The sequence below is a fragment of the Prinia subflava genome, chromosome 3, assembly GCF_021018805.1.
Source record: "Prinia subflava isolate CZ2003 ecotype Zambia chromosome 3, Cam_Psub_1.2, whole genome shotgun sequence".
In the NCBI taxonomy this organism is placed as follows: domain Eukaryota; kingdom Metazoa; phylum Chordata; class Aves; order Passeriformes; family Cisticolidae; genus Prinia; species Prinia subflava.
The window spans coordinates 45,995,309-46,114,747 of record NC_086249.1 but is presented as its reverse complement, the minus strand read 5'-3'; the positions used below and the strand labels follow the sequence as shown (position 1 = coordinate 46,114,747).

Genomic DNA, 119,439 nt, shown 5'->3' with positions numbered 1-119,439 from the left:
CATCTGATGCCCCACAGCATGAGATGGTAAATCAAAGTGGTTGGCTCCCATCGAGGGACAAAAGACAATGGAAAAACAGCAACTTTGAGAAAAAGAGACCAGCTGGCTGCGGGTGTGTGCAAAGCCTGTAACCAGGGGGAAGCTGTCTAGAAGCCATGAAGGTGTTTCTGTTGTTTCCAAGGTAACTTCCATCTTCTGACACCGAGGTAAGACTCAGCCTGTATCATCATGTGAGCAGAATACAAATAATGTGTCTGATGTGGAAAACAAAGCACACACAAAACGCCAAGTGTCATCCCATATGCTCTGCTAGTGGTTTCTCACCTTCTACCCTTCCACATCAGCCTACTCAGGCAAAGCAGCAGGAACAAGGAATTAATCCACTGCAGCTGAACCTTCCTGACTGACTGCCAGATGGAAGTCAGCTAACTCAAAATTATCACAAGTGGCTTTCCAACTGGAGTTATGACTCGAGAGCCCAGGAACCTCATCAATGCACAGCTCTTTGGTGCCCATACCACATGGATCTGACCTACCCTGCATGCTCATCTGAGAGGATCCATGAGCTCTAAATGAGCTAGGCTTGGCTGTTGCCTCAAAGCCATCCTGGGATCTTCTAGGGAAGTAAAGGAGTGAAGGCCTCTCAGACTTCATCTCTGTGGCAACCATGAGAGAGCTGGGTTGTTGTCACCAAACCAAGTGGCACTTCTTGCATGGAGTCATGCAGGTCAGGTGCTATTGACCTTTGCACCACCTGTGACTGAAGTCACTGGGTTTTAATTGCCTCTTCAAAACCAGCACGAGACAGGAAAAAAGGAGTGAGAGACATGCCCACAGTCACGTACTGAGTGCAATACTTTCATCCTTTGATGTACACATTATTGTCCGCAAAGAGAGTTCCAAGAGCAAAGAAACTTAAGGCCATCACTGAAGACTTTGTGCAGCTCTTCCTGTCATTATCGTGCTGTGCACTGGCAGGGAGCCCACACCAAGAGTGCCAGCCTTCCATGGAGCCCTCCCAGGACTCACTCCCAGGCTGTGGCCCTGCTGCTGCCCCTGGTCCAACATCCTCTCTCCAACACCCTTTCAGAACAGAAACCTCAGCGGGGAGAGGGACACAAGCACCAGGCTGAGCTGTCAGGGCAGAATCTAGCACAAGACCAGCACTACAGTGCTGAGGGTTATGGGGAGATAGTCTTGAGGAGGTTTCTTGAGGAGGTATCAGTATTGATACTCTAGCAGGACAAGCACATGGCCAGGAAGCAGAAGGGGATCTGCAATGATACTAAATGCAAACATTATCTGAAAAACTTGGCAGCAGGAGGCCCTCCTTCCCAGGTATTTGCAGCTTTCCTGGAAGCTGGCTCCAGGTGTCAGCTCTGATTCACCCATAAGACCCTGTGTCACAAAATGTCACATCAATGTGAGTTTTTTAGAGTATTTCTGTGCACAAACACCTTCACTGGCAATACTGAAGAGTTCCTAGCACTGTGTGCTAAAAAGCTCTGGTTTGGAATATGGACTTAAATTTGGCTGAGGAAAATTTGGGACTCTTGCTAGCATAAGGAGTGTTTTTATTTTTTTTTTGTTTACCAAATATACCTCCATCTAGAACCCTTCAACCCTCTCACGTCACAAATGCTGAGAAGAGATGTGTTGGTGCCTAAGAAGCAGCTCCCCAAGACCTGCTCTGGTAATGCTGTACCCCAGGCAAGGAGGCTGGCTGAGGTCTGCTTCTCCACGCAGGGGCTGCAGCAATGCCAGGATGAGTGGAACTGTGAGCAGGGAACTGTCCATCCCAGAGGATCACACTTCTCCATCTCTGTGGCTGAGCTTACCAGTAGGAATCTTGTGGCCTGCTCTCTTGAAAGATGTGGAGAAGTCCACTTTGCCTTGTCAGCTTCTGGGATGAAAGGATGCATCATAACCATTAGCTGAGGCAACCAGTGAAATTTCTGTCTTATACCTCTTCCACAAATCCTGCTCATCAGGGTCCTGTAAAATTGAGTGTGGAAGGAGTTCCCTGGTCACCCACCAGTTGATGGTGATTTTCTCTAGCACTCAGAGATGGGCACAGCCCAACAAATTGATATCTCCTGGGACACGGGCAAGTGAACTTGTAACCTCTCATGGGTTTAAGCACACGGAAAAAGCAGGAATCTCGACCAATATCCAAATAGCAATATCAAGTGAGATGATATAGGCAGCTGAGGCATCATCCTATTTTGACTGCTGTACCCCCTCAATTAGCAGTTGAGTAGTCTTGGTTACCAAGTCTTATTAAAAACTCTTCACCAAGAGGAATTCTTGGTTTAGCAGCTAACACGAGACAGAGAAAATCTGCCAAATGCTTGGGAATTTGAAATGCACTAGGCACAACTTTGCAAAGGCAAAAGAAACCTTCTTTCTCAGCCTGTCAAAAGATACAGTCTTCAACTCATCAAAAGAGTCATCTGGGATGAAGTACTTCCAGCAGGCAACACATCTTACTGTGTAGTTGTTCCATTTCTGATCTTCCAGCCCTGATTCTCAAAGAAAATCTTACAATATTTTTGTGAGGTAAATCTGGGAACTGTATCTCATTACTTTCCTGAATACTAATGTTTTAGAACACATTACCATCCTCCTCTCTGCATCTTTCCCAATTATCAACCTCCCAGTGCTCTACATCATGCTACTATTATTCTACAAATTACCTGCATCTCTTTTCTCCCTAGGATATAACCACCAATAAAGTCTTTATATTCCACGGGTGCTGTCAGATGTATAACAAGTCTAATTAAACCCAGAACAATTGTTCCTAAGATGCAGTTAGGTTTGAAATTCACTTCATCTTTCCTCAGGAGCGTACATGCCCCAAAACTCATCTGCTTTCTTCAGATATACTAGCTGGCTTCAGAAAAGCTATTACACCTACATAAAAATCTTTATCTTGAAACCTTTGGCTCTTACAATTCTGGCATGCCAAAAGGCTTCAAAGACTGCAGATAGGAGGGGCAGAATGTGACAGGGTCTGGTTTCTAAAAAACAGAGGTGTGACACCATGACATGCTTCAAAGATCTTAAATTCTATTTCACAGGACACAGTGTGGTTTGAGCACTAATTTAAAATAGTTGCTCACTTTTGAGTAGCAACGATGTTCCATAGCTACAAACTCCTGGGAAGCTCAGACTCCCCCTCACTCTTTCAGCCCCAGCCTGGAAGAAACACCTCTGCACCCCTTCAAGAGTCTGCTCTCCATAAGGGAAGCACCATCTGAGCTGTCCTTTCACTGAGCCTCAGTTTCCCATCTGTAGAATAAGAAGGGAGGGCAGGCTCAGGCTTAGCCACTCCAGGCTGCGTCTCCCCACTGCTTGTCCATTGCTGCTTGTGTTTGCTCCTGACCGTGGCCAGTCTCTCTGCAGACAGCCACCTGCTCTGCTCTCCCCCAGGGGTTTGTGCAGTCACTGTCCACTTACTGCATGAGAGGGACAATGTGTCCTACAAATATCTCCCAGGGCAGCTGTCTCATACCTCTATTGTACACTTCCACAGTGGGAGAGGGCTTGAATATCTTTTCCTTGAAGCCAGGCATCCTAACAGAGACCTTCAGAGATGGCTTGGAGAAGGAGCACAGCTTGTGGAAGGCAGCAAGCAGGGCAGAGGGTGAGGGAATCCCCACAGTGTGGGCCAAGTCAGTGCTGCAGCAATCCCCCACGGGAAATGCTGGCAGTGTGGGACTGAGCTGTGCAGAAGAGTGAGTAGCTCTGGGACCAGCAGGAACCCAGCCTGCAGGGTGACCCTTTGAAGGAGAATCACCACAACACATGTTTATCCCATTTAGAGAGCAGAGGAGGTAAACTTTGACTGTGGCCAAGGTTTTAATAAAACGTGAGACCAGCTGAGGCCTTTCTCACACCTGTAGTACTTTAAGCATTCTCCTCCCTCAGGTTGCTGTGTTAGCTCTCAAGGGCTGGGTTTATACTGCTCTTGCTCTCTCTCTCTGCTTCTCTAGCAGCACCTCTTTCCTCAATTGAACCTCTATTTTCCATAGATTTATGGCAGTGTAGTACCTTTAGGCTTTGGTTGAAACTGATGGATGGTTTCAAAAGTTAGGGACAGAGCCACTGTCAAGCAGACACCTACACAGATAACACGACCCCAAGGGCCTTCCCATAGAAAAACAGGCTAAATGCTATGTAGTCGTGACATTCAAGGCTCTACTATAATGGAGAAACATATCAGTACAGAAATAATGGGGTGTGAGCAGCCTAAGCTTTGGCCTTCTTTAATGTTTGGCTAGCTGACTTCGCAATTTTAATGTCTCTTTCAAGGAATCATTTTTATATTCAATGCACTACTTTGTGCAATGGCGCGTTAACTTTGATGGACTCTGTTTAAATGGGGGAAGACGCCTTGCAATTATCTGTTGATTTTCACCTTTTTTGCATTTTTCCCTCACACACTCGCCGACTGAGAGTAGATTCACAAACCCATGCACAAAATGCAGAGGATCAGCAATGCAAAAGCCATCCACATCCTTGTCCCCATGCCATGGGTGACAGGAGGCTGATAAGTGTGATCCTTGAGCCTTGCACAGACAGGCTTATTGAACTTGACTTGTGTGCAGGGAGATTACTCACTTGAGCAGGGGGCTGTGGAATCTGCCCCTTCTTGTTGAGCCACTTTCCTCATTGCAGTTACTGGCTGCTCAAACAACACTCACGTTTCTATTTTCAGTCCCTGTTTACAAGCACAGGCTAACAACAGTGAGGGAATGGAAATCTGCTACCAGCCAGCACTCTCCCCCAGAACTCTCAAAAGCAGTTTACAGAAACTGCATTATTGGAGACGATCAGAATGGACAATTGCTCTAAATACATTAAAAGGATGTTATTATGTGCCAGAGACTTCGCATTTCCTAAGAGAAAGGTGAATAACTGGCACTTTCTCTAGCAGGCTAGAGGAGTAATTACTAGTGTGGTGACTTAGACTCTTATCTTTGACAAGTTGTCAAGGATTTCTGAGACTACTGAAGTACCACAAATGTTTTCAAAATATCAGCATATTTTGTGGTGAAGAGCTGTACAGTTAGGGGTGCTTGACTGGAGCACCTCTTAATGGCTGTCAGAAGTGATTTGCAGTGTTGCTCAGCAGAGGCAATGGATGGTTTAATACCCAGGCCTTTCGCTCTGCACAGGCATGTCAGCTAAGTACATATTGTACCCAAAGGAAATTGTTACCCGTTCGTTGTACATTTGCTTCTGTTTGGGTGAAGTCCCCCTACTATTCCAACAGGCCAGTTCAGAGTCCCTCATCAAAACCATAATTGTGTTTCAATCAACAGTGTTTCACAAGAGGAAAAATGACTTCACCACAAAATTGATGTCATGCCAAACTTACAACTCATCAAGGTGTGAGGACACTTCACATGACCTGCCTTGATTTTCAAAAGCTGAGTTTTATTGAGCAGTTATCTCAACAATTTTGTGTCGTTCTCCTTTCTAATATAGCAGTGGGCTCCTTTCTGCAAAGGATTCTGTATGCCTTGAATGCCCATGATGAGCTGGCAGGCACAAGTGACTTCTTATGTCTGGGTTTTCTTCAGCAGAAGCATCGTTGATATATCACTGAGATCAGAACAAAAGGTCAAGGAAAGCAAAACAAAGGAATTTAATCTCGAGTCTGCTACTCATCTCTTCACATGCTGAGAAAATCCTTATATATTTCCCTTTTTTAGTTTCAGCCCTCTACATGTTGAAAAGTATTATACATCTGTATTAACATAGTATTAACACCTAAGATTAATAATGAGGGAAAAGCCAATCTCAGCCAAAACAAGGACTCAGAGTCACTCAAATGATATTCCAGTGAAAGAGAAATCAGACTTGATTATTCCTAGCATTGTTAGAAAGATACCTTCTCTTGCACCCCAGAAGTTCTCCATGTGAACAAAGAAAGTTCAGGTAATTTAATGAAGAGGTTAGCATTCAGCTTTGTTAGAAAAAGCTTCAATGACTCATCCTCAAGTTTATATGAAAAGAAGAGTTGATCTGATCATGTGGGGACTCCAGAAATGACAAATACATGTGAAACGGGGTGAGGCTTCAGGAGGGAGGTGGACATATCCTGCAAGCTGCAAGTGCTGATTTGAGGGCTGCTGCTGCCAAATGCTCAGTCTCCAGAAGAAAGTGTTCTCAGTGGTAAGTCTGCAGTTTTCAAAAAGAAGCTGGCTAGCAAGAAATGACCTCTGGTAATAAATAGTCCTAGAATCATTGTATTTCTTCTCCCCCAGCCCCATGTGTCATTTGCCAGAAGACAAAATGAATCAACATGAGGCCATCAGGGCTAGCTGTGATCTCTGCCCCTCTCATGACCATTTGGCCCCCACATTCTCATTGGGTCTTCTTAATCTCATCGGTTTTATTTTCTGTTTTTCTTGGTTCTTTTTCTTTTTCTTTTTGTCCCACTGACTAAAATGTCATTTCTGTTCTTTTTTTTTTATGTTTAAGCCATAACAACTAACCAGAAGGCGAAATTTCAAACCTTATTTAACCTCACCCATCAATAGAAATTCAGTAAAATGTGATCAAACTCCAGTTTGGGTTACTCCAGGTCTGTAACAGTTTCTAGTCATTCCAGTTTATTTATTTCAATTTGGTGGGAAAGCTGTTCTTTGTGGCAAAGAGAATTTATTTTGCTCTGGTCTGTAATAGCATTGTTAGCTTGTGCTGAAAGGAGACAAACCACTCTTGCATAATCGTATTTATTAGGTCATTAGCACTGTTTTAAAGAAGTGCCAACAAGCAGCACATAGGGAAAAAAGAGAGTTATCAGCAAAGGCCAATGGGTGGAAAAACTTTGGAGGGATCCTGCAGGCAGCACACAGCAGTAATGAAGCAGACACCTCTGATGTCTCCAGTTAATTATCTCGATGAGAGCTTGTTGTGAGGCACTGCTGTGGCTGAGCTGCACTAGCTGCAAGGGTGGGACACGAAATTAGAGGTAAATGTATATGGCTCCTTTCCTTTAATGACAGCACTGGCACCTGTGGCATTGAAGGGTCCCAGAGTGATCGCTTCTGAAGCAGTGGCACCCACAAACTAGCTGCCTTTGTTGCATTTATATGTACACACAATCTCAAAATGATATACACCTGCCTATGCTTTCAGGCTGGCAGGCTCCCCAACAGAAGTGTCCTGTTTTTCTTTAGGAGACTTGTAGATTTGTTCTTCTGGTCACTAATGTTGTTTTTGCTCAGTTTAGTCACACAGCCTTCTCTTAGTCTCATTGGGAAGCTCCCTCTGCAAAGCTGTAGTTCATTAAGAGATAATTTATGCATCAATAACATATCTTGGTGACTGTGCATTGTCTATACCTGTAAAATAAGGGGAATATCAGTGGCATAGAATCAAGTTTGTTAAATTATTTCACAAGGGAAATAAATCCATTGAAAACAATTTTTTTGGGAGCTGAACAGAAAATGCCTTGCTCTTCACCAACTCATTAGTGGAAAGTCCAGGGGATGAGGGACTGTAGATGCTGCTGACCTTTTGTGCTGAGGTAGTACATTATCAGAGAAGAGGATCAGAAAAAATGTCAAGGAGTGCAGGAGAATAGGTAAAAATTCAGTTCTATGTAACATTTTCTATAGACATACAATGAAAAGGCACTTTAGAAAGCAATGAGTCGCTGAGACCTCACATTCCCTTTGTACTATTACTAGGTTGAAAATGTTGCATGCTTAAAACTCCTTGAGAGACACTGGTGAAAAAGGCTAGATAATACTTTTTTATGCCTGAGAGGCAAAAAAGTATCTTAAGAGATACTGCCAATTTTATGGTCATTTTAAAAGAAACTATTTTAAATTAGGTTCAAACCAAGTATCTGAAATTCTCTGACAAGTGTTTCCTTCCTTTGAAAAAAAATAATTTGCAATTGTGTCTTTCAATTCTCTCTCTTCCCCCACTCCCACTCCTTCCTTGATATGGTGAAAATCCTAAGAACCAAGAGAGTCCAAGCTGCCTACAGTCAAATTTGCTACACACTGTTAATATGATGGAAGACAAGGTATGGGTTGGAACTGCAAGCAGAGGTGCAGTGCCATTACTGTGAAAACTAAGTGTTCTCCAATACATAGCATAGATAAAAATGTGTGGCTGTAAATACATAGAAAGAATAAAAAAATATTAATTTATGACAGAAAGCTGCCCTGTGTTCAGAACTGCCTTTTTGTGTTGTGTTTTGTAGCAGAAGTGCCATGTTGAAGATTTCATACTGCCTAAGATTGTACTGAAATAGGAGCTTAGCCCTGTGCTTGATGTTTTCCAACTCTCTGCCACAGAACAGCTTGGAGTAAACAAGTCTGTTATTAACATGTTGCTCAAAAGCAGTCTGAAAACACAAAATCTCCAACATATACTTTTGTCTTAAAAAGACACACTGAGTATTCTTTGCTGCCTCAGGAAATAGATATGCAGTTTGATGGGCCATGCTCTGTTTTGGGAATAAGTTACACAGAACTTCTTTTCTCTTATTCCAAAATAAATGACCATGAGCTGCCCAGATGTTCTTTTCATCTTTGCAGATTTTCTCTTCTCTTTTTTCCAGCTTACACAGCCCAACTGCACCACAAACAAGAGAATGATGCGCTACAGTTGAAGATGGCAAAAGTTTGCCTTCCTCTTATTCAAGCAGTTCAAGTAATAATGGTAGTTTTGAGATTTAATTCTTGCATCCTTGTAAGTCCATGAGGTCTTTGCTGGCTGAAAATTCAGGAATTCAGAATACAGTAGAGATCCTTGCTGGCCGCAGAGCTCTGCTGATGCTGTGTTGTACTTGTCACAGAATAGGACAAGCAACGTCGTAACAATCTTCCTCCATTAGCTTTCCTCTTCCAACAGGAGTTCCCAGCACGCCCTACTTTGCTGATGAAGGTTGGCTGGCAAGAAATGAGTGAAGTTAGAGCTTCATCAGCTGTTGGTGGAATTGTCTTCCTGGCTCAACGCTCCCAAATCAAAACCAGCTTCTGCAGGAGGTTCCCTCTGCGCCTCTCAGTGGATCTCAGCTCTGGTTCCAGACCCAAATATTTTGACCCCATGGAAGCCCAGCACAGCTCTGGTTTACAGAGCTGAAGTCAGGGACTGTCCAGATTTGGGCAGCACTCAGCTCCTCCAGCACATGGAAACCTCTCTGATGGTGTCCATCACTGATATCCTGTGGGACCACTAGCTCCCAGGAGCACATCATCCCTAGTTCTTGCTGGGCTTTGCGGAAAGCACATGGGTTCCTAAATGCAGAACTCCCATCAGCTTCAACAGGGCAGCATCAGGCCTTTTGTATCTTCTGCTGCACTGGTTTTCACCCAGCACCACCAGGCTGCATCAATTAGCCCATTTCTAAAACGGATGAAGAGAAATTTTGTGTGGCTGCCAATGACAACTCATCATCTCACCTAGTGGGACAAGGGAAAGACAAAGAGAGGAAGGCTGTGCAAATCTGAATTTGGCCATGTCTCTTCTCAGACACATCTGCTTCCATGGAAGAAAGAAAAAAATGGATGACTAACACACAGCTCTGCAGCTCAGCAGCTGGCCCCTGGATCCTCCTCCATGGCACTAAATGTGTCCCTGGCAAACACAAGGTTGAGATTTTAAATGAGGAATTAATGAAAATGCACTCTTTTTCCTGCTTGTTGTCCCTTAAATTCAGTTTCCATGGAAACAGGTATGGAAAGGCTGCCTCCAGGAAGCCAGGAGAGATCTCTGCCGGGCTGCCCTCACCTCTGGGTTGCCAGCCGAGCCACCCCAGTTGTCAGGCTTTTACAGAGGTTTTTGCTATTGTCATTTACACTCGGCATATGAGTGATGACTCCTCATGGATCCCCTCTCTCAGGAGTCCTGAGGTGGTCAGCCATGCTCCTGTTGCCTGCTGCTGGGCTCTTTGCAAGCGGAGCTCCTCTCCTACCATTTGGTGGAGCACAGGCTCACTGAACCCCTGTAACGCTGCTTTGCTGCAAATGTCACCCCTGTTAGACACATTCATTCCACTGTTTTTTCCTTTTTGAAATGTGCTGGTGCATGTGATCTGAGTACACAGACTGTTCTGGGAGCAGTGGCAGAGGGACAACTTTGATGTTAATTCAGTGTTTATCCTGGGGGAGCATTTGTGATCCCTCCTGGAGGCTCATTGGATAAGGTCCAGAGGAAAGGAAGTAAAATGGTTAGAAGGCTGGAGCACCTCTCCAGTGAAGACAGGCTGATGGATTAGGGTGTGTTCAGCTTGGAGAAGCAATAGCCCAGGGAGACCTTTTTGTGGCCTTTTAGTATGTTGAAGGGGCTTACAAGAAAGAAAGACACCTTTTATTCAGGGCTTGTAGTGAAAGGACAAGGTGCAATGGTTTTAAAGCTTGGATTTAGTAGCTTAGATTGGACATCAGAAAGAAATGTTTCTAAATGAGGGTAGTGAAACATTGGAACAAATTGTCCAGAGAAATTGTGGATGCTTTATGCCTAGAAGTGTTCAAGGCCATGCTGGATGGAACCCTGAGCAACCTGGTCTAGTGGAAGGTGTCCCTCTCCACTGCAGGGGTTGGGAACTAGATGGTCTTTAAGGTCCCTTTCAACCCAAACTGCCCTATGATCCTATGAGCAGGATCCAAAGCAGACTGTAAAGCAGTGATGTTTGTGTAGATACACTCTTTTGCCAAGTGAACAAAACAAAAGGGTCTTAGACCTACAACATTTGGGGGTTACACGGTCCCAGGAAATGAGGGTCTTACAACTGTTGAGATGCATCCACTTCCATTTTATTAGCAATTGAAGAGCCTCTAATGTGTCTATGTAAGGTTGTCTCAGAGAAAACTGAATTTTCAGTGGAAGTTGACTAACAATATAAGATCTGTCCACCCTCCCACTGAGTTCTACAGACAAACACAGCTCCAATGTACAAACAAGAGCAATTTTTAAATGCAATGGATTTTAAATGTAACTAATCCTAATCATCCCAATAGTTCAGTGTTAGCTGTTATTGCTTCAGATATATATAAAAACATTGTCTTCCTTGGTTACCTAGATGCTTGCCTATAATTAGACAGGCAGACTATCATATCTGAGATGTTATACTGAGATAATTTTTTGTGAGCCAGATGAGCAATTTCTTGCATATTGTACCAGAAAAAAACCCTCTGCTTGCTGCTGGTACAGTCTCAGATGGAGTTTAAGCTCCACTGTTGAGCAACCAGAATTCAAAGAGGATGTAAACTTGGACTGGGGGGAATTCAGAGAGCAGTGGACATAACCAGAGGTCTAGAAAATAGGCTTAAGAGACAGAATTAAAAAAACTGATGTTATTTAGTATGAGAGGAGGCAAATCAAAGGGGTACGTCTCAGCAAAAGGATAAAGTAAAGAAGACAGGAAGATAATAAAATGCTTTCCATGCCATAGAATCATAGAGTGGTTTGGACTGGAAAGACCTTAAAGATCATCTAGTTCAAACCCCCTGCAGTGGAAAGGGACAATTCCATTAGACCAGACTGCCCAGAGCCTAGGCCAACCTGGCCTTGAACACTGCCAGGGATGAGGCATCCACAACTTCTCTGGGCAACCTGTGCCAGTGCCTCCAGCATGTCCATGTCTTCTTGTGCCCACAGTGGATACCAGGGAGATAACCACATTAAACTGCAAAGGCAGTAAACCTCCCAGGGATAGAGACAGTCGTAAAATAGGGACTTAGGTTTTTCTAAGCCAAATACCCCCATCAGAACAGGATGGGCAGGAGCTTTCTCTCTCCTGACATAGGACATTTTCAGTGTCTGAGATGCCCTCCTATGTTTGGACAGCCTGTTCCAACACTTCTTCCTGAGTTCCCTTTCTGGGAAACTAAGCTTAATTCTTTACTTTTTATTCCCAGTAAACAATTCATCAGCTCTGTTTTCCTCACTTTTGTGGCCCTTGGGCACACCATGATGTGTGGCAGTGTGTTAATTTAATCAGTTATGCTTTATATATTTTTGTACTCGTTTGGTTCTCTGTACCCTTCCCCCTGATGGTTCCTTTGTTTAACTCACATGATTTCTGTCTGCACCTGCACCTGTTATGCAGCACACGGTTAGCTGTCTGTTACTCTTTCCCGCCTTGGTGAAATCCCTCCCACCCTCTCCTGATTAGTTCAAGTTATTTTCTCCCACCCCCGGGTCCCCTAGCAACTTGCCCTGGTTGGGCAGCAGTGACTGACCACTCCCTTTGCCCTCCCCCGATTCGCCCCTGACAAAAACCCATCGCACTCTCCTCCCCGCGAACAGTCCCGGGATGAGGAGGTGTTTCTAATAAACCCTCTGTTCGTGTGGAGTTTGTTTCCTCCTTTCGTTCCACTGCCTGTCGAATTACCATCGCTCACCCGAGCCCCTGTTAGGACAAGAACCCACAGGAGTCAGCCCTGCCTGCGCTGCTCGCGGTCTGATCCTTGCCGACGTCTGTCGCGGTATCTGGGCTGGCCGGTGATAGAGCCGTCGGCTCTGAGTGAGCACCCCGACAATGATGCTCTGATCTCTTTTGCAGGAGTGGCTCCTCTAGCCACCATTTCCCTCCCACACAGAAGGGCACCGTCATGGCAGTGCCTCCTTTCTCCAGGCTGCTCCTCCAGTTCCCCTAGATCTTTTGCATGCTGCTGTCTTTCTTCAGCATGCTGGGAAAACTCTTCTGGTACAAGGAGGGAGTAACTTTCTGCTCTGCTTTGTGTTGGTGCTGCCTCACCTTGAGTCCTGTGTGCAGTTTTGGGTGCCACAATATTAAAAAGACACTAAGCTCTCATTAGAGAGCATCTTAAGGAGGGCAATGAAGGTGGTGCAGGGCCTTGAGGGGAAGCCCTGTGAGGACCAGCTGAGGTCACTTGCTCTGTTCAGCCTGGAGGAGACTGAGGGGAGAGCTCATCGCAGTTACAACTTCCTCGTGGCAGGAACCGAGGGAATGGCTGAGGCTGTGTCAGGGGGGATTCAGGTTGGATATCAGGAAAAGTTCTTCATCCATAGGGTGGCTGGGCACTGGAACAGGCTCCCCGTGGTAGGGGTCACAGCACCAAGCTCGAGAGAGTTCAAGGAAGATTTGAACAATGCTCCCAGACACATGGTGTGACACTTCGGGTACCCTGTGCAAGGCCAGGAGTTGGACCCGATGATCCTTACTGGGGCCTTTGAACCCAGGATGTGCTGTGCTACTGGAGCTTTCTGCAGCCACCGCCGATTCCCGCTCCCTTCCCACGGCCCCGCCAGGGCGGGGACTCGAACACGCGACCACGACAGAGCGAGGGCCCGCCCCGCCGTGCAGTGCGAGCGGAGGAGGTTTGTCCCTCGCGGGCCGCCGTGTGCCGGGTGCGCTTCGCTGCCGCGCTCGCCGCTTGCTCGTCTCGTCTCGTCCGCCGCCCGGCCCGGCCCGGCCGCTGCCCGCCATGAGCGACAAGGGCGAGCTGGACCTCACCGGCGCCAAGCAGAACACGGGCATGTGGCTGGTGAAGGTGAGGAGCCGCCGCCGCGGCCCCGGGCCCGGCCCAGCGCGGCCTGTGGCAGCCGGGCCCCTCCGTTCGTCCCCGCCCCGCCGTGCCCGGGGTGGGCGCCGTGGAGCCTGGATTGCCCGCGTCAGGCTCGCCCTGTGGCCCGGGACAGCCACGGTGCCTCTTCCCCTGCTCGGGGACGGCGCGGGGTTGCGCCTGGATGCCTGCTGAGTGAAGGAGACATCGCAGGGAAAGTTGGGCTACCGGGAATCTGTCACAGAGTGTTGAGGGGTTGGAACGAACCTTAAAGATCATTTAGTCCCAACCCCCCTTGCCGTGGGCAGGGACATCTCGCACTAGACCAGGTGACTCAAGGCCTTATCCGGCCTGTCGTTGAACATTTCCGGGAATGGGGCATCCACAGCTTTGGGCAACCTGTGCCAGTGTCTCACCCCCCTCACAGTAAAACATCTCTTCCTTGTCGTTGCTAGTGGTTTGTGATGAGCAACAAACATGCGGTATAACTTGTTTCCCCAAAACTTTGAGAGCTGGAAGAAGTTTTGAGTCTGCCCAGATTCACGTCTTCATTAAAAACTGTCCTCATCCGAGGAGGAAAGTGAACGCCAATGTCTTGTCATTACAGCTTGCTTTGGTGCTAGTAAAATACAGCTGTGAAAAGGTAGTGAGGACATCAAATCAAATCTCTTTGGTGAGGGGCCACTCCAGTCTGGTGCCACCACTAACAGGCTGGCACTGCTCTGTTCCCTGTGGCGAGTGTTTTACTGTCAAAGACATTTTGCTGCCAATACCAAGCAGAAAGAGGAACTTGAAGCTGATGGGGGAGCATGTGCCCTGCCTGCTTCGAGTCCCCTCTGGACGTGCTCCTCTTTTTCTAGACCTATATTTATTCTGCCTTGGGAGAATTGATTCCTTCCTCCCCTTCCTCCTTTAGGAATAGGTTCAGTCCATCAACTTGAAAGAACTTGTAGGGACAGGGTGGTACCCATATACTAGTCCTGGGTGGTGAGGGGAGTGTAACACCATCATACTTCAATTATGAAAACTTCTTACTGTGGCCCTTAGAAATGGTTGGGGATTTCAGACTTGCTTTGCTGTGTAGAATTTTTGGCAGGCAGGCTGTTGCATCTGGCTTCCTCTTCTGGACTGACACCTGAATGTGTGGTGTCACGAAGCCACAATGGACACTGTGCAAGTGCTCTACCTGTAGGAGCTTTTCCTGGGCACTGTCAATGAAAGCTGGCAGCAGAAAGCTTCAGAAGTAGATCATGACAGGCTGAGTGACAGGATGATAAAATGGCAGATGAAATCAGGACTTGAAAGATCTAATCTGGTGTGCATAGGGAAGAACAATCCTAATTATATGTATGCTGCAGTTGGGTTTCTGCTGGTTGTTGTCATTCAGGAGTGTTTTTTTCTGTACATGGGGATAACACCATAAGAACATGTCAAGTGAGCAGAGTCAGCATTGGACATGATTACAAAAGACACAGAAAACAAAAGAGAAAGTGTTATTGTACCATCCTGTTGCCTCTGTCCGGAATGCTCTGTGGAGCCGTGGTCTCACCCCCCCTGCTGTGGAAGGTGTACAGCAGACCTGGGAACAGTACAGAGGAGAGCACCAGGTCTGGTCTTGGCAACAAGGAATGATGGCTCTGGAGGGAACTCCTAAATAGGTTGTTACCTTTTAGGCTGGCAAGAGGCTTGATTTGGAAATCTGGTGGAGATCTGAAGCAATGAGTAATGTCATGGGTGGATAAGGAAGATGTGAATAGGCAAAGGTGAACAGGAAAGAATCAGTTCAAACGCAATTAGAGGTGCATCAGATTAATTCATTGGTGGGACTCAGCACAAGCAAAGGAGGTTTTGCACAATGTGTAGTTAAATTTTGGAACTTCTTGAATTAGAAGTTCTGAATGTCAAAACTTCCCAGAAGCTCAAACACATTCAAATTCAGGCCAGAAAATGTAATTGAGAGATTAAAAAGTAATATGCTGCCAAACCCCATGTCCGCTAAAACACCCTAGAAGTCAGAAGAGCATGCTGGGAAAATATATTTTCTTCATATGTCCCTCCTGAAGTAACTGCCATTGGCTGCATTTGGAGACAGGACACTGAACTTTCTTGTCCTTTAGTCTGATACAGTTTGATGTTTCCTGAAGTAAGGAATTTCCAGGCACATGTGTGCTTACAGTTGGTGCCACTCTGCTTAATGAGAGAACAGGACTGCCAGGAAAGCTGGAGTGTTACCCGTCCAAGTGAATGCTGATGTAGTCCTTCATGCGTGTGTTCTGAACTTACATCTGTCTTCTTGTATATTAATGATAGTAAAAAATATTGAAAAGATGTTAGCACTGATAGACCATAACATGGGGTATGCAAGATTTTATTGTTTGATTTCCTTGGACTTGAACTTGCAAACAACCACATCTGTTAGTAGGACTTCCAACTCAGAGGCAAGACAGTGCATAGTACCTGTACTTTTTATCTTCACTAGCTAGGACAACGAGGCTGAATTTATCCTTCCTTTGAGGGAGAGAGCACTCACTTCTGATGGAATAAAAAACCTGGCTTATTTGATTTCCTTTTATCATGCACTGTGCTAGCACAGGAAGTATTCCAGAGAGACTACTTAACAGGCAATAAAAAAATGCGGTGATGAGTATTTTAGAAGCATGAGCATGAGTAAAAGGAGGCACGATAAAGTGACTTGCTTTAGTACAAATCCAGAAAGCAACTGGATTTTTATTTCTGTGTTTTCAGTGAAAGCTAAGGTGGAGAAAAGGTAAGATTATTTTATGTACTTGTGGTAATGTGAAGCTCATTTAGTGTTAGTCATTAGAATGTTAATTTCTTGTTCACTGAGTGTGATGGTCAGATTTTTTTGTTTAATCTGCTTCATTGTTCTATAGCTAGAAAGATGATATCGTTAATTATTTTTTGTATGTTCAAAGAAAAATTAAAACATAGAATCTGACATCAGCCTTAGTTTCTGTTGTATGCACTGCGTATGGATTGCTATATAGAGAAAGAGCTAATTTAATTTTTTTTGCAGAAAAGTGGAAGTAGTGTGTTGCAGATAAGGGCTGCTTGTGTGTTTTCTTCTAAAGAGGGGGTAGGAAGCTGTGCCCAGCTGAAAGGTGAGTGGAGCAGGGGCCCTTGTGTCCTACACTGCCTGCAGTGTGCCTCATGTACTGCAGCCTGGGCGGTGGTGTGATATGAGTAGCAAGAGATCAGCACTGGGAAGAGGTCTTGAAGTGATGCTCCTCAGTACGTCAGATTTGTTCAAGTGATGAAACTGTATTTTTTTCTTTTTTGGAGAGAAGAATGTTCTTACCTACAAATCCCAGAATAAAGGCCACTTGTCCTGAAAGGCTACGATCAGTAGCCTTTCAGCTGGGCGGGTTCTCAGTCCACAGGCTACTCTTTCTGTGGGTATGTATTGTTCAAAATCCTGCTGTGGGATCTGTGAAAATTCTGCCCTGTAAAAAACAGATTGCTCTTGTTTTCTGTGTGTTCTTTTGAGGATTGTTAAGACTTTGAAACCTGACTCTTTACCACAACTATTATGTTAAAAGAAAGGTGCATAATGAGATGTCTACGACATTTAAGACTTTATTTAGTCTTTCCCGATTTTTGACGTCATTAGCATGTGGGTTTGTGAGTAGCACCTGGTTTTATCTGAAGTACCTTTGGATAGCTGGAAGTAATCCTTTGATTACAGCCCTTCATAACCCTTTGTCTCTCTCTGCATAGCCCTTGACTGCAGGCAGGCCAGCAGAAAGATGACTAAATGCACTCTTTGAGACTTTCCCATGCAGTGGGAAGGAGTATGATTGATCTGCAGCCTCTTAATCTGACTCAATTCCCAGTCTGAATGTATTATATAGCAAGTCAGAGATTTTAACCATGAGAGCCCTTCAGTCCTTGTCCACTCATACTGAATGTACATCTACCTTATTAGCTGGCAGTATAAATAGAGATTAGGTGCAAGTATGTAATAATATTGCTGTTGAGACAGCTGGAGCATGTCATAGCATTTATATTGACTTTAGAAAGAAAACTGTATCTGATCTGGTGTGGAATCTGCTGTAGAAAGTTATCACTTTGAAAACTGAAAACATATATGTCAATAGATTGTGCCAATTCATGGTTTTCTGTTGTGCTTTTGTCATATTTTTGGCCAAAGTTGTCTGAACTTTATGGGAACCTGGACTGCCATTTAGTTTGTCTGAGCAGCTGGAGGCATCTGGATTTTGTAGTTATTCCACATATACTTCATGGGGTGCTGTGAGTCTAAAGGGAGGTGCTAACTAAGCACCAGTTCCAAGATACCTTCTGGAGTTCTTGAAGAACTGATAAATGCAAAGTTAGTGTTAATTTAATTTGAGCTTTAGGAAGTTAGGAGGTTGTTCTTTGTCAGCAAGTTATTGGAACAGGCTCTTTTTCTCCCCAGCTTAGGTTAGTTTTATTCTGTGTAAGACAAAAAATAGGATTCAAAATGCTTATTTATCGCTTGAAACAGGAAATGCCCCAGGCATAGCTTAGTGCATTTCTCTTTCTTACTGGCTGTGCCTCACACCATTTTTCCACGTGAGCACAGATGTTTTCAGTAGCTGTGGACTGTGTGAGCCAGGACAAACTTTGCTGTGCCAGTAAAGAACATGGCTGTAAAGTTCTGAGGAGTGTGCTGCTTGCCAGAGGCCTTTATTGTCCATTTTGAGCCCAGGTCACCCGATGCTGCAGATAGCACAGCCTTTACAACTGAAAGAATTGGTGTGTAGGTGAGGAAACAGCACTGCAGCAGCTTTTAGTCCTCACTTTATGCAGGTCTTGTTCTTGTCCCTGGACTAATCACTACTTTTTGTATCTGTTCTGGAAAATGGGTTGGGGAACTGCTTTGGTTTTTCCACCTGCTAAACACAAAATCAATACAGCTAAAACATAGAAGTCACTCACTCCCTCTAGCTAGATCAGTCTTCTCTTTTCATGTACTGACCAGCTGCACAAAGACTTTGCCCAGTGCAGCAAAGAAATGGGAATGTGTGACAGCAGACAGATTTGCCTGAGGTGGTTCTGCTGTTGGAGGAGTGGCAGTAGGCTGTGGTCTGCTGTTCAAAGTGTCTGAGGTTCCCAGACTCTAAGCCTTCCCTTCATAGCAGAAATTGCCTAAGTTTTCATTACTGTGATTGGTTGGTTGATTTTTTCCCCCCAGAGATGATAATTTCTAATGAATATTTAAAAGTATAATTTTACCCGATAAAATATTGAGACTCCTTAGTTTAAGAGTTTGATGCTGATCTTCTTCTGCCTTTTATGATTGGATAGTAGTATTTGAGATTGAAGTTACTAAGATTTTTCTCTCATTTGAGGCTCTACATTGCTGTTATTTTTGTACTACATTATTCTCTTTGCTCTCTAACAGAATATATATACATATATATATGTATGTATATGTGCATGTATGTGTATATGTATGTAACATCTGGAGAAGTGGGCTTGCATGAGTTTCATAAAGTTCAACAAGGCCAAGCACAAGATCCTGCATTTGGGTTCAAGTAGCCTCCAGTATGAATGCAAGATGAGGGAGGAGAGGACTGAGAGCAGCTCTGAGGGCAAGGACTTGGGGGTGCTGGTACATGAGGGGCTGGACATGACCTGGCAATGTGCACTTGCAGCCCAGAAAGGCAATTCTGTCCAGGGCTGCAACAAAAGCAGCATGGGCAGCATGTTAAGGGAGGGGATTCTGCCCCTCTGCTCTGCTCTGGTGAGACCCCCCCGCTGTGTCCTGCTCAGGTCCCCAGCATAGGAAGGATGCAGATTTGCTGCAGCAGGTGCAAAGGAGGCCACAAAGATGATCAGAGAGCTGGAGCACCTCTTCTGTGAAGACAGATCAAGAGAGCTGGGTCTGCTGAGCCTGGAGAGAAAAAGGCTCTGGGGAGACCTTACAGGTGCCTTCCAGTGCCTCAAGGGGGCTGATGAAAAGGAAAGATGGGGACAGACTTTTAGTAGGGCCTATAGCAGTTGGACAAGGAGTAGTTGTTTTAAGTGAAAGGAGGGTGGATTTAGACTAGTTGTAAGGAAGAAGTGTTTTATGGTGAGGGTGGTGAGGCACTGGCACAGGTTGCCCAGACAAGTCGTGGATGTGGCATCCCTGGAAGCATTCAAGGTTGGGCAGGATGGAGCCCTGAGCAAACTGACCTGGTTGCAGATGTTCTTGCTCATTGCAGGGGGTTTGGACTAGCTGTCCCTTAAGGCCCCTGCCAACCAAAACCATCTGTGGCTCTCTATTGTCTACTGTATTTAGCTTATACTTTATTCTGGTCAGGTTAAAAGCATTTAAAGTATTTACACATACACTATTTGTATAGAATTTGAAAATCTACTTTTCTTGAAATCTGTTGTCTTTTCTTAGGTCCCCAAATACCTGTCACAACAGTGGAGTAAAGCTTCAGGAAGAGGTGAAGTGGGAAAACTAAGGATTGTCAAGTAAGCCTTTACTCTACATTTACTGGTTGCATTTTTTAGAAGTTATCTGCATAAAATAAGTGTGTTGCACCTGTTCTATGACACAGTCCTATTTCTTGCCAACAGTGTGCATATTTCTCTGATCCATGAACAGCATTTGTATCACAGTAGTGGTTAGGAATATAAACTGTACAAAATTATACTGGGGAGTCACTCTGTCTGTTACATGTGGTTTGATTTCCTATGTTTAAGGAAACCTAACTGTGGAATTTGCTTTTATTTACATGTTTTATTTTGCTGCTTCTGTTCTCACATGCTGACTTTTCCCATTTACTCTTGGGCATCAGCATAAGAAAGAATTGAACAGCTCGGGAGTGAAGATGAATAACAGAACTAGAATTTGAATTTGTTTTTTTATCAGGAAAGCTAAACTTGAGGAATTAGGTTATGGAAACATTGTTAAATACTTTTAATATTTATATATTTATTAAATATTAAATATTTTCTTTTTCAGAAATCAAGGAAGAACGGAAGTAAGTAATTGCTAAAGTTTATGTTTTGAATTCTAAAAACTGTTTAGAATGTGCTGGTTTCTAATGTCACGGAATTTTTGTAATACCTCTGGCAAAGCACTGTACCACAGAATGAGGAGGAGAGAGTTCTGTTAGTAGCTCTGCCCATAGATGGCTGTGGGACTTGCATCACGTCTCTCTGTTCCCTCACTTTGATTACCTTCTCTTCAAACATTTTGAGATGTGTTAGTACAAAAGGCTAAGGAGGATGCACAGGAAAAGCACACGGTGCTGTTGTGAAGTATCCCTCTTCAAGTTCCTGGCTGTAGCCTGTGTCTAGGGATTCTGGTTATCCAGTCACCCCTTCCTTAGCTTCTGTATTGAGCATACAATGTGAACATGGCAAAGGAGCTGTGTTTAAACCTCCTCTGGGCTGTATGCAGTTCAGGAGTCCCAGGCTAGTAACACTGGCTGTGGTACTTCAGCGCTTTTTCTGAGCTCACCTGGCTGTGCAAAACATTTTTCAGCACTCATACTGAGCAATGGCTGAAGACCTATTATGCTGTATATTTTAATAAGTAAAAATCAAATTGTTCTCTGACTTCAGGAGGAAGTAATTTACAACTTTTTGAAAGCTGAGTAAATTTTTTGAAGTACATGAAAGCTTTGAATTATGTATTTCAACAAGAGATCAGTGTGGAAGGACTCTTATATCACCCTTTATTTTTGAAATAGAAATGTGCTATACTGCTTGTGTTTTCTCTCTTTTTGTTTCCCCATAAGTTGTGAAACAGTATAATTGAGTCTGTGTAGTAACACTGTGGCAATTGTGACTGCTAGGTGTCATTTACTTTGAATGAAGAGCTTGCAAGCATCAATGATATCGGAGGAAAGCCGGCTTCAGTCAGTGCACCAAGGGAACATCCATTTCTTCTGCAAAGTGTGGGAGGACAGACCTTAACAGTGTTCACAGAAACTTCAGTAGGTAAGTTAGCATTAAGGTTGTTATGACTCCAGCATGTCAATGCTTTCAATAAACTCAGTGGTGTGAAAGACAGAAGACTCAGAAGTCAGATTTTGGCTGTTTTGTTGTTTTCTGCACTGTTATAATTTTTTTGTGTCTGTCTGTGTACTTGGTGTGATCGAGCAACTGATTTAAGTTCTCTGGGGTTACCATGCACATTTCAGCTCTGAGTCTGCTGGAGAGAGCAGAGGGAACGTGGAATGCAGTACAGTGCAGTACATTGTGTACATTCTCCTTTAGGGTTTGGACTGAAAAAACGTGGGTTTGTGTTCCCATGGTTTTCTGTATGAACTAGTATTTAGTTTTTTCTCCTTGAATTGGCCTCTACTGTGAGTATAATTTTATAAGAATGCTGATTTTCCCTCTGTCCATTTTTTTTATTTAATCAATTTAAAATCTTGCATTTCCTAGCAACTAGAAAAAGTTTTATTAGGACCATAGATTTACTGAGTAGAAGTTATTATATTAACTGGAAGCAAAGGATAGTTAGTTATGTGAGAAATTATTGGGATGAAGCACTGAATAACCATAGACCCTGTCAAAATTGTTTTTGTTTGAGATTAGCAAGCACAACATGCAGTGAATGAGTTTTTCTAAAACTGATTTAAGTGCAAAATGGCTAAAATCTTTTGCTGTTGCATTTAAATTGGTACAGTGACACTACAATCAAAAATATACTTTATTGTGCTTTTCTTGCTTAACTGGTTTTTGCTTTTAAAAATGAACGTGACACAAATACTCCAAATTCCAGTCAGATTCTTTACAGGCATCATGTTTCTGAAGTTACACTCATGTACTTAAATGTGTAGGCCTGTTTTGAGCTCCATGTCCATTTTCAACAAATTTCAAAGTGAATTATGGCTAGTGGGAAAACAGGTGTCTGAAGAGTGGACTGTACAGATGTCCCAGCTGAAAGAAAGGCTGCTACTGTATTGGATGGCAGAAAATTCCCATGGGAAACCCCACTATGTTGACCATGGAAAAACACTCTATAAAAACTTAAATATCTTTGCATATCAGTCAATCTACAGTAAGGCAGTAATAGGAAATTGAAATTCATTCATTCCTAGGTTTACAAACCAGTATTAGTCTTCATATTTTAATTAATACTTTTTTTTCTGAAAAGCATCTTGTTCCTTTTCTTTTTTTAAACTGTACCATGTAACACAAGCAATATGTCAGTTTGAACCATGGGCCAAAGATTAGGCTGTTCTGGAACTGCACATGTCATCTAGAAGGGTGCAATTGAGTAATTAGGCAAATGAGATATGGATAAAAAAGTGCTTCATGCACTATTGCTCTCAGTCAATACCCTTATTGAGGACTGACTTAAATCAACCAGAGCAAATGGCGTAAAGCAGTTGGGTTTGTTTGTACAGGGTGGGGTTTTTTTGATTGTGTGTTTGTGATTTGTTCTCCCTCCACCCTTTTTTTTGAGCACATTGAGTGTCCTAAGATCTATTTTCTGTGTAGTTCTTTAACCCTGGGATCCTTACATTGTAGTGACTGTCTTTTTGATGGTTTTTCTGAAATATGCTGTGGTCTTGGAAAATGCTGTAGGCAGTTTTTATATTCTGGATAATTCAGTACTTCACATTGACTCATCAGGTCATTTAGAGCAAGCAAAAAAGATCAAATTTGACAAATAATTTAATATTTTCTGCATGATGTAATTACTAGTCTTCTGAATGGATTTTCTGTGGGTTTTGTTTTGCTTTGTCTTAACTGAACTTCTCCTGTTGTAGTGTTGGAAGAAATCCTTTAGTTCTTTCACTGTAAATGTCTGCATCTCTGGTGGTCCCATATCTGTTAATGGACAGCAGTAGGCTCTTCTAAGAGCCTGCAATTTATCGTGTCCAAAATGTTATGAATTGCAGTTTCTTGCTCTTCTGCAGTGTGTATCTGAGCTAATAGGAAGCTTGGTAAAGTAGCTCCCATCCCAGATCCTGTTAAAAGTCTGGCCTGTGCTGGCTTTCACACGTGATGCGTCTTCTCTTTGGATTAACTCTGGGATTTCTCCCATTTCTGTTCTTTTCCTTTTTCTGTATTTTGAAATAGCCCTAGTGGATAATACTGAGTACTCTGAAGGTGGTAGTTGTGAGATATCTCCCTAGTTCCTCTGCAAGGCTGTTGCACATGTGGACCTTGCGTTGTCTTCATCGCTGGGCAGATCGCTGAGGCCTGTGGTGGCGTTCCTGAGCAGGGGTATAGCAAAGCTGGTGGGCAGCATGGCTTCCGTCATGTCTGCAGAGGGATCCAAAGCACACTTGTCTCTTGCCGTCTAGATCTTGCTGTCTAGGCTGCTTTTGGTATTATTTCTGCATTAAATATGAACTACATTCTGTTCCATAAACATCACCATATGTACATCAACAGTTGCTATGCAACAATGCTATTTGTGCTTCCAGTCATTTCATCTTATCTTTGTCATCAGCTATCATAGCTGTGGTTTTTTGGCGGGTGAAAAGCAGAAGATTTTGCATATATTTTAATGTGTCTTATTGAACAAAATGAATTCTTCTTATGTGCACATAGCTAGAAACTATCTGGGGGCAATTCAGAGGCCTGATACATAGGGTATATTTGGTTAAAATTGTTTTCTGAACTTCCCACTGGCAGACACCCTAGCACAAGATAATGCTGTAATTGAACAGTTTCTTTCTTGGTTGAAGGAATGGGAAGACACTTTTGCTAAACCTTTAACTGCAAACTTTTTCTGATTATGCTTGTACATTACTTCCCTTACTGCCTTAATTGCCCGATGCTTGATGTTTCTGCCAGCATGTAGTTTAGGTTTACTGCATCTTAATATAAATAAAATTGCAGCTTTGTTAGAGATAATAATAAAAGTTTCTTATTGGGCTGGTTTTTGGAAAAATGTATTGCTAATAGGACTTGTGAAAACACAGAACTTGGCAGGCAATTGCGTCCCAGACTGTAAAGGACTGATGGGTGGAGGAGAAGATTTTACACTGTAGACACAAATAAAGTATAAGATATTTCTGTAAAGTTGGATGAGATGATTCATTTTATTTAAATTTTGAATATATCTTCACAACTCCCCCTTCATAAGTGGGATAGCCATAATGTCTATTTTTGCATCTTTAAACTCTTTCATGCTCTTTCCATCTTACTGAAAGTAAAAACTGTTCAGAGAATTCCATTGACGGAACACATAGCAGAGCTTTGCTTCTGAGCAGCATCCATGCATGGATTGTCTCACTGTTTCATGCTTCACAGAACATTGCTGGTTTTTAAGATTTTGTTTTTCTTCAGTATCCTGAGCCTTCTCTCCTTTAGAAATTCAGTTTATGACACTCAATTATTTCTGTGTTCTTGTTCAACAATACACATAACTCTGCCTATATACCCAAAACCAGCTCTTTTATTCCCACATTCCTTGAAAATTCTCCCATTGTTTTGAACTGTAGGGTTTTTTCCTTTATACATCTTCTCATATATGAAAGGACCTTTTCTGAGTTTGTACTGAATCACACCTACCATACAACATATAATGTGCAATTGTATTACAATGAAAAAGAATATTCAGAGGTTTTTATTCTGTATTTTGTATATATGTGTTTTTAAATATCAACTATATATCCAACCATTAAAGAAATGTGAAGGGAGCAAATCCTAATAAAAACCTTTCATTAAAGCAGTTACTTCTTTAATTACACTTAATTATTCTCAGTAAAATACAGTGTGCTCAGAATCTTGATGCCATGTAATACTATTTCCAGTTCTATTAGATAAATTCCTCATCAATTTCCTTTATTTAGGAAATAAACATCCTCACTCTTCTGCCATCCTAGTGCAGATGTGTCTGATGAGGAATTTTGACGTGTACCTGTCTACATGAACTGGTACTACCAGTACTTTCCAATTGTTTCTGTTCACTTAACCACATATTACAGTCTCCAGAAGGTTTTGGGATCTAACCTAAGGCTTCTTTGTTCTGTTATGTACTTCAGTATTTTCTGGACTGTTAGCAGAAGCAGAAAACTGATCAGCAGCCTCTTGATCAACAGAAATAAAAGCAACAGCAGCCTTTCAAATCTATGGCATTTATACAAATTTCCAAATATTTTTGAGAATCATAAAGATGAAACCCTTGGTCAGAGAATTTCTGGCTCAAGCTAGTTTAATTACAGACATCATTTTGATGGCTCAAAATTTTGTGTGTATGAATTGAGACATACAGTCCATTTAGAAAACACTTGCAGTTGCTTACATCATACCCCTTCTCCATCTCAAAAGAATGGAAATTATATTTATTTAATTACTTCATATGCTTGTTGGAGGGTTAAAAAAGTACTGTAGAGCAGGGTCAGCTGGCTGGCAGAGATAAGCTAATTTTATTTTCATTTCTGTTACTTAAAACTATAGACTGTTAATTCCTGTACAAATTTAAACAATTGAGGATATAACACACAAAATATATGTATGGTCTGTTGGAATGGGCCAAATGTGATGGGAATAGTCTTATTGCAGACTTCATTGATTTAAAATACCTTTTGTTTTCAGTCTCACTGATGTGCATGTAAAAAGCCAACATGCTACCACCCACTGCCACAATGACACCAAAAAACCCTCTAACAAAAAACTCCAACTAACCAACCCCAGTCTGATGTTTTTCAACTCTTGCATGTTGTAGAAGAGGCTGAGCAGCTGTAGTTTGCATTAATGAAATACATTAAGTAGATATAGTACAACTTCCTATGCCTTCTTCATTATATTAATGCTGAGAAGATTTTTAAAGCAGAACTTGTGACCTAATCGTAGCAAAACTGAGCTGTCTAATGGTGAAGAAAAATGTCACATTTTTTCAAGACTTGAATTTTGTCTGTTTTTTTGTCTCTGCTGCTGAGGGCAGATATAAACACCCAGTTTCCCTGTAGACATGAGGTACATTTATTGCTATTTCAATCAGAGATGCTCTTAGCCATATTCAAGTGTGATGTCTTTGGCAGTAGTTTCGGTGAGGTAGCTCTGGTCTTCCATTGAAACTGATTTGAAATTGACCGGCTTAAAGTCCAGTTGTATCTCATTTCTCACTGCAGACAGGTGTTGGTATCTTTGTATGTTTGTATCTCTCTGCCTCTTGTGTGTGTACAGAATGTTTACTTTGTTAAGCTACAATTGAGTTAGGGTATTGGTTGGGCATATGTTTTATGTCATGCTGTAAATGTGCCAAATATGCACAAAAAATGACATCAACAGGAAAGTACTTGGTTTTCTGCAAACAGGCTGTCCTGGATGTATGTCTGAAAGTTGGCAGGGATCTTTACTCACTTTGTGAATGCTCCTGGCTGGGAAGGGACCATAGAATGATTGTGTCTCACAGAGGAAGCAGGTGCCTTCAGCTGCTAAGACTAATGACAGGCACGTGGTGCAGAGAAGGAAGGAGCTGTAAGGTACTGGTTTTGTTTGTATTTAGTCCTCAGCCTCTCAAGCCATCTCAATGAGAAAAGAGAGACAGGAACCTTCAAAGGTAGCAAGAATCAGTGGCAAGAAAAAGGTTTTCTAAAATGTTTCGTGTTTTCAGTTCTTTTAATACCCAGCCTGTAAATGGCAGAAATTATCAACCTAACTGAACTCGAAAATTACTTTGAGCTAGAGCAGTAATTCACTCTTACCTGTAAGTAAATAGCCTGTAATGACAGCTGTAACTTGCCTGAGTTGAAAGCAAAGGACAAGTATGTTTTACTGTTTCTAACTGTGTTTCAGGGAAGTGAAAAATGTTCTTTTTGTTCTCTGCATCAGAGGATGCATAAAAGGGAGAAATATAGGAGGAACAGTCAAATATAATACTGACAAACTAATGGAGGGGTTTAATCTTTTAGGATTTGGCAGGGGTTACAACTCAGGTTACCACAATACTTCTACTGGCAGCCATTTCTTGAAATGAAGGATTGGAATTTCTTGCAGAAAGCTGTTTCTGAATCTACTGCCATTCACCAGAGTGATAATTTTTTTATCACTTTGCAACACTGTGTGTCTTTTTCGTACATACTTATGATTCTGTGCTACGTGGAACAGGAGATGTTTCTGATTAAATGTATTGTACTTGACAAGTACACATATCTGACAAAAAAACCACCAGTGGATTATAGTACCATTTGAGGACAAATAATCAGAGAGGAAAAATCTTGAAGAAATAAATTCTTCCATGACTTGTAGAAAGGGTAGAGAAGAGGTTGATGAAGGTCAAAAATTTACCTAAATCTAATTAAGAACATTCTTTTGCAGAACCCTGATTATTTTTGTAATATACAAAAATATTTGTTTGTCGAGACTGACCAGTGAGATAAATTAATAATGTACATTGCTTGAGCATAATCCTACTACTGATTTTCTAGAAATGTATAACTTTTTTCTTGCAGAGTTCAGAGGTGCAATAGAGTTCTCTCATTTAACAGTTTCTTTTATCATTCTTTACTTTGCAACCCAGTTTTTAGATGTAATTCAAACAATCAACACAGAAACATTATAATTACTTTTCTGGGTTTTTTTTTCCAGAAAACCAATCAGAAGAAAAATCAGAAAGTGGCAGTGCTGGTGAGTACAAATGCTTTCTTTGAAGCATCTTAAGTAATAAGTAACTTAAGAAGTTACTTATTACTGCAGAGTAATTTTATGTTTTGCTTCTTCAAAAATTGGTAGATGTTTAAAAAAGTGTGGTTTTTGTTATATTTTGTAGAATATCATAACATTAAAAAATAACTTCATTAACTGCTTATCTGCTGTGCCCAAAAGTTTAATTTATTTATATTTTTAATTTTAAAAAAGGGGAATAAAATTATGAGAGAGAGGTTTAGAAACGTAATGTTCTTTGCAATGTTGTTTTAGATTTTTTATTTATTTCTCAACCTTTTTTTTTGTTTCGACTTATTGTTTAAATAAATTTAGTTTAGTTTGAATTCTTTTCTTTTGGTTGAAAAGTTTGTAACACATTTCCATATCTTTTGTTATTTGCTTCCAGTTGTATAAACTAAACAGTCATAAAAAAGGTCCATAAAAAGTAGGATTATCTCTGATGCAGGTGGATGAAATAGTGCTGGGACCAGAGTGGCACTTGTTAAGTGTTAGTGGCACAGATAGGTAACGGCTCATGTGAAAGATGTGAGAGAGTTTCAAAATCCTAATTTTCTTAAAAGCATTTCTTAAATATGTGGAATGCTAGTGGGTGTTTAAAGTATCTTCTTGAAAGTACTTTTTGGACACTTAAACATGGAGACATCTGCTTTTTCTAATATCTGATTTCTTTGAATTGCATTTCAGCATCAAATATTGTCAAAAGTGTATCATTTTTGTCTGGCTAGAAGTAGGGTTTGGGTTTTGTCTTCTGTAGCAGGGAATTCTTTGTAAAATAGAGATTCCTTCTATTACACTGGCCTAAGCATGTCAGAAGACTGGTGTTGGTTGTGTTATAGTCTGCAGACTTGCACTGAAGCCAAGGTGTGTTTTATAGCTCACAGTTCTTCTCAGTTGGTTGGTAAAACCTGTTTACTCTGATTCTGTGTGAATTGTGGTGCAGTTTTAAGATAAGAAGGTCTCCTTTCTAGAGATTGGTATTTTTTACCGCTTGAAAACTGAGATTAACTGCTGTGTAGTGTCTCGTGTAAATCAGATGTTGAGACTTTAACTGCTAAAATGAATCAGAATTTTGATACTTCCATTTAGTTGTTTTTTTAGTTGTAAGGGTGCACTCTTGTTTTTGCTTGGCTTTTGTAGTTTATTTTGTTTTGGTTTGTGTTTGAATGGTTGAATTGTCTGCTCTTCACTCTTGGTGCCTCTTCCTTGTCCTGTGAATGTTGTGTAAGATGGCCACGTGTTTAGTTGTTTGTATTTTGTTTTGGCCAGAAGAATGAATTATTGTATGGTGTGAGCTGTTTAAATATGCTGACAAGATGAGTTCTAAACCCATTTGATGGAATCAAACTGGTTATGGTTATCAAACTTCACTCTCTGAGTGAAGGTAGTTGGTTACCCTGGGGCATATAAAGGAGGATTCTCAGCCATCAGTTACACTATTTGCTTGTTCAGTTTTTTCTCAGAATCATTGTGGAACTCAGATGACCTTTTCCAAACTACCTCTCAAGTAATTCAGGTTATTTAGTATGCAATTTTTCTGTTAATCTACTGTTTCTTGGCCTACATCAAGTACTTTTGAGGCAAAGATGATGTCTTTTATGTATTTATTTAGCATGTTAGCATAACAATATCCTTTTGGGTATTACTGTAATAAAAATATATATTACTGTAAATAAAAATATGTAAGGTTTATTCATAGTAAGTAAAGAAAGTAAATGAGATAGGACATTTGGAAACCATTTGATTTCCATCCTTAAAAGATTTTTACATTGGTAAGGTGCTATCGAACTTTAGATTTTTTTTCATAAATCCTTAGTATTATGTATGACATTTTTAACCACATTTATTGTTGGAATGGTTCTAAACCACCTAGAAAAACCATGGTAGTGTTGGTGCTCTACACGATGCTGTATGAGAGAGGCTGTGAGGGATACTGGATCAGCCCAAAGGTCACCCAGCTGGTGTCCTGTCCTCAGTGGTGGTCAGCAGCAGATACCTTGAGATGAGTGTAAGAACAGTGTAAAAGCACAATGGTACCTCCCCAAGATACTTCTCATAGCATCGCAGAACAGTTTGGTTTGAAAGGCGCCTTTAAAGCTCACCTGGTCCAACACCCCTGCAATGAGCAGGGCCATCTTCAACTAAAACAGGCCCCTGTCCAACCTAAACTTGAATGTTGCCAGAGATGAGCATCTGCCTCCTCTCTGGGCAACCTGTTCCAGCTTCTTCCAGCCTTTAATGATTCACAGCTCTGAGAGTTCCAGAACCACAAGTGATGGTGTTTTACTTAACAGGAACTCCTGGATTTTTCTTCTGTGAAGTGTCCCTTTTGGTTGAGCCTTTGTAAAATCTTTAGAATCCATAATATCTCAAATGATGTTTGCAGTCAAAATATTCAGGAATCAAGGCATATGTGAGACAAATTTCCTTAAACTAAATCTGAGTTACTTTTGCATTTTATAATTTTAGATCAGTTTTTCCATAGAGAAATCCTATTTGTTTAGACCCTGTGATAAACAGTGCTTGGTGATTCAACTAGTGTTGTTTAGTGCCTGAAGGCTGGTTTATGCTAAAAGTGAAAGGAGCACAGCAAATGACACAGTAAGCTGAAGGAAAAGAGGAATGAGGATTGGCTTTGCTTGGTCCTATATGAGGATGAGCAAGCGATTTAAATCCAAATATGTGTAAATGGCTCTTGTTTGTTTATGGCATTGCTTGCACCTACCTGGAAGTGCTGTCAGTGGTGACAGAAGCTGTGAAAACCAAGCATTTGTGCCAGTATAAAGTGTTACCTGCTCCCCCCCAATAAAAATATGCAGAAGCTGCTGCTCTGAGCCTGTGTAGTCTGCTGGGAATGATACAGTAAAGAAATGCGTTCTCATGTAAGAGCAAATGCAATTCGGTGCTGTCCTTGTGGAAGTGCATATATGGAAGCTGCATGGGCAGCACTTGAGTGTATAATGTTGCCCAAGCTTTGAGTATGTAGACAGAAAATATAGGGTGAAATTAGTATTAAAATTGTACCAGTTGTGAGTGTATGAGTGTGACTGCAGACACAAATATACAACACTCAAACTGTTTGTAGATACCACTTCCTCAATTTCTTGATATTGTAGTAAAAAAAGGATTCACATGTTGATTATACATATGTTGGATTATTTGAAATTCATTGTAAACATGATGATAACCATTGAACTCCATGTGATAAAATCAGCAATTTTTGGTAAAGACAGAGACTTCTTATGGTATAACATGGGATGGTATAAAGTTGCTAAATGCACATTTGATTTTATCCTCTTTCAAGCAGTTAACATAAATTATTGTTAGCAAACTCTCTTCACAGAGAGTACGTAGACAAAACAAATCCTTTTCCAGATGGAGACTAGTGATAACTGTTACAACTTTTCTGGCCCAAAAGCATAAACAATGGTGGACTGAAGAGAGAGAACAAGAAGGAAGGGACATCATAATCTGAAGCTCTGATTGGATAATTAACCCAAATACGCAAATGGACCAAAATTTATAAAAGTGTGAGACCTTGTGAGTGGTCCTCCATTTTGTGACCATTTTGGGTCCACGTTGGGTGTAGCCCTGGCCAAGCTCTTGTACTGCCCAAGGTGCATCCTTAAATGCCTTTGAATAAATTCCTACTTTATCCTCTAGCTCTGTCCAGTCTCTGTTCCAGGTCAGCCTTCCCAAGGCATCAGTAGAAGTACTGAACTAAATGGAAGTGTGCTTTTGGCTTGTTCCAGAGTTATTTGTTTTCCTTATGACTCTTGAAGAATTCCAGGAATCTTAGCCATCTTGGCATTGCAGATCATAACTTCACAAATCGTGTTTGTCTTCTGTGAAGTATTTTGCTAATTATTGCAGTTCACCCACCTACTACCATGATCACATTTGATGGATTCAAACTTTTGGAATATTGCAAATTCAGAGCCTTGAATGGTGGATCAAAGGGGCAGAGGAAAATCAAGTGTTTTCTGTCTTGGCCAGTACAAGACTGACATGTAACAGATGTAAGACTTGCAGGAGTCAGTTTCAAAGTAAATAAAATGAGGTGGTTGTGCACTCAGAATGTAATTGAATTCCTTGACAGAAGATGTGGACATAAAGGTGGTATTTGCTAAAGGCTGACACAACCTTAGAGGATACCAAAGGGATATGAAAGATTGTAGAATGATAGAATAGTTTGGGTTGCCTTAAAGACTTAAAAGATCATCTGGTTCCAATCCCCCTGCCATGGGCAGGGACACCCTCCACTAGATCAGGTTGCTCAGGGCTCCATCCAGCCTGGCCTGGAACACTGCCAGGGACAAGGCATCCTCAACTTTTCTGTGCAGCCTGTTCCAGTGTCTCACTATCCTCACAATAAAGAATTTTTTCCTAATCTATAATGTAAATCTGCCCTTTTTCTCTTTTGAGAAGCCTTTGTTCCTTGTCCTGTCATGACATTCTCTTGTCAAAAGCTTCTCTTCTGTAGCCCCCTTTAGGTACTGGAAGGTGCTCTAAGGTCACCCTGGAGCCTTCTTTTCTCCTGGCTGAACAACCCTAATCCCTCAGCCTGTGCTCATAGGAGAGGTGCTCCAGCCCTCTGATCACCTTTGTGGCCCTTTTCTGGATCTGTAGGAAGGACTGTGTCCTTCTTCTGCTGGAGACCCCAAAGGTGGAAGCAGTATTCTGCATGGGGTTTCAAGAGAGTGGAGAGGGGCAGAAATGCCTCCCTTGACCTACTCTTTTCAAAAGATGTCACTCCTCCTTTGATGCAGCTCAGGATACAATTGACTTTCTGGGCTGTGAGCTCACATTTCTGAGTTATGTTGAGCTTCTCATCTGCCAAAATTCCCCTAAAGGGACTAAGATCGAGGGGACATCTGATTTGAGAGACTCCAAGCCAGGTGGACACTGGGATGCAGACCCAGTAGGAGAATCATGCATGTCTGCACTGTCCTTGGGTTTCTTCATAGATGTCCACATGTGACCGCTTTACTGGAGTTGTGATGCTGAGCAAAGCAGACCTTTAGGCTAATCCAATGCTGTTACACTCAGACTTTATTTCCATCCTTCTCCCGCCTGCCTTTTTTTTTCCCCGGTTCTGTACTGTTGTTACACAGCTTCCACCAGGGATATTTACTTAAAAGGTTCTTCTTTTTAACCACGGTCATATCTTTTTTGGGGGAAAGCAAATAAAGCAAAAGCGAGATCGACTCTTCCAAGACTGTGTGTAGTAATTTATCTTTGCCTTTGGTAACTGCAGCTGCAACAACACTAGAGGCAGTAGTGCAGTTGGAGGACCTGAGCTTTCTGTATGCTTGAGTATAGCAAAGCTAGAAACAGTCTAGCAAAGCTCATTTTGTGCTCTTGCTGAGCTGTCAGGGTTTTCCAACCCCAGCATCTTGCCAATAGCAGTGGTGATGCAGGAGCAGTGTGTAGCTGTGCTACAGCATGTTGTCCTACTCATGCAGGTTGTCTGAGGGAACTCTGTGGGCAAACCCAGAAATCATAATGTTGGCATGGCAGAAGAGTTACAGAAGTGGACTTTTATCATTGTATGGGAAGGCATAACATAGCCTACATGTTATATTTCTGTCCTTTGGGAAAGAACTTTATTTGCTGTTCCTTTTAAAAAATGTGTTGGAAGTGTCACAAGACCTGGCAGTGCTGCAGGCCTTAGATAATGTTAGTATTGATAAGACTTCTAACCTCAAGAGTACCTTTTCCTCTCTTTAGCTGATTCTTATCAACCTGGCTGGCAGGACCTTTAATTTGTCTCCTCTGAGATTACCAGTTTCTGCTCTGAGAAAATGTACTGCTTTATCCCTAGTACTTGCCAAAGGCCTTATTTAAGTAATAGAGAAGCAATAAATGACTGGGTTTGGTATTACGGTTGCTCGGTCTGTTTACATCTTTTCCTTCTCAGCCTGTTCATTGCTAGTTTGTTTGCTTATTTTTTCTTCCTAATTGAGAGAGTCTGTATCCACCTCTGACCTGTTATTTTTTTTGTTGTTGTTTTTCACTTCATCTTTTCACTAAAGTCTAAAACCAGGAGCCTCCTAGGAGCTAACAAATAGATTTCTGTGGAGCTGCAGCAGGAGATTTGTAGTTTTCTATTAACAATTTTTTAAAAAAAGATAATTCCTCTGACTTTGGCTACAATAAAGAAAATTTTCTCTTTGAAAGCTTGCATGTGAAAAGTAAAAAGAGAATTTTGTAAGATTTCCCCCCCCCCCATTATTTATTTATAAATTTCAGGATTGTTAAACATAACTTGTATTGTATAACCTCAGTGTTCCACTGTGTGGGCATCTGTCTTGATCACAAAACCAAGACCCTCAGCTGACACTGAGTGACACTGAGTCCCTTTCTATTCATCTCCTAGTGCTCATAGGCTCTCTCACCACGCTTCTCCCTCCCCATTCTCACAGCTGGGGGAGTCCAGCACTGCAGACTTCCCTGAGCATCAGACTCCAGACTCTGGCAAGGCCCTTGGAACTTCATCTTCCCAGGACATTTCCCGAACAAGTAGCCTTGGGTTTTTAAATCTGAATTCTGGTCTGCTGGATGTGATTCTGTTGCTGGTAAAGTGCCACCCCGTTACACAGGATGCCAAATATCTCTTCAGGAGCTGTGAGCAAGAAAACCTTGTGCTTCAGTTAGGGCAGGCTTTCCATACCTGGAACAAAGCTGCCACTGAAAATTTGGTGGTGTCAAAGGAAAAAAAAAGATGCATCCTGGAAAAATGTAGAGATCTAGCTTTTCACAAAACTGAAATAATGTTTGAGATGCAGCTACTAGAATCCCCCTATAGTGCCCAGACTGATGATGGCTTTTGTGAACTGTGTGTAAACCAAGGTTATGTGTCCCCCAAAGTCACACCAGCAGTGAACAAGGCAATATTGTGGTAATTTTTAGCATGATCAGGAGAAGCTTACAGACATTCAGAATGACTCAGTTTATAGGAGTCATCTTCTAACGACGTGGTTTTGAAATCCTAGCATGTTGAGCTTGCATATCATCATGTTGTAATACTGTTTTAAACGAGTAGCTGCTGCTTACAGCTATAATTATTGTACCAGCTTTGAACAGCACAGATAGAAACAGCTTCTTGGGAGACTGTTGCATTAGCTGTGTGTGGTACTCCTACTACAAACAGTTTTGGGAGAAGAAATCGATTGTCTAGTTCTACAGAATATTACATAATTTCAGAAGGAAAGGCAACCACCGTTTCTTTTTCAGAGTGCTTGCTCATCTGTGTTCCTCAGGTGTCATCATGCATTTTCCTCCTACCTTCCCCAGTCCTTGCCATGCTGCTTGTTTTCTGGCATTTTTTTGAGAATGGTAATGATTCACAGAGGCAGTGTTTTGAGACAATGATCTCTGTGATATACCAATACATAGGAGTTACAGAATGTCTATTTCAAATATAAATAAAACCCAAAGTGTTATTTTTTTATCCTAAATTTCCTGTGCCTTACTTACTGATTTTGTTTCAACACAGTAAATTATGCAAGCCTCTCCCTTCATATAAGGATTCCTTCATTTTTTTAACTTGTAGTCACTTTTCTGTCAATTTACCTTGTGTTGCAGGGCAGCAGACAATGTTAGGTTTATGTAATAGTTATTTAGCAAAGATGACCCAGCCTAGGAAAATAGTATTTATTTTGTCACAGACCCAAGTGAACTTGTACTCTTCATCCCCAATCCTGATTTATCAGTCAGCAGCATTGGGGCAACATGACCCTTCTACGCAAAGAAATGAATGGATTAGACACGGCTCTTATTAAATTTTATAATTTGTTGCCTGCCCTTCTTCTGCTTGTATACTAATAAGAAGTGGAGAAAGAAGATAATTTTCTCAACCTCTTCTCGTCTTACTGAGTGGAAACTCTGTAATTCTTTTAAGAGGCAAAAGTAACAATGGCACTGATTTTCTGCAAATGATGATGTTTTTACCTACTGTAGAAAAGAAGTGACCTGTTGTCACTTAAACAGTGCACAGCATACACTAAGTAATGTTAATGTTGTTAGAAAAACTGTGGGTATTTCTGACTTAACCACTTGATGTTGCAGCTTTCATATTGCCATAGTAGTTATTGAATATGAAATTCCCAGCTTTAAAGAAAAGACAGAAGAGGTTGCTGATGCATAACTGGGTACTTTTTCTCTCTCATTCTACTGTGACGGAACTCAAGTATCCACCTAACTGACTGAACATTTGCAAAATATGTTATATTTAGTATGTTTAAGGAGCACAAGGGAAACATTATTCACACTATTGAGGTTTTATGTGGTCTTTTTGTTCATATACCAAACAAGACACATCAGTCCTGAGAAATTACTCAAGTTTATATCTAGTTTGAAGTGTCTCCTTGTAGCTGATATGGCATGATTCAAGGCCATTGTGGATTTGTTTGGTCTGAATAGGGAAGGGAATTAAATTTTGTACCTCCTTGTTTCTTTCTGCTGTGTAATTCAAAGAGCTGAGTGAGATGCCTTTGATGAGAGGTAGCATGTAAAAATTTCAGACCCTGACACTTGCGGAAATGCATCGCTGCTCATGAAAAAGGGAAAAGAAACAAGATTAAAGTTAGTGTTGCAGTAGAAGACTTTATATGTGTGCCATAGATGTCAGTGTTACTTAGACAGAAACAAAAAAATCCAGATAAAATTATATAAAGTAATGAATCTTTTCATTTTAAACAAGCCAACCAGCTTGCAGTAAACCAACCAAACAACACAAGTGTTTATTTTAATAATGATTAGAGAAGTACATTTTTCACTTAAAACCCCCTTTTTTTTTCAGGTTCTCTTTCGTAGGTTGAGGGGGCAGTAGATACTCTAAACCAAAAGCCTGGCAAATAAGTCTTTTATGAACAGCTATAGGATATTCTTAGAAGATGCTTCAGATGGTTTCCATGTTGCCTGTGATTATCAGCTTATGAATAACTTACATTCTGAAAGTATTTTCTACAATAAATGCAGACCCATCAAATTCTCTACTGATTTTTCATGAGCGAAGGTCATGCTCCAATAAAAAACTGGTGCTTCTTCTGATAGGGAAGTGCTAACAATTGATTTCTTGGTGTTTGACATCCGAAGAGCCAAACTGAAAGGCGAGCAACCACTATGTATTTTAGTTAACATATATTAATTGTTTATTAATTGGTTTCCACTTTCCTTCTTTTCAGCTGCAATTACATTTTAAATCTCAAAGACCCAGGACAAATGAAGGTTATAATCAAAAGCATTTAAGTGTAAATGGATGATTTGACATCCCAGGAGCAACAGCCTCCTCCAGACTTTGTGCTGATGCAGGCTGTGTGTTTGACAGCACTGTGAGCATACTGCTTTAAAACTTGTGGGTTCATTATGGAGCTTTTTTAGATTGTCTTGCCACTTTATCTTGCCTATGTAAAGAATTGTGTCTACAAAGGGCTTTTCATGTAATTGTTCTGTGTGATTATGTTTCTAGTCCTTGTCCTAGAAGATCAACCGGATTTTGTATTTCTTTTAGGGAAGCTTTTACATTTGCTTTTCACAAAAGTCCCACAGATTCTTAGAAGCACAAGATCAGTGGTTAGTGAGGATTTTTTTAATATATCAATTTGAAAATAGCTTGGAGGGGGAGGAAAGAAGATGACACATGCTGGTGGCATATGTAAACAATCGTATTTTACTATCTATTCTTTGTGTGTATATAATTAATGCATTTGGACAAATTCGAAGAAGTTTTGGGAGACATGGACAGTTCTTCAGCTTGTATGCCTGAAATCTGAAGTGATCTGATTTTTCAAACATTAGAGTCTGGAAAAGTTCCACTTAGAACCATATCTTTTATAGAACCACATTTTTTATGAACTGTAAGTCTGTAACATGAGGACTAGACAGAAAACTTCATCATTTCTAGACAGTCTATTCATTCTGGTGGAGTATTCAGGAGAGGTTGAATTCTCCCATTTGATAAAATCGTATTGGAATATATTGCAGTGACTGCTGCCTGGTCTGGAGATGTAGCATCGCTGTATTAATTCATCTCTAGCAAGGAACCTAGTTAACACCACCTGTTGTATGTTAAAAGGGAAAAAGAGTTTCATGTTGAGGGATAAGTGGACCTTGCATTTGTATTCTCAGTACTTGATACTAAGGATTGATTTGTTCCCCCTAAAACCCAAACCACAACTGTTCCCAGCCTGTCTTGTGTTAGCTGTTTTCCTTGGTCGTCATTTCTAGTATGGATTGTACAGCCTTTTGTTGGCATTATTTTTTTTTTCTGTACAAGATTGATGTTTTGGGAGAACTACTTAGTTGGTTTTTTTCTTTCTTTATAAGCATTTTACTTGAATTTTGGGTTCATGTGAGCTGTGAATGATGGTTGGTTTCAAGGAAAAAACAAAGCTTAGAGTTACTGCTACTTCTTGCTTTTTGTGATGATATTTCAGTTTGCTTTTGTGAAGTGACTGGTTTGTAATACTTGTATTTAAATTAGTTACAGTTGTTCTATAGAAACTATCAAAACTTTGTTTAAAATATAGATTAAAAGATTTGATAAACAGTGGAGATGAGGAGAATGAAGGTATTTATTCCATTACTTAGAGTGAATTGTCTTTAATGCCAGCAGGTGTTCTGTTCAGAACTGATAGTACTCATTGCATTAGTAAGCCACTGTGCAAAGCAAAGGCTCTGCTCATTGCCTGTCCTTAAGAGCACAAACGATTGCTAGGAAATACTGACTGGCATTGTAGGATGCCATTACTGGAAATATGCTAAACTTAATGTCAAATACTTTTGTTAGATATTTGATATGTATGTATGATTAGACAGTTTAACATTCTGTGCAGATTGGATCTAATTCCTATATTCCTATAATAAAATTCATCTCCCCCAGCATTATTTTGTTGATTTACATGTTTCTGGCAATTGCTATTAGTGTAGCAATACGGTGTAAATGTGGGGTTATGTGAGTTGAGAAACCATTTCACTTAAAAAATCAAGTTGGTTATTTTAAACTCTCTTGCAATCTTGTTTTTTATAAATTCAGTACAATAGATTACCATAGACACTAATGAACTGTCAAAATCATTTATTCCAGTTAAAATCCATTCTGAATTTGCTATAAGCAAACATACTTTAAGCCTGCTCGTTATATGAAAATACTCTCACTGCTGTTCAGCAGAGCAGTTAGGTATATGCACATTCATCACACAGGTACACAAAAATTCAGCTAGACTCTCTGGTTTAAAGACAGCATTGAGAAAACATATTACAAAGAGCATAAAGCATTCCATCTGTGTTTACAATGTTAGCAGATAATTCTTGTTAAATTCAGGCATAGAATTTTCATTCAGTTTAAGGAAGCCAGAGATAGATGTCATTATGAGATTTACATACCATTAGCTCACATCAGTTGATTAGCAGCTGAGCTCTGTGGCACAGGGCTAGTTAGATGTATTATTTGTGATGCCAGAAGGCTGCAGCTCAAGGAGCTTTGCTGGCTGCGTGCTCGTTTCCTTTGCCTTTGTGATTACTTGATAAAATGCAGTGCATCACTGTGAACAATCGACCCTCTTGAACAATCCAGACTGGTCAGCAGTCTAAATCCACATTTTAAAGCCGTCATTATAGCCTCAAATTTAAGAGTTTCCAGGGTGCAGACAAAGGTGTTGTCCTCCTTCAATACCAATCGTGTACCGTTTTCAGACTTTATGAAGTACTTGAATTGAATAATATTTGAAGATACTGAAAACTCCTCTGGAAATCCATCCAGCCTGCTTTTGGACACCAGTACAATTCTGGATTTTATTTTTGCAATGAATTCAGGAGCATTACAAAAGATTCTAAGTCCTTGTGAACGGTCGTGGCTGTCAGTTATTTCCAGGAAAGTGGTCTCTCGAGATGCTAGCTGTTCCTTCTCCCACCTTGATTTCACTGCCTCTGAGAGTACCTTAAGCTGGAAAAATTCAGCTTCTTGTGCCAAAAGTTGATTTTCTCGAAACCCCTCTGGTAGAAGAAGTTCTCCGTTCCGTAGGAAGTTGAGGATGTGTCTGAAAAGGAGTCCATCTCTGTCTATGAAGTAATGACCGTCTGCATCAAAGGGGCACATTATTCTTCCATTTATGATCCCCTCCAGAAAAGAATCTGGATACTTGGTTAGTGTCTGTTTTTGTGTGATGTATAGATAACCACCGACATTCAGAGTGATCAGAGACGTTTTATAGTCCTTGTCTAGCTCGGAGCTTTCAGAGTTGCTGTTTTTTTCTTCGCATTCGTTTTCTCTCCTGCTTCCTTTTCTCTCCATTATTGCAGCTAGGACAACAATACAGCTACCCTGCTTTGCTCTTGTCAGCTTGCAAAGAGAATGTTTCTTATTAAAAAGCACCTTTATTCAGCTCCAGCTCGATGTTGGAATCGAAATGCTGCTCTCATTGCTCCGACTGTCAGCTTGGGTTTGCAGTAGGTGGCGTGTCAGCTGTGTGTGCAGGGAGATAGCAGGAATATGACTGTAAGAGAGAATTTGCATTTAACTGTGTAAGGGAAGAAGTGTATAACAACTGGTTGTTTTGTTTCTTTCCTGTAAGTCTGAGTAGTTTGCATAGCTTAGGGGGTTCTGCACAGAAATACTTACTGCTATACTAAATGGAGACTTATTTTTCATACTTGAAGATGTATTTGTAGTGTCAGCTGGCCAAATCATATTTTGTGTTTATGGTGTTAAACAGCTTCATTTGTGTTTCAAGGATTTTTATTTTCACAAAGCCTGTTTTTTCACATTGTTCACATTGTTTTTTAGTACTGATTACAGTACCTGATGCATACAGCAGGACAACACAGAAACAAAAGGTGTCCCTGTGTGTATAAGGGGAGTGTCATCTGTGGAATGTGTGCACATGCATGTCACTCATTTATCGGGCACGTGTGCAGCAGTAAGATGCTTCCACAGAAGATACCCTGGAAGTGGTGCTAGGACTTGTTGGTCTGACTGCTTTAAGTTTGTGGCAAAAGCTTTTATTTGCAGTCAAAGGGACTATCTTCACTACCACGAGAACAGCAGCCTGATCAGGTTTTGCTTTTTGCCTTCCTATATGCCATAGACAAAAACAGTTTTACCAGGAGGATTTACCATTTATATTGGTGACAGTTTTTAAGTCACCAAGACTGTCTAGCATCAGTTTGTGCTTTCTTAATAGAAAAACTCAGCTGCCCTGTGGAACAAAGGGCTTGTGTGCCTAGAGATAGCTTTGAACATCACATAACACCATATCTTAGCAACACTGGGGTACAGGGAGGCAGAAACATCGGCACAGCACACTGGAATCAAATGTCTGTCTTCTCTTCTGTACTTTGAGCCTCCCAGATGCCTCTCAGAAAAATATTTCCCCTTTAAACATTTGCAGTTTGGAGCAGGAAAGGAAAAGCTCTCCACACATCTCCATGGGCGTTTCCTTGGGGAGTGGACAGATGGGAGCCACTGCATGCATTCCCCAGCACGGGTGGGAGCAAAGGCTTTCCTTTAGTTAGACCTGGAGAGGAGGAGGTTCTATCTATTTCAAGATGTATTTTTCACTTTACAGATAGATGTGTCCTGCTTTGTCTGACTAGCCATGGAAAGATAGATTATTTTTCTGTACATTCTTCTGCTCTAAGTATCTTATTCCTATTGCTCCCACTGTCTGTAAGGTGGTTTATTGATACCACAGAGTAATCACTATAATATTTTATTATTTGTTAACTGACTCCAGTGGAAATAAATGTTTTTTCTCACTCTTTTCCTTGCCAGGTTATTCTGTCCCTAGCGGTGATGTGCTAAATTTTTCTGCTCCTGTGTGTGATATATTAAGCAGGTATTATTAATTAGATTTGATTTACTGGGAATTAGTAATGGTTTTAGTTTTAACTCTTTGATTCCATGGATATGTTTAATATAACTTCAGTCAAAGATAATTCAATCAGTTTCTAATTTTAAAACATTTGGATGTTTTTTCCAAGATTCACTCCTTTCACTAATGACTAAGTTGTTCAAGTTACTGAATTAGTAATTGAGAAAATGAAAAAGCCAATTAGTTTCAAGTAAGATTTTTTTTTCATTACGGGAGACATCCATTCAAATTTATTTTATTGTCAAGTGATGGAAAATTCATGTAATGTGCTTGGATTGTGCATAGCTAAAATATTGAACCCTCTTATTTTCTGTTAAACCTTAAGAGAATGATTGGTGGTGCTTTCATCTCACAATGAACTTGAAATATTTTGAAGCTGAGCTAGGAGCATCCTGGTACAAGTGAGTAGGGATTTCCAAGGAGAGAAGGGATTTGTAAAAGATAAGAAATTTTCTGTGTCCAGTTAAGCTGTTTGCATTTTAATAGACAGAATTTACAGAACGGTGTGCATTCTCTTTTCATCATCTTCTCAATGTTCAAACACTTGCAGTTGATATTTTCTGCTTTTGTGAACAAGTAAGTATTCTTTGAAAGAATATGCAAAATCATTTTAGTGGTTTGTATGATAAAATATTCAAAATGGATTTGGTATGGAAAATATCCTCTGTGGAGTTCATGAATATTTACTCTTAAACCTTTGAGACTTGAAAAATTTAGAGCTGCTGTAAAATTTTCATCCCCACAAACCCATGTAGCTTTATTTCACTGCAGCTGACAGTCATCTGTAAGACAAAATTAAAGCCTGGCGTTTCTCAGCAAAAGTTTTTCACTTTCTATGCCGTACTACATGACTTTCCCAAAAAGTCCTCATTCTTCCTGTGCCCTTGCTGATACATATGGTATTGTAGTGCATGTAATTTTAGTCCGGTGATTTGATATAACTTAGTGTTTTTTGAAGGTGCAGCTATGCTGGACCTTCTGTCCTATTATTTCTGTCCTTTTGTCCATACACTGAAAGTTCGTCCAAAAGTTCATTTTGACAAAGATACGGAATTTGATAAAGACACGGAAGTCAAGTTAGAGACTTTGACTGTTTTTGTGCTCTGAGAGTCTTTTGTGTTGTGTTACCAGTGTGTGATAGCTGAGACGTGCCAAATGCATCCCAGATCTGCTTGCTTCCCATTTGGATTGAAACAGAGTAACTTGCTGTTTCTGCCCTATCTGGCTGAAGTGTCCCGCTTGCCAGTGTGCGGTAGCAATCCTGAAGTGACTGCTGCTTCACAAATTATTAGTGTCACCTGTATGCTGGGCTTGCCGTTGAGGTAGGGAATATTGCTGGAATCCAGCAGTTGAAAGGATGTTGTTCTGGCTTCAGAACTGAGCAGCCTTGTGCTCATTTAGGATGAGTGGCTATAGTAGTAGTACTCCCTTCCCAAATTACTCACACTTTGCGTTGCACCAGAAGGGCAATCCACAGAGGTTCCCAGGTTCTCGCTCAGACAAGCTGTCCCGGAGACAGTGAAAATTCAGTGCTGGTGTCTAGCAGCTACACAGAAAAACTAAACCTAGGAGGAGGGGGTCTAGGCATCTGCCATTCCTTCTGCCCTACATGTTTCCTTTTGGAAAATAACCTCACTCCCTCTCAACTTCCACCCTCTTCCTGAACCTCCTGGTCTGTAAGGTTGAGCATGGCATAGAGCTGAGGATTCAGAACCATAATACACCATGGAAAAGTTGGTGCTTTACCAGTGCTTCAGCTTACTTGCCTATGCACAGAACACCAGCTCTATTGACAGTCTGTTGTCAATGAAAATAATCTGGGTTAGAGAAACCAGCTGTATTTTTTATTAGAGTACAAAAGAATATGAGGAAAATTCTCAGCTATAAGAGGGAGAAAAATTTAGAAGTGTATTAGAAAGCCATGCTAATGCAATCTGTTAGGGTTATTGAGGCAGTTTGCTAGTCATTTAAGGTCGTAACACAGAAAATTGGCCAGGTTGTTGGACAATTAGACCATTCATTAGCTCCTGTCTCACAGCATAGCATAGAAATTCTCATTTCAGTAATATCTCCAGATGTTGATTAACAGCTATTGAAAACAAGGTCTACCTAGTAATTAAAATAAAAGATTTTCAAATGAGCATGTCTGAAAAATTTGCAGTCAAGAGTTTCTAAAGGCCTGTCTAAAAAAACTGTCAAAGGTTCTGTTAATATTTTTAGTATATTTTGAGCACTGCAATTCTACAAGACTGGAAAAGCAACTGCTGTGCCAATATCTGAAAGATGAATTGGATGAGCCAGATATTTAAATATGAAAAGGTGCTGTATGAAAAACGATAAAATACCTGACTTGGCAATCAATCAGTTAAAAATTAAGGAAGAGTAATATAATACTAATCAATGTGGGTGGAGAGAGAATGGGTGGTGCCAACTTTTTTTGCCCTTTTTTATTTTAATTAGAATTTGTTCAGCAAAGCGAGTGATGCTTTTTTCTGTTAAATCCTTCTGTGTCTTTAATTTGTCATTTTGTAGTAGAATACATACCACATTAGCTTCCCTATCATTTAGCTACACAGAACTTAACCTGTGGGCTTCAAAGTGGCAAATGTTAAGCAGAAAATTGTCACTCAGGTGTTGCTGTGATTTGGTTCTTGGTCCATTTTTTTTCTAGTGAGTGATCAAGGAGGTAGTTGCTGATGGTTTTGGAGATGATGAGAGTACAGTTGATACATTGCTGATGCAGAACCATTTGGATAGTTGGTTTGGATAACATTTTATTATCACCAAATACAAAATTTATATGCCCAGGAATACACTATAGACAGGGCTTGCAGTACTTATGTTTGCAGGAGAGTCAGGGCAGAGGCTCTGATCTGTGTATAGGTCATTGCCAGCTGAGCATGAGGTCATTGTTCTGTGCAGCGGTCAGTAAAACAAACATAGAAGGTATCACTGGATGCATAAATAAGAGAATGCCAAGTGAAAACCTGGACATCTTGTTCCTTAGTTGCATAGCTACCAGGGAGGCATGGTCTGAGAAGGGCACTAGCTTTGAGGTAAGAGAGGTGCCACAAAATGCCTTTGGTCTGTAAGAGCAGAGCTGAGGTCTGGTGAGGAAAGGGGCTGTTCCTTGTCCAGCCAACACGCGCAAAAGCCTGGGAAGCTGCACAGCAGTTGGAAGTGAGCAGTGTGAGCTTACCAGGGCTTCTGACTTGGATGCTGGTGTGCTGATTTTGGCTGGGGTAGAGTTAACTTTCTTCACAGTTGCTGGTATGGGGCTGTGTTTTGGATTTGTGCCGAACACAGGGTTGATAATACAGAGATGTTTTTGTTATTGCTGAGCAGGGATTACACAGAACCAAGGCCTTTTCTGCTTTTTGTACTGAAGCACTGGTGAGGAAATTAGGGGTGCATGGGGAGGAGACACAGCCAGGACAGGTGACTCAAACTGGCAAAGTGTTCCAGACCACGTGGCATCATGTACAGTATATTAAGTGGGGAAGAAGGAGGAAAAGGGAGGGGCATTTGGAGTGATGGCATTTGTCTTCCCAAGTAACTGTTATATCTGATACGGCCCTGTCTTTATCCCAGCCCATGAGTTTTCCAGCTTTACCCTTCTGATTCTCTCCCTGATCTTGCAGTGAGTGGGGCTTGATTGCTGGCTGGGGTTAAACCGTGACAGCTGGGAAGCAACAGCCCATCTTCTAACAGCTGAGGAGCTGGAGGCACATGTGCCCACGGCCTGTCCTTACTGCATTTTCATGTCCTTTTTCCTGCTGTCCAGGAACCATGCATCCCGGGTATGGTCTTCTCCCTTTTTCCTTGGCACGGCTAACAAGGCAGAGGAGTTGGTAAGCTCCAGAACCTGACCCACGTGCTGTCAAGTTTGGCTGTGGGAGACAATATCTCAGGAGAGACACACACCAACTGGACTTTCTCAGGCCAATAAGAACGATTAAGAAGCTGAAGAATTGGCATAATGGAAGGGTCAAGAAAACATGATTTATTTTTATTAGGCTCAATAAAGGTGGAGACTACCTAAGTGCTTGGATGGGCAGAAATGCTTTCCTAGCAGGCTCTTCAGCTTAGCAGTCAATGGTCCAACAAGACAGTGGCTGGAAATCAAAGTCTAGCCTGAGTGCTGTCAGACTAGAAGATTAATACATTAAAATCTCCAAGCCAGTCCATCTTTCTCTCTCTAAAAGCCACAACAATCCAACTCCTATCAGGCCATCTACTGCACAATTCCAGTAAATTTCTCTCCTGCCTGTTTATTAACATTGACTTAAATGTTTCTATCATATTCTGTTCTTTGGTAATGATTGTCAGCAGGATTCCAAGCTGGAATCTGTGTATCCCCAGCATATCTATCATTTTACTGAGACAGTAGTTGAAATTGCTTTATGAATTGGCACCAGGGCATTCAGGCAGAGAGGTCAGGGTGAGCATGCATTTGGCAGCTAATGATGAACCTATGGATTCTGTGAAGGAGCCTGTCTGGAGCCGCACTAAGAGGATACTTTGTACCTGCTATCGGGTGTTGGGCAACTGAGAGTGAGAGACTCTTGGGAAAGTGTCTTATTTTCCCTTCTCATCACTGGTCATAGCTAGTCTTTCAGACCTGTTTATTTATTTTGTACTATCTACTTTGAGTAGGTGTTTTTAACAGGGAACGGCCACTTTCATGCCTTATTCATCCAATACCTTCTAGGTTAATGCAACTATGGAAACATCAAGGCAGATGTGTAGCATTTTTGGATATCTTTTCATTTCACCTCTGGTCCTGCAACAGCTGAGGAGAGACCCAAGTCCCTGAATTTGAGTTTGGTAAATGAGGTCTAATTAGGCTGCAAAGGGAATAAAAGCTGTGTTCCCTCACTACAGTCTCGCACCCAGCGGTTTGTATCTTTGTGTATTCTGCTAGTCTCTAAGGCTGTGTTAAAATCCCTAAGAGGGTTCAGGGAAAATAGGACATGAGCCTTGGTTTTGGGACTGTAGATGTTCTAAGACATCAGACAAGCTTTGCTGCAAGATGGTGTTTGGGAGATCATGAACAGCCTTGTACAGGAAGGGATTGGAGCATTTTGTCTGGATTTGACCACAAAAGTCAAAAATGTCATTTTGAGATTGAACAAGATGCAAATAAGAAACTCCAGACTGATTTAAGTATGGGAAAAATGTCTTGTGAAGAGATAATGCATGAGCTTAAATTGGTTCATTTATTGAAAAGATGATTGAGAAGCAACTTGATTACAATTTATAAGTACTTTCAAAGGCAGAGAACACCAGATACTGAAAGGCTCTTTACCATAGTATAGAAAGTCATAAGAACAACCAACTGCTAGAAGCTGAAGCCAAATTCTTATTAGAAATTAGGCTATATTAATATCACTTTAGCCACTGTGCTGGTTTGAAAGCAAAACCAGTCAGAGTCCAAGTCAGAAATACAATTTAATAGAGAGAGAACAAACAACAAGAAAGATAAAAATAAGATAAATGCAATAGTACAAAGGACCACTGATAGAGTCTGAATGCAAACCTGACACCCTGTTGGTCAGGGTGTTGGAAGCGGTCCAAAATAAATCCTCCTGGAGTGACAGTTGTGGCTCCATTGGAGTAGAGATGATCCTCATGAAAGGGTCCAGTCGTCCTCGGGGAATCCAGTGGAAAGAGGCTCCCCTGGTGTTTGGGATTGCTGGTTTTATCCCTGTGGAAAGACTTTGGCTCCTCCCACTGGGTGGAGCATCTCACAATGGAATGAGGTGATGTTATCAGTGATGTGAGAGGCCTTAAATGGCCCATTCACAGGTGAATGTCCCTCGGAGCAGGGTGGGTGGAGGAAGAGATAAGGAGGCCCTGCCTTATCTGGTGTTATCAGGTGTCATTAACAGAAGGCATCCACCCTCTTCCACCCCTAGAGTTACAAGAGATAAGGAACAATATCTCCCAACCGAATTCAACAGATGAAAATAGAATACACATTTTTGGTTACATTTTTCAACCCAAGACAGCCATAAATAAGTTACTAGGTTCTGTAAAGAAGAAAGACCATAATTTTTTTCTGTCCATGATGCATAGGAAGTCAGGCAAATTTGCCAAGTTGTATCTTTTGACTATTGACCTGGGAATCTATAAAATCACAAGTGTTTTAAAACAAATTTTCACTGTTTCATTCAAACCTATCAGAAAAACTGTTGCATTCTTACTGCTTTCAAAGATTTTGTTTGAATCAATCCAAGAAATTTTAGATTAAATAATTTTAAGATACATTGATATCTACATAATTGCTTCTGGCATTATTCAGGGAGAGCAGACTTAGATGTGCAAATGTAGTACTATTTCAGTGTGTAAGGTGGTAGGAAACTCAGAGGTGCCTCAGAGTGCCTTGGGTTACTTGGGCATCAGTATTTCTAAGCATTTCTGTCATCTCTGTGCCATTACCAGCAGAAGGTGACAATGACAGTGTAGTGCCCTTGGAAAGACATTTTAATACTGAGAGCTAATCAAGCCTTTAAAACTCATCCTTTCTTGTCATGCAAGGCTGTTCCAGAGGTTTGTTTAACACGTTGCACTGGCTATGCCCAAAAGAGGTGGATAAATTTACATGCTCTCCTCCCACATCCACACATTATGCACTAGGACATTGTGGTTGAAGTGAAGCAGTTTGCCCACCATCACTTCTCTCTTCATTTCTGCATTAAGTTGCTTTTAATTTTTGGGTTTACCTCCCTTTATGGTGTGGGCTGGTACTTCCTTGCTCTGTTAGTCAGCTTTAGGCATAAGGTGGAATGCAGGGTAACAAAGTGACTGTGTCACAGAGGTGAATGTACAGAGAGGAGTATTACCTAAAGACGTGTATGGGCTGTCCTAGATTACTGAAAGCTTTTACTACTTTACTACTTCTTAGTAACTGAAAGCTTTTACTTCTTTTCCCTGGTACCATGTGCTGTATTATTGCTTCTTTGCATTGTGTTCCTTTGGTGTACTTTTAAAAAAAAATGTAACAATAGGATAATGTGGTACTTTTTTCCTGAGAATAAGAATAAAATTAGCTTTTGTTTTATCTTTCACTAATTTTGGATACTTTGATTATTGGGTTCTTTTTGTAGATTATTATTTCCACAGTCACTGATTGTATTAATTGCCCATTTACGGAAAACTGTTCCTAGATAATAATCTGAGTGCAACATCTAGAGAAAGGAGTTGCAATCTCTTATTTAAAATTTGAGCTCTGTGATTTAGTCTTTACATGTAAAACATCTGAAGGCAAAACAAGGAAGTCTAGGGTATACCAGCTAAGCAAACATGTTTTTCCTGCTTATTTCTTTGGTGTTTAAATAAGAGAGATTTTAAAACTTGATTTGAGAATTTTGAATTATGTTATATTTAGTGAAGTCTTAATTAGTGAAAAATAATTCAAATATTGACCATCTTAGTGGATCTTATTTTAATGTCCAGTTTTACTTTGTTTTCTTTTCATTCTAGATAAACTTGCCTTGGAAGGAATAGTGGTGCAACGTGCTGAATGCAGACCTGCAGCTAGTGAAAATTATATGAAGCTGAAAAGGTAGGAGTCCTTCATGACAAATGATATGTGATATCTGACTTTGGTGCTTTTGTTATTGCCTTAGTAGGGAAAGGTGTTTTCAGTATCATTGTGGTCTTGTGTAAATCACCAGATTTATACAGAATCAGAACTGATCTTGAGTTTGGGGTGGATTTGCTGTAGGGAGGGAATGAAGGCTGCTGTGGGAGTTGTATCTCCCTCTGGTTTTGTCTGGTGGGATGGTGCAGATTTATGCATCCCGTCATATGCACATCTCTTACTAGAGCACATGTACCTTTTCATATGTGAGCATATGACTATATTCAAACATGATTGAAGCTGAATTTCCTGAGGATTTAAGGGATTACATTGGTCTACTTGGGACACACTTCTTGAGTGTGAATTTCTGTGGTCACCCAAGTTTAGTTCCACTTCACACAGTGCTGTGCTAGACAAAAAGGATCTCTGAAAAGACATATAAAACGTCCAAAATAGGAAAGAGTTTCTGGAAAAGTGCTGGACCTAAACTGGCATGCTTCTTAGAAAAGATAGTGACTGAAAATACCAGAAGTAGCATGGAAACCACAACACACACAATTCAGGATAACAATAACAGGATCATGTAGTGACTTCTGAAAATTTAAGCGAATACCTCTAGAATTTACTATGTGATTCATATACCTTATGGGTAATTAACTTGACAATGTTCTCTAGTAATCAGATTTGGGATTGATTTGTATGCACTTATATTAAGTGCATCTGTATATATTTTAAGCATGTGAGTTTTCATAAAATCACCCTTTTATACTGTGAGTTTGTTGTAAATAGAGAAATTCAAAGCAGGAAATTATAGGAAGAGAATCATCCGTGACTGGTTTTAGAATTGCCAAAAGAAACACAGAAAATGCAGGGTGACATTTTTCTCCAATGCCTGATCTGATTTCTATGTATGATATACATTTTCAGTATCTTGTACTTTATTAACCTTCTCTGTCATCTAAATTGCTCTAGTATTTCCATACGGAGTTCATTCAGCTTTGACGTTTTATGTTCTAGCTGTTGGCAAATTAGTACCATAAGTTTGTTCCTGTACAGTGAACTACTTCATTTCAGATGGAGTTCTGTGATTGCTGTCATGGTTTTTGTTGTCAGTAGGAAATGGAGTATGAAGCAAATGTAATGTTATAGAAAAGGACTCATTTCAATCTGGCAATTTTAAATATGCATGAATATAGAATGTAAGATGTATTTGCTTCATAATTGTTCTAATCAAATGTTTCCTGATCCAAGTGCTTTTTTTCCTTTTTTACATAGTTGATCAGGTAAGGTTCTTCTGGTAAGGCCACAGAAGGAGACCAAAACAGAACTGATAGCTTTAATTATTACCCAAACTTTGAATTTTTCAGTGTTTCTGTCATACATGCATGGATGCAGCCCCTCTTCAATTTTGTCATGTTCTACTCCTATAGGAGCAACAAAAGTACCAAAACAAAAGCAGATTTTTGTCTCTGAAAACACTGACAGGTGAAAACAATGGTACCCTTGTTTTTTCCTTCCTCTAGAAAAATTGTCAGGCTGTGTATTCATCTGTCTAACTTTACGTGTTGCTGAAGATTTTTTGCCTTCTACCGAGAAGTTAAAAAAAAGTAGTCTGATCGGTTGAGAATCAGCATGAGATTTAGCACATGTAGCAGTCACAGCCTCAGAAGGAATTGGTTTGTATCCAAATACTGTATCTGGTATTTGAGTAGTAGGATCTAACTTTTCACTCCCTTTATGCTTTCCCACCCTCAACATGCTACAGTCTGTGCATAAAAAAAGGTGACAGCATTAAAGATAAAACACATACATTATAGAGCTGTGTTGTATTAAACCATTTTGTTCATGTTTCTATTTACTGTTGTACTTTATATAAGAGAGACTCTTCAAAGGTGGAATTTATAATATTGATAAAACAGCAGTTCTACTGTGTAGGCTTTGAGTGCTGTAATACTAAGTTGAATTGGGAAAGAAAGAAAATTAAAAGACAAATGCAGTTGCTTCAAATGTTTAAGATCTAGAAAACGAAGGTGCACAGTCTCAAAATCTGTAATCACTTTTTTCTGAGAGCTGGCAGTAACAAAAAGGATTATATACTTCCTGGTATTAGGTGCAGATAGGGATCGTGTCTATTTTGCCGTCTGCTTCTGGGTCAAGGAGATCAGCTGATAGGTGCATGGCCTGGCACCGGTTTCCTTGCTGCTCTGTAGAGAATCAACGTGAGGATGAAGCCATCAATGCTCTGGGGATGGGCTTGCCAGCAGTTAAGAGGGAGATAGGTGTGATGTGTGGGTTTGTGGATGGATGATGAAACTGCAGAAACTGGCGACGTGTGAGTGAAAGTGTTAACAAATGTAGTAGTCGGGAGGGTTTTTTCCCCAGCTTTTGATTACAGAAAGGATGGAGACAGCTGACGTTCGCAACGTGTTGAATACAAGGTACGGATGTGTGTCTAGGGATAACTACTCCCTAACTGAGGTAGAACAGAGGTTGTTGACCTTCACTTGATACTCCGTTTTGCAAGTTTGGTTGTTGGCAGATTTATTTAAAAATTTTCAGTTTTCCTGAACTTCACATTCTAGAATAGGGACAAATACCATGAAACTCCCACTATCCTGCACTGGTAAAGCTTTGTGCTATTGAACTTCCTACAAAATTTTTATTAGCAGTGTATTTCTTCTTCATAGCACCTTAATGATTGGTTTTACATTTGCCGATATTGAGGGTAGCTGGAAAAGAATATGTGATTTCCAAGCGCCTGTCATGATTTCTGTCTTGTGGGAGTGGATCTCATGATCCCATTTAAAAATATTTGGACTGTGTGGGGAAAAAAGTAGGCAGACCATTCCTAACTGCAGACAGCTTTGCTGTGCAGTGTCACAGAAAATACTGTGCCTACACTGCTCTATAATAGTTCCCTTCTTTCCCCATAGAGCCTGTCAGACAGTGGGGACACCTGTGAACTGTGGTAGCAGTGTATGTGTCACAGGTGAGGTCACACACATGGCTCACTGTGCAGCACACTCTGTATTTGCACCAGGCTTGTGCCCCCACCATCCATGTCATTCAGGTAGGTTGCCTTTCCCTTCTGTCAGGCTGCCTTAGGCTGGCTCCTCATCCTCCCTAGCCAATCCCACATGAACCAGATTATTTTCTTACTGTAGTCAACTTTCCACTGCAAAGATGCATTATCTATGCCTTAATTTTGTCTTTCTGAGGCTTAAGAGTTTTTAATTTCATGATCCCAATGTTTAACTACCTTGGATTAATGACCCCCCCAAAGAGACAGATCTTCCAAGCAGCTTGGGAACTGCACTGGGAAACATGGGGCACAGGAGGAGAGGAGTTCCCCGGACATTTAGGGTCCCTTCAGGCTCCAGATGACTTGAGAGGAGATGAAAAGATTTTGATACTCCTAAGGGGTGTTTACTATTCATAAAAGAGGGAAAATGGAGGGCTAGGGTTGTGCGGGGGTGGGGGGGAAGAGGTATAAAACATTTCTTTCTTCTTTTATTTTTTAATATACTTTCTAGCATATGAATTATGTTAGTTATGGAAACTGATACTTTCGTAAATTTGGTGAGTGACCATTGATCTGATCACTGGATCTCAGTTTCCTTTTTTGTTTGTAAAAGCCTGGAGACAGAGGATAAAGAAGTAGACTTTGCTGACTGACTTACTATTCTCCTTTTGTTTTACCTTAAAATGGCTTCATTACAGCGTGGCACAAAATTTGTCTTCTCTGTATTAAATATCATCATGCCAGCTGTAGCCATTTCAAATTCTTGCTGCCACATTACCCGTTTCCATCCTTGCACTGGTCCTCACGTCCATTCTCTTCATCCCTCTGATCATAGCAAACTCTCTTCTTCCCCAATTCTTTCTCAGACCTCCTTTCCCCTTTCTGCTTCTCAATTTCCTCACATAAAAAAAAATCAAAAGTATTTGGAACACAGTGTCTTATGCATTTCATTTTAAGGTAAAGTTAAGAAGAAAAAAAATCTTGAGAGCGACTTCTGCATAGCTCCAGTTCAGACTGACATTGTCAAGTTGAGTAGCTACAGCAAGGTCTCCAGGACTGCTCAGGTCCTCTGCTCTGGAGTGGCTGGGCACCAGGCTTGCAGTTCTCAGAGGAGGTTTTGAGGGCACATGGGAAGTGCAGCTCAAGCAATTGATGAATTATGTCAATTGTTTGTTAGCACTTCTGCAGCAGTGGAGGATGGCAGGCAAAAAAGGATGGATTCAGTACCCTTGTTTCATTCTCAAATGTGATGCTGAAGTGCTGGTCACTTTCCGCGATGGCTTTTGGAATACTCAGGTTTGACTATACCTAATTGGAATTACTGAAGTCTCACAAACCGTACACCAAATGAAGATAAAAAGGAGTCTAGGATTACCAAAAGTCTAGAAGATCCAACAATTAACACTGCAACAAGGCTGGTAATCTCTATAGCTCTCTTAGGTAATTTAAAAATCTGACTTGAAGTATCGTTAGTGAAAATAGTGATTGTCAGTATGAGAGTAACAAGGCTGCAAGAATTTTGTGTACCTTCTTGCTTTTTCTTGTAAGAATTTTCGACAGAAAATATAATGAAACCCCTTAGAAAAAGCTACTGGCAGAAATGTGCATAATAGACTTTTAGGAGCAATGGGTTGTAAAACATTCTAGAATAATTAATGAACTTCCACATTTGAAAAGTCAAATTTCTTTACAACCATTTTATGGAGGCCTCTAGAAGTCCTGAAGCGTGGTGTTCTAGGTCAAGCAAGTGAAATTAATTAGTGCAGATGAGTTGCTCACCTTTTCGAAAGGACTGAGAGAGTATTGACTGACTGACAGTTCAGTATATTGCTGAAAATGAGCATTATGCCAGGGGTTTGTTACTATTTTTTTTTTGTTTTGGTTGGGGTTGTTTTGAGTTTTTTCCTTTTTTTCCCCCTGCAAATACTTCCTTCTAGCAGAAGAAAATGAGTCATTTGACCACCATGCCACTTCCAATTCTTGTAAATATGCTTAGTTGGCTATGAATTTTCTTTTCAAAATACATATGTATGCATACATTTTCCACAAAGGCTGATGTGCTGCACCAGTGCTGCTCAGTCTGTCTGAGGTGGGAAGCCATTTTTATGCAGCGCTGAGATTGCGTCTCCCTGTCAGTCAATGCGACCCTGATTTTTCACATATTGAAGATTAGTTTCTCTGGCTCGAAGTAAGATTCAGCACAGTACAGAAATACATTCCTGGGATGTTTTGAGTTACTCATCAAGTACAAAAAATTTATTCTTTTTTCATATGTTAGAGTATTTCCAATCACAGCTTTTCCTGAAGAGTTATGTATAGTTTATAGAAAATTAATGTTAATCATGTTCATATAGGTTAAGCTGTACTGTTACACATTTTATATCATTCTTGTGTTCCTGGACACCCACCAGTTTTTAGCAAATCAAGCAAATAACACTCTAATTGTGAACAATTGGACTACGAAGTAGCAGACACACTAGTACTTCCAGTATCTGTGTCCATTTTTGATCCATTTTCCACATTTTTTAACAGAGTAGTGGAGAGAAGCAAGTAAGAAAAACAAGGTTTAAGTAAGATGAGCTCAGCAGCACAGAGAAGTGGTTATTCCCCGTTGCAGAGGTCAGGAGTATTGGTTTTCTTTGTGTGCTGTATATATTTTTTTGTGATCTTAGACTCTTTTCACTGTCCCTTGTCCTTTTCATTTTGTCTGTCGTTTTTTGTTGTTTTCACAAGTGGTATTCTGAGACTGGATCTTAACAGATCTTTTATATTACCATGCTTTTTTGTTCAGAGGTATGAAAAAGGTTGTAATTTTTGTCACTGCTTCCAGCCATTATAATGATCCTAATAAATAAAGCATAGCCTACTGTTGTTAATGCAGCAGGTATTTTATCGTGTTTCTCTTAAATCTGCAGCTGGATGCAGAAGGTTAATGTGTTCTTTTTACCCCATTGTTGTCTTCAGCTTCTAGTAGCCAAGTGTGTACAGGCTAATCTGAGTGGGTTGGGAGGATGGTAAGAGGCATAAGACATTGCTTTCTTCTTTTTTTGAAATGCTTTCTAGCATATTAATTATGTTGGTTATGGAAACTGATACTTAAATTTGGGGAGCGACCATTGATCTGATCACCGGATCACAGTTTCCTTTTTTTTTTTTTGTAAAAGCCTGGAGACAGAGGATAAAGAAGTAGGCTTTGCTGGCTGACTTACTATTCTTCATTTGTTTTACCTTAAAATGGCTTCATAACAGTGTGGCATGAAATTTGCCTTCTTTCTGTTTTTAAATATCACCATTTCCAGGTGAGAGTCACAGAATCACAGAAGGATTGAGGTGGGAAGGGACCTCTGGAAGTCATCTGGTCCAAACACCCCTACTCAATCAGGGCCACCTAGACTGGTTGCCCAAGATTGTATCCAGATTCTTCTGTATGTCTCTGGAACTGGAACAGCTTTTGAATAGAGAGCATAGTGAATATGTTCTGTGCCTTTTTAGAAAGGTATGTTGGTGAGAGAAACCTAGCATGAAGTTCATTTTCAGAAAGAAGAGATGCATTGGGATGAATATTTAAGAAGAGTTTATGGCAAATACTCCATGAATTTTTCCTTATACCTTGGCGAAGGAAATCAATAGTTGTAATTGGAGAGTTCTCGTTGTCCTGGTTGTTTCTTTTTTTTTTTTTCACAAAGTTCATGAAACAGAGGCATTGCATTTTAAAACATATCTAGTTTGTCTTCATGGTAATTAGCAAAATAGCATCCATTTCCTTTCTATCTGCTGAAAGCAGTGAGACTAAAAATAGTCACCCTGGAGTATGTTCAGGCTTCAGTCACAGCCAGTTTCTTCAGGCTGGCAAAAAGCTTCACTCAGTACCAGTGCTCAGCACCAGAAGTTCTGGTTATTTATAGTTTTAGTAAACCTTAATGTCACTGGCACTGTCTCTTGAAACCAGAGTCCTTGGTGTTGTACAATGCTGGAGGTCTTTCAACCTTACTGTTTACCAGGGCAACAATAATTACAGAGATGTCTCTGCTGCTAAGGTGCTTTCCAGATTTCAGTGAGGGACTTGTTTAGTATGTAAGAACATCCTTTCTCTTCCCAGGGTAGCAGATTCCTTTTCATCCTCTTTTCCATCTGTAATATGAAAGTCACACTATAGCGGGTGAAAATCGGAGAGTTCAGTTTTAACTACCGTGACTGATCTGGTGTTACTGATGTAAATAAAAAAGTTCATTTCTTCATCGTTGTCAGCATTTTCTCTGTTGCAGAGCTCACTGAAGCTCATGAATCTCTTACTAGCCACCATTCCAAATGCTGTGGTCATGTTGAATACTGCCAGTATTCTGGGTTCTGCAAAACAGCTTTGGCAACTACCAGCCTGACAAGCTCAAATTTTCACAATATGTAGAATGTCAGCACCATACCACATCTTCTATTTTTAAGCCACTTTGTTCACATGCTGCTGATGATATTTGGAGTTTGTAACAGATCAGTAGACTGGTATCGTCCAACAGTTCCCTACTGCAAAGGAGCTCCAAAAATTCTATATAATTGAGTATTAGAAGTTACCTGGTGCAGAATCAAAGATTAGAATCATCAGGTGGCAAGTTCTGTTGCTGAGGTATTGGCTGGCTTATCAAAACATTTCTGAAATTTAGAAAGCTACAAGAGGGCACTGAAACAGTGGTCTGAAAGGTGCCAGTGTGCACACGTGTCCCTCCAAATAGCACTTGATACTTGGGATGTCACCAAGTTCAAGGAAATTCACAGATGACAAACTGTCCATCCTCTGTTTCTGGTTCTTTTTTGAAGGAATGTCTGTCTGTAGGATTCCAGTGCTTATCAAACTGGGTTTCCCTGTGATCAGCCAGTGATTTAATTCCTGGAGGCATGGCAAAATTCTAGTGGGAGCTTAAGTCCTAGAGTGCCATAGGACCAGCTACACCATGGGGGAAAGCAGTGGAGGTATCTCCTGCGCTCCTCAAGGGCTCTGGGGGTGGAAAAGATGCTAGCTTTAGAAATGAATCACAGCATTGCATTTTATGGAAGACTATTTTATTCTCTCAATTCCTCAGATATTAGTGCAAGATACTGAAGCACTGAACTGAATTCAAATTAATGCCATAAAATTGAAAAGAACAGTAAATCAGTTGCTTTAAGTGAGAGATATAATTTAAAATTCTTCGAAATTCACTCATCTAGTCTACCTAAACTCATTTCTTTTCTCTTGAGTCATCTGGATAGAAAAAATGGGATTGCCAGTATCAGAGGCCAACAAATTGTACTTAAGCTGCAAATACAGTGAAGGAACTTTAAAATCATAGGAGACTTATTTACACTTCAAATCAAGTGCAAATAATTTTCAGCAATATCTTTTTCACAAAAGCTCTTCTATGGAGTATTACTTCCCACAGCTTGAAAGAAGCAGAATTTAATACAAAGGATGACTGCCTGAAATATTTCTTATGTACGTTCATGTGCATGCACAAATTTAACAATTTCATATAAAAACAATGGCTCTCAAATTCTTTGTTCTTTCCATGCCTTCATTTAAATACAGATGTGTCTGCTTATGGCTTTAAGAAAAACATATGCTGCTATTTTAATTCAGTCAGCAAGACTGACATGACTGAGAGAATGAGGTGGTTTCTCTTAAAAATGGTATTTTATCAACAGAATATCACTTAAATGTCATTTCTAGTGAAATTTAAATCCTGAAAGTATTCCTTCCTTTCAAGTCTACGTTGAGTTTGAAATTTGCAAGCTGCTTTGTGCTTTTTAATGAAATACATTTTTAACTGAACCTTGTATACAATAATTGCACAATTCCTGAAGTCTGTTATGATTTTTTTGCTAGACTGTTGCCTCCTTTGTTGTCAGTCAGTAGATTTGCCGGGGATTTAATCACTGTCATTTTGGTATCTGTGATACTTCACTGAAAATCTGGCACTGTACACTGAGCCAGTACCACCATTAGGACTCAGCACAAATGCCTCTGTAGTAGTGGGAAGAGTATTACAACTCAAATCTGTCTGTTTGTTGAATAGTACAGTGAAACTGTTATAGGGCTGATGTGCTTTATCCATACCTGAGGCTGAAATGAGAAGCTTTTTCTGAGCTAACCTTGTACCTTGAATGCTGTCACGACCCCAACAGGAAGGCATGAGGAGTACTTACGGACTCTGCTGCTTATTCCTCCCCTGCTGGCCCTGGCAGAAAGCAGGAACTGAAGCAGCTTTGTGACAACTACCAGTGATCATTAAGGTTTAGGGTCAGCGTTACTTTAACTTACAATTTTGTATAGGTTTGTTCTGTAGTATGTCTTCTATAGAACACATAAATGTATGATACTGTGCAAGGTCCTGCACCTGGGGCAGGGCAGTCCCCAGTATCAGTGCAGACCAGGTGACTGAGAGCAGTCTGCTAGAGAAGGACTTGAGAATATTGGTAGATGAGAAATTGGACATGAGCTGGCAATGTGGGCTCACATCCCAGAAAGCCTCTCACACCAGGAGTTATAAAGATCTGTGTTGCCTTGGAGTGCCGTGTTCCAGGTGACTGCTCTGTGCTTTCCCAGTGCCTCACAAGAAGACTGAAATGTTCAAACCCAATGGTAAAATGCACAGTGCATCACCTGAGAGTTGTCAGCTTCTCCTATTTCAGGTGCTTGCAAGCCACAAGTTTGAAAGCAAGACATAGCATACATAAAGTGGTGAACATTTGAGAGATTATATGCTACTTGAAATTAGGTTTCCAACAGAGTGTAATTAATATAGCAAAGCTACTAAACGGAAATTATTTTAAAAATGCCCTCATCTTCACCCAAGTTTCTGATACAGATCAAGACTGATAATGACTCTGCATGCCTGATTAGTATCCTATTGATTTCCAAACATATTGCATTGGTAGGTATTGATATATGTTACCTGCTCAATCAAAATTATTTAATTTCCTTTTCTTTGGGATCCATTGTGTCTGCTAGGGTGTTGTAATATAATCTATCTAAAGCCATTTCTCATTGAGCCATCTCTGAACAGTTTAGAAACCGCTGTGTGCACAGACCAGAACTTAGGTTCAGAAGGTGGAGAAGGGTGGTAGTGAAAGACTGCAGCAGACTGATGGGATTTGGGGTGTTTTGGAGGAGAGACTGACTTTTTTTTTTTTTCAGTTCATCACTATATGTGTCTTCTTTTATCCCCCACTTTCCCTTCCCTCACCCAGGTACTTTTCTCACTCAAACTTTAGGTATGCTGGATGTTTCTGGTGTTGTCAAGCATTCAAATACTACCTAGTAGAAGTTTAGGCTGGTCCTTTTCTGACAAAGGTGGAGTTGCAAGTTTATCCAGGAGTTATCTTCAGCAGCAGTTTCAAAATACAAAGAAATTTAAATCTGTGCTCAACTCATAGAGTATCTTCTATTGATAATTTATGTTTGATTTTCCAAATGCCAAAGATTCCAAACCTCCCGCCTTATTAATGTATTAGTCCATCCTGACAGTTCTGAGAATTAATTTGCAATTCCAAAAATACCTGCCAGAAATTAACAGGTACAGCACCATCTTGCATCTTTGACACGCTGGAACAGTAACTGAGAAAAGTGTGAACAGACTGAGTCGTAACTGTTGTTTTTGAGACGGTCACGACACACAGAGTGACACAGTATTATCTTCTGAAGGCTGTCTTTGTTAAGGCAGCATGCTGTCTTCCATACAGTTTTTACAAACCTTGTGGGCAACTTTAATTGGTTAATAAAAGGTATTTTACTTGTCCATCAAATCTATCTATTCTTGAATTGTTTACATATTTTCCTTACTGATTCTCATGGGATAAACCCCTTGTTATTACAGGTGCACTTCTTTTTCACTCTCAGAATAGATTGTTGTGTTAAAGAAACTTCTCATTCTCAAAATAGCTTCATATGGGAACTTGCAAATTGCTTGTTAGCTGCACTAGAAAGAAATGACAGGCTAGCTATGGCTCTATCTACACCTAACCAAAGTTAATGGCAATGAAGTCTCTCTTAGGTTTTTGAACAGGTCCCTATTTTTTCAGGAGTATCTGACTAACCTCTGTCTTAATGATAGTGGCAGAATCAGGAGGAACTGTACCCTGCAACTTGTAATATAAATTTGAATTACTGTCCTGCTGTTCCCTCAGACTGTGTGTGTGTTCCTGAGTGCTGACTGAGACCTTGCCAAAGAGGAAAATAAAGAAGAAACAGTAATGAATTAGACAAAGAAACAGCTCACCAAAGAGCTTTCCTTTGTTCTTTCTGTTCTTGGTTGTATTCAGTTCTGAGGTGTTGCACTTCATTCCCAACAATAGGCATGGGGAAATTGGGGATTTTACAGGGTTCACTTCTGTTTATAACATAAGGTTCTGACTTCATGATTCCAGCCTGCAGGTAGTGGAGACACGTAGAGTTCTGTGCTTCTTCAGAACTGGCTGAACAATGAGCAGTGAACTCAGGTTAGGGTCAGTTGGGAACGCGACAACACTTTAAAGGTGAAGAATCTAAGTGTAGAAAATAGCCTAACACAAGTCCTTATCTTCCCATGAACTCAGGCACGTGTTAACCCTTAGACCATCATGACTGTGACAATGCAATCACTTCAAATCTAAAACCAGAAGGAGGTGAAAAAAATCGCTTTCAAAATGGTTCAGATTTTTAAAACAGGTGTTTAATTGGGCCTAGAAGTAATGAGACACACATTCTGTCTGCTAAGCTTATTTTTAAAAGTTCCTGTTTCATATCTGAAAAGATCCTAGCTCTCCAGCAGTGTTAACTATAGCTGTTTCTGAGGTTAAAGAAAGCCCTGTGTTCAAAACCTGTTACAAGGTTGAATATTATCTGTATCATAGTTCACTTCATTTTTTTTCTAAGTGGAAAACAGACAGGAGAAACAGGAACACAAAAATATCCATGGCCAGATATCTTTTTGTAAAAAAAAAGAAGAAAATCCCTGCATTCTGGGATATATTCTGAATTGTGAAGTCATCTTGAAAGAGAAATTTCACTGTATGTGAGTGTAGGAGGAAGTAGAAAAATATGTGATAAAAATAGCAGACTATGAGGAAATTAACACCAATATGTGGATGCATACCTGAAGATGTTAAACGGTAATATCGGAGAGAGAATGATGCTTTAGATCTGTATTTATATAATACATTTCATACCAAATTTTAAAAAAACCAAAACAAACCACTTGTATATAATTTTCAAATAGTTTCTTCATTTTGAATTATAATTTCTACTCAGACATTGGCTTCTGTTTTGACTTTGGGAACTGCTTAGAAAAATCAAGATTGTTTTAACTGTTTTGCAGTTGCTCGCTCAAGCTGACAAAGAACTTTTCAACAAAGTCCATGAAAACTAAGTACTCTTACTCTGAAGTGAAATTCAGGTAATAAGTACTACATCCTGAAGTATGAAACTATGATCAAAATGCTTAGAGCATTAAAAAAATCACTGTATTGAAGAAAAGACTCAGTTAATAAGAAATTAATTGATCAAAACTATGATTTTCAAAACAAGAGAATGTTTTTGTAAGATCTCATGAAGCACATCTATGGATACAACAAACAGAATTTTTTCATATGCCACGTTGATGGTATTGGAAGCAAAAGATATATTTTGTAGATTCACAAAACATAGACCTTCATGAGGTTAATTTGTGCTGTATAAAATGAACTGCCTTCTAAGTCAGTATGGTAAAGCATCTGGGAAAACTACTGATATATTGAGGACCTTTTTTTTATTCTCTTACTGTATCTAATGTTGTCAGAAAACCACACTTCAGATGTGCTCTCAAGTGTCAGTTGGTCTTTGCTATTAGCAGGAAGCAGGAGCAGCATATGTCTATGGGAATGCAATTTAGGATAAAATCGACCTAATTAAATCTCTTGAGGATTTATATTCACACATGCTGTGAAACTAAATCATATGAATATTTCCTAATAAATTGTAGCAGAATTAAAGCATCTATTTTAAATTTTTAACTGTGCACGTAAACCTCATTTCCCAGTCTTTATACCAAAATTTAAACTAACATGAAATGCACTTTATTACTGCAATATCGACCATGAGAGGTACTCAGGGTAACTTGGAGAGAAACACCTACAGCGTAGTTATGCTGCCACATGTTAGAGTAGGAGTAATGGTGTAGGTTTTATAAATTAATGCCTAAGTTACTCACCTGGAGTAGATTATTAAAGCTGTTTTTATTGCTGTTTCTTCTTTTAACTCTTTTTAGCCCGTTTTCATATTAGAAGACAAATACCCAAGGTGGTATCCACTCTAGGGGTAAAAAGTGCTTCTCACAGTTTGTGAGATCGTAGCAAGGACAAAGCTAGCAAAGAGATCTTCCAGATTTAAGTTATTTCATTGCAGTCCTACACAGTATTTTTCCCTCTTCTCTATCCTGTACTCTTAGATTTGCATGGTTGTCTTGGTTTGGAAAGACAGGTATCTGTCAGGGAAAACTGGAGTTTCCCTTGGAATGGAGAATGTAAAACCCCCCTCCATCCAAATTACTACAATTTTGCTATTAGGAGCTTTCGGGCAAAAAAATATGGGAATAAGAATAATAGTTCTTTACTAGGAATATTAAAAATACAAATGCAGTAGTACAAAAAAAACCCAAAAAAACCCAATCAAACAAACAAAAGTCCTAGAAAACCCTGACAGAGTCAGAGATATGACCTGACACTCTGTTGTCAGGGTATTGTAAGCAATCCAAATAAGTCTTGCTGGAGTAACAGATGTTTTTCTGTGAAGTAGAGATGATCCTGTAGAAGAAAAGGGTCCAGTGCTGATGACATGGGTCCAGTCTTCCTCCAAGAATTCAGTGGAAAACCAGCTGAATTAGTGTTTGGGATTGCTGGTTTTATCCCGGTGGAAAGGCTTTGGCTCCTCCCACTGGGTGGAGCATCTCACACTGGAATGAGGTGATGTTATCAGTGATGTGAGAGGCCTTAAATGGCCCATTCACAGGTGAATGTCCCTCGGAGCAGGGTGGGTGGAGGAAGAGATAAGGAGGCACTGCCTTATCTGGTGTTATCAGGTGTCCCATTAACAGAAGGCATCCACCCTCTTTCCCCCCTAGAGTTACAAGAGATAAGGAACAATATCTCCCAACCGATTTCACCAGATGAAAATAGAATACACATTTTTGGTTACATTTTCCAACCCAAGACAATGGTCTAGTCCAGAAAGAATTATCAATTAATACATCCTTTTTCTGCTTTAAAATATAAAAAACAATCTTTGAATGTTACTTGGATATTAGTCTGCGCTTTGTGGAGGTGGCTTATTATATAGCATTTAGATTTTTTTTTTATTATTTCATTAAGCAGTATGCAAGTGAAATGCTATGTGAGTAAATGATAGATGCTAGCCCCAGTGAGCATATAGGTTTTTGTTCCTGATATGCCTAAGAGCTAATGCTTATGGAAAGTGAGCTGTTGCTTTGTGTATTCAGTGATTAGCTGCTGGATAGCCTATAGTCGCGCTACGAAATTTGGCAGAACATAGATTGGAATATGGCAGTTATTTGTTTAATTGCCTTATAAGCTTTTAAAAATCTTAAGTTGTTTTTTTATTATACTCTACTTCATGTTTATAAGTGCGGATAGTACAGCTGAAAGAAATATTTCACATGCTTCAATTACCTAAGCATAGCATTTGTGGAAGTCTAGAAACTGACTAAACAGAGGACAATAATTAGTATTGTACTTTTGTCTTCTGTTTATATAATGAGACCTCAGCTGTATGAAGGAAAGTAAGACTTGTGAACACTGCTTGAAAAGCAGCTGCTTGGTCTAAACAGACACAGTCATTCATCTAAATTGATGAGAAAAGAGCAAACAAATGATAAACTGATCTATTGTTACCATTTTCCAACAAAGATTTCAAACTGTAATTTCTTTTAATATAATTTTAAAAAAATAGTTCAAAATTATATGTAAGGAATCACAAGTAAAGCATTACCAGCTTTAGTGAATCCAAGCTGTCATATTTTAGCTGTAGATACACAAGATAGTAAATAAAATGGCAGACATACTTTATTTGTGTTTTTATTTCTCTGAAAGGGTCAGTAAATTCAAATGAGTTTATACACTTCAGGGACTTTCTGGTCCCTGAGCATCTGGATATGAGCCTGGAACATGGCCCTTGAAAACCATAACCTCTCTTGTAGAGGAACAGAACCAAATGAAACGTATGTAATTAGTGGCATGTTCCATTCTGTACATGGGCAGCTGTGGGATTGGTGCTGTCTAAATATGGCAGCAATGAACATGAGTAATGAAAATCAGGAATTGCCTAATTTTGCATGAAGTAATTTGAAGATTATGGGCAGATCCATTTCAGAAGCTGATGAGTGAAGCATAAGTGTCCTGCATATCATCCAGAGAAGATGAAGAGGAGTTATAAGCATATTTGCCCATATGTCTTATGTGCTATGATTTTAATAGAAGAATAAACGCAGAATTCAAGTCTGGGATTTAGGAAAACTGGTGAGTGCAAAATAGAAGTAATAGTTGGTATAGATATCTGAAACTTGCTGAAAGCAAGTGCACAAGCTATTATTAAGTTCAGAAAGACCAATGTCCTTTTTGGAAGCAATGAAAGCATCATGGTACATGGTCAGCTTTGATGTTTACCAGGGTCTTTTGATGTATTTCTGTGTCTGTGTAATAAGTGACCGATGCACAAGGCACTTATTTAGCAAAATTTAAAAGGCAGAAATCAAACAATGTTGTGAATTCATGTGATGCTGCACTAACCGAGTAGCTACTAGGAGCTTTAGGGACTGTTCCCTAAATCCTGTCAAATCAAGGAAGACTTCCATCAGATGCCACAGTTATTATATCACTCCATTAATGGTGGTGTGGAATCCCGTGTGTTAGCTGTATTTTGTGATCATATAATATTTGGCTTGCTTGTTCAGTTCTTTTTGCCTTTTCTCATGGGTCTGCTCCTACTGTGTAAGCAAAGACGATACTGCCATAATAGGGAGGCATTTTTCCCTGAAATAAAATGCAGTGTGGAGGCCACCCATTCTGCAGTGCTGCCTTCAGAATGATTGTGCTGTTCTGTCTCCCAGGTGCTCTTCAGATAATCTGGCTTCTCATACTGGCTTGACAGTTACATCTCTTCTCTTTAGTAATCACTATGAACACAAGCAAGTGCCCTGGACTAAGTTAATGTCAGATTAAAATAAATTGAACCTGGCTTTCACTTCAGTTTTGTGTGTGAAATGAAAATCCCCTGTGAAGAGAATTAAGGCTAAAAAGAGTCATCTACTCTGAGCTCTCAGAGACCAAGCAATTAGTGCATCCTGCCCTTTTGCCTTCTATTAAGGTAAATCAGTAGCTTCGTTCAGAGTATAGGCATCTTCCTTACTTTTCAAAACATTATATTTTGCTTTGGTTTTGTTCAGAATTTTTCTGAAGTTAAAGAAAAAGATTGTTGAAAATTTGACAGAATGAGGAAGTACTTTTAGTTCATTGCAATATTAATAAAGAAGGGAAAGAAATAAATTTTAGAGGATTTAAATGCTAGATGACAAAATGATTCTTGTTCAGATACAGCTTCTTGCTGCAGCAAATAGGAGCATTTTAGAAACAACTCTGTCAAAGTGACTCAAACCAAGTAGCTAGTAGCCCATCTTCAAAGAAGATGAAGCTCTAGACATCAAAAAAAATCAACAAAAAACCCATAAAACACCCCTCAAGATTACAAGAAAGAGATACTTGAACCATCCACAGTTTCTGTTCCTCATTGAATTATCCTTGAGGATGTCCTATTTTGACTTCTGGATGGAGATTAGAGTACAATAGTACTTTCAGTATGTCCACCTACAAATTAATGTGTTTATCTAAGAACCCCAAGTAGACGTTGGCCAGCAGGAATGAATGTTCCACTTTTTTCCTCTTATGACTGGTTTTGGCTTAACTGTTTAGCTTGCACATTATTCCAAAGTGGTACCTCTGTGTTATTCACATGGTCATGGCATGGCCCACTGGGGTTTCTTGATACTCTCTTTATTATGCCTGTACCTGAGGGTCATAAAAGGCTTTGCACTTTAAGTAGTCGACTGTATGCTGTGATTTAGAGAGGGGAAACAGAGGTATGAAGAAACTGGCTAGTCCTGCTTTGGTGAGTGAACTGATGGTGCTCTTCTGCATGTCCTGACAGAAATTCTGTGGCATGGTCACTTGCCAGTTTCAGGCAAAGACCAGGTTCATCTTATTTTCCTTTGTCTGTATAGGTCATATGAGATGCGTCTTCCCCTGCAAGGCTCTGAAGTCAGAAGCCTTGGTTTTGAAATAATACATACTCAACTCATAGTCTTCCTTTCAGTTTTTTTCTATATCTTAGACTTACTTCCACAAATAGGATTGCAGCAATATAATGCCTTTAATTAGCAGAAGCTAATTAAATCTACACACATTTAGTGTGACTTTTTTTTTTTTTCTTATCTGCAGCAGCTGTTTATGAAATATGATTACTGTCCCAGTAATTAATATTTCTCAGTGCTGTGAGAAAAAAATCACAACAGTGTCTGATGTACTTTTCTTTCTGGAGACTCAATTTTATTGAGCTGGAGTGAGTGCTTGGCACATCCACATCTTCAGACCTGCATGGAGCTGTGCTTAGTGACAGAGCAGGCTGTGACTGCTCACTTTTGGCAGGGGGGCATGGCTCAGTGCCTCACTCTGCTTGAGGGAAGGAGGGAGTTCTTGTCTTCTCAGTTTCCTGCTAAATCCAGCACACTGTGCTTGTCGGTGATACACATATCTCAAGAACTGTTGGGTTGTTCTGGAATTTAGCAGTCATCAATAAAGTCACTTTTTGGGAACCCATATGCACTTTTCATATTCATAATACTCTGCATCAAGAAGTTCTGCCATTTATTTACAAGTTATGTGAAGAACTGCTTTCCTCAGTTTGCTGTGTATTTTCCTGTGATTTAATCCCTGCTACTTCCAGTATTCACATCATACAGTTGTTTGCTATGCCTGGACTGAATTCATACACCTCAGTCATACCTTCATATCTCATTTTTTTATTTTTCAGCCCAGAAGAGTTCTACTCTTATTTTTCTTAGTACATGTTACAGTCCTCTGTGCATTTATACTGGGGAAATTAGTGCCCCAATAGTTCTTGTTTCCTTTATTGTCCTTTCAAAGAAATGACCACAATTTATGATGAAATACTGTTTCATTAATTGCAGTTGTTATCTTACTCTCCTGGAAATAACCATCCTTGCTACTGAGGATACATAGAATAATAATGGTGAGATCTCACCCTGGCTTCTCAAGCATTTTCCTCAGGTTCATTTTTATGTTGCTATTATATCAGTATGCCACAAAATGTCACACCAATGTGTCAGCCTGACTTGTCAGGTGCTTATAAGAAGGGTCTCATGTGTGAGATGTCAGTGGCTCTAAAGTCACCTGGCTGGCTGTATGGACCATGGGTGGTGTGGGAAGCTGGCTGGCCTGGGAGTGCAGGGCTCTGGCATGCAGAGCAACTCACACAGCTGCACAGTCAGAGAGAGGGTCCTGCAGATGCTTCAGCAGTCCCTGAGCTGGAGTCTAGATTTTGTCTTTTTTGTCATCACAGTAAGCCGTAAAAATGGCAGTTGTGAAATGAAAGGAATTGCATTAAGTTCAGTCAGCAGCTGCTGAGGATACTGGGAAAGCATATTTTGTTTTGGGAACATCATGTTTGGATTTCCAAAACAAAATTTTGCAGGATTTCTGTTCCATGAAAACCTCAAATGTTGGCTTACCTCCTGATTCAAATCTGGGGTTCTTTTTCTTGAAAGTACAAAAAAACCATGTAATAAAAATTCAGATTTCCGGACAGCCTTGCTTAGGCTTCAGTTGAAAGATTATTTCTTTTTATTTTCTACATGCTATTAATAAGAAACTTTATTACATCTACGCTTTTTGCATTTGTATTTCTCTCATCACTGCAATGACTGTTAGTGTTCCAGTGTGCTGCTTAAATTTCCTTTTGCCTAATTTAGTTTCATGACTTCGTTGCACAGCCTTCAATAACCCAAGTGCTTCTTTGTTTACACCCTTGACATTCTCAAATGATGATGCTTTTCAGCCATTCTGTAGCTAAGCTATACCTATTTGTCTCGTAGGCTTCTGATTACAGAGTAAATAATGCAGCTATGGAAAATACACATTCTCTAATGTATATTAGTAGAAGCAGATGGTGCAATCTGTTCATTGATGGAATTCAGTTTCTAAAACTGATTTAATCTGGTTTGCAGCAAATACCATTCCAGTACCGTCTGTCATGGAACATGTGCAAAGGGAAATTTCCCATTTCAGGTTGTTTGTATTTCATTGCAATAAAGTGTTTATTTCATACACATGAATATGTGTATATATAGATGTATTATATATATATATATATTTATATATAATATACATGGTGTATGGCATAACAGAACACCTCTTGTAAAGGCACCTTGTTTCAGTGCACAATACTTTGTTGTTCATTATTTGGTATTTTTATATGTTATTATTTTTCATTGCCCCTTTTGTATTACAAAGCAGTGTGCTGCTGGTCCCCTTTGTAAACCTAGTTTTCATGCAGCCATTAATAGAATTTGCCTTTGAGAAGAAACGATGGACAGATATTTTCTTTGGTTTTTTGTGGAGAGGAATTTTAAATTAATTATAACAGTATTTTGCGTAATTTGGCACTTTTCTCATTGTGAAAAAGAAGTTTCCTTGTTTCTTCAGAATGGAGGATTTTCCAAAATTGAGAAGGCCAGATAAACTGTTTGTGTTCTGCTTCTGCTAAGCCAAATGCAGAAGAGAATAGAGTGTGTAGTACCTATCTTCTTTAGCTCAGAGATCCTGTAGTCTCTAGAGCAGGAGGTACTTAGCCTGAAGTGCTGAATTGTCATACAAGTCTTGAGGCTCTGTATAGCTGGAGAAACAGGCTTACAAAGGCACTTTCCTTCTCTGCACTTAGCACAAAATGTTTGTAGCTCTAGCAATAAAGAAAGGAAAGTGGTAGGTAATTTATGTTCCATTTCCTGCTGCAGTGAAGGATGTGTGAATCCTCCAAAACCTCGTGGAGTTATTAAATTAAAAGATGTAGTGGAGTAGAGCAAGTAGTCCAAAAAATATTGCAGAAATAACGTGGTATAAAAGCATTTGTTTGAAAAAAACCCTGTTGGGCTTCTTACATTTATGAGTAATTGCTTCACTATTCTTTACATTTTAAAAACTAAATATTTGCCACAGCTGTTTTTTGGGGCAATTTTTAAGTGAATCTGTTTTCCAGTTCTTTTCTCTAGAATGTCTTCATCTCCTCTAGACTTAGAACCAGAATTTAAAAATGATCTCCCATGGAATTTAAACCAGCTCCAAAGAGCTGTCACAGAAGATGGTTTCTCTTTTCCCCTAGAGATGCTTATAACTTTGTTTTTGTACAAAGACAATAAATAATAACAACAGAAGTCAATACGTGTCTTTCAAGATGATTATGTAAACCAAAAAGAACTTAATAGGAGACATGTCAGTAGAAACAAGAACACTTCCTTTTTCATCTAATCAAATAATGGCTCGAGTTGCAAGGGACCCTAAGGATCTTGTGGTTTCAAACCCCTGCCATGAGCAGGGACACTAGATGATGTAGTAAAATATTAAGTAAATATTAAGTAAATGTGACATCCCATGATTGTTCCTGGAAGTATACCATGTATGCCACTGAAGACAGAGCAGATACCCAGCAGTTCACATTCTGAGCTGACCTATATTGGCTGCTGTGTGTTCTCTGCCAGCAGCAGTACGTGTATTGTTGAGTCCAGAGAATTTCTCCCATTGATGTTAAGTGTTTTTAAAACATTTACAGCTCTAAATACCTCTAATAGTGAGGTAACTTTTTACAAAGTTACAAGTTTTTTAGCATTTTTAAGAGTGGTGCATTACCTTGGCTGGCTGCCAGGTGCCCATCCAACTGCTCTCTCACACTCCCTCCTCATCAGGGCAGTGGAAAAAAATAGTATGGAAAATATCATGGGTCGAGTTAAAGGCAGTTTAATGAAAGTAAAAGTTGTGCGTGGAAGCAAAGAGAAAATATAGATTTAATCTCTATATTCCATCAGCAGGGAATGTCCAGCCACTCTGTGGGAGCTGGGCCCTGTAAACATAGCAGCTACTTCAGAAGAGAATGCCTTTGTAAGGAATGTCATCCTCCTCTTTTCTCTTAACTTTTATTGCTGAGAATGACACCATGTGGTACAGGATATCCCTTTGGTCAACTGTCCTGGCTGCATCCCCTCCCAGCCTTCCTACTCGCAGCCTCCTGTCCCCTGGGGGTGTTGGTGCTGTGTGGGTGCTGCTCAGGCACTTCAGGGGTTGCTGTGGGGAAGGCTCAGCCTGTTCCTGTCAGATTCAGTGCACTGGTACACGCTGTTTTACACTGCCATTTGAGAAATATACGGACACTGGATTAAAAACTACAGAAGTTTTTGGAAAACTGATTCTTTCCTCAATAACAATGCTTTCACAGTTTACTAGTATAGTAACAATGATTTCATGTTACATTTCATGTTTGGATTACTGACTTACAAATTCAGTTCATGACAAACCAGTGAAATTTGTGTGGAGTATTTCTTCCTGTATGTATGCATTTTTAAAAATTGCAACCTTAAGGAACACCATGCAAAGCTTTAAAACACAATGGTCCTGAAACTTCTTTCATTACTCCTTTTTTTTTTCCTCCCTTCCATGTGGAAGACATACTCAACCAAATTACACATGAATGGAGTCTGCTTTCACACAGATCTTATGGAAAACCCAATTATCCAGCTTCCTGTTGGGGAAGCTAGGCAATATTTGTGCTTCAGACACTAACTGTTTTTGGAATTTGTCATGCCAGACAAATCTATAATCAAATCTTTGGGGTTTTTTATTTAATAACAGAATAGGTATGGCTTCACAAAGTCTGGGTGAATTTCTTTGTGCTCACAAATAAGATGCTCTCTTCTGAAAATCTCTTATGAAGAGAATACTAATGTAGCAGACCTCAAAGTACATGGAGCTGATTTCTTAACAAGTGAGCTCTCTAGGGAGTGTTCCTAAGATCATGCTCTGAACTACTAAGCATATGTTGGTTTCTTCTTCAAAACAAAGGCAGAGTTATTTTTTAAGTTATATTTTTCAAATGCAAAATGAAACCTTATGCTTTCTGGACTCAGTTGCCTTAAAACTTAGTCATGTCCTTGTTGTGCCTTGTGGTTATCAGTGTGCTTTTTAGAGAAAGATATTTGAAATAACTTTGAGAATTGTTGGTTTAAAGTTATTCCAGAGCTTGAAGCTGAGTCTTGAGCCACAGTCTCCTGATCCTGAAGGTATTTTCACTTTACTGAGAGCATTTATTAGGGCTAATGGTGATAGAGCTGTGGCTTTGATAAGCACCACCCTGAAGATGATGCACAGAAGACAAGTTAAGGATTTTAAAGAAAATAACATCCAGGTTTGCCCTCTGCAGCAGCATTTCAAAGACCAGACCTTGAGGAAGGTGACTTGAACCAAATTGAATGATGCAGGGCTGTTATAAAACCTTCCTTCACAACCTGGCAAGCAGGAGTGGAGTCCAGTGGCAGGTGACCCTTTGGTGGGTCTGTTTCCCCATTGCCATCATCTCCCAGCTGCAGAGCAGCCCTGCAGCTCCCAGCCCTGCTCCTGCTTGCTGGGCTCCCTCCACACAGTTGGTTTCTGCCTCTGGCTTTGCTGCGGCTCCATATCTTCTTGCTCTGCTTGTGGGAGCACAGTTCCCACTTGAACAGGTGGGGATGTCCCGCAGTGATTTTCCAGTAGAGATGAACAGGTATGTCATATATTGGAAGAGGGAGCTGGGGGAGCACTTGTTTTGCAAAGAGGAGGAGGTAAAATGTAATTAAACCACTTGAGGAAATACAGCAGAGCAGTAGTTCTGTACAATTGGCAAAAGAAATACAATTGGCTGAAAGAATGATGATCAAAGTTTTAAAAAAATCTCCAGTTTTCTTGTTTAACTGGTATATCTTTGAGTCTGTGCTGTGTTATCTCTTTTTTTTCCTGTGGCTTGCAGGAGAAACTGGTAAATTTTCTACGTAGGGGATGAGCAAGACTGCTTTTTTTTTTTGCATGGACTGAGGAGAAAGACAGGGTTTTTTCTCTGCATTTGTTTTGGTTTTTATAGCATAGGGTTTCTAGGGTTGCTGAACCTACAGAGCTCTTCTTTTTAACTTAATGCTGATTTTGTTTGGATTAAGCAGGATTTCAGAATTCAGTTAAAACTAATTTCATTCTCTTTGCTTGCAGGAAGGAGTATTGTGTGGGTTGATTCAGCAGTTCAGTGTGAGCTAATTCTGCAGTTTAGTGCAACCATGTGTTTAAACCATTGAACCGCAGCTGAACTGTGCAAGATTCCCCTCTAAGCTATCAAAGGCAGTGTACAGTCATTAACCCATGAGCATGTGCAGTACATTCTCCCACAGCTGCCTTTTAGTGCCCTTTGCAACAGTTCCTTGATGGTTGTTTCCAAGCATATTTTAGCTGAAGGAAGGGGTGGGTCCTCAAAAAGGTGTTCTTGCTATCCAGCATTTTAGAGTCTGCAGGCTAAGGAAGAAGAGACAGAGAAAAACCTTGAGGATGTGAGCCAGCTAGGTTTTCTAGGGAAGGAGTCCAAATGTTTTCCGGATTGTCACAAACTGTTAAATTGTTTACAGTAAATTTTAACTGGAAGATCCCCAATTGAGCCAGATGCCATGGCTGTCTGCAGAACAGTCAGGAGAGTGGTGAAGTATTTGGGAATTGAAGTTTTAGAGACGGCAGCGTGTAGTTGGAGGCAGAGTGCTGGCAGCTGTAACTTGATAAAGACATTTTGTAGGAGAAGGGGAGGAGAGGTGCAGATTGAAGAGATGTAGCTGAGGTGCTGTAGGGATTTACTTTTTTTTTTTTCATTTGAGGCCTTGTAGCCAAGAGTCTGCCTCTTTCTTTCTACCTCCTTAGCTGTGAGCAGTTTCATTGTGGAGTGCATTGACTGAGCTTGTAAATCATCCACACTTTTACCAGTAATTCAAGACCTAGACCTTTCACAGTATGGTAAAGATGTACGTTTTCTGTCTAAAAAACTATTTAAAATTCTCTTTTCTTGTCCCCATTAGCAAAGTGTATATGATTTCTGCATCTGCAGACTGACGAGAACTTTGGCTTTTTGTTGCTTGGACCTAAAAATTCTCTGTTACTTCTACCATTGATTTCAAAACATGTCTAAGCACACCAGATGAATTTTGGCAGAAAAACAATGTAATTTTGAGACAAGTCTACTTGTTTTACTTTTAAAATCAATAGTTTAGAATTTGGAATTTCTCTTCTAAAATCTAAATTGAAATTGTATCTAGCAAGTAAATCCATTTGTTGTGGAGAAATTTGAGGACTGAGAAAAATGGGGACAGGGGAGAAAATTGCATCTTTTAAAATGGAAGTGAGAAAAGAGACTTTATCTGGCTTTAATTCAGGAGATAATATTCATGTTAAAATTAAAGGGCTGGGCTTTTTCTGTCTTGCTTAGTTCGCTAATGAGTCACTTTTCCTAGATCGCCTTCTCTAGTATTAGTAATGGGCTTGTGAGGCTGCTGGTGCTTCCCCCGGAGCCAGGAACCGCTCCGCGGTTACTCATCCCTACGGTATTTCAGATGCTGGCATCTGCCTGTGCTGTATAGACTGCAGTGTCAAGGCTTGGCTCAGAGGCAGAGGCCTGTGGATCATCACCTGTGTGTCTTAGCTGAACCCAAAGGATTTTCAACCTACTTTTTCCCCTTTCTTGCTGTTTTCTGGAGTATGTGCCCCAGACTCCTGCCTATCCAGCCATTCCTATTGTGTTGCCCTTCTCTTACAGCCTCTGTGTTGCCTCCCTCACTTTTTCCATGTGTGACTGCTGTATGTCATGTACATTTGCATGGTTCTTTACAGCTCTCTGCCCAAAATCTCACCCGCATTCCCATTTCTTCTGGCATGTTGCCTAATTTTTTGTTTAGGGTGTACCTTATCACTCTGCCAGTCTCAAACCTTGTTTCATACCTGTGGTCAAGGTACCCTTATATACTCCAGACAACACAAATGGTTCAAGTTTTATTTCACCCTAGTTTTAGGAATAAGTCACAAGTATAAGCACCCTGGTATAAAAATCTACTGTGTTTTATCCACTTAGAAATTAAGATGAGGTGCCCCATATAGCATGTAACAGCGTGCATGGATGCACTTTTACCCTGACATAGTCCTCAGGGAAGACCGTGCCCTTTAGCTCTGTTTTTGCTTGTCCTCAAACTTGCTCTTATCACTTGTGTTGGGCAGGAAACTGGGTAGAACAGAGATGTTTGTGGTATGTGTATTATTAAGAAAATATTGGAAGTATGGCAGGAACCAATAATGGAGAGTTCTTTTCCTTTTGGGCACTAATTGATTGACTACGATGACCATAGGTTGGAAAGGACTGCAAAATCCTGACATTTTTAATAACTGCAAAGCTGCAAACTTCTCTGCTCTGTCAGAGTACACAAATTGTAATAAACAAGTGTTCATTTCTTTGCAATTAAGGGTAAGACAAGAGGAAAGAACTTCAAGCTATACCAGGGGAGGTTTAGATTGGATTTTAGGAAACATTTTCCACTGAAGTGGATGTCAAGCATTGGAACAGGCTGTCGAGGGTAGTGATTGAGTCACCATCCCAGGAGACACATGAAAGGCCTGTAGGGACACTTTGGGACATGGTTTACTGGTGGATTTGGCAGTGCTGGGTTAATGGTTGAAATTGATGAGTTTTCCTGCCGAAATGATCCTGTGATTCTGTGGTTTGTTGTGCGATTTTCTATCAATCAACAGCCTAAACAGTGCTGAAAGGGCCTTTTCACCTGGGGGGCAAGGGAGTGATACCGTGACCCAAGTCCTGACCTAAGTCCTTCTGAAAGGACAAGGAGAGTGCAGAGGCTCCCTTGCTTCACAAGGGTGAATGGGAATCTCTGCCCTTAAGGATATCTGGTCATGGCCCCCTTTTGCTGCAAAGGGGGTGGGTGCTGAGTAAAAGGGGGAGGCAACAGACAAAACATAAAGACCCAGACCTGGACAGACAAACCTAATGGAGGCAGGGACAAGAAACAAACTTCGTCAGCCACACTAATGGATAGGCTACTTTATAACCTCATTTAATGTAGAAAATAGAACATACTCATAGAAGATACCTCTGAGGTATGATATCTTTTTGAACTTAGCCTCAGATAGAACTCTTCCACCTTGTCCTCAGTGTGGACCAGGCAATGCCAGAGCTCAACTTCATCAGTGTCAGAACCCTTCCGTGGAAGTATCTGTAGACACGCGTGAGTTTGATTGAAAAACGTCTTTGATGTCAAGCAGATGTTACAATTTTCTTCATGCTAATTGCATTAATGCATCACTTAACATGTTTAAAGTTGTGCATCAAATAGAGAAAATGATTCAATTATATCTCTCCTAGAATGTTAAAATAGGTCTTATTTTATCTTTACATTATTTGTTCAACACAAGCTTAGCTGAGAAGGTTTTATTAATTTGCAATACTAAACCCAGCGAGGAAAACTTGGATTGGTTTTAATCAATTATTCACTTCTTGTCAATCCAGAAAATAAAATGCGTAAGAAATTGTTACTTATTGTTGAATTGCCATTTGTATCATCTGATGTTCTGTACTGGAGGAAGATACGATATGTAGAATTGGAGTCTTCAGTTGTGGCTGTGGTGCTTGCCTGAGTATTAGACATTAAATTATCATATATGCATATGATTCATTGCTTATCCTTCAGCATATATAGTTGAAGATGTCAGTTTCAGAAAAAATCTAATATCTAATATCTAACATAATAATTGCAGCATTTTTCTTGAAATGCCAGGGTTTCAGGACTTAAAATTAGTTATAAATCATATCCTGTATTAATAATCTGAAACATTTCGTTATTTAACACTGGCAAATGCACTTCTTAATGCCATTTTCATTCAGCTCATGCTCTTCTGTGTCTGCCTGTCTAGTCTTCATAAATGGGGACAGACTCACTTTGCTTTGACTGTGCTGGAATAACACTGAGTGTCTGAAGAGCAGTGGATTCATCCGTGCGATGGAGGCGGTCGTCCGCCTCCATGGAACGTGAGACAGTGGGGCTCCTTGCAATGAAACACAACGTGCAGAATTTGCGTGTTCTGATCTTTGAGAATATATGACAGATTGTTTGGTGTAGCAACAGATTGTCATTTTTATTATTTGTTAGTGTGTGTGTTTTACTGGTGTGGCCATTCTGGTAATTTCCTATGTTGTTTGTGCTTGAGCACTGCCATGGGTTTGTTTTAGCAGAAGGTGCACCACAGGGTGCTGAAGTCCCTTAGTGTTCACAGAATTACAAAAACTTTTTAAATTTCAGTATCTTATAAGAATGTTCATCTCCTGTTGATCATCTGCTTTCTTCTTACATTACTGCTATTCTTGCTTGGAAGGAAAGTCAAAGGAGATGCTACTTGAACCTCACTAAGATGCAGAAGTCCAAATGAGCACAAGAGGAGTAGGTGTGAGGTTATATTGTTACATTTATTTTATGAGTTTTTTTTGATTAGATTTTTCAGGATGTACCTACTTCTATCATGTTTGGGATGCTTGGCAAAATAAGGAAGGAAAGAAAAAGCTTTGTGGCCCATACCAGGTACCATGAAACCTCATGCAATGCAGCAGTCAATGCCTGTTCTAGTACAGAATTATGGAGAAAGGGATGATGAGAGCATTAGTCCTTGGCTTTCAGTTCCCTGGTATTGGACTGGCAATTGACTTCTGTGAGCAATCAGAGAAAAGCTACCAAACTGTGCAGAGATGGAGAGTTTGTGTTTCTTCCCCTGCAAAGCTGGTGCATGTCTGCTGGATGATACTGCAGGGAGAGAAGAAACACAACTTTTCCTTTTTTGCAACAGTAACGTTGACTCCTTACTTACCACATTGTTACTTATCCTGTGTGCATATAGCCAAAGACAATAAGGTATATAAACTTTCCTCTCTCGTCTGTAAAATAATTTCTTTAGAAATGCAAAGAATTCAAGCCCTAGCAGTGTTTTTGATTAATACTTGCTTCAAGTCTTTGAAACATTTGTTTTGTGACAAAAGATTAATCACAGTAGATTATCAGTTCTAAAGGTCTTCGGTTTATTTTTTGTTGCTTAAGATTACATGTATTTAAAAAAACAGTGCATATCTCTTCCTAGGAATGTACATACTGTGTTTATCTGTCTCCTTGTATGAGCTTGCTACATGTTGCCAAGTCCTAAGGAATTATTTCCAGTCTGTTTGAATGTTTTTTTCCTTTTATTCAACTGTAAGCACAATGTCAAATCAAAGCTGTGGTATGAAATGTGTTTTGCTGGGAAATGACCATGATGAATTTGATGCAGTGCTGGTTACTTGCTGTATTTCATGGTGGAAGAGCTATATTTGATCTTGGGGGTGGAAGAGAAAACCACAGTGTGCAGGCTGGCGGCTGCTCTGTTGCTAATTCATTGGCAGTTTCGGGAAAAAAAATCTGCATTTTCTCTTTATTTTTTTTAGGCCAGATATTACCATGAATTGTGACTCTAGCTATTTCAACAAGAATTCATTGTAAAATTTAATTCCTTGAAGATTTGTGTATTATTCAGAGCCATAATTAAGTCTTTTAACTCCTTCAAATCATGGTAAAGAGTAATAGGTAAAAAGCTACTGCTTCTTTAAATCAGTGACACCAGTGACTCAGAATATCTATTGATTTTTTTCTTTATTCCTACCAGCAGTTTCAATTAAGATTCAGCAGGTCCACTCTGAGAAAATTCTGCATAAAGCACTGCCTGATATTCTTGGTTAATACTGCTTTTTAAATTCTGTTTAAGGAAATGAACACCTAAAAGTAATTATATTTATAACATAAATAGTTAAAGCATCTATCTAAAAGGCTAGTATAATTCCCAGTTTTTAGCTTTTGTTATGTATCTTCGAGTGTATAATTATTGGAATGTATACATTTATAAATTTCATCAATTTTTTCAGACAACAGCTATGCAAATTTAAAAAGTCAATTATATTCCCCCAGACATGCTACTTTCTGAATATAACAGAATTGCAGCATGGTTTTGAAAAAATCCCCAAACAACCATGCTGTATTTTGCCTGCAGATAGTGTCTGTATCAAAAAATCATCTGGACAAAATTATTATGGACTGTTTGTCTTTACCCTTTGTAATGCACTAAGCAAATTTCAGTGCTTCATCCCCACGTGAACCATTTGCTAATTTCGTGTTCACACTATGTTTGTCAGTCCCTTTATTCCTGCATTTTGGGAGGCCAACTCCAGATGTGCATCAGCTGTTATTCCCTCATAGGATTGTGTGACAATATTCCACCTGGAAGCCTGGTGGAAGGAAGATAAAGGAAGGTAACCTGAGGCTCTGTGAAATCGTGGAAGCTGCAGAAAAATAAATGGGAAGGGCAGCCATTAGGGAGAAGAGCAAGATGCAGGTGTAGAATAAAAGCTATTAATAAAAAGGTTTGCCTCCTGAGTCACCATGCTTCCCATATAGATTTCCACATTGGCATGTGGCCACTGCTATAATTGTTTGCATTAAAAAGTAGTATCAGGAATGTAGTATATTTTTAGCTCTCACTACAGCAATAGAAACAAAAAAACAAAAAAGGTTAACATTTTACTGTAAGCCAATTTTCCAAAGACCATCTGAGATCTGTAAGATCTGTGGTTGTAGTTTGGAAACCTTTGGGAAGAAATATCAAAGTACAACACAAATATCTCTGAAATTTTGGAGACATAGCTGATGTATTTGTTACTTGCTATGTATAGATCTCTTTGAAGTCTTCTGCCATTTACAAGCAAACTTAAATGGTCTCTTTCCATTTTCACTTGGTTGGCTTACATTCTATTTCCTAAGCAGGCAGTAAGTTGTTCTTTGTTTTCAAGATTGTGTGCTGGAGAACTTTACTTGTTACTGGTACCTTCACTTCCATTAACCTTTGGAAGGAGGCCTCTGAGAAGTACATTAGCTCTCTTACACGTTCAGCTTTCTACTGGTTTGGAAATTGGCAGGTTAACATGAAAGAGCTGAAATGCATATCCTGCATGGTGAATGAAAAATGTTAAGAAATAAATTGTTAGTGTACTTTTGTGCAAAGAAGAATTAATTTAAGGAAGCTGCACTGAATGGGGATTGAAATTTCCTCTATTGTAATTTTAAAATGCCAGATCAGGAGGAGGCCTTGAACGTGAATGGTGTCTAAAGTCCATGGCTGACAATTCATCATTGAAGAGCCAATGTTCTTTGGCTGTTTACCTGAAGAAATGGAGGATATTGTAAATCTACATTGCAAAGAGTAAGGAATATAAAGCCGAGTGGAAGGAGGATTAATCATGAAGAAATGCCACTGTTGAATGCCTGGCACTCCCTGAAAATGTGACACCATCTGATGTATTTAAGTATTGTTAGGACCCTGTGCTGTAGCCATTATGAGAAGGACTCTGGAGCAACATTGCCAATCAAGTAACTTAGTCTGGGGCACATGAAGTTGGTGCAGTGGCCTTGGAGGAGAGGAGAGTGACAAGAATTCCCAGTTCATCTCAAGGAGCCCCTGTCTCATGACCAGGAGCAGTATCAGTAAACGGGTTGAGCAGGAAATCCTTATAAAAAGGAAAAATGGTGTGAGAAGTGAGACGAAAAATAGCTAGAATACAGGAGAGGGAGGACTGGAAAACTCCTCGGATCAAACCAATAGGAAACATGATTAACTGGAAAAAAAAAAAAAAAAAGAAATTAAAGCCAAACTATGTAGAACTTAAAGCCAAACTATTTTAAAATTTAAAAAGTTATTGAGACCAAAAAGAAAAATATTAAGCAATGGAGAAGGAGAGAAAAAGAGAGATTTGTAGAAAAGATAGTGATTTAGTTTTGGCCTGTGCCTCTTTGTGAAACATGAGTTTAGAAGACCTTTGGTAATCAGATCAAGAAAATCTTTAAAATAATTTAATTAGATTGAGGGCCAAAAGATAAACTCATGTGATAAGCAAAAAATCTTGACTATTCATTTGCCTTCCAATTGTTTTTCCTTCGAGCTAAGAAAGAAACATGCCACGTTTGGACAGAAGGCAGCATTGATACAAAAATGTAGACTATGAGGCAATGGTTGCTTAAGAGTAGTTAAAACTACAGAAAAAATGACAAGTCTGCAAAGATTTGAGAGGAAGCAAGTTGATCTGTGTATGAGAAAAAAACTACCCCCACCTACTGTCCAACAATACCAGCTATGAGGGATCATTTTCTTTATTTCAAGTTGCTACAGCTAGAGCATTTATTTCTTAACTTAATACTTCCTTTAAATGTAATCTATTTAGGTTGTTCAGGTGTTAAATCAGAAACACACTGAATTTAAATTTTATCTTTTTGGGTGTAAATGATATCTTTACAAAAATAAATCAGTAATCTTAAACATTTACAGTTGTTTTTAAAGAACTCTCAGTTTTATCATTTTGTTTTACACTTGTAAACATGCAGTTATTATTTGCATTAATGTCACCATATTAATTTTTGTTTGGAAAGAAGCAAGCATCACTGTGTATTTATTGGACTGTGTTACACTGTGTTTAGTGGAAATTGACTCCTCTGCCTACAAGATGCACCTTTGGAAACAAAACAGCTCCACTGATAATTAACGTGTTAATCAGATGCGCCATAAAGGCATTGTATCTGAAGGGCCATTGTCCTGTGCTTTTCTAGAGCTTGGATTCTTGCCCCTTCATTTCAAGTAGAAATTCTTGAGTGCTAAATCTGAATTAAATGGAACACTCCCTCTACATCAACATACAGAAGCTTTAAATTACTTAGGGATGAGCTTGACAAGATGTTCTCAACCTCTGACCTTCTGAGAGTCTTTCCCAAAGAGGACTGAAGGTCACCTATTGTTATCTGTGTGATAGAGACTTGATTGCACGTTGATTTGAAGCTGGGTGGATTCTTCTGTCTTCATGTCTTTATAATGCTCTTGAAATGGTTATTTGCACTCTCTTACTGTACTGTCAGTCCAAAAGGAAGGTCACAGAAATTTATGTTTTTACATTTCAGTATCTAAGAGAAGGTCATGGGTTAGCAGAGGTGGATGAAAAGCTTTTTCATCCCCTCAGCTGAGTAAACGGTGAGATTTTGCATTCATTTAGGTTGGGTTTGATCTTTTTTAAGAGCAAGAGCTTTTTTTCAATCTGAGCATTAGGCTTTTGCAGTGAAATTTGTGTTCAAACTTTGTTTTTTGTATCTTCAGTTGTTTGATTTTCAGCATTTCGGTATCTTCTGTAGCACATAGCATCCTAATAGTTCAGTGTCCTTAAGCAAAAATAGAGTAGGGAGAGCTTAATCCAGAGGAGTGCATCTGTTTTGCCTTAGGGTTTGTTTGCAACTGACCTTTGATAATGGCTGGTTCATAATTGCAGATTTTTAGGATTCACTTTGAGTGTGTGCTTGTCTGAACTTTTTATTCTTGTTTTCTTTTTTGTAGATTACAGATAGAAGAATCTTCTAAACCTGTAAGGTTATCACAGCAGCTGGACAAAGCAGTAACCACAAACTATAAACCAGTGGCTAATCATCAGTATAATGTAAGTAGCTTTTAGTATTTTCCCTTCTTTTCTTCAGGAGGAATTTGGCTTAGGACTCCAGGACTGCTCTGCTGCTGTCTCTTGTGCTCACAGTTGGCCACTGCCTTTGGCAATGCTCTGTGTCATCTGGTTTCTCCTTGATTTTGTCTTCTGGGGATCTTCTTTCTGTCTCAAGACCAGTAACACCCTTGGGGCTAAGGTCTGCCAGTTGTAACTGTCTTGTGTTATCTGATGGAGGGCAGACACCTGCACCCGACCCTTTTTAGTGGCTTTATCACATTCTTCCTCTAATATTTTTTTTAATTTAAGTAATTTTGACATTTGTGGATGAAAGGCAGTTCTGGCTTTGTGCTATGAGATGTAGAAGCACTTTTGAGCCAAATAACTTATCATCTGCAGGAGGGTAAAGGACTTGGAAAGAATAATTAGTTTCCAGTCCTTTGGAGGAATTGGCAACAAGTAGAAAAGAGTAACAGCTGATAATTCTTCTCAGTTTCATACCTTCACAGTACATGCTATTGGCATCGTTGGCTTTGTCAATAATACACCCACACTGCTCTTCCAGATCAGTTGATGTACATATAAACTATAATGTCCTTTTCCTTAAAGATACTCTGAGTATGCTGAATGTGAGAAACATTAAGTCATACAGCAAATGAATCACTCTGTTATTCATTTAAACTTTTACACTTTTTATTAAGATTTTATTTACATAAAACAAGTGACAATATACTGGATGATATTTAAGCATTATTATGAACGTCAGTCTATTGCCACAGAACCAGAAATAATAATTTCTCTCTCATGGGACTGTTTTGTAGTAGTTACTGTTCAAAGTCTGCTCTGTACATGGATGATCATACCAATATAACTGTTGCAGCTCAGGGAATGCCATTTAGCCAAAACAGTCACACTGATGTGTCCTACTATGCAGATGCAGTTTTACATGAGTATAATGTTTTATGATGCTGCTGGTGTTCTCCTTTAATTCTGGAATAAACTTTGGTGAGGTACAGCTTCTCTTTTTAGTGGGATGCTGTTCCATTTCCCTGACACCACCATAATTACAGCAGTATGACTACAACCTGGAGATGATTTTTGTGTCTTTATTCCATCTGCAAACTGCAGGTCATCATACCATTATGGAAATTTAAATCTTGTGTGAGATTGAGGGGGTATAGCCAGGACATAACCAGGCCTCTTAAAAGTGATGATGCTCTTGTGTCCTAATTGTAATGTTTTTTATTGGTTACATAGCTGTCCATGGTCATGGAAATACATCAGCAGTGTGTTTAGTTTTCACATCTACCTTAAAGGTATTCTGATGGGAGAAATCTTGTGAGACATACTTGTGCTTGAATCACCTTGACCTTGCCTTGGCTCTAAATGCTGAGGCATGACTACTTTGTACAAAATCTTTCTTTTCATTAAGTCTTTTATTAAGGTTCAGGTTCGATGGCTGAAAGGATATATAACTGGGAAAAAAAAGTCCATGAACTTCTAAAACCTCTTGGTTGAATTTTTCTGCTGTTTTCAAACAGCAACTGCTTCCTTAGAACCCGCTGCATTGCACAGATGCTGTATTGGGGGCAGGACTTTCACAAGAAAGAAATAATAATGGATAAACTTCATATATGCTAATACAGTCATCATCTGAGCAGTCTCTGAAGGAAGAATGAGTATCTACTAAGTAAGACAGAAAAGGTTAACACTTCTTGAAGGAAAGAATATAAAATAGGGCTTAAGTGTGGCTGCTCCATGTACCTATAAATGAATGTACAACAGGAAGGAGGAGGGAAATAAATTACATGTGAACAGGGAATAGTAATAGTTTGTTTGAATACAAGGACTGGGAAAGTGATTAGGTTATTTTTGCAAGAAATTATATTAACCCTGCATTTTTATTTGAAGAAATTGCAATTGCATTACAATATATGCTAAGGTTGTAAGCATAAGAAAACTAAACTGTCCTTCTCTGGGGAAGAGCGCTCCATTATATCTATAAATATTAAATGTGGTTACAAAGTTGCAAGGTTAATATTATTGTAGCTGGAATCTTTCTGTGACTTAATTATTTTTCATAATACAGCAGAAAAGTTCTTCATTGGTTCTGGTCACCCCTTCAGAGGCTTTTTTTTAGTGGTTTCTTTGTGGTCCTCTCTTCCCAATGTCCTGTACTGTAGAGGCTGGTACCCCTGCTTGAGGAGAAAAGATGATCTTTAGCACTACTTTAAAGCATCTTTAGATGAAACTTTGGATTTATTCTAACTTCTCTATCACCTTTGTATACACTGTCTACCAAAGCAGTTAGACCAGCTTCAGTATTAATGATACTTTCAAGGAGGCAATTTTGGCAGCTTTTCAGCAAGCTTAGCTACATCCTGGGAAGGTAAACAAAGAGAAATTGATTTCAGTATGAAGTCTTCTGGGGATAAACTCACAGCTTCTGTGCTAAACAGCTTATTCTAGAATGGTCCTTCCTTGAAATCAAATAGTATTTGAATATTTTTTAATTAAAAAAACCACATAACTTTAAAGAAATGAAATTAATTTACAATGTAGGTGCATTCTATTATATGACTGTTAAAATGTGCTTTAAGCCTACTACGTAAAAGATCCTGTTTGCAAAGAAAACAGGAAGGAAAAAAGTGAAAGGCTGCATTATAACTTGCTATGAGCAGTGTATTCACAAGACCAAAAAGAGAAATCAGCAACAGAAGACACCAGGCTTTATTTTTTTTTTAAGCACTTCTCAGTGTGCTCTGTTTTTAGACAACAGTGGAAACTGTTGCTGAAGTTAGAGAGAAATGCCAGAGTGTTGCTAATTAGAGAGTGGGCAACTGGGGCACCAGCTGCTAATAACTCTTCAATAAAGGGAGAGTTTGATACTCAGTTTTCTATTTGAGTTGATTTTATACATTAAGGAATTAAGAATATTAGAGTATTCACATGGATTTTTATAATAATTGTCTGTTGGACTTCCAGAAGAAGCAAATGTTTCAACATTCTGTTGTTTAAAGGAAGGCCAGTGTCATAGGTTTATGTTCCTCCTCTCGTGTCTGTGGTGCAGCAGTTCTGCTGTGGATCATGGCAACCAAACTGTCAAGCTGGTTTGCTTGATGTTACAGTTTGCTATGTTGCAATTGTTACTGTTTTGAAGATTCATTCTTCTTTAAATGCAGGGGCTAAAGAGTTAAATAATTACACTAAACTGTGTTGCTGGATAAAAGTCCATTGCATGATGAGTAGCTTTTATAATACTACATGGAGTTAGAAAGGCAGGCAAGTATTTGGTGGCACATGCCCATTTTAGGTTTAAAGCAGAAGCGAGAAACTTGAAGCTACAGGTTGGGAACAATTGCTCTGCATCCAGTTTAATAATGTACATCCATTTCAGAATGTGAAGGAGGTCGTTGGCTGGCTGGAGACCTGGGAGCTACGGCAAAGGTGGCAATAGAGTTTAGCCACTTTGGGACAGCTACCAAGAGATAGGCTGCTTTCACTCTGAGAGTAGGAGGGAAGTAGCTGGCAAGGATATATAGGAAAAAATAAATTGTGCCATAAAACCAATCTTTCTTCTTAAAAATAAGACTTTTAGTATCCAGTAGGTCTCTGCATTTTCTTTTCTAGGCTTTTCATCTGAAAATCTTCCTTTTGAGAGTCAGATTTGAGCCATAGAAGCAGAATGACTGCCATACAGAATTATCCCATTTCCAGCCAGGCGTGTGTCCCTTATTGATCACATGCATCCTTTCTGCTGTACATTGTGCCGCTATGGATTCACCCACGCAGTTTGCCTGAAAGCACTTGGTGATTGCATGACTTACACTGCCTTCTGGACCACTTCTGTTGGTTCCAAGGAGCTGGATGGTTTTCTGTTCGAGGGTGGTATTGGGGGTGGATGGGGCGATGTGCTGGCAGGTGTCGCGTCTGGTGCTCTCTGGTGATTGGGGTTTGCTTGGGCTGTGCTGGGCTGCGCTTCTGATGATGAATCAGAGGAAGTATTTTTGGAGGCGATAAAAGTTTCTGTGAAAATATAGAGTCATCTGGTGCAGATTATAATGGTTAAGTAATTTTTAATGTACAGTTTGAAGTAGGATGATGTGTGGCAACAAGGAGCCTCTGCCTGCTTAGAAGGTTTGGTTTTTTGGGACTAGTGTAACGTCATGTGTGTTACTCTGGTTTCACGGAAGAGAAACCATCCAGATCCTCAAAATGTGTCTTTGAAGATTAATTGTATATTGATGGAGCAGATGCCTTGAGTGCTGTTTCTGGAAAAAATGAGGCAGTGTCCAAGGACCCTTGGGAACATCCTTTGGGCAGGTGCTTGTTATGATTGTAGACGTAGCCATGTTGGTCTGTGGATTTTCCTAAGCATGGCAGTTTGGAGGTTGTTTGACATTTGTCGTTGTACCTCAGAAGCTGATATCAACAGAGGTGGAGTGAGAATACTGTCTCAGTTTGGATTCCTGTGCTATTATAATTCTCTTTCCAGCTTTGGGCACCTGCAGGCTCTGTTTCTGCCTTTTTTTTTTTTTTTTCTGGTTAAAGTAGATGCACACATCTGAGAAGCTTATTGGGCTGAGGACAAAATGCTTAGCATATGTTCATAAAAGAATATTGGAACATTCAAAAGAAAATTTTCCAGTTGAAAACCACTGAGTCATTAGACAGTGTTTTATTAAATAGAAGAGGGTTTTTTGTAGCTTAATGTTCAGCACTGAGAATTATACAGAATTACATATTAATGTCTTTAAAACATGTTTTGTAACAGATTGAATATGAGAAGAAGAAGAAAGAAGATGGAAAACGAGCTCGAGCTGATAAACAACAAGTGTTGGACATGCTTTTTTCAGCCTTTGAGAAACATCAGTATTACAACATTAAAGACCTGGTGGACATAACCAAACAGCCAGTGGTATGTACTGGAAGTCTTGTAAATACAACCATTTTCAGTAGTTATTATTGTGTGTATTTTACATATCCAGAAATAGATTAGTATATATTATATGCCTTAGAAACTCCTCTCTAAATATGTTTTACAACAAACTGAAATCACCAAGTTTTAATTTCAGCATTGTAGGACAGTGTAAGATACCAAACATTGCAGTGAGTGTGCTTTTTCTTGACAGAGGTGGTTTAAATAACCTAAATGGTCTCTTTTTTATTTAGGTTTGCTTTAATACTAGGAACCAAATTCTGTAATGCTCTCATGTCTCCCCTGTTACTCCTGTCCTCACTCAAGCCCAGTTCTCTTGGCAGTAGCAAGCTTGTGTTAGTCTGTGGTTGGCCCTTCTCTCAGCTTCTGAACATTATTTTGGCACAGCAACAGGGGTTGCTCTTTTTCTGTGTGTCATGGAATTTGTATTAAATGCAGGGATTATCCATGTTAGGAGCTCAGGCATCGTGACAATGCTGCCAAAATCACTGGGTTTCCTTTACAAAGTGGGTAATTTCTAGGTTAAGAATTTAGGTGGTTGATACTTAGGATTTATTTGGGGTGTTCTTTTAAACAGTGTTTTGATACACAGACCACAAAAAGCACCAAGACATCAGCATGTGATGGCTTTGTTGTCTTGCAGTGTCTGTCAGCCTCTTCATGTATGAACAATAACTTTGCAGTTCTTTCCCTTCTTTCTGTGTTCAAGCTTTCCTTGAGCAGACCAGGCAAGAGTGGGAGGGAGACAGTGACATGCGAGGGACCTTTGGTATTTTTGATGTTTTTCAATGCCAACTTCAATATCTGTCCTCAACCCAGTTGCAGATTTCAGAAGACTTAAGGGTACTTCATTATGTTTGAGTCTAAATAGAGCAACAATGTCACAAGTTGTTAGAGCTAAGGCAGAAGACAGAACAGTAGCAGCTGGATTATGGAAAATATACTCTGTAAAAAAAGGGGGCAGAAATGAAGATGCTTACTAGTTTTGCTCATTTCACATCTAGAATGAAGTGTATTTCTGTCAGAGCATTTCTATAAGTGAACAATCTGGTTAGAAGCTGCACAAAGATGTTAGCCAAGTGAAATCCACGTAGGTTCACTGTGTTCTAGTGCCTTGAAAGAAACTTGAAAGTTTAGTAACATACCCATGTCTTCCATTCATTTATCTTGTGAGTCAGCTCCATATCTGTGGGTCATGGGAGCTGAGAAGGAGGAAGTAATAGGAGGAAGATATGGAGGAAGTGGCAAGAAAAAGTTAAATGGGTTTCTTTTGGTAAGAGGAGTGTGGCAGTCACTATCTTGATCACTTTGAATGCAAGTCAGTACAGATTTATCTCATCTACCATGACATCAGCTTGCAGTAGTCACGCACAATTCCCACTTAAGCCTGGAGAACCTGAAGTTACAAATAAATAAAGGTATTTTTCTTATATAATAGTAAATATAAGTAGTAAATTAAACCCTTGCTACAGGGTATGTTGCATGTTACACAAGATGTTGCTGCCATCTTTATTTGTGTCATGAAATCACAAAATACGTCTTTTCTGAATGTAAATTACTGTTGTATTAGGGAAACCTGGATTTATTTGTTTTTCATTCTAATGCAAAATAACAATTTGCAGTAGCAGGTGAATCTTTTGCCACCTACCCAGATGTAAGTACTGGATGCTCCCTGGAAGTATTGCAGTAATTCCAGACTTGGGCTTTATGGCTGGGAACATAAAACAACTCTCTGTGACAAATCAAATATTTGTGAAGCATGGAACCAGGATGGAGCCAGTGGTCTAAGATGAACTATATTTTTTTAAAATTGAGTAGATTGTTTGGATTTTTTCTTCTATTTTAGCTTTAAGTAATGGGTGTCCTAAATGCAATGGGGTTTGTTTCCCCTCAAAGTTTCAGAAGGATTTTCAGAGCTTGTAAGTTAACTCCTCAGAAATTTTTATCCCACAATTCCCTGAAAACATTTCACTTTATATAGAAAAAAAATCATGAGGAAAGGTAGAACAGAGTAGAGGATGCTTTAAATGTATGAACAGATCACCTACAAATGAGCTTCCCTGCTAGAATTATATCAACATAAACACACTGGATCCCTTTTTAAGAAAAAATTGTGTCCCCCTGATTAGCAATCACCAGGCTCTAAAGTTCAGTATTTGGCATCACTAGGAGTAGTGTGGGGTTCTCTCCATGGTACAGTATCAGAGCACTATACTTCAAGATATATAGGCCAGCCAGGTGCAGTGCAGACCCAGGTGGGGACACCTGGTTTCTAGAAGGAGAATTGATCCTGCAGGAAAAATCACAGCATCCCCTGAACTCATCTCTTCAAGCTACTTGCTCTCAGGTACAGTACAGCCCAGTGGGATTATCCATGTTTCATCATTGTCTAAAAACTCCAGCAGTTCAGTGTTGTCTGTGCACACACAAGGATCTTTGGGGGTTAATGCTCTCAGCTGCCCTCCCTAACACCTCTGCTGCTTGGTTGGTTTTGTTCCATTTCGTTACACTCTTGGAAGTGTTCTCTCTTTTGCCCTGAGAGAAGCAGAACTGCCTGGGTAGTTAGGTCTGAAAAGGAGTTGAAATTAAAAATAGCCTTTGTATAGCTGGGTGGGTGGGTTTGGGTGGATGCTGTGGAAAGTTCAGCCATAGTGATTTCACTCTCCCTGAGCCAAGCAGCAGCATCACACCTTGTGACCCAGCTTCCCAGGCAGACTAGACCTGCCAGCTCAGGAACTGCACACGAATGTACCTCATGGCACTGAGTGCAATTACGGGGGATTTTTTCCGGTCTCCTATCCCTGTGATCTAGAGCAGAATTGAACCTTGCCCGCAGGTGTTTCTCCCAGCCACTGTGCCGTGCTTCGAAGTGTGTATCAGTGGCACTGCCTCGTGTGCAGGGATTGCAGAGCAGGCAGTGGCTGTGCAGGTGTGCACACCTGCACTCCCCCGGGCAGCAGTGGCTGTTCCGCCCGCTCGCAGCGCCTTCACCGTGCGTGGTGCATGGCTGGCGTAGCGAGCGTGTGTCCCGGGCACCTGCCGGGAATAATGACGGCATCTCCGCAGCACACGAGCTGTGCGAGGGGACGCCGGTGATCGCCTGCTGCCACCTGCTGGGGTTTGCAGCCGCTGCCTCCGCAGGCTGAGGAGCCGGCCCTGCTCAGTGAACTCCCAGCTCCTGTGCCCAGCTGCTCTGCTCCAAGGAAACAGCCTAAGCAGACCTAAGAAACGGGGTCATATGTGCATCCGTGGTGGTCACCTTTCTAATGTGTTGGGCTGCTTTGCATACTTCTGATGTATACCTGGAGAGGGAGAGTAAGGATAAGTTCCTCTAAAAGCCACTTCTTATAGTGACTGAGTATTTCCTAGCTTTTCCATTTAGCAAAGCAGGGAAGAGCGTAAGGAACAGACCTTAGACAATCAGCTTGTCTTATTTTCCTGTGTCTTCAACGTGTATCCGTTGGTTTTAATGGCTTGGAGCATGTTGATATTTGTGCTTAGTGGAACTGTAGATGCAGAAAATACAAGCATTCCAACAACTCCAGTTCAGTATAAGCACTCCAACAGGATTAAATTGCTCAAACTCGAGCAATTGTGGATTTAATATGGAGATTCTTAAACAGTGGTCTGCGGTTGCCATGACAATCCACTCATCTCAGTCCCAGTTAATAATTAAACCAACAATCAGGCTCTTGTGACTCTTAAGAAAATTACTGCTGTTTATTATAAAGAGTGATGGAGGGCACCTTCATTGAGTTGTGTTTTGTCAGAGATTATACTACTGGTATAATAGCTCTACTTGTTCTGTTTTTTTTCTTTCTCTTCCAAGCCTTAATATTTTAAGGTATTAGAAAATTCTCAGACATATACTCAGCTTTCTGCTAAAAATGAGACCACAATAAAATGCTTAAAGCTTTGCGAAATGGCATGAAAACCAACAGTTTGAGGTTTTGACAAAGTCTGAATAAAGCAAGGATTCTCAAGCTAATCCCAGCCCAAGCAGTAAGAAAGGTCAAGAGCTTTTAGCTCATTTGGAGGAATTCCAGCAGGAGGAAGATGTGTGAGATAATAGTTCCCAAGAGGTGCTGGTAACTTCATTTCAGCAGCCCCTGGAGTACTTGCCTCTGACAGGGACTGCCTGGGAGCTGTCACCCTTGGGGCTTGGTTGATCCCTGCTGCATCCCTGGGGCTTGCACTAATCACTGCTGGTGCCTGAGGGTGGAAGTCTATCCCAGAGTCTTTCCCACACCAGTTAGTGCCCATCAGCCAGCCAGGCTGTCTGCCCCTTGGGAACTGAGTCCATGCAGTTGAGCAGGTGTGTAGGAACTGTGGCAATTGCCTGCCTGTTTAATTGGAACTTTTGTTTCCTTTCAGATATACTTGAAAGAAATTTTGAGAGAAATAGGCATCTACAATGTGAAGGGGACTCACAAAAACACATGGGAGCTGAAGCCGGAATACAGACATTACCAAGGAGAAGAAAAGAGTGATTAACAAAAACATTTATGGTGTAAGAGTGATTGCACTGGGGAACTGTGGTGTTTAGAGAGAGGACTGAGCACAGTGCAATTCCGCAAGGATGAAGATAAATTAAAGCAGCTGATACTTTGTAATTTTCTGTAGGTATTTTCCCCAAGGAATATTTCTTGTATGTTTCTATATATGCTTTGTCTTTTGACAGGAAAAGTTTATAGAATAAACTTGTATTAGATTTATCTTTATTAGAAATCTTTTGAGTTCTCCTCTTACTTTTTCTTGGTAGCTTTGTGGCTTTTCCAGGCCTCAGTAACTTTGATGGAAAATGTGTCTTAGAGGAACCCATGATTCTGTGGGTTTGCATTGCAGTGTAACCAAGTTAATACCCTCGGTTCGGCTGGGATATGTCAGGGCTTTGTCTTGAAGCCTACAAATGTGCACAACCCTTTGTGCAGTGTTTGTGTGGAATGGACATGATGCTCCTCTTGGTATCAGGCTTTAGGAAAAAACAGCCACAACCATGGTGCTCATCACAATCCTTAAACTCCCTGGGAACAAACCAATGCAGTTTAAATCCCATAAAGTCAGTGGGAACACGTCAGTCCCTGTGATTACTGAGAAAAAAATGAAATGTCTGTTAGTTACAGCAAGGACTAGTTTTATCTTTTGTTTGGTTTTTATACAAATACCTATGTTCTGTTTAAGCATATCAATAAAAGCATTATTTTAATTTATACCACACAATGTTCTGCATTATTGACTGAACACGTTGTGATTCCGGTGGCATAAGTCCGAAGTGTTTTCTCAAAGCATGTTTTTATTGCTGGCGTTGGTACTGGGTTCCTCTGTGGTTTGGGAAAGATTGCTAAATGTGTCTCTCTGTTCCCCTGTTTTTGAAATGCACACTGTAAGGTTTGTCCCTTCAACATCCTTTTTAGGAGGGAGCAGGGAGGGGACTATTTAATTATATTCTCAAAGCTTTTATGTTAAAGAAAGAGCAAAGAACACAGAGTGGGATAACCTCATTATTATACCTGTAAATGAAGCAGAAGGTGAGGTTTGATAGCTTAATTTTCACATTCTCTCATGTTCCTCAGGTGTATGCATCATTTCTGCTCACCCCAGTGACACAGAGGGTCTGTGTGAGAAGCAAACATTCCATTATTGGTCCACTTGGAAGCAATGAAAGGCTCAGGGAGTGGTCAAATGCTTTCAGAGGTTTGTAAAACAACTCATATACAAAACTCACACAATTTTGCTCAATTCCCTTTTTTTTTAGAGTTGTTTGTGTAGGTATCTCTCTACAGCTCACTTCGGGCTGGTGCTCAGCATCCTGTGGCATTAAGTGCCCAGTTTCCAGGAGAGGAGCTGCTGAGAGTTTTGAAGAGCAGATTGCATTCCAGGGGCTGTGCTTTCGTAAATACTGACACTGCCTTGTGTCTCCTTGGGCTCTACAGCAGGACCCAGCTTGCAGATGGCTCCAGGAGCCATCTGAGGATGCTGAGAGGAACGCAGGAACGCAGCCTTTGTGTCTTGCTGTGGAACATGATGTGCTCCCAGGCAATAGCCAGGGCCTGCTCACACTGCTGTCCTCATCATGCTGTTCAAATCCTCTGTGGACTTGTGTTCAGGGATGTGCATGATGAGAGCTCTTGCCTTTTATGAGCTGGGCTCCTCTGTGGGATCCATGTCCTATTCCAGCAGCTGAAGCTGAAGCACCCAGCAAGTCTAGGTCAGCTTCTCCCTTGTGTTGCTCCTCACGTGGTCCTGTAAAACTGTGCAGGGGGATGCCATGCAATCCTGATCAAGTAGTGGTGTAATTCCTTACCACAGGTAAAATGACTGTGCCATGTCAGAGGGAAATGGTTACCTTGACTGGGATCCCCAGCAGGGTTAGTTTAGCAGGAAAGTTTTGGATCTGCTTGTATTTCTGGTTTTGTGTAAGCTGCTTCACAGTTTGTCTTCGGTCGAGAGGGACATAATCAGTCAGCACAAAATGCCTGAACATGTAAGTAAAGGAGGTATTTTATTGATCTGCAGAGTGCCTTTGGACAGGGTAAATAAGCTCTGCTCAGGAGTAATAGGAAATGTGCAGAGCACTCAGTTTTTTATGGGGTTGGTGGTCTTTGCAAAGGGCTGACTTTTTATGGGTATCATTAAAAACGTGTAGAGTGTAGAAGTAAACAGAAAAAAGAAGGTGAGTTTTCAACCAGTGAGCAACCAAGAAAGGTTGAGGAATGCCAAGGTGCTGGTTTGCTTGCAGCCTTCTGTGGAGTAGCACCAGTTATAAATAATGAGGAGCAGGACAGTGAGGAAACACAATTTCAAAAATGGAACTAGGAAATGCTATATTAGAGTAAACCAAGAAAAGAACCAGTGGAGAGTCCAGAAGCCAGGCAGCTTGTGAACTACTTTTTTTACCTGCTTTCTGCATGATTTTGAAGTTTTTCTACCATGTTAGGGTGCAGTTGGAATTTTAGCCTCAAAAGCTGCCACCAGATCCAAGTGGCATGAGAAAAGGGAACAAGGAGCCCACAGAGATGCTGATGTAGAGCATAAAAGATGATCTCCTGTGCTGGCAGCAGGACCTGTGCCATGCATTCAAGGGCTCTGCTGGCTCCTGCCTGGTGGGAGCACATGGTAAAGATGAAGGTAGAGTTTTTAGGTGCCCTTGGCAGGTCATCATCCAGCCTGCAGCTAAGCCATGGGATTTTGCAGTACAAACCATCATAGAGACAGAAGCAGCAAGATAAACATGCTGCTCTGGGCACCATATTCTACCTTCTGCAGTAATCTGGGGCACAGCAGGACTAGTCTAAATTCATGCAAGGCTAGGATAATGATTTGAGTATTTGGGACAACCTGGTTTGGATCCATCGCTTAATAACCAGCAAAACCTCTCCAGCCCTGCTGCGCTTGTTCTGCACAAGGCCCTTATGCAAGTGCTGTTGGCAGGATTTCCATCTGCCAGAAGAGAGAAGGAGGCTCGGAGGTGTTCAGGTCTGATTTCCTGGCCCCCACATTTGGATTAATTTAAACTCTGGACTTGAAGCAGTGATGAACAATTCCCTGCTGGTCTTCCATGTTTCCACTGGATGCTAAGCTCTGCTCTTGAAGATGTTCTTGAATATTAGTGGTCAAAACACTTCTTGGCACATGTGTCCCACAGACACGAGCAGAAGTTGCTGGGTGCCAAATGCCATTAAACGAGATTAAAAGTGCATCCTTCTCTCCACCATTGCTTGTCCAGAATGACCGGTTTGAGTCACTGGAAATTTCATACTCGGTAAGCTCAGGCAGTACCAGCAGGGACCTGAGCAGACATGAGGTGACAGCCGCCCCTTTAGAGATCCCCCGCTCATCCAACCTCCCTTCTCTTTCCCCCCACCCCAGGGAAATGAGGAGAATCCAAGAAAAACTTGTATGTTGAGAAAGAGTAGTTTAGTAACTGAAAATTAGTAAAATATAGTAGTAATGGTAAAAAATTATAAAAATTGTAATAGAAAGGGAAAAACAAATCATGGACAATACAAGTGCTCACCACCCTCTGATGGCAGACCCCCCTTTCTGAACCCAGGTCGTTCCCCCCGTATGGGTAAGTCTCCCCGATTTATATACTGGGCATGGCATTCTGTGGTGTGGAATATCCCTGGTGAGCCCAGGTCACCCGTCCCAGCTGTGCTCCCCCACCAGTTTCTTTTGCGTCCCTTCTCGCTGGCAGAGCATGAGACAATAGAAAAACGTCCTTGACTTAGGGTAAACAGAACTTTGCAGAAAAACAGTGTGCTATTAACACTGCTTGGATTCCGAATCCAAAGCACAGCACTGTAAGGGCTACCAAGAAGAAATTAACTGAGAAACGAGCACGGCTGAAAATCAGGACACAGGGAGACTGGGATGGCACGTGCTGCCAGGGGTGGCTGGTGGGCTTGGGGCAGTTCAGCCGGTGGGTGAAGGGCAGAGTTGACTCCCTTTTTGTGGGCAGTGTGAGGAAGCACCAGCAGCTGCAGGCAGTTCTGTGGCTGCAGCAACCACAGCTGCAGGGGCAGCAAAATCATCCCTCCCTGTTGCCACGGGAGGGGCCGAGGGCACCCAGCTTGGGTGCAGACATAGCTGTAGGTGGAGCAGCTAAACCTCACCCTTGAACCAGACTACTCCAGCAGCAGCAGTGGGGTTTTGTTAGCTGAGGTCCACTGTGAGGAGAGAGGGAGTACCCAGCTTTACATGGCCATTTCTCAACTACTCTGTCACATAGAATTTGGGAACCTAATGTCTAAAAGCCTTTCTGGACATCTATGTTCACGGACATTCCCTAATAAAAAAAATCAAACCGCTGAACTGGTTTGTGTCAGCACACCTGCACCTTGCTGAGGATAAGAGGCTTGCTCTCTGAAATGCCAGTAGTGCTTCCTTCCTGTTGCTGGTGGTTACAGACGGGGACGTGAATCCCAGCTGTTAGCTCCCAGGATAGTGTGGGCTGCAGAGAAACAATGGTTCAGCATTTTTATCAGTGTGTCCAGCTGCTGCCACATTGGCAACACGACCCAAATGATCTTTAAAAGGTCTTCAAGGGTGTTTGGCTCCTTTCTGCCTGAAGTGGAAGGTGATAAATGCAGCTCTAGTGGATTAAATGCCCAGCAGCCATGTGCATCCTCAACACCCCACCCACTCCTGCAGAACACACTTGTAGGGTTGCCAGCATTTGCTGGCACCCAAAAAAAACTCCCTCAAGCCACAAGCCCTGGCCACAGGCACTTGGCTGTGATCTTTGCACAACAGCTTCCAGCTGCAGCTTGAACCAAAAAGCAGCCAAGACACAGGGACTGCAAACCAGCAAGATTGTGCTCTGAGGCATGGATTTGGTACTCTTTAGGGCAAAAACTTCCAGGCTTGGCATGGGATTTTTCCTCCTACCAAGACGTTTATCCCTGAGCTAATAAACATGGTGTTTAACTGCTGCTCTCCCACTGTTGGCTACAGTGACACAGAGATGTCCTTGTCCAGAGCAAAACATGCCAGCTTACAATAATAGCGACAGCCTAGAGAAGTGGCTACGGACCTAAGCACAGATGAAGGTTCACAAGAGCAGAGGAGGCATCCTATCTGCTCCAAGCCAGCAACAGTGTGAGAAAGCAGAAGTATCTTGATGTAGATACTATTGCTCTTTAATGGAAGCGTCCTCCCTGAACGGCTGTCACTGAAAACACTGCCAGGATTGCAGTGGGCTGACCTGTGCCAGCTCAACAGCCAGAGACCTGCTTAGGGAAGAAAGCAAATTGCAGCTTTTCCAATTTTTTTTTCACATTTGAAAAAAAAAAAAAAAAAACCAACAGTTTTATTTGACAACAACCGTGTTCTAAGCTTATCATAATTGCCTCCTGGCTGTGAGCTAAACTGAGTTAAAAAATAAATTCACAAAAAAAAGCCCACACCACCAATCAAACCCAACTGTGTTTCCTACATAGTTTCATTTAGAATCTTCCCTTTGCAGGTTCTCCCTCCCAAGCTGAAGGCTGCACAAGGTTCCAAGACCATCACCCACTTGGGCTCTGGCATCCACCCCCAGCCCATGTTCAGTGGGCAAAGCACCCCAGAGGGGCAGTGGGGACACCCAGCACACCAGATGTTCCCTGCACTGCATCGACACCCCCAGGTCTGCACCCTTTCTCCTCAAGCTGATGGCCAAGCAGCAAAACGCTGTAGCAGCATTCCAACATTAACATCAGTCACTGGCTCATGGAAAGTGTTTGGGGGTTTTTTGTTTGCTTCCAGAGGAAAAAAATTGAGTGGATTTGTAAGTGGGGTAGCAAAATTTTAAGACAAAAAGCAGACATTTAAGGGGAATAGTGGGGTGGAAGGGCAAAAGGTCAAAGGGACAATGGGACACATGCCCGGCACAGCAGCTGCTTCCCTCAGCCCCAAACCACAGAGGTATGAAGCTAAAAAGGCAGGTCTTTCTCTTCATCAGCAGATCAGCCTTGCTTCCCCTGTCACCATCCAGCTTGTAGTGGGTGCAGGAGTGGCCTCCTGGCCCCAGAGCCTGAGCCAGCATAAGGAAAGTTTCTACCCAGCTGCTTAACCTGCTCCATGAGGCTTAGGAAAATGCAGTTTGGATCCTTCCCAAATCCACAGAAAGTATCTTTCCAGGAATGTGAGATGCAAGCCCAATAAGCACATTTTAAAACAAGGCAAGGCTAAGTGCTAAAGCTGTCCTTCAGTTCTGGCTGTATTTTAAGCAGCACGAGGGTAATTTGTTAATGTGGCAGATTTTATCAATTTAATAACTCCAAAGCTGTTGTCTGAAGTATGAAGACTTTGCTTTCCAAATCACTTCAGCTTTTTGGGGCCAGAAGATGAGGAATTACGCTGAGGAAATACACTGACTTCCTTCCCAACACAGAGCTGCGTCATGGGCTGTGGACAAGTGCATTTACCAGCACAAACTCCCTTCACAGCATGTAGGGACTCCCACCTCTCCCTCACCCTGACTCCACAGCAGTGCAGCTGCGACAACTGCGTGTCACTGCCGCAGTCCTTCCCTGCCACACCCTCCCTGGTGCATCTGACTGACTTGATGCTGCGGAGCAGCAAGACTCAACCTCTTCCCTGAGAAACTGAAAGCAGCAATGCATTTTTAAGAAGTGCAGTGAGTGCAGCAAAAATACTTCTTTTGCAGCTCACTGAAGAAACAAACAAAAGTCCAGCATCTCCAGAGCCTTTGAATTGACACTTCCTTACAGCAGGCTGAAAGGAGCCTTCCCACCAGAGGCTGTGCCGTGCAGAAGAGCACACAGCTCCCTAGTTAGGAATGTTTGCAGACAGCAGTTAAATACCCCAATGAGCCTGGAGCACAGGCACGATGACACACACAATTTGCCATCCAACCAAGCAGCAAGGGTGTGCTCATCGTGCTCTGAAGCACCTGCTTTTCAAAGCAGCACCACGTCTGTACACAGGTGCCACGTGGCAATTTGCTCCAGGCTGCTGCCCAGGGCTCCCAGCCTCGGAAGAACCGGTGATGCAAGGGGAGGAGTCATTTCCACTTCATATCAGCTCCATGGAGTTTTAAACTTTGACTCACAGGAAGTGGGAGTCAGGGGTATGAGGGGTACCACAGCCATACCAGCATTGCCCTGCTCACACTAACTTTACTCAGCTGAGAAGTAAAAGTCTCAACTGTTTCCTCTCCCTTCCCTTTAATATTCCTATTTCTAATGAAGCTGCCAACAGGAAAGGGAGGATAACATCCTCACCTGGCCCCATTAAACACATCCTCTGCAAGAAAAGCAAGAGTTGCCTCAGTGACTTTATCTAGGCTTTGAACCTGCCTCCCTGCTTTTCAGCCCCACTGGGTGAAGTATGTTACACCAAAATTCCACCTCACCCAGAAGCTCAGCTGACCCAAAACACTTTCTTGAAAAACCTTAAAAAAAATTAACACCACCCCTATATATATATATATATATATATATATATATATATATGAAGTTCCCACAGAACTAAAATAGGGTGTATTTAACCAGACAGGAGCCTGAGATAACTAGGGCACACTCCACTCCCTCCTCCAGTCTCTCACTCCTCCCAGCCTGCTGCCAAATCTATCTCACCCCTGCAGAGCCCCCCTGCACCTCCACCCTCCAGCACCAGGGGCCAAGCACTGACACGAGACAGCAAAGATGCAAAAACTTTGGAGATAAACAGTTGGCAAGTGGGCCATGCCCTCCCCTTTCAGGCACCTTAACCTCCTATGCCATCACTGCAGCAGGAAAAGTTAATGATTAGCAGTCCGAGGCAACATCCCTGGTCAGGAACAGGGTGAGCAGCAACAGACACCCCCTGACTCCAGGTGGGGCTCTGAAGGAATTTGTGTTCCTTTATTCAATCCAAACTGCCACGGGGTCAGGCAGGCAGAAAGCGCAAGGAACCTGTTACTGTTGCATCTCAAGAGAGAACCCGAGAAGCAACAGTGTTTGCTCCAGGTCTGTCAAACAGATGCATTCCCTAAAAAGGAACACAGCAGGAACTTCAGGTAAGCCTCCTGGTCTGGGGGAAGTCTAGGGCAGGCTGAGCCATTCCAACATCTCTCTCCAAGAGGCCAAGTACAAAAAACCACCAAATCCTGCAACTTGACTGAACTCCCCAACAGAAAAGTCAAATACAAAGTACCACAGGCAGGCTGTGTTGGAAAACAGCCATTTCACCTTCTCTCCCCAATAATTCCCAATCAGCCTCCTGCCTTGATCTTGGAGTCATACTACAACCCAGGAGAGGCCCGAGTACTCTTGTCTGACAAACACCTCACCCAGCACTTGCCTGAGTAGCACATATTCCATTCTGGGATGTTTTTATTTTTCATTTCTTATCTCTTCCAGAGATAAGTATCTGCACAATGATACAAGATGAAGGTGGTCCACTCCATTATGACATTTCCTGGACTTTGCCTTATTGACCTCAACCTGCTTTTGCACTCCAGTGCCACAGGCAAACTGTGAAATCTGTCTGGAAGCAGTCCAGTTGTTGTGTGGTAGCACCAGCTGTGCTACTGACAGCACGCAATCCACGGTGAAACCTCTCCTTGAAGTCACCTTGAGAGACATCAGACCAAAAGAAATTACCTAGAATGGGTTTAAATGAGTTTTATTTTAGACAACCTACATGATAGATGTTTTTTCGTTTTTTAAAACAATGCCTCCACTCCAAATCAGGGTCAAAATAAGTGAATAAAGCTCAAGATGACATCAGTCCAGTTGTTAGACATTGCTGATTCCTGGTGGTGTGCCGATGAAGAAACAGCAGCCAGCTATGAAGACAAGTGATCCAAAACCATACTGTTTGATTTGTTACTGAAACAAGAATAGCAAGTGTTAGTTGAAGATCATGACAGTAACAGCAAGCTTCTGTAACTTCTTTCTGTATTCCCTAATTCAATCTGGACTGCCACAGTCAGGCAGGCAGAAAGCGCAAGGAAGTTATTTTTGCATCTTAGTGCAAACCAGAGAGCAACAGGAAAAGTGCTCGTGGTCTATCAGAGGATGCTGACCATTTTTACAATCGTACAGAGCAACTGGCACCCACCAGCTGCTGAGCAAGCCAGGTGGAACATTCATTCACACCCTTCCTGCTTTGCACACCAAGGTTCAGATTTCCTCTCAAGTCACAGCACATCCTAAACAAGTACCAGAGCTTACAATGTACCTGCTGTCTCTGAAAAACTCCCAGGAGGCAACTTCCAGGTCATCACCTGTTCCAGGGCCAGGACAGACATTCCCCCTCCGTCAGGCTGTAGGAGGTGCTGTGTCTGTCTGGCCAGTTCAAGTGTTCCTTTAACTGGGCTACTGCTCCACACCAGAACCTGGCTCATCTTTACATGACTTGCATACCAGAAAGCCTGTGAGTGGCTTTACAGATAAATTTAGCTGTCTATATACAGACTTCACAAGTCCACAATGACTGGGCAAAGCAACTGGTGATCCCTCACTGCAGTGAATTCCACAGGTCTCCAAGCAAGCCAAAACCCCCACATTTGGGATCCAAATACTGTCTTGTGGCAATCACATTCCAATACAGAGTAGTTAAAGCAGACCACAGGAGCTGTCCTCAGCTCAGGCAGTTGGAGATTCCAAATACAACAAGGTTAAATACCTGGTCAAGTATTACTGTGTTCCCAATTTTAGAGCAATATTTCAACTGTCAGTTCTTGTTTAAGGGCATCAGATTAAGTGAAAGAAGATGGAACATGACCATGCAAGGTACCTCACAATTAACCCCCAGAAAAGGGATCCAAAGTAGAAGTGCTCTGTTTCAAAGGATCTGCTCTTTAATCTAATGGTTTAAACCCATTCCCAATTACACACACCTCACCAGGACCACCCCTTCTGCATTTCTTAGCCATGAAGTCACCATGAATCACTGCAGTGACAGTACATCTCCTTTCAGTACAACTGAATAGTACTCTAAGAAAGGTTCAGGCACTTTGTACAATATGGAAGCACCAATCAGGCTGTACTTACACAAAATTTAAAGTTCTCCACCTGGCAGCTACTGTTCAACTTTAACAGGGATACAGGAGAACAAGAGATGAAGGAGCTCACCATGTAATTGGGCATGTTCACCCACTTCGGTTCAGTACTTACACATTTCTCGATTTCTAAGCCATCCTTAAAGAAAATCATATATGGGGTCACACCGTCCTCACGGAAATCCAGGAGAGCCACCATTCCATCTGGATTCATGTTCTCCCCTACAAAGAACTTCAGAGGAATGTGTCACTAAGACATTCAACTGGCTAATGCCAGGAGAAAATGCCTTTTTATACACAAACAATGGATCATCACCAAGCTTAGTTTAACAGCTAAGCTGAGCAGCCACAGGGATTTTCCTTCTCTGCAGTTTGTCCATCTTAGTGCCACCATGGTTGACACACCAGAAGAAAGGGATGTTGTCCAGAGGGACCCTGACAGGCTGGAGAGGTGGGAACCTTGTGAAGTTCAACAGGCCAAGTGCAATGCCCTACATCGGGGTCAGGACACCCCCCAAGCACAGATACAGGCTGGGCTTGAGAACGGATTGACAGGAGAAAGACTTGGGGTGCTGAATGACCAATAACACTGTGTAACCCAACACTGTGAGCCTGCAGCCCAGAAACCCAAACGTGTCAAAAGAGGAGTGGCCAGCAGGTCAAGGGAGAGGATTCTGTTCCTCTGCTCTGCTGACACCTCACCCGGAGTGCTGCATCCAGCTCTGGAGCTGGGATCCCAACACAAGGACATGGACCTGCCGGACCAAGCCCAGGTGGGCCACTAAGATGGTCAGAGGCCTGGAGCTCCTCTCCTATGAGGACAGGCTGAGGGAGCTGGGGTTGTTCACCCCTAGAAGCTGCAGGGAGTCCTTACAGCACCCTCCAGTAACCTAAAGGGGGCTACAAAAAATCTGGAGAGGGACTTTTGACAGGGGCACATTGCAATAGGACAATAGGGAATGGCTTTGAAACTCAAACGAGAACAGATTTAAATTATATATTAGGAAGAAATTATTTACAGTGGTGGTGGTGAGGCACTGGCACAGGCTGACCAGAGAAGCTCTGGATACCACCATCCCTGAAAGTGAGGCCAGGCTGGATGGGGCTCTCAGCAACTGGGTCTAGTGGAAGGTGTCCCTGCACATTGCAGGGGATTGGAACCCTATGGTGCTCTTCAACCCAAAGTGTTCTTTGTAATTCAGTAATTTTACCATGCTGCTATGAACAGAGTTAAGAAACAGCAAGGGCCAGAGTGATCCACCTTCCAAGTCTAACTGCACAGTCCCTGAATCCCCATAACAACAAAGGTAGCTAACCACAAGCATTACCAGCTGAAATGAGACTCCCAACAGCCAACAGTCTTCGGCTGTTTCTCCTCCCTGACTCTCAGAGAAGGGCAGGCTAGCATCCTCACAACAGGAGCCCTCAAAATTCTCAGCAAGCTGTTCAGCAGAGGAACCAACCACAGCTCATCAATACTGCTGTAAGGAAACATAACTGACCTGGTAGTTTTTGAAGTTGGCAAGGATGTGTTTGATTTGTTCTGCAGCCCCAGTCATGAAAGGCTTTACTCTCTCTGGCTTGTGTTCCTCAAGTCTGGCTTTGATTCTGGAAGGAGAAAGAAGAAATGCTCTGAAAACATGTTCTAGCTTAGTAACTTCACTGTCTGGCAGGATGTCATAGCAGAAAGAGTAGCTACCTGTCTTCCATTTTACTGCTTTTCCCCAATTCCCTCTTAACACCCCCAAATTTTTAACTTATTTTTGCAAGTGAAATCACCTGCCACTCCTATCATGGTCATTTTACAACCAGGCTAGAGACAGGCAAAAATCAGCAAGTCCTTTCCACAGCAGCAAGAGTGTATCAGCCATCCATGTCACAAAGCTTTTCCACTTTCAGTATTAACCCCACTGAACACCCACCAACAGAAATTACACCATGAACTAGCAAAAAAGACCCATTCACACATGTTTTATAGCTGTTTACACTGTCATGCTACAAAAGCTTCAGAAGCTTTTCTTTACCACCTCAGTCCCTTCCATATGAAGGTTTGGCATGGAGAAATACAAAAGAAAACAGAAATGTTACAGGTAAGATCCAAAGCACATGATCAGGCCCTCTACCTCAGCCAAGATAAACACAGCTATTCCAGCACCCACTCTTTAGGGCTCCAGTTCTGCCAAGCATTAAAGACATGACTGAAGTTCACAGCCAGTTTCACACCTGTATCAGAACTAACACCAACTAGGAATAAATCCAATGCTGTTTTTATGATCTCAAGCACATAAAACCATTGCAATCCATCTGAAAGGAAAAGCCTACCAACACTTACGCTTTCATGTAATCCTTGATGTACTTCTTGTAGGATTCTTTTGTGAAGCTGGTCTCCTGAAGATGGTGGTTAATTACTATGTCAACACCAGTTATGACCGTGGCTTCTGTTCCATCTCCCTCAGGACCTTCAGCAGAGGCATTGCCACCAATTAGAGAGTCATCAATTTGACCCTCTGTCCTGGTGACCATCTAGATTTAGAGACATCAAAAAACTTAACGGCTCTGCAAAAAACCTTAACGCTACTGCTCTTACACACCTATGACCTGACAGCAGGGCACAACTCCAGAGACACAGTTCAGTGCAAGGAAGCTGGCTGCAGCTCAAGCACTAATTTCCCAGTGACAGGAGAAGGGGGAATGAGTTCAAACTGAGAGACAGTAGGTTTAGATTAGATATTAGGAAGAATTTTTTTAAGTGGGAGGCACTGGTAGAGGTTGCCCAGAGAACCTGTGGATGCTCCAGCTCTGGAATTGTTCAAGGCCAGGCTGGATGGGGCTTTGAGCAACCTGGTCTAGTGGAAGGTGTCCTTGCCCACGGCAGGGAGGTTGGAACTAGACGGTCTTCAAGGTCCGTTCCAACGCATTCTATGATTCTATGGCTCTCAAGCACGACTCCTCCCACGGTGCCTAACCCAAACTCCATTACACTCCAGCCTGGCTGACCCGGGCTCTCACAAGCACCACCCAAGACAGCACCAGGCACTGGGCCGAGGTGGGTCTTCCCTTCTCTCCCTCCATCCTCGCCCTTCGCAGGGACGCCACCCCCACTCCGCACCGGCCGTGAGTCACCGCGGCAACGCTTCCTCCCTCCCTCCTTCGCGGCGGGCGGGTACTCACCTTCCCCTCCACTTCCAGGCACAGGCCGTCCGCCACCTCCCGGATCTTGTAGATGTCCGAGAACATCTCATCCTCTGCGGGGTCAGATAAACACACATACACACCGAGGCGCGTCAGCCTCCGCCTCCCGGCACCCACCACTTTCCTCCCATCGCTCCCGCCCCCGGGCCCCGCGCCCCCCCCCGCCCCGGCCCAGCCCCGCACATGCGCGGCGGCACCGCCGGGCCCAGCGCCCGGGCCCGGGCCGCGCTTCCCCCCCCCGCTCCGAGCGCCGGGCCGCCCGCCCCTCCCGGCCGTGCCCCCCGCCCCCCCGCGGCCTTACGGCTGATGCAGTCCCGGTAGATGATCATGGCGGCGGCGGCGGGGGGCGGCGGGGGCGCGGGGTGTCGGCGCAGCGACCCGGGCGCGGGGCGGGAGCGGGGCGGAAAGGGCCGAGTCAGCGCCTGCCGGGGCTCATATAGCGGGCACGGCCCCGCGCGTCACCGCGCACGCGCACTGCCGCCGCCCCGCCCCTCCGCCAGCGGCGCCCCCGCGCGGCCGCGCCCGGAACCGCCGCGTGAGAGGGCCGCGAGCGCCGGGGCAGCGCCACAGGGGCACCGGCCCCGGCACAGCGGCTGTAAGCGCACCGAGGGCTCCCCTCAGTGTCCTCCAGCGTGGACACACCCAGCGACCTCATACGGCTTCTCCTCAAGGCCCTTCGCCATCGTCATTGCCCTCCTTTGGACGCTCTAATAGCTCCGTGACTTTCTTAAATAGCGGCCCCAAAACCTGCCCCCAGCACTCGGGGTGAGGCCGCCTCAGCTCAGAGCAGAGCTCTGCTCCCCTCCCCTGCCCGGCTGGCGATGCTGTGCCTGGTGCACCCCAGGTGGCTCTCCTGGCTGCCAGGGCACCGCTCAGATTCAGCGTGCAAAACGAGGAGCAGGGTTTCATCCTTCCCGGGTCACAGGGGTCGGGGCTGGCAGGGACCTCTGGAGAAAAACCAGTCCTGCCCCGTGCCAGAGCAGGGCTGCTGCCTCTCATTGCCTGTGGCTGCATATCATGGGTTTCAACACCAGTTTTCCTCCTTCTTCCAATCTTTTGAACTCTCAGTAATACTTTTCTTTTTGTCTAACTTCTTATGAGGTGTCTGGGATGTGTGATCACTGGTCCTTTCCTCATTACTCAATCACTGAGCTGGGATGATCACATTTTCACTTTCTTTTTGCCAGATGGTACAAGTTGGTGCAAGATGGTACAAGTTTTGGGCACATCTATGCAACCTTTCTTTTTCCTCAGGTGTGGGGGTTTTTTGGGGTTTTTTTTGTTTTGTTTTGTTTTGTTTTGTTTTGTTTTGTTTTGTTTTCCAGGGAGGCAATTATGTATATCCACGCTCTTTTCCTTCTGTTGTATTAGGAAGCATCTTTGCACCCACATTTTCTAAACTAGCCTCCCATTTAACACAGGCAGCAGCCTCGTAAATCCACACACTGACTTTCCCAGGAGAACTGCTCCCAGCTTTCCCCGAGCACGCCGGGGAAGCACCGCTGCCCATGTCCCACCACAGGCAGGGTGCTCCCTCCGTGCGCAGCCTGCCAGGTGTGTGTGTGTCTGTGTGAGCTGTCCCGGCCACTGCCAGCTGCTGCCTCCTCACCGTGATCCCCACACGCTGCCGAGGGGCTCTGGACCTTGCAGGGGCTGTGACATGGGGACACTGAGAGCCACTCACCCTGCTGGGGTGTACATGCACATACGTTTGCTCTACTGGGCGCTGCACCGCCTCCAAATAAGTGATGTTTTCAAAACAGGGAAATAATTAGGAAGCTGTTGGAGTCTTCCTGTTGGTAATCCCTCAGGGAAATTGACCGGGTATGTTCAGAGACACCGCTTATGCATTTGCGAAAGGGCTGGCTGGGGCAGGTATATTTTTCACATATTTCTTATTTTTCTAAGGATAAGTGACATTCAGTCATCAGGGTCAAGATGAAAGACAGAAGGACAGTAATGCCTAGACTTCTTTTTCCCCCTTTGGACATACTTTTTGGCAGCAGCCTGTCACAGCTGAAACAAATCTAGACCTCACTTGAACTCTGATTCTTAAGAGACATTGATAAAATACCTTAAAAAGACATCATGGGACCTGAAAGCTTAATGCTGCTAATGATCCTGGATTTGGCAAAGACGTTAGGGCACAGGACACAATTCCCTGTCCCTCACTTTCCTTAGGCAGTAAATTGCTCATTGCTTTCTTTGTGTGTGCCAGTGGAGCTCTCTTTTCATCTCCTCCTCCCCTGCTCTTCCTTCCTTTGCTCCAGATATCAGTGCCCTTTTTTATTTTTTTCAGATGGTCTAGCTGCTTACATAATCCAATTAAATGTATAAGTTGTTCTCTGCTGGTTTTCACCTTCAAGACTACTGCTGCTATTTCAGGCCTGAAGAAGGGGCTTCTGCCCAAAAGCTTATCCTGGTTTTTTTTTCCTCAGTGGCAGCTGGCCTGATAAAAGATATCCCCTCTTTTTACAAACCACATTAGAAAAAGAACAACTTACATCTTTAGCAGTGTGCTGAGTGACAGGGGAACATTTGGCTCCTTCTACATAGTGTAATATGCAGCTAAAAACATCCAGTTAGTAGGTGTGTTTGAATTTGGTTTTACTTTCGAGAGACTGTTCTAGAAAAATGGATATTTCTGCAGTAGTCCAGAAACCTCTTACAAATTCATCAGTTGACTCAATTTGCTGAAGTTGGGGTAGAAAGCCTTTAGTACAGTGTGAAGGTAGAAGGACCTTCAGGTTGCTTTGCCTTGTCTGTAGGTCTGTATTAAGAGTTGCAGGTGTAAAACGTGAGATGTCATTTAAAAATGCATCTGTTAAATGTGTCAAGTCTCCTGTGTGAGCGCCCGTTTGATGTGGAGTTAAGTTAAATCAGTATCAAGCTGAAGTTAGCAATATTTTAATTGGCATAGGCTTCACTGAGCTACCAGTGCTGAAATTTTCCTGTGGTCCCATATAAACAGAGAATTATGTCATGTGCTGATAATTTGTGAAATAGATTTGAATAGATTTTTTTTTTCCCCAGGAAACAGGGACATTTGAGTAAACCTTAGTGTTGCTCACCTGCCTTCTGTCCAGGCAGCCTCTTCAAGCACTTCTCACAGCCAGCCAGAGTTGGATTCCCATTTCAGAATGACAGGTTAAAAATATGGTCCCTCCCTCCACCTTTTTAGCTGCCGACTGACAGCCAAAATGATGTGACAGGTTTTCCTGATAGTGCACCTCACCTTTCGTGTTATGTAAATCCCGAAGGACTATGGAAATCCTGTGGGTTTATAGATGAGTCTTCTAATAGTATCTGAGGAGGATTTTCTAGGCAGGTGTCTGCAGAGTCTCTCAAGAAGCCTTTCTCATGGAAAGCCACACCTCAGGGCAGTTGTGAATTACTGCAGTATTACTTCCATCAAGTATTAGCATCTGGATATGGCTGTGCTCAGCTAATTGTGGCTTGGATTAAAGTGCCAGATGACAGCTGATACTACACTATTCTTTCCCTAAATAAACAGTACATTTTCAGCCCATTGTGGCAACTCCCCCTGAGCTGTAAGAAAAGGGAGGAGATCCTGCCTTCAGCTATGTCTCCTGCAGGGTGTGATCAGTGGAAATAAAGCAGAGGTGAGGGTGGAGGAAGAGGTGATACTGGGCTCTGACATCAGGGACAGTACCAGTGTGTTCTTCTAACATTTGTAAAAGGCTGTGAAAGTCACATAATAGTGGTGATGTTTTACATCATTTGCTGGGTATGGAGGAGAGGATCCTAAGTGTGTATATATATGTATACATATATATATCTATATGCCCACACATCTATATCTGCTGGTAGAAAGCAACTGGAAAAATGAAGATGAAAGGACTGAGCAAGGCCTGGCACTGCAGAGAGGCTGGCAGGACAGTCTGTGCCCAGTGCCCAGTGCCCCCTTCCCCAGTGCATCTCCCAGCACAAAGGCTTTGGAAGAGAGCATGCACGTGATCAGCTTATGTCTTCACAAATTTGTCGGGAATATGGGACTGAAACAAAGAGCTGTGACTTTGTAGCCCTTCTTTCAACACACACAGATGGAAATTGTAGCTTTTAAGAGTAGGTTAACTTCAAGTTCATTCCCTGGGGCATTTCCAGGCAATAAAGATTTGATGGCTACTTGTTACCCCTTCTTATTAATTAGGAATTGATCTTACAAACCCAGACCATCAGTTTGATTCTTTCAGGTGAGTTTATGTTATGAATATAGTGAGTCTTCCAGTGCTTGGCAATTCTTTGACTATTTTGGATCTCAAGCCAAAATTCATAATTTAGATTTACATTGGCTGTGTACTAGGCCAGAATCCCAGATCCCAAGATTAGTATTTGGAAGAGTTGCGCTTTGGTCATTAGTGTGCTCAGATCTATTCCCAAATGATAGACCATGTTAGACTGGACCATGTTAGACTGGACTAGATAAATGAAGGTACCTCAGACAAAGGCATCACTTTTTAGAATACAAGGAAAGTCTTCGGTTGAGCAACAGCCCCTTTTGCACTCAGAACAAATGCAGGTGTTCTCACCTTGGCATTTTCAGTATTTACAGTTTCTCTCGGTGCAGCCGGGGCCCTGTGAACTCCTTTTCTCTCGCTGGCCGCTGCACTTCTGCAAACAGACACAGAGGTCACTGTGCAGCTACAAACCCTTTTTATCTGTGGCACTGCTTGCACCAGGCCAGCTCACCCAAACCCTGGCCTGGAGGGTGTGAGGCTGAGTCAGCACTGCAACTGCTGCGTTTCCAGGAAAAACAGGACCGCGATTCCCAAGTTAAGAACTAGGAAGCAAGGTGCTGCCCACCTGCAATTTTATACTTACTAACCTTGTAAACATCCAGGTGACTGAAAGGGCTGTGCTGGAAAGGCCTGCACCTGATCCTTGGGTCTGCTGCCTGTGTGTCCCTCTGATGGATTTGTTCCATATGGGTGCTCTGATGCCCTGCTTGCAAGCGAAGAGCAGAAATGATCAGCCACAGACACAGGACAGAGAACTGGGCAGCAGTTCTACAGAAAAGATCTGGGGTACTGGTGGATCCAAAGCTGAACCAGAATCATAGAGTCATAGAAACATTTAATTTGAAAAAGGCCTCTGAGATCATTGGACTCACAATCATTAACCCAGAGCTGCCAAGTCCACCAGTAAACCATGCCCCTGAGCACCACATCTACTTGTCTTCTAAATACTTCCAGGGATGGTGACTCAACTACATCCCTTGGCAGCCTGTTCTGATGCTTAACCAGCCTTTCAGTGGAAAAAAAATCCTAATGTCTATTTCACCTGTTTGAAGAAAAGCCCATACCATATTGGAATAGATAAGTGGTGATGTTATTTATGTGTAAGAAATTTGTGCTGTTTTAGGTATGAGGGGCTGAGCTCTGTTTGGTGGTGTTGGTATTTCCTGGGGCACTGACTCCAGCTTTAGCAACACACTTTGAAAAAGGTATGGACTGATCAGCAAGGGTTCACAGGAGCAGAGGGAATGAGTGGAAGGAATATGAGTTAGTTTGTTTTGCTGCAAGGAAGATTTAGATTAGCCATTGGAAATGCTTTCCAGTGCAGCCAATAGAGAAGCAAAGAATGGGCTGTCTACCTAGTTGTCTGTCCCAGCAGATTTTTGAGAATAATCTAGAAACCTGCTCATGGGAGATCAGAAAGCATGTTAGATCTGTTATTATTGACACAGATAATGGCTGATTCTGCCCCACAGCAAAGGGACAGGCTGCCTCTAGGTCCTTTTTAACCCTATTCATCACCAAGTGATTCTTAGATGAACTATGTGCTGTCATTTATACCTGTTTAGAATGGTTACACAATTAGGACAAAAATTCCCTATTCAAATTGAACAAATTGAACACTTGAATTGAATTCAAATCCCTATTCAGAATGAACAAGAGGGTTTGGTAAAGGGACATTATGAGAAGGAATGTTATCCTGCTTGGCAAGATGGGTCTGCATGGAATCACATGTACACAGAAGGAGAAGCATTCAGGTTCTTCAGTGCCCAAAGCATTAATCCTAGAGAGTCCCTATTTGAGTCCTATTTAAATAGAGTGTGGTACAGTCCTTTGACTCAGATTAGAGGTATGCTGCAGAAAGGGCTCCTTCCATGCCAAACCTAAGGCAAAGGGGAGCAGGGATATAATTTCGTGTCTTGGCTGGGACTCTCCTTAGTCTGTGGGCAGTAAACCTAGATGTCTGTCTGCAGAGAGATCCATTCTTACAGCACAGTGGAGGTTTTATTGAGTCATCCACCAAGAAAAAAATAATAACAAAAATGATCAGTGCATGCCTGGCTGGTTCAACTGTTTTGCAAAGAGTGGGAATGGAATTTATCCTATTTAACCTCCACAGCAGCGATAGCTCACGAGTAGGTCCCTTTGTTAAGAGAGCTGAAGCTGAATTCTCATGGAGCAGCTGGGCCGGCTACATAAGGGAAGGGGAGCTGGAACTGCAGGCACAGGAAATGTCCTTCCCAGCAAGGGCTCAGTCCCAGGGTGGGACCAATGTCTAAAGCCACGCCAGGGCTGGGATGAGCCAGACATGGGGCCGGACACAGTGTGGCTGCAGCACAGCACAGGTGGGGAGTGAGGGACGGGCCTGGGCACAAACAGCTGCCGAGCCCTGGGGAAGAGAGTCCCAGCAGGGCAGCTCACGGCTCCATCCATGGAGCTGGTTTTACTGCAACGTGAGCCAAGGTTGCAATTCCTATCCGCAGGCACCACTTCAAAGCTAGCCAGTGCTCCTAAGGCAAACGTCTCTGCCCAGTTCTTCACCCTGAAGACATCTTTAGTTAACTTAGCCATCCCTGTCGAGAAGACTCAAAGAAGACATCCTCCCACGAGCTCTCTATTTTCTTGCCAGACTTGCTTGCCGAATGCTTGTGCCTTGTGGAGACACCCCACTAGATGGCGGGACAGGAGCCGGTGAATGGCAAGCAGGGCTCTGTTCACCTTGGTAGGAGGCCAGAGCTTTTTCCACTGCTGCTGGTACCGTTCCCATGTCACCTGAAATGCCCCGGGACCAGCGCAAGTAAAATTCGATCTTGGGCCTGTAACTGATGCAGCCGCTGTGGGCTCCTGGCCAGCTGGATGCTGCACGCAGATACCATTCCCTCCAGATAATTAGCATCCACTCGTGATGAGCTGGGGTCTGCTGAGACCATCACAGGGGCTAATCCTGCCATGCTCAACTCACTCAGTTGCCATTTTTCAAAATGGCATTTGCTTCAGAAATCTTATGAAGCCTGAAATTGAGTTCTGCCATTTCAATCCATCCCTGTGTACTTTTTAGATCATTGTTACACAGTGTGAGCTCTCAGTCTTCTCAATAGGGAAATAATCATCAGAGCACTCAGTTAGTGGTGTCATCCCTAGAATTCTGACACTACCAGTGGGTAACATGTTTAGAAAGCAAACTTTGCTGCAGACGCTCCAGGAAATAGCAGGATTCAATACCCATTATAAGGAAATGGGTAGATGAACATTTTGGTCTCTCAAAGCATCACTTTAAAATACTGTAGGGGACAGCAGGCAACAGGACTAAAAGATTCCATTTTGGAAAACAGCTTCTTAAATGGCAATCCAGTAACTTGAGGTCGTAACACATGTCAGCTGGAAATACAAAGCTGCTGTCATTTTCAAAGATGTCAAGACAGATATTTATTATTTTCTGATAATTTTGTGTCCACTACATTCCTCTCTTCTGTGAAAATCAAAAAGGTATCTGGGTGACAAAGGATGTGTTGGACATTTAGGAGGTATCTCCCAGCTTCTGAGTGATTTTGAACTGCCTTATTGTTCCAGAAAGGTATGGCAGCACTGTAGGAGTTATTAAAAAAGGGGAATTTTAAGAGAAGGATGAGAGAAGAAGGTGTTTGCAGATTCTATCCACAAATATGCTCTGGGGAAATAGGGACAAATCTGTTTATCTATCTGTGAGATGGCTGATAATCTGAGGCACTTCAAGATAAGGGTAGAAAAGGACCTTGAGAGTTTAGTCAGCCAGTCTTCTTTCATCAGGGGGATTAGTTAGACATGCACTTCTCTGGAGAGATGTTTGCTTACCTTGTTTTTCAGATTTTCTGATGCTGGAGATTTCCATCATCCTCTACAGAACAAACACTTACTGAAAAGGGGACTGGGCCCTATCATTCCCCTGTGAGTGTTGCACATATAGGATGGCTCATAACCTGTATTAACGTGGATTTAGAGGCCTGTCTGATGCCCAGATCTTTATGGACCTCAGTGTGCCCCATTCTACACAGACATTTGGCTACACAATTTCTGTATTTATTAAAAAAACCCAACCATATTATTTGTGAGTACTTTCACACAGGATGAACCAAGGTGTTCCTCACTGTTTGGTTCCTTCACTGAGTCAGTGGGCACATGGAAGTCTCTCTCCATGGCTGTGATACTGTAGGTAGAGAGGAAAAATGGAAGAACCAGCTCATCTCATGTATTTCTTCAGGAGCTGTACATAAAAAAAGCAGTTTAGCTAATGAATACAGTTCAAGACAGAGTTTCCTGAATTGATAATAGATAATTCCATGAAAACATAAGAGCATCTCTCAGTGCTGATCACAAGTGTAAACTGTTAATGAAATTTTAAGAAGGAAATAGAGAATAAAATCAGAAACATCCCTGCCATATGTCTGTATACAGCATACAGAGTAAATACACACACACACACACACACACACACACACACACTTTGTATATAATCATTGTAAGCCCGAATATCAAGTGCCTTGTGCAGGCCTGGCTTCTCAGTGTCAAAAAGGTATGATAAAAGTGGGACCAGTACCAAGAAGAGAGGCAAGGAGCAAAATATTAATCTGGAATACGACACACCAGCTTTAAAAAGAGATTTCTAGGGTGGTGGATGTGACAGCAATCTTTGAAATCAGCAGCAGAGCTGAGAAAATTAAAAGGGATCAACTCTTCACCATCTATCAGCAGATGGGAAATATGGGAACATCAAGAAAATGATGAGGTGACAAGTTCAGAAGGGTCAAAAGAAAGCTCCTTTTAATAACCTGTGTAGAGTTACCCTGTGAAACTTATTGCTTGAGAATGCTGTGGATGCCAGAAGTTTAGATTATTGGAAAACCAATTTTAAAAATTGCAGAAAGGGCTACTAAGCACTTCTGGCTCAGGAAGAAGCCCTACAGTGAAGGACTGCTGGAGGTCAGGAAGTTTAACACTGAGATGCTGCCTTCTGCACAGATTTGTATGTTTTCCAGGAAGGAGTTTGGAAGATATCTCTGTACCCTTAAATGCCCTTTATTAACCTGTCAGTCATATGCAGCCTTAGGGGAGAACACTTCTAGAAACACTGAGGGGGAAAGAAAGTCATAAGGAGGCTAGGGAATCATGTCTGTCTGTTTCTCTGCCCTGAAATAACCCTTGGCAAACTGTGGGACCATGCTGAGCTGAGGGAGGACTGCTGCCCCTTCTGCCTCACCAGCTCCCAGCTATGCCAATGACATTAGCTGTTGTCTTGAGGATTTCTCCTCATCTGATTCTGCTGTCTTACAGTTCTGACCTGGTTTTGACATTTGAAAGAGTAAGCAAAACCTTCCTCCCATGTGACAGGTGGTTTAGCTGCCACCAGCTTCCTTACTGTTTAATGACTGTGCTCAAATGCCCAGTCAAGGCAGTGTTGGATATCCCTGAGTAAGCGAAGGATTACAGAGGTGCTTTGAGGTCAGGCTGCCTTGTTTCAGCAGTGCCAAGAAATCACATCCACCCTCTGCACTTTTTTGTACAGCCACAAGCCCCCTCTGTGTGTCTCATTTTGAAGTTGTTCTGCAATGTGGTCTAGTGTTCCAGTGTTCCTCCAGCTGTGGCTCTTCAGGCATTAAATCACAGCAAATTTCCTGTCTGGGTCATCCTGCCACACATGAATACCTCACACAATACAGCTCACACAGACATGTACATGTGTACAAGCAAAGTGCACCGGGGCATAGAAAACACATTTATGCACATCCAAAGTTGAGCACATGTATTTTCTGCTGTAAGTAACAACCACTGTGACCGTGGTACATACAGTGCCTGTTAGGTTTGGGCTTCACATGTATTTTCTGCTGTAAGTAACAACCACTGTGGCCATGGTACATACAGTGCCTGTTAGGTTTGGGCTTGTTTTTCCTAAAAGGTCATGCTATCCTTCAGTTTTGAGACGCTCATAAGCGTGGGTGGGAGCACAGTGCACACCTGTGAGGCAACAGAGAAATTCCTGTGAGTCTAAACTGGTGCTTACAGTCCCTCCTCCCTGCAATGGCAGTGTGTGCATAACCCTCCTGTCTCAGATTCTCCATGCATGAAATGAGGTCAGTAATGTTTATCCACCTCCTGCAGAGCTTCATAGAACAAATCATTACTACTCTATGGGGATAGGAAACCAGGAAGAAATCCCACTGAAAAAATTATTACATATGGGAGCAAGTGAATGCAGAGAAATGAGGGAGGAGTGGGGGCGTAGCTTTTATAGCACAAAGCAAACGATTCTCCTCTGAGAACAGCATGAATATGGAAGCCATGCAAGAGATGCACTGTGCTGAACATCAAATATATGCAAATTATTCTCATCATCTTTTTGGTGCGTTTTCTCACTATTCACCCATGGGTTTGTGCTGATCATCCTAGAGAGAAGCTGCTTTTGGGGAGAGCAGATGTTGCAGACACAGGGTGAGAGCGTGCAGGGTGTGATGTGCTCATGGTGCCCAGAGCTGTGCTGGGCCCCCAAACAGCAGGATAGAAATTGGCTCTGCTTCAGAATCTTGTGGGGCAAGGCAAAGGGGTGAGCTACAGCCAGGCACATAAGAGCAATGCCATGAAAATGGGGATAGTTTTTCTTTCTTCCTGTGAATCTGAGTTTACTATCCACTGCTTTGGATTTCTGCTGGTGGCCAGTGCTATTTAAAGACTTGGCTTTCATCCAAAGTCCTCAGTCACATGCTTCACACAAGAAGCACAGACAGAAAAATAGCAATTTCTCCATTAGTTTATTGAACAAGTCTGCTGCTGCTGAACACAAAAGGCACCATTTCAGTTTCTGCATGCAGTCCTGTTTATAAACAAGCTGCTTCCCTGAGGGCCAGCTTTTTCAGAGGAACAATCTGATCATTTGTGGGTATCTTTGCTACCTGGAGTCTCACCTAGGCAGACAAAAGCTCAGGGCATGATTTTTACTTGTAATGGGGTTTTTTTGAGCATTTCACATGACAAGTGCAAACATAAAGGCTAAAACTTCTCATTTGTGTAGCCCATTGAAAATGAGGGACCAGGAAAATGCTTTTTCATAATTTCCTTGATTTCTGATTATATTCTCCATTCCCAAACACAGCCATGATGGTTGGTAGTTATATTTACCAAATGTGTTTCTTCATTCATAGCTTCTCTTCTGGTGTAATGCAGTCATAACAAATTATTACTTATTTCCATAGGTAGGGAAACAAAACTGTGGAGATCATGGATATTCAGGATGGATAGCAAGAACCTGAGATCTTATAATAATATTTCAGTGGTGCTGATGCTGAAGTTTTGTCTGCAGAGAAGTGCAAGGCTTGTTTTCAGTGTGGCATTTAGCCCAAGTTACAAAATGTTAATCTTGAAAGAGAAGCATGAAAAAGGGCTGAGTTTAGGACTGACAGTGGGGAACTCCCATGTCCCAGCCCTGCTGGAGCCATGCTGCTTTCTAGGGTGTTCAGGGCTAAGCCTGTAAGTATGTTTTTAGGAATCAAAGTGCTTTTCTGCTTCCCAGCAGAGGCAGGAGCTTCCCATGATGCTCAGGTCTTGTTCTTGGCACTCAATTTGGATTTCCATGTTTTGGTTTCAGTCCCTTGATTCATAATGTGTACATGTGGGCAGTAACAGACCACACAGAAATACCCAGAGGAGTCATTGCTAACAGCCCAGAAGTGCAGTCTATGGGATGAGACCCCTTTAAGGCCTCGAGGAAGAATACTGAGTATTATAAAGCATGTAAGAATTGTACCCTCTCGTTTAAGCTCTGTTGAAGAGATGTGAGCAGTATCAGGCACTGTTACAGCCTTTTTTCATGATCAGTGCAATTTCAGTCATATTCAGAGTTCTGAAGTCCTTTATTTGGTTTTTTATATCAGTAATGTGAAGGACCTACGAGTTTAAAAACAATAACTAAGAATAACTATGAATTTTCCAGAAAGGCACAAAAAGGAGAAAGACAGACTTGTATTATCACCATAACATTTAAACAATATATGACCATCTATATATCTATCTCAAAGATTAAAAAAAATATATAAAATGCACACAGTGTTAACTACTGTTAGCTTATATAAAAATAATTTTTATGTGAAAAATATAAAAGCTACAGACTGCATATACTGCACACCTGGACTTGTATATTGAACTCATGGAGAAAGTACTTTAGTCTTTTAATACAAAAGTCCAGTACACATCTGAGAGACTGTTAAATACATGAGTTCTGGTTTTGCCTAGAACGTGATACAGTAGTAATATTGAGCTGGCTGTAGTTGTTACATTTTTAAATCATGTAGTTTGCAAGACAAGAGCTGTAATTTTCAGTGCAATGTTTTATTTTCCATGCTCTGGCAAGAGACATCATGGCTTTGTTTTGACTTAGTTCAAACACCAATTCTTATGTTAATAGTGTATAGTAAGAGGAAATGCAATTAATTTCATGAAACATTCATGTAATTGCAGAAGTGAAAAGCAAAAAAGAAAATAATTATTTTTTAATACATGGTCACAGAGTGACCCCGCAGTAACATCACACTGCCAGCTCTGGCTCCTGTCTGGGGTCAGGAAAGGTCTCTGGGAGCTGATTTTGGAACCTGGCACAAACTGGCTCTGTCATGTGCTACTTGGGGAAAAGTTCAGACATTCAAATCTGGGCTTAAAAACAGAAGCAGTGAGAACTAAGATGCAGTTCTGACAGAGGAGATTTATTATAATCTTTTTACTTGTCCCACAGAGCTCCTGACTGCCCTTTGGGCTGTACTTTTTAAGGTTCATTTTTGCAAGCACCTCTTCAAATATGAAGTAAGGTTGGGAGTGGGTTTGAGTCTCTATTTGTGCGTTCTGTGATGGAAATAGAAATAGAAATGGAAAACATTTCAGTCTATGCTCCAGAGGATTTTAAAATTGAGACGTACTGGAGCCAAGCTAGACCAACCTTTAAGTATGAGCCAATCTCAGTCAAAAAAATGCAGAGTGACTACAACTGTGCCATGCACCACTGACTCCTCACCCCAAGGGCCACAGTCGACTTGAATCGGCAGGCAGAGCCCCTGTGAGCTCAGAGCACTGTTGGAACACACATCTCTGTATTTACAGTGCAGTACTGACTGTCAGTGCCACAGAATTTCTCTAGGTGTAATGTAGACTAGACAGGATCATCTGCTTCATAAATTCAACCAAATCTTTTGCAGCAGCACCTTAAGTGCTAGTGCATGTGGAGTATTTTGACATTACTGTATCTCGCCTGATATTGGAAGATCAGACCCTTGGTTCAGGATGAGCAGTCAGTCTTGCAAGAATATTTTGCTCTTGCTTTTCATTCAAGGCTTTCCCCCCCATTTTTACTACACTAAAAGTTATGGTCTGAGAACACTACAAAGTAATAATTGGCCTCCCACCACCACCCTCTGAAACTAAACCAGCTTTTCAAGAATTTTCATAGTACATTGCTCACAAGGCTGAGAGAGATCAGCTAAAACTTGGAGGCAAACCCAGATCTGATTAATGAGCCTGTAATTCATTAACATTTATGTGGCCATTTGTTTCAGTGCATTTGAAGTAAACAAAATAAGGAAAATAAAGGAGAAAGAACTGAATATCAGTGAGAAACTCCAGGACCCGATGCCATTGCCACTTGTCAGCAAATGGCAAATACTTCTAAACCTTGCAAATGCACTCTGGGGTTGCTGGAACTGTTGAGAGAGTGGATGGGAGCAAGAATGCTGTGACCTGCCTGAACATTTTTTTCCAGAGAACTGATTTTGCAGTGGGCTTAGAAGATTTAATAGGAAAAAAACCAAAAAGCTATTCAGTTGAGCTTTCTGGGTAAACCTATTCTGATCAAGAATGTTAATTAATGAAAATGCAAATATGTTGCTCATTGTTTGTAATGCAAAGCACCAGAACAAAACATCTGCAGCAGCACCAGAACAGCTTTGATCGTAAGAGTCCTGATTCTGATTTTCCTGCTGCAAGAAGTCCTGCACTTCTGACAGAATGCCAAGAATTCATTCCTAATGCTGCCCTCCTGCAACACGTAAAGGAAGTTTTGAAGGTCTCACTGCTGCTGCAGCTCTGTCTCCTATCACAAGGTTAGGGGATTACAGCACAATGCAGAATTTAAGAAAATACTTAGAAGTGTTTCTGGGCTGGTATGCAGAAGTTTAGAGGGCTTTTGGGACACAACTAATCTGATATTTCAAACCCGTGAAGTCAGGTGTGTTAGCTTTTACATGGAAAAGACAGACACATAACTATGTGCTAA

At 41.4% G+C, this 119,439-nt stretch overlaps 3 protein-coding genes and 2 non-coding genes across 5 annotated transcripts; 1 reads left to right on the top strand and 4 right to left on the bottom strand.

Annotated features, from left to right (window-relative positions):
• Positions 1-13,299: 13,299 nt before the first annotated feature.
• GTF2F2 (general transcription factor IIF subunit 2) lies at positions 13,300-92,435 on the top strand. Its single transcript, XM_063392133.1, has 9 exons — positions 13,300-13,490; positions 19,900-19,973; positions 20,467-20,485; positions 21,305-21,449; positions 28,011-28,049; positions 49,445-49,526; positions 82,177-82,276; positions 87,051-87,194; positions 91,590-92,435. Exons 1-9 carry the CDS (start codon positions 13,425-13,427, stop codon positions 91,707-91,709), a joined length of 789 nt encoding a protein of 262 aa, XP_063248203.1. The 5' UTR covers positions 13,300-13,424; the 3' UTR covers positions 91,710-92,435.
• Positions 39,287-40,509, bottom strand: KCTD4 (potassium channel tetramerization domain containing 4). The gene has a single exon (XM_063392134.1). It carries the CDS (start codon positions 40,378-40,380, stop codon positions 39,607-39,609), a length of 774 nt encoding a protein of 257 aa, XP_063248204.1. The 5' UTR covers positions 40,381-40,509; the 3' UTR covers positions 39,287-39,606.
• A 7,118-nt stretch (positions 92,436-99,553) lies between the features above and the next one.
• LOC134549228 (small nucleolar RNA SNORA31) lies at positions 99,554-99,689 on the bottom strand. The gene has a single exon (XR_010080032.1). It is a non-coding gene; the product is annotated as a small nucleolar RNA SNORA31 (small nucleolar RNA).
• A 623-nt stretch (positions 99,690-100,312) lies between these two features.
• Positions 100,313-105,344, bottom strand: TPT1 (tumor protein, translationally-controlled 1). The gene is made up of 6 exons (XM_063392135.1): positions 105,203-105,344; positions 104,881-104,954; positions 104,042-104,232; positions 103,212-103,317; positions 101,825-101,941; positions 100,313-100,534 (listed from the first exon to the last, which is right to left on the bottom strand). The coding sequence occupies exons 1-6, from the start codon at positions 105,228-105,230 to the stop codon at positions 100,532-100,534; spliced, it is 519 nt and encodes a 172-aa protein (XP_063248205.1). The 5' UTR covers positions 105,231-105,344; the 3' UTR covers positions 100,313-100,531.
• On the bottom strand, positions 100,600-100,729 carry LOC134549227 (small nucleolar RNA SNORA31). The gene has a single exon (XR_010080031.1). It is a non-coding gene; the product is annotated as a small nucleolar RNA SNORA31 (small nucleolar RNA).
• Positions 105,345-119,439: the final 14,095 nt, after the last annotated feature.

Excerpts from the sequence above, each read along its gene's own strand:
- GTF2F2 (XM_063392133.1), top strand. The coding sequence starts at position 13,425 with ATGAGCGACAAGGGCGAGCTGGACCTCACCGGCGCCAAGCAGAACACG. Across the intron at positions 28,050-49,444 it reads ATCAGAAAGTGGCAGTGCTG|ATAAACTTGCCTTGGAAGGA; the intron begins GTGAGTACAAAT and ends TTTTCATTCTAG. Across the intron at positions 87,195-91,589 it reads ACATAACCAAACAGCCAGTG|ATATACTTGAAAGAAATTTT; the intron begins GTATGTACTGGA and ends GTTTCCTTTCAG.
- KCTD4 (XM_063392134.1), bottom strand. The coding sequence starts at position 40,380 with ATGGAGAGAAAAGGAAGCAGGAGAGAAAACGAATGCGAAGAAAAAAAC.
- TPT1 (XM_063392135.1), bottom strand. The coding sequence starts at position 105,230 with ATGATCATCTACCGGGACTGCATCAGCC. Across the intron at positions 104,955-105,202 it reads CTACCGGGACTGCATCAGCC|AGGATGAGATGTTCTCGGAC; the intron begins GTAAGGCCGCGG and ends CTGACCCCGCAG. Across the intron at positions 104,233-104,880 it reads GCCTGGAAGTGGAGGGGAAG|ATGGTCACCAGGACAGAGGG; the intron begins GTGAGTACCCGC and ends CTCTAAATCTAG.